The following is a 144,179-nucleotide window of genomic DNA, read 5'->3' as shown; positions in this document are numbered from 1 at the left end:
ATCTCAACATTTCTGTGTTCCTTCCTCACCCCAGCTAACATATCATTCTCCTTCCCAGCATCCTTTGTTAATTCCTCATCCCCTCTAGGTTAGAGTTGAAATTCCTAGCAAATCAACTCTGGGAATCAGTGGGGTGATTAGACTTCTATTGACAGGTTGGCTTAATACCCATCTCCTTAGCATGACACCCCAAGGCTGTCAGCTTTTTAAGCCTCATGTCATATATTCCCTGTGTTCTTACATGCTTAACTACTTGCTTGCTCCTAAATTGTTCCCTATTTTCATGCCTCTGGGTCTTTACACACATTTCCTATGGTTGGAATACTTTCCTCTTCCTTGACTGACTGGAAAAAAACCCTCCTACTCATCCTTCAATTTGCCCCTTGAAATTGTGTGTTGTCATGTGGTCCCTGACCTCCCCAGGCAAGAAAGTCTTTCTCCTTTATCTCTCAGCACCGTTGTTTGGTGTAACTGCTGTTGGTCTTTGCTGCCATCTTATTCCTCTGTGTATTCCTAGCCTGGAGCAAACATGAATTCAATTCAAAAACACATGCTGTGTGCCACATGTGTCTCTCCCGTTCCCTGCAGGACTGAGAAGGTTCTAGCTACCTTGCCTTCGGTAGAAAGAAATAGATTTCACCCCCCATCCTACTGCAGTGGACTTTTGCCCTAGCTCCAAATTCATCCCTGTTTGAAATCCATGCTGTATTTTTTAGGGTAGGTGCTCAGTAGTGTCTACTGGAACTGAATTGAAGATTTCATCTTGCTCAAGTCAGGCCAAGCTTCATCTGCCAGAAACTTTGGAATTCCTATTTTGTTATCCAACTCACTCATTGTACTTCTTAGCTTTTCTTTTCCCCTTCATTCCTGACACCTCCCTAAGGAATGTCTTTTTAAATTTTATTTTAATTAATTAATTTACTTATGTATTTGGCCGTGCTGCACAGCTTTTGGGCTCTTAGTTCCCCAACCAGGGATCGAACCCAGGCCCCCTGCAGTGGAAGTGCGGAGTCCTAACCACTGGACCGACAGGGAAGTCCCTGTCCTTCTTAGCATTGAATAATACTTATTTGCCTAGACACATCCTGTCTCCCATATCCTCTCCCATTAAACTGTGATCTCTTTGAAGACAGGGACTGTCTTAGTACAGAGCGAGGCACTTAGGAGGTGCTCAAAACATGTTTGCTAAGCAATTAGTGAAAGAATGAATGATATTACTTTCCTTCTTGATCAAAGGGAGACATTGATGAAGATAGATAGAGCTTGACAAAAGAGGTCTCTTCTCTGCTTACCACCTTTCAAATTCACTGAAGAGAGGGGACAGAAAAGGGAGAACAAGCAGTGGGTGATCCAGAGATGAGCTTTATCTTTCCTTACAATATTCTGATCCTACTTGCCTTGTGTGCCTAGCAGGAAATTCTGGAGAGTTTCTGGACTTGGATGGTGAATTTTCCACTTGTATGATGCAGGTTGAGCCCTATTTTTACATTTTCTCATCATTTTAGTTGGAATTGGGGATGAGGAGTCAGATGTGTATTTTCAGCCCGGCATCCTTCTCTGGGATGCCTCCTCTGACCCCCATTAACAATGGCAAGCCGTCCCCCTTGGACTCCACACCCTCTACACACACCCCCTGGTTTACTTTTTCTCTGTAGCTCGTATCTATCTGACGTACTACAGATTTTCTTATTTTGTTAGTTTACTCTTTGTCTCCCTATATCAGTCAGGAGGCAGAAAGAATATAAGCTATTTAAACAGGAAAAATTTAACATAAAGAGCTGTTAACTAGTAGAAGGCGGTTAATTACTAAAAGGTGTAAAAGAAGAAGTTTCATGAAGGGATGCAGAAGAAGCAGGTGCAGAAAAGCAGCTACTACCTCTGGGCTGGGGCAAGGAGTGGACAGAAAGGAACTGAGGGCCCAGGGGGACATCCCCCAGCCCCCTTTCCATCCCCATCCCAAGGCTGTGGTTCAGAACTTTTGCAGGAGGGTGTGGCTACCTAGGATTGCTACATAACACGCAGACTCAGGGCAAAACGAAAATACAAGGCTCTTTGTTCCAAAGTTATTAAGAATTTCAACACAGTGGCAGCAGAACATGAAATCTATCAAAGGCAGGGCTTTCCTGAGTGCCAGGGCCCACGGCTGACTGCGGAATTGTGCAGCTCTGTGGCTATTGCAGGAATGCATAGCCTGCTGGTGGCAAAGAAATTTGCCGGAAGGTATAGGCTGGCCTGGATCTGTGGAAGCCGCTGCTGTGGCCTGAGCGTGTGGACTGGCCTGGGCCCCTCTGCTGTGCAGAAATGGGCTGGTGGAGTGGGGAGAGCGTGGCTTAAGGAGAGAGTCAGGTCTTGATAGTTTACCGATTTTCAGTGTTATAGAAACCATAGCTTCATACCCTTGGCCATTTTGTTGTCCCAAAGATATATTTTCAAGTTAGAACAATACCACATTCTATTTACTCGTGTGTTATCTGGATTTATAATCTTGAACATCCCTAAACAATACAGGTACTCTTACCCCCAGTCCTACAAATGTCTGTGGCGATTCTGGAGGGGAGAAAAGAGAAGGACCAGGCCCCTGGAAAGGGTGACACGAGATAAGATTGCAGATGCAAAGAGAAAAATTAGTGAGGCAGAGGAAAGACTTTTTTTTTTAACTTTTTAATTTTATTTAATTTATTTTTTTATACAGCAGTTTCTTATTAATTATCTATTTTATACATATTAGTGTATATATGTCAATCCCAATCTCCCAATTCATCCCACCACCACCCCCCTCCGCCGCTTTCCCCCCTTGGTGTCCATACGTTTGTTCTCTACATCTGTGTCTCTATTTCTGCCCTGCAAACCGGTTCATCTGTACCATTTTTCTAGGTTCCACATATATACGTTAATATACGATATTTGTTTTTCTCTTTCTGACTTACTTCACTCTGTATGACAGTCTCTAGATCCATCCACGTCTCTACAAATGACCCAATTTCGTTCCTTTTTATGGCTGAGTAATGTTCCATTGTCTATATGTACCACATCTTCTTTATCCATTCGTCTGTCGATGAGCATTTAGGTTGCTTCCATGACCTAGCTATTGTAAATAGTGCTGCAATGAACATTGCGGTGCATGTGTCTTTTTGAATTATGGTTTTCTTTGTGTATATGCCAAGGAGCGGGATTGCTGGGTCATATGGTAATTCTATTTTTAGTTTTTTAAGGAACCTTCATACTGTTCTCCATAGTGTCTGTATCAATTTACATTCCCACCAACAGTGCAAGAGTGTTCCCTTTTCTCCACACCCTCTCCAGCATTTGTTGTTTGTAGATTTTCTGATGATGGCCATCCTGACTGGTGTGAGGTGATACCTCATTGTAGTTTTGATTTGCATTTCTCTAATAATTAGTGATGTTGAGCAGCTTTTCATGTGCTTCTTGGCCATCTGTATGTCTTCTTTGGAGAAATGTCTATTTAGGTCTTCTGCCCATTTTTGGATTGGGTTGTTTGTTTTTTTAATATTGAGCTGCATGAGCTGTTTATATATTTTGGAGATTAATCCTTTGCCCGATGATTCATTTGCAAATATTTTCTCCCATTCTGAGGGTTGTCTTTTCGTCTTGTTTATAGTTTCCTTTGCTGTGCAAAAGCTTTGAAGTTTCATTAGGTCCCACTTGTTTATTTTTGTTTTTATTTCCATGACTCTAGGAGGTGGATCAAAAAAGATCTTGCTGTGATTTATGTCAAAGAGTGTTCTTCCTATGTTTTCCTCTAAGAGTTTTATAATGTCCGGTCTTACATTTAGGTCTCTAATCCATTTTGAGTTTATTTTTGTGTATGGTGTTAAGGAGTGTTCTTATTTCATTCTTTTATATGTAGCTGTCCAGTTTTCCCAGCACCACTTATTGAAGAGACTGTCTTTTCTCCATTGTATATCCTTGCCGAGACTTTTTATTTTTATTATGGAAAAGTAGACATAAACTTAAAATTTACCATCTTAACCATTTTGAAGTGTAAAGTTCAAACTTGGGAGATCTTCAATCTCCAGAACTTTTTCTTTTTGCAAAACTGAAGCTTTGTACCCATCTCCCATTTCCCCTCCCCTCAGCCTCCTTCAACCAGCCTTCTACTTTCTGTTTCTGTGAATGTGACCACTCTAAATACCACCTATAAGTGGAATCATACAGTATTTTATCTTTTGTGACTGGCTTTTTTCACTTAGCATAATGTCTTCAAGGTTCATCCATATTGTAGCATGTGCCAGAATTTCCTTCCTTTTTAAGGCTGAACAATATTCCCTTGTTTGTACATACCACATTTTGTTTATGCATTCATCTGTTGATGGATACTTGGGTTGCTTCCACGTTTTAGCTACCGGGAATAATGCTGCAATGGGCCTAAGTGTACAGATATCTCTTTGAGACTCTGCTTTCAGTTCTTTGGGGTATATACTCAGAAGTTGGATTGTTGCATCATACAGTAGTTCTATTTTTAATGTTTTGAGGAACCACCACACTGGCTTTTTATAAGGGCGGCACCATTTCGCATTCCCATCAACGATGCACAAAGGTTCCGTTTTCTCCAAATTTTCACTAACACTTGTTATTTTCTCGGTTTTTGTTTTTGTTTTGATAGTAGCCATCTTAATGGGTATGAGGTGGTATCTCACTGTGGTTTTGAAAACTGCTCTTGTTTTGAACTAGGAGGGAAGGAGGGCAGGATGAGTGAAGAAGCAGAGCTAATCTGAAGTAAATCAGAGGGACGCTGAGGTAGCTCATACAGCTTCATAGCTGATCTCCATTTTGGTGGCAAGAGAGAGAGGAAGGTGTGGAGCAGGTAAAGGCTGGCGGGGACTGGCAAGGGTTAAAATAGGAGCCAGCGGCGGGGATGAGACAGGTGAGTCAGCTGGTGATGGTTATAAAGATAACTGAGCAGTTGTGGGGTTCCATCTGAGGGCAGGAGGCTTGAATACATCATGGGCCCAATCCCAGTTCTGTGACTGTCTCCCGCAGCCCAGAAGATGGGAAGGGGCAAACAGACTTGGTGGGGCTGCCTAGACTGGTGGCTGAAAATCCCCTTCTTGTCTGTGATGGGGCGGGCGTGGGGTGGAGCTGGAGACCTAGCCATGCTTGCCTTGGGTGTTTGGTGTGGAAATGGCTATTGGAGTTGGAAGAATAAAGAAATTGTGAGATGAGGGTGTTAGAAGTGCCAGTGAGAACCAGGCTTCCTTATCTTGTGATCAGGGATCTAGGAAAAAAAAAAAAACAAACCTGGGTAGAGGGCCTTCCACAGAAAGCCAGGTTTCCTCATGTAAGACATTGGGAAGAGTTTGTTTATGGAGAAGTTCAGGGGCTTCCCTGGTGGCGCAGTGGTTAAGAATCCGCCTGCCAGTGCAGGGGATGAGGGTTCAAGCCCTGGTCCGGGAAGATCCCACATGCCCAACTAAGCCCGTGCGCCACAACTACTGAGCCTGCGCTCTAGAGCCCATGAGCCACAACTACTGAAGCCCGCGCGCCTGGAACCCGTGCTCTGCAGCAAGAGAAGCCACCGCAATGAGAAGCCCGCACACCGCAACGGAGAGTAGCCCCCGCTCGCCGCAACTAGAGAAAGCCCGTGTACAGCAATGAAGACCCAACGTAGCCAAAAATAAATAAATAAAATAAAGAAATTTATAAAAAAAAGAAGTTCAGCAACACAGGAAAATATAGTAGAATGCAGGGTCCCCAGAGCAAGGACGCTCAAAGTGTGATGCCAGGACCGACAACATCAGCTGCATCTGGAATCTTGCGAGAAATGCAAATTCTCTGTCCCACCCAGGCCCACTGCATCAGAAACTCTGGGGATGAGGCCCAGTAATCTGTGTTTTAATAAGCCCTCCATGTGATTTCGATACATGCTCAAGTTTGCATCCTATATCCCAAGATATAGTATAATATCCTAGTAGAGGGTCAGACAGGGTAAAGTGAAGAAGAGAAGGAGTAGAACAGAAGTGCATTCAAATTGAGAGCTTGAGAGGAGGAAACAGAAGTCAGGGACATCAGATGGGCAGCAACTACAGCCCGTAGAGCCACAAAGCCCAGGAGGTTGGGAGATTGGTTGGAGGTGGCACAGTGGGGAGGCCAGAGAAGGCTGTTTTATTGGCTGGATTTGGAAGAATGAGTAGAATTAGTCAGACACAAGATTCCAATGGCAGTGATAATCCACAGGCGAGAAGCCTCAACCAGGATTTCCAAGTCCTGGACCACTTATGAGTTATGAGACCTTGGACAAGTCATTCACTTGCTTAAGCTCCTCTTTTCTCAAAGGCAAAATGGAGATCCTATTCCCACTTAATTTGGGTCGTTGTGAGGATTAAATGAAATAATCCAAATGAAGGGCTAAGCACAGGCCTGGCATGTAATAAGAGTTGATAAAATCAGCTGTTAATGCTTTATAAAGTAACTTCTTGTTTGGTAGGAGAAGGTAAATCGAGAGAGAAATGAGATCTCTATAAATGCCTTTCCTAACCACACCCTACCCTACACATACATGTTGGACAATTAATGTTCATTGATAATGAGTCTCACCTTCACTTTTGTCATGTGCTTAGTAGTTGTTCAGTCGTCATAATTTTCTTCATATCGGTACCATCATAAAAGTGTCTTTGGATAGGAAACTAGTGGTCGGGGCTGTGCCTTCTTAGGACTTAGCTCGCTCGGCCTAGAGCCCAGCACAGCTCCCACGGCTGCAGCCTTCAGGAGGCGCTTTAGAAATTAACAAGCCCTGACTTTCCTCGTTCACACAGGGAAACCGAGGCAGGCCCAGGGGATGTGGCTTGCCCGACACAGACGGTGGCATAAAAATGATGAGTAATGCGGCATCTGCTTCCCCAGTTAACCTCTCAGAGGCTGGGGAGACAGGTAGAGACAGGTGTCGCCAACCCTCAGGGCCCAGCCTAGTGCAGTGAAAATTTCCCAGATACACAGAGGGTGTCAGGTCAGGCTCAAATGTGGCCCCCCGGGAACCAACCTCACTGGAAAGGACCTGTGTGTACAGCTGGATTCCTGCTCCCCTGCTGGGGAAGAGCCTGGCCTCCTGACCTGCCAGGCTGTTGCTTGTTGTGTTTCTAAACAGTATATTCCAACCCTGCTTCCTCAACCAGGAGCCTGCTGCAATTCCTACTCTGCTTCGGGACGTAGGCCTAGAGGTTTATGTTTCTTCCTGGCCTATCCTTTAATATAATGATTATAATTGAAGACATAACTTAAGAAGGTTAAGGAGAATATTTACCATACCCTACCATTGCTTCATTTTTGGGTACATCTCCTTCCACGTGTGTAGATCATTTTACATTTTTGCAATCATGGCACACCTCGGTCCATAAGAGCAGTAAGTGTACATCTACTGTGGCTCCCATTAATTACTTGGTGCTTGGTACACATAGCATGTGGTCAATAAAGGATTATTGAATGAACACCATCATATAATATGCTGCTTCCATTTAGCATAATAAGAATATTTCCCTATTTTCCATAGTATGAATCCTTGTAATTTTTAATGGTTGCCTAATGGCATGGAATAGTAATGTATTCAAGGTTTCCTTCCAATGGAATTTTGACTCTTTGCTTTATCATTGTTGTTGTTTTTACTGGTACAATTGTATTGTAAAAAATTTCATGCGTATTTTATTTAACTTCTTTGGAATTCGTTTCAAATAAAAAATTCCCAAGAAGAGTATGATTGCCTTAAGGAGGTTTGGATAACTTCATGATTCAATGAGTAATTTCTTAAGGGGACCATGCTTCCTGGTAGAGACAATCCATTTGTGCCCTCTCAACAGTATGTACTCATGTATCTATTTCCAGAGTGTGTCCTAGTCAATGATGAGAGGCACAGAAGCCATCCCCAAGAGCCCCTTAATTCAGAACTCTGCTGAGGAGTCTGAAGACATTCATCAGAGGCTCACTTGGTGGGACAGCGTAGATCTTTCGGTTTCTGAGTAATAAAAGAGATTATTAATAGACATGGTGCTTTTCCCACAGGTCCTGAAACAAAAATCCAAAAAATATGGCTCTGATCAGAGCAAAGTCTCTAAAGGCAACACAGCTCCGGGTGGTCCTTGCTTTGATGTGGAGTGAGACTTTGAGATCTCAAAACCTAAAAAAGGCCCGTATGAGCTTTTCTTTCTCCTCTAACAAGTCCGCATAAATTTAGTGGCTTAAAACAATGCAAATTATCTTACAGCTCTGCAGAAGTCTGACACGGTCCTTGCTGGGCTAAAATCCACAGGGCTGCATTCTTGTCTGGAGACTCTACGGGAAAATCCTTTTCCTCGCCTTTGCCATCTTCTACAGGTTGCCCACATTCCTTGGTTCGGGCATGGCCTCCTTTCTCCATCTCCAAAGCCAGCAACATCACATCTCTCTCAGGTCCTTCTCCCGTTGTCATCTCTCTCTCTCTGACTATAGGCTGGAAAGGTTCTCTGCTTTTTATTTTTCTTTCAAGGGTTGATAGTGATTTTATTCTGCTACAAGCCACTTTCTGTAAATTTGACTCTTATCCCCATTGTGACACTTATGCCACTGGCAAAATTATTTCCAGGTTATCCATCTGCTTTTAAAGAGCTAATGTGATTAGATTGGGCCTGCCTGGATAATCCAGGACAATCTCCCCATCCCAAGGTCCTTAACCTCAATCACATCTGTAAAGTCTCTTTGGCCATGCAAGGATGAAAGGTAACGTATTCACAGGTTTTGGGGATTAAGAGGTGGACATTTTTGGAGGGAGGGATGATTCTGCCGACCACAAGATCTAAAGTGGACATATATTTTAAAATTAAGAATATATGCATTCACAGAACATATAACATTATTCATTCACTTGTATAATGAATGATTAAATTGGGTGAATCAAGTACAAAAGTATGAGCTCGGAGAACCCTTCGTCACCCAGTGGTACTCAGAGAAAATCCTCTGGGACGCCTCTCCCTCACCTCTGACACCAAGGTTACGCCCGCATCTCTGGACCACTGAAACTGCCAGTCTCCTTTCCTGTCCAGATCCAGGCCCTGCACAACTGCCTGCCCTGTTGGGGGGTGAGGGGGGGTGTGTGGCTGAGGGGTGGGATACCAGTCAAAGAGAAGGGGCAGGGGAGCATGAGGGAGACCCTGAAGGTGGCCCAGTGCCTTGAGAGCCTGCTGAGGATGCCCGTTTTCAAAGCTCTGTTTATGGGGATTCCTTTCGCAAAAACAGCATTTTCTTCCTTGGTGGTCCTCATCCTTTTGCCTTCCCAAGCTGCTGCATTCTCCCCACCTGGATCTTGTGTTTAGGAAAAGTTCCCCTGGAGAGGCTCTCTGATGAATGACCCTGCCAACAGGTGGGGTGTGTGTGTGTGTAGCTGAAAGACTAGATTAACTGAGTTTTTTTTTTCTTTCTCCATTTGTGACTAACATGAATGGAAATACAAGGGAGAGTGTAGAAGGGCATTTCAATTTCTTTTCTTTTTTTTTTTAAGGAATTCCTTTATTTTTATTATTTATTTATTTATTTATTTATTATTTATGGCTGTGTTGGGTCTTCGTTTCTGTGTGAGGGCTTTCTCCAGTTGCGGTGAGCGGGGGCCGCTCTTCATCGCGGTGCGCGGGCCTCTCACTATCGCGCGCGGCCTCTCTTGTTGCGGAGCACAGGCTCCAGACGCACAGGCTCAGTAGTTGTGGCGCACGGGCCTAGTTGTTCCGCGGCATGTGGGATCTTCCCAGACCAGGGCTCGAACCCGTGTGCCCTGCATTGGCAGGCAGATTCTCAACCACTGCGCCACCAGGGAAGCCCAGGGCATTCCAATTTCTTTCCAGAAAGCCTGGAAGGTGAAGGCGTGAGCTGAGAGAGGCCTCTGAGTTCAGGGCTATGCATCTGATGGCAAGCGGGCAGCAAATGAATTTCTCTGGGGATGCTACGGTGGTTCTGGACCCACCTGTTACAGCGAACTCTGAATCTTAGCTCTGCAGGGATCCTGAAGCTATGTCGGTCCCAGAGCCTTTTCGGAGCCCTAGAGTGAGGCTTCCGACTCACCACTAGATGGCGCCCGAGCTGTGGCTCACCGCCGCCGCGCCGGAACAGGGGCCAGAACCGGGTTGGTCTGAGGCTCCTCTGAGGAGCTGGGTGATCGATCCCTGGGCTGCAAACGGTCGCTGACGGAGATCCACCTGGTGAGACACAGCCACTCCTGTCCCTGCATCTATGAATTTCATTTTAGCATTCCCCCAGGAATAACCTAGGCAGTTTTTGCTCTATTCTGTGGATCCCATCACAGATTAAAAAATGGTCTTTTTCTTCCTGGGGCTCCAGAGAGAAAAATGAAAATTGAAAACCGATTTGTTTAGTAATCATATTTTGTTTAGTTGTTTATGGACAACATGCAGCCAGAGTGACTTGGGTTTAAGTTTTGGCTCTCATTTTCTGGACAGTCCTTTCTGGGCCTGTTTTCTTACATCTAAAAGGGAAATAGCCGTCCCTGCCTGATGGGGTTGTGTACGAGTCAAATGCGACAAGGATGCAGAGTGTCTAGCACAGCGCCCTGTGCTTAGTAGGCACTTTGCAGGGGGCCCACCCCACTCACCTTAAGACCCCCTCAGCTATCTCAGTGCCTGGGGTGTAGACGGTAGGCGTAGTGAGCAAGTGAAAAAACTAGCTCATGATGAGAGTTTACTCACCTTGATTTTACTCCACGAACCTCCTATTACTGAAATATGAAGTTTTGTCCAGGGTTCAGAAGATTATATCACAAAACTCCTGCCTGCAGATTCTAGCAATCTGATTAAAGGAGACAAGATTAACCAAAACACATTTAAGAGAGAACACAGAAGCTAATAAATGAAAAATTATTCAGAATGTATGATACAGACTGGTTACAATTAAATTTGTAGTTCCTCCAACAGGGCTCAGTTTCTCAAATTCTGACGTTCATGCTAGTTTACATCTGCATTGTTTGTCAATAGTAGGCTGTTTGTCAGATCCCGGATATTTTGCTGGGAAAGAAGAGGACTCATTTTGCAGCAGGGACATTATGTCTAGAAGGCAGACCTGCCTGGGAATCCAGGAGGTGTCATGAGAGCGGCAGGTTCCTGGGGATGGGATGGAGGTGCCTGGAGACAGAAAAAAGGAGTAAGAAAAGGGAAGTGAAAGGGTATCAGAAGCAACATTTAGCCACTGTACTATTTGGCTGACGATTTCTTCCTCCTTCCGAGTATGAATCAAGTCATAGAGTTTAAATCTGGAAGCTACCTTAAAAATGTTCTGGCTAGATCTCCAAAATAGGAGGCTTTATATAATATCTCTGACTAGAAGCATTCAAATCACTGCTTAAACACTTTTAGGGACAGGGAACACACTGCCTTGGAAGAAAACAACTTTTAAAAAAATTTTTAATTTAATTTATTTTTTATACAGCAGGTTCTTATTAGTTATCTATTTTATATGTATTAGTGTATATATGTCAATCCCAATCTCCCAATTATCCCACCTCCACACCCCCCCGCCCCGCTTCCCTTCCTTTGTGTCCATACATCTGTGTCTCTATTTCTGCCTTGCAAACCAGTTCATCTGTACCATTTTTCTAGATTCCACATATATGTATTAATATACGATATTTGTTTTTCTCTTTCTGACTTACTTCACTCTGTATGACAGTCTCTAGGTCCATCCACATCTCTACAAATGACCCAGTTTGTTCCTTTTCATGGCTGAGTAATATTCCATTGTATATATGTACCACATCTTCTTTATCCGTTCGTCTGTCGATGGGCATTTAGGTTGCTTCTGTGACCTGGCTATTGTAAATAGTGCTGCAACGAACATTGGGGTGCATGTGTCTTTTAGAAAGCCACTTCTTCATTAGACAGTTCTACTTGTAATTATTAGCTCAAAACTTTCCTCCAGCTTTTACGCATTGGTGCTGATTCTGCTCTGGAGCCACGTAGATTACGTCTCCTCCCTCTTCCAGAGGTCAGTTCTTCAAATTGCCAAGAGCCGCTGTCAATCACATGGTCCTTAACTTTTTCTCCCCAAACTTCCCCACATCCTTCAGACATTTGCAAATGACCCCTTGCGTCTCCTAGACCACAAACTATATGGAGCTGAAGGAGTGAGCCATCACAGGGAAACCATCTTGTGCCTTGGCTTCCCCCGCTATGCCGTGACACAGCACTAGATGGCGCCATGGCCAAGGCCCCATTCTGGTGCTCTGGATATTCAGGACCAACATGAAGATTGCCCACTTCCTCTAAGAGTTATCAGTGCCAACCTCATCATGCCTCATATCCTTGTTTTCCTCAGCAACCACCAGAATCCAAAATGCCAGCCTCTGCAGTTATGCAACATCGCCCTGACCCTCATCCCCATCCTGCTCTGTATGTACCCAATGTGGACATCGTACGTTTGCCTCTCCAGTACCCTGCCCTCCTGCTCTTGATGACAGCATCGCAGTTTTCCTCCGAAGAACCATTCCATTACTTGCCAGCGTGAGGTTCTGGTGGGTTCTGTCCACCAGGGGTGGGCAGTGGACCCAGGACCATGGCCACTTAGAGACACCACCACACTAACCACAGTGGATGGGTCAGGTTGGGATTTCACTGGGGTGGAAGGGAAGAAGCAGGCACTGAGGACCATATCCACCTCTAGCTGTTGGGCAGCCATCTGATGTTGGGTGGGGAGAGGCTGCCTGAGAGTACAGCCAAGAGAGAGGAGAGAGGAGCAGAGAGATGGAAAGGGAGCGCCACACTCGCCTAAGCCAGCAAACTTAATCCTTAAGTGCTGAGTGTGTTTTCACTGCTCCACCGACTGGCTGTTCCCCTGTATCTCTCTCCTTCTTCTCTTCTCTTTTCTTCTTCTTCTTCTCCTTTCCCTTCCCCTCCTCCTCCTTCTCCCCCTTCCCCCTTCTTCTTCTTCTTTTCCTTCTTCTCCTTCTTCTCCTTCTCCTTCTTCTTCTTTCTTCTTCTTTCTTCCTTCTTCTTCTTTCTCCTCCTCCTCCTCCTTCTTCTTCTTCTTCTTCTTCTTCTTCTTCTTCTTCTTCTTCTTCTTCTTCTTCTTCTTCTTCTTCTTCTTCTTCTTCTTCTTCTTCTTCTTCTTCTTCTTCTTCTTCTTCTTCTTCTTCTTCTTCTTCTTCTTCTTCTTCTTCTTCTCCTTCTCCTTCTCCTTCTCCTTCTCCTTCTCCTTCTCCTTCTCCTTCTTCTTCTCCTTCTTCTCTCTCCCCCCACCCCCCCAGGCCTTCCTATTCCCTGAGACACAACTATATTGAAATTAGGCCAATTGGTAACCCTACAGTGGCCTCTAAGTGTTGAAGGGAAAGGAGGAGTCGCATGTCTCTTTAAATAAAAAGCTAGAAATGAGCAAGCATAGTGAGGAAGGCATATTGAAAGCCGAGATAGGAAAAAAGCTAGGCCTCTCTGACAAACAGTTAGCCAAGTTGTGAATGCAAAGGAAAAGTTCTTGAAGGAAATTAAAGGGGCTATTCCAGTGAACATACGAATAAGAGAGCAAAACAGCCTTACTGCTGATATGGAGAAAGTTTCAGTGGTCTGGATAGAAGATCAAACAAACCATGACATTCACTTAAGCCAGAGACTAATCTATAGCAAGGCCCTAATTCTCTATAATTCGATGAAGGCTGAGAGAAGTAAGGAAGCTGCAGAAGAAAAGTTTGAATCTAGCAGAGGTTGGCTCATGAGGTTTAAGGAAAGAAGCCACCTCCATAACATAAAAGTGCAAGGTGAAGCAGCAAGTGCTGATGTAGAAGCTGCAGCAAGTTCTCCAGAAGATCTAGCTCAGATAATTCATGAAGGCGGCTACGCTAGACAACAGCTTTTCAGTGTTGATGAAGCAGCCTCATATTGGGAGAAGGTGTCATCTAGGACTTTCATAGCTAGAGAGGAGAAGTCAATACCTGGCTTCTAAGCTTCAAAGGACAGGCTGACTCTCTTGTCAGGGGCTAATGCAGCTAGTGACTTTAAGCTGAAGCCAGTGCTCATTTACCATTCCAAAAAAGTTTGCTAAATCTGCTCTGCCTGTGCTCTTTGAAAGGAACAAGAAAGCCTGGATGACAGCATATCTGTTTACAACATGGTTTACTGAATACTTTAAGCCCTCTGTTGAGACCTACTGCTCAGAAAAATATTACTGCTCATTGACAATGCACCACGTCACCCAAGAGCTTTGATGGAGATGTACAACAAGATTAGTGTTGTTTTCACTCCCACTAACACAACGTTCATTGTTCAGCCCATGGATCAAGGAGTCATGTTGACTTTCAAGTCCTGTTATTTAAGAAATACATTTGTAAGGCTATAGCTGCCATAGATAATGATTCCTCTGATGGATATGGGCAAAGGCAATTGAAAACCTTCTAGAAAGGATTTGCCACTCTAGATGCCATTAAGAACATCATGATTCATGGAAAGAGGTCAAAGTATCAACAGTAACAGGAGTTTGGAAGAAGCTGATGCCAAACCTCATGGATGACTTTGGGGGGTTCAAGACTTCAGTGGAGGAAGTAACTGCAGTTGTGGTGGAAATAGCAAGAGAACTAGAATTAGAAGTGAAGCCTGAAGCTGTGACTGAATTGCTGCAGTCTCAGGATAAAACTCTAATGGATGAGGAGTTGCTTCTTATGGATGAGCAAAGAAAGTGGTTTCTTGAGGTGGAATCTCCTCCTGGGGAAGATGCTGTGAAGATGGTTGAAATGACAACAAGGAACTGAGAATATGACATAAACTTAGTTGATTAAGCAACAGCAGGGTTTGAGAGGATTGACTCCAATTTTACAAGAATTGTGGGAAAATGCTATCCAACTGCATTGCCTGCTACAGAGAAATTGCTTGTGAAAGGAAGAGTCAATTGATGTGGCAAACTTCATCGTGGTCTTACTTTAAGAAATCGTCACAGCCACCCCGCCCTTCAGTAATTACCACCCTGATCAGTGAGTAGCCATCAGCATCGAAGCAAGGCCCTCCACCAGCAAAAAGATGATGGCTCGGATGATGGTTAGTATTTTTTAGTGATGAAGTATTTTTAATTGAAGTGTGTACATTTTTTAGACAATATTATTGCACACTGAGACTACAGTAGTGTATAAATACTGTACACTATACAGTTTAAACACAACTGTATAAACACAACTTTTATACACCCTGGAAACCAAAAAATTCATGTGACTTGCAATATTCACTTTATTGCAGTGGTCTGGAACGGAATCCGTAATATCTCTGAGGTAAGCCTGTATATGAGCAAGTAAATTCTCTTTACTTCTGTTTCATCTGGTTTGAGTTGGATCTCTGACATTTGCAGCTGAAAAGTCCTAATACAATCTCTAACCTGACTCACCCTCCCACCTCTCCCCTCTGAGGGGACATTTCATTGCGCCCTCTAGGAACACATGTTGAGTGGTCGGCACATTCCCCTGGATTCTCACCTCTTCCCTGAATGCACCTCCCAACTCCTTTCATTGGGTGAAATCTGGCGCTCCCTCGGGTCCCTGGTCCCCCCCGAACACCCACAGTGCTCTCAGAAGACATTGAGGGGCTTCCTTGGTGGCAAAGTGGTTGGGAATCCATCTGCCAATGCAGGGGACACGGGTTCGAGCCCTGGTTCGGGAAGATCCCGTATGCCGTGGAGCAACTAAGCCCGTGCACCACAACTACTGAGCCTGTGCTTTGGAGCCCGTGAGCCACAACTACTGAGGCCCACGTGCCTAGAGCCCATGCTCCGCAAGAAAAGAAGCCACCGCAATGAGAAACTCACGCACCGCCACGAAGAGTAGCCCCCGCTCGCCACAACTAGAGAAGGCCTGCGCGCAGCAATGAAGACACAACACAGCCAAAAAAAAAAAAAAAAAAAAAAAGACAGTTGATTTTCCCCCCTCCCCTTCAGGTAGCTCAAGGCATGAAGTGAGTAGGAGCCCTCCTTGCTCTCTGTTGCCATTTTAAAACCACTTCTCTTCCTTCTACTTCAAACTCTTCAGTTCTTTGAAGCTCGGTCTCCACCTGTCCAAACTGCTGTACCTGACAATCTGCTGGTCACTGCCGCGCACTCACTGGGACTTCAGCTCCAGCCTCATGGACTTTCTCTTTGGTCCCCTCCTGGCCACCATTCTCTCAGCAACCTCAGCATCCACATGAATGATTCTTCCAACTCATGGGTCTCCGTCACCGCAGCCGCCTGAGACCTCCTAATCACCGGTAATCAGAACTCATCCCAAACCTCAGATTCATATCCCACTTTCTATCATCTTTTATCCTTACTGCTCGCTTACTCTCGTACCTCCAGTCAAAAATTCTTTGACCTTCTCATTGCCAGTTCATGTGATGCGCATATTCTGGATTCTATGGTCCATCATGATAGTCACTCCCCTCAAAATACCCTAAATCCCTTTATCTGTCTAGTTTTCTGTTAGCCTTATCATGCTGTATTTTTATATTGACGATTCATTTACACTGGGAACTGTGTTTCCCAGAATCCCTTTCTCTGAATAGTCCAGGGTTCGAGTTGGCCAAAAGCAAAGTCGTGTAAGATTTGGGAGGCAGAGGGAAACAGCAGTCATAATACCCTGAAGGTGGTTGTTTAGAGTCAGACACAGAAGTGTCGGAGGTTCTCTCTGGGTCTCTCTTCCCAACTGCTGGCCCTGCTGTCCAACAGTGACCCCAAGCCCGCCCTGGACACTTTGGTGTGAACTCATAGAGGCAGTAGCCATGGGGAACCAACAACCGTGCACGGACTTCTGTCCTAGCCCGCTTTGTGATCCTCTTGCAGCAGCTGGATGTGGCTAGCTTACAGCATTCCTGCAAATCCCTATGTTCACCAGTGCCAGAGCTGGTTGGTGGCTTTTCTCTGATCCTTCAGCTCCAAATTTGGACTTTTTTTCCCAGCTCCTCCTATGATTGTGTAAGGTCTAACTACTATAATAAGCTCCTATCCCACAATGTTTACTTAGCTCAATCCTAATGGCCCACTTGCTTTGAGCTCGCCCCAAAGAGGCTGAATGTTGCTAGAGAAAACACACAGTCCTACCTACTGGTTTCACTTGAATTCATGACCACATGGTAGTCCTCTGGTTTTTGTCTGTCCAGTATCCTTTCCCTCTTCTTTGGGTAATAACGTCACAGATTTGCTGGATGAAGTATCCCTCACGGAACACGGTCCTGGTGACACTTTCAATTAAACCATTGTTCTTTGCCTCCATCTGGCCAATCAGATGCTCTCTCCTTGGAATTTCAACATGGAGGGGATGGAACTTATTCATCCCAACAGCTGCATTCTAGAACTGCCGTCCATGTCTTCCTGCTATAGAGATCCCCAGGGCTAAGCTAGTCCCTGGTACTCTGGTCCTTCAGCTTTTCCTACAGCCATGTGAACTCTCTCCATTCTTCCAATAGATTTGTCACTTAACGTAGCCAGAGCCGATGGCTGAGGCTCACACAAACCTCAGATGAGCACTCTATTCTGCCCAGCAACCCTGCTACGCTCCCCCAGTCAATATGAATCCTCACTTTCCAAGGCAGTTACTCCGTATCTTTCCTCTCTTCCCAAATCTGCGTTCCGCTCCGCCCAACTTTGGTCTCATACTTTGTTAGGGAAGTGGAGGCATTTGACATCTTCCCATCACCAAGTCTACAAACCTACCAGGAGTTGAACTCATATTTTCTGTTTTCTTTCCAGTTACAATGCTGCCCTTATAAGCATTTTAAATCTCTCTGCTCCAATCAAAGGCCAAGTCCTCCACCTGTGCTCTGGACCCATCTCCACTGGCCATCTCAAAGATTATATGCCTGCGTTTATCAACCTTCCCTCTCTCCTGATCATCACTTTCCCTTCCCCTATTGGATCCCTCCCATCAGCACATAACTGTGTCCTAATACCTCCCATCTTTTAAAATACAGTTGACCCTTGAGCAACATGGGGGTTAGGGGTGTGGACCATCTTTGCATTAAAAAATCTGAGTATAACTTAAAATCCGTGCTTGATATCCTCAGTTCCTCCATATCTGTGGTTCCACATGCACGGATTCAACCAACTGTGGATTGTGTAGTACTGTAATATTTACTATTGAAAAGTAACCTGTATAATTGGACCCGCACAGTTCAAACCCATGTTGTTCAAGGGTCAACTGTATATCCTTCCTTGACTCTGTGTATATATCATTCCATTCTCTGCTCCATGTTCATGGCAAAACTTGTGGGTTTCCATTTTCAGCACTCCAGTGAAAGCTGCTCTTGTGTTCTGGTAACGAATGACATCCATCTTGCCGAATTTTGTGGTTACTTCTCTGTTCTCATCTTCCTTTTCCTCCCAGCGGCCACCACACAGTCAACCTTTCCCCTCTGTTTCTGTGACACCCCAAACTCTTGATTTTCCTCTGCCTCGCTAATTGCTCTTGAGATTATATCCAGCTTTTCACCCTCCCCCCTTTATTTCAGTGTTTATCGTACTATAATTATCTTGCTTATTTTTTTTATATACTAGCTTATTTTCAGTCTTTTTTAACATTCACAACAGAATGTAAAGTTCTTTGAGACAGGAATTTAGTTTTTGTTGTCTGTACTGTTCAATGGGCACATAGTAGGTACTCAATAAATGTCTTTTGAAAGATAATCATGACATGTTTCCCAGACCTTTTATCATCCAGGTCACCTTTCTCCCAGTGCCCTCAAGTTGGTCACTATCCCTCTAAAAACATGGCCCCGTTTGGAGGCCCATATGAGCGTAATGACTTTGGACCCTGACAAAGATTCACTCCTTGATCTAATTCTATTCTGGCTCCTCTGAACCCTCTTCTCAACCAGGCCCTGACTTTTGGGCTTCCGTGTTCATCTCTGCTTAGTCTAGTTTTAGCAAGAACTCTGCTGTGTCAGTTTAGCGACAATCCCCCATCTTTGATTTCTGAGCAAATTCCTTATCCCCCCCACACTCAATATCTTACCACCTTGGCCTGCCTTTAGCAAAAATTTTGTCAAGTTGGTTTAGCCAGAATCCCCCTTACCCCTGATGTTCCTTCTTAGTAATTTTCCATCCTCTGACCCTGCTCCTTGGCTATAAATTGCCACTTATTGTATTCAGAGTTGAGCCCAATCTCTCTCCCCCTCACTACAAAACCCCATTGTATTAGTCCCCCTTACATAAAGTCTGCCTTATCACCTTTAACACGTATCATGAAAAAAAAAAATTAACAACCCTACAGTTCTATTAACACAGCCAAAAATCACTGCAGGTCTTGGGCAGCCATATCCAAGGCTGTCTCATTGAAGTACATGTAAATAGTGCCCCCTGGAGTTGTGCAACTTGATGGTTCCCTATATTATTACATTGTTGACCAGCACTAAGTGGGGGGAGTTAACTGCATTTTCAATTTTTTTTTTTCATAGACATGCTATTAGGTCATTTTTCCTCCTTTCTGTGTACATTTTTTTCTTTCCTTTTTTTTTTTTTTTTTTAATTTCTTGGATAGAAAGGAAATCTTCATACTTCTTCCTAGTAGGAGGAGTTTTAGTCCATCCTTGAGATCCATTGAGTTTGGAATCTTGCTTTTGTCATTCAGCATATTAATTATACGTTACCTGAAATGTTTATAAGTCTGCTTTATCCACCGTCATCAAAACGTTGGGCAGGATAGAGTCAAGGGTAGAGACCTGTGACACACCAATAGAGACCTTCCCTCAGGCTGATATGAATAAAAGATCAATCCTCTTTAGGCATTCCTTAGCATATTACCATCTCTTGTACACTTAGTTCTCAAATATCCAAAAAACAAGAATGTTTCAGAATAAAAAACAATCCAGTTGATTCACACGTGGAAGCAGCATTGGACCCGAGGCTTTTAGGTTTTTAGGTTTTAGTTCTTATCTTTGGTACTTACTAGATCTATGAACTTGTATAACCCACTCAAATTCTCTTGAATGCAGTGTACCTCATCTGTAAAATGGGGATTAAGTGATTTTGAATCTAGTTACAGGGTGCTGGATGAGTGACTCTCTTGAGGTACAATAGATCTCTCGAATCTGTATTTCTGTGACTCCCACTGGGATGGAGTCCTTCTCATGAATGTAGTGGCCTTTTAGCATCTGCTTTATTGTCATTTATAACAGTGAAGCATTGGGGGGAAATTCCCAATAGCCACCAATAAAATATAGACACAATATAGACACATAGACACACTATGATATAGACCCTGTTTTGAAAAATGGGCCATTTTGCAGTAATTAAAAATTATGTTTTAGAAGGATTCTTAAAGATGTGAAGAAATAAATGACAATAAGTGAAAAATATTACTTATAAGTATAAAATGATCCCAGAACAATGTGGAAGGAAGCATAGGAAATTGTCAAAAGAGGTTATTTTGGATGTTAGGATTATTAATTATTTTTTCCATTCACTTTACTTAGCTCTACATTTTAACATTTTTATATGAGTATACATTACATATTTTGGAAGAATAAAACTAGAAAGCGTTTTGAGATACCTAATATATGTATAAAAAGTCATAAATGTTTATGCCCTTTAACAATATGAATTCCATTTTGGGTATTCAGTCTAAGGAAATAATTTAAATTACAGAATATACTGCATACAAAGATGTTAATGTGATGTTTTTTATAATAGCGTAAAATTGGAAACAGTCTAACAATATAGGAATGATTAGTTAAGAACACATCATCTAACTGAAATCAAAGGCAGACTTTTAAAATTGTGTGTATAAAGTCTATAATAACAAAAGATTATGAAGTAATGTTCAGCGAGACAGTAGAATAAAATTATACTCTTATTACAACTATATTATTTTTTACAAGGCCAAAAATAATGCACTAATTATCTAGAATACAGGAGGTGATTGTTGCCAGCGGTGAGACTCAGGGTAATTGTAAATGTTATTCTGACTTTTATACGCTTTCCAAATATAAGCATTTATTATTTGTGTAAATAGTAAAAAAAAAAAAGTATAATTATTTTAAAGTAAAAAGTAGCTGCTCTAGGGCAGGGAGACTGATGAGCTGAGCTTATCTCTTTCCGGGAGGCTCCCAGGGTTGGGTGGAGACAAGAATGATAATCTGCTGTCCTTATTCAGAGGGCCCCAGGGCTCCACCCCCAGGGCAGGGGCTCCCTGGCCCCAGTCGCTCGTTGTCAGATGGGACACATTCCCTCCCAGCCAGACCCAGCCTGGGCCCCTGAAGGTCTCGCCCTGGACGTGGGTCTCTCCTGTGGCTGCTTGAAATCCTCAGGGAGATACGGAGGGGGCCTTCTATCACTCATTACCCGGCCTGCTCCAACCGGAAAAACCCTCACTTCCATCCCTGTCACCGTCTCCTCCTCCTACTCCATGGGGCACTTTTGGTAACGATGGTGATGCTGGTGGATGATAACATCTTAACAAGTCCCTCGGACACACCAGTCCTATTATGCAGAGCCTTTCCGTGGATCCTCACAATGAGGTCTGTACCACCTTGAGAGATACATTCAGTCATCCTCACTTTACAGATCAGGAGGTGTGGAGAAATTAAGCCATTTTCTCAAGCTCACACAGCTACTAAATGGCAGATCCACTTAGTGTTGACTATTCCCAGTTCGTGCTCTTACCCGCCGTCTTGATGTAGGTTGAATGCCCAGCCTCTGCTCTAAGCCATACTGTCACCCCTCCTCCTGCAGGGGCCACCCCACTATTTCAGCTGGCGATGGCTTTCTTTTTGGGTGTGTGTTTGTTTTGTCTGACGCTCAATTCTTTTTAATTTTGGAGTTTCAAAGCAGAACCAAATTGTACTTATTAAAAAACAAGTTTCCCAAACCACATAAACAAGTGATTCTAAAAGGAAATTTTTCAATCAACCATTTATGACATTTGCCTTTACTCTGTTTTTTATTTTTTGGCTTTCTTTTCTTATGTCCTTCTCCAAGCATCCTTCTTCCCCCAACTTCCTGAGATGTGAGGCAGCAATTTCAGTAACCTGTGTGTGTGTGTGTATCATAGGTTCCCATTACTGCCCTCCCCCAATGGCATTTATATGATGAAACTGAAGCTATATAGATAAAAGTCATAAGGCTCCAGTGCACAACCAAAATATAAACTCCTGAAGTTGCATAGATTTGTGGTTGCCTATGTAGGTGTCACATCGTGGGTAAGAATGTGCCTGACTTTTCTCTGTATCAGCCTACAGTGCCCAGTACAGGGCCTGGCACCTCATGTGACTCAATAAAAGCTGTCTGGATAAATGAATGAAGGAAAGAACAAATGAATGTTTCCTATTTTTTTTTCCAGCCACGCCACACGGCTTGAGGGATCGTAGTTCCCCCACCAGGGATAAAACCCGTGCCCCCTACAGTGGAAGTGATGAATCCTAGCCACTGGACCTCCAAGGAATTCCCAACAAATGGATGTTTTAATGACAGCACATATGGCTTCAGTTTCTTCATCTGCAAAACAATTATGATTTTATTCTCGTCCATGAGAATGAGAGCTCTGAAGCATGGGGCATAGATTGTATTCTAGCACCCAACAAACACACTGCCTGGCAGACAGGATATACGCAATAAAGGTGAGTTGGCTAAAGTGAATTCCCCCAGACTCCTAGCAGGGGTCTGAGAATGACCGAAGCAAGGCCTAAACGTGCCCTGCATATTTCTTAGAGAAGGACATTTTGCTGTTAAATGACGGAAATGGATTGTGTTATCTGCCACTTTTGCAGAGTTTGTGTGCAAATTATACGCCTGAGGCTATAGGAAGTGGTCCCCAAGAGTTGGAAGCATTCGGTGTCCTAGGGTGGCCCCAGGCCAGGCCCTCAGGGAGCTATAAGGGAAACCCGGCTCCTCCACTCCCCCTGGGCTTCAAGACTATAAAACTTGGTCAGACCCAGACCCAGCTTCCTTTGGAGAACTGCGGCTGGGACCACCCTGGGATTCTGCTACTCTTTACTGAGCACCTACTAAGGGTGAGGAACTGGGATGGGTTGCTGCTGCTTTTCAGGCAAAAGCCCCTTTAATTGCTTTAAGGAATCCAGGAGGGTAAAAGGACTGGAGGGGTTCCGACAGGGTTTCTCATTTCTCTGGGGGGAGACTCGCCTGCCTTCCCGCCTGCCTGGAATCTACAGCTCTGAATATTCTTTCAAACAGCCTCCCTTTCCAGCTCCTTTTCCTCCTTCCCCTTCTCGTTTTCCCTCTTCCTTCCTCTCTCTGCAGCCTCCTTATCCACCGCAGGACCTACACAGAGTCACCTCTCAAACAGCATCTTTGAATCAAAAACTGCATGAGCCTCCTCCTTGCCCTCCCCTCCTCTCCCCTCCCCGTCCTCTTCCTGCCCCAAAGTCTCTCTCCCTCTCTCCCCTCCACACACACATTTCCCTTCTGCCACCTTCACCACCATCCAACACAGCAGCTTCCAGAAGCTGGTAGAGTCGTTATCTTATTTTGCTCTCATATCCGGGGATTCCTGAATGCTGCGGGCCACCAGGTGGGAGGAGGGCCCCCGGAAAGAGGATGGGTCCTCGGACTGGCTGGGTGGCCTGATGGCCAGCACACGGCCAAACCGTCAGAAGCTCCAACCTCCCCGCCTTCTCTGAGGGGCAGTTTCCAGCAGGACTGCATTGATTCAATGGAAGGGCTTGATTTCCATCAGTCGGAGGATACACCCGTTTAATTTTAACCAAGCATACACCTGTTTAATTAAGAAGGGCTGCAGGGACGTCCCTGGTGGTCCAGTGGGTAAGACTCCACGCTCCCAACGCAGGGGGCCCGGTTTTGATCCCTGGTCGGGGAACTAAGATCCCACACGCATGCCACAACTAAGAAGCCCACATGCTGCAACTAAAAAAAAAAGATCCCGCATGCCGCAACGAAGATCCTGTGTGCTGCAAATAAGACCCAGCGCAGTCTAAATAAATATATAAAAATAATTAAAAAAAAAAAAAAAAAAAGAAGGGCTGCACTGGCTGGAGACTGGAGGGCACACATACTCTCCAAAAGCACTATGGTTGGCGGGGGAGGTCCAGAGCTCTATTACCTGAGGCACAGCCGAGAACTCCCCTCCCAACTTCAGAACTCCCTGAAAGAAACTTTGAGGAGGGACAGCTGGCCATAACCACCTCCTGCAAGCATACAGCATTTCACAGTTTACCAAGCATCTTTGCAGACAAATACCTCACCTGACATTCACTGCAGCCACAGGGGAGAAGAAAGGTTGTTATTCCCATTTCACAGATGAGGAAACTGAGTCCCAGAAAAGAAACGAAGCTTGTATAAGACAGTGGTACAGTTGGAACTCAAACCCAAGTCTTCCGGATTCCAGAGCCAATTTCCTTACTCTTACTCGTTTCCCTCTTTAGTCTGTCTCCAATAAAATGGCAGATCTCTCTGGTTGGATAATTGTGTCACTGCTTAATTACCAGGTGACGCTTTTTCAGGGATAAGCAGAGGTTCACTGAGAACAGAATCACACTGTGATTACTCATAGGATTGCCACATGGGAGAGGGCCCCATTTCAGGAATTGGAAGAAACACACGCACACCAACCTCACATGTCATCAGGGCCACGCTGCCGGAAACCATTCTCTGAGCTAACTTAGGCATTAGTCCCTACATTTTGACCCAAGAGATGAGATTTCCTCAAAAGTGCCTTGCACCCAATCCATCTCTCTGCCACCGATTTTCCAGAGTGAGAGAGGAATTCCGCCCCCGGCTTTGTCAGCATCCCTTCCATGTCCACCTAGTAGAGTGGCCCACACAGCTGTTCGCTTGGCCTGTCTTGTTTCCATGGAGCCCAGCTGGGCCTCCGTGTGGCTCCCATTCTCCCAAGCATTTTGGTGGAGTTGGCAGCGAGTGACAGGCTGGGGTGCTGGAGGACCCGGCTGCCAGGGGAACATCCATTTCTAGGAGGGGAAATCCCGTTGAGTGGGACCCCTGCCCTGGGTTGCACCCCTCTGTTTGCAGGCGAAGTCAGGTCAACACAGGTCAAGAGTTGTCTAGGAGGGTCATGGGCCGCTAAGGATGTGGGTGGAAGCAAGGAGGGGTGGCCCCACCCATTTTAGTGCAGGGGCTGGGATGCTCACAGATTAATTATAGGTGTATGAGCCTAAGGTCTTCCGAGCACTGGGACCTGGAGTTCTCTAGCTCTCCCCACTCCCCTCCCCTCTCTATCAGACTCACCGAAGCTTTCTACAGTCCTGTCAGGCTCCCCAGTCTCAGGAGCTGCAGCAAGGGACTGCTTTCCCTGTGCTTTGCCACGTCTTTCTATTACATTTGCATTGTTTCTGCACCTCCCCCGAGTGACCCTGCCTTTGCCCCTACCTAATTACGATGATAAGAACCGCAACAAAAATAAGCTAGTATCTATTGAGTGTATCAAACTTGTTAAACCTTATTAACTCTTCCAAGCACGTGGAGTAAGAATTATCATCTGCGTTTTCTGGTTGGAGAAATGGAGGCTTAGAAAAGTCAAGAAACTTGTCCACACCGTCACCCAGCTGGTGAGCGGCTCCCCAGAGCTCGTGCCTCAGCCGCTCCTGCCCACGAGGGCCAGCTTCGCAGTCTGGCTCACTCTTGACAACTTCTCCCCAACCAGCCCTGTGTTCCATCCATCAGTCCTCCCAATCAGCAAGTGTCTACAAACCCCAATCCGGGCCTGGACCCCTGGAGGGACTCAAAAGGCAGGAAAGCCATAGCCCCTGCCCTGGAGTTACTGAGGAGACAGGACAAAAACACAGAGAAATTCACACACAACCCCTGGCTGACCCCTGCCAAGCCACTTCCCTTCTCTGAGCCTCGGTCTCCTTATCTGCAAAATGAGCGTGTTGCACCGGAAGGCTGCAGGTACGCAATCCTACTCATCTCTGATCACCTGAGTGCACCCCACTTAATTAGAAGGTGGGGACACTGAGGCCCAGGGATTAGGGCCATCCCAGAAAAGAGATGGAGCAAAGCCAGAAAAGAAAATCACAAGATTTGACCCTTAGAAGAAAATGGCTTTGTTATTAAGAATAGGACTAACACTCAAGAATGGTCCCAGTGGGGGCCAAGAGAGGGGAGATGGGGGCGCGCATTTACTGCTCCATCCTTTTGTATCTGACAAAGCCCGAGAGAGTGTCAGCCGGGTGTGGATTTCCCCTTAGTTCTTGGGCGCTCAAGGAAAAGTAAGCTGGTTGCTTCTGATCCTTTCATTTCCAGGGTACCTCAGGGTGCCCGGAGAGCAGAAAGGCTCCAAATGAGGCATTTCTAAGCCTTTTTCTTAGGAGCAAGAAATGGTGTTTGAGTGTGGAGGCGTGACCGGGATGAGGCACCTCCAGGTTTGGAGATGAGGAGACTGACCCGAACCGGAGGAGGCTGCCTTTCCTTCAGGGCATCTGGGTAGGATCACACACGGCTCGCCGTGGTTGCTTCCCCGGCCATCCTACAGCAGCGGTGGCAGAGCGAGATTCAAACTCGTCTTTTCACTGCCCATCCAGCCCTGTCTTCAATGCCAGGGCATGACGCTCAGACTGCAATTATGGCTTGACAATCAGAAGTCCATCTTTGTCCCACCTCTGAAAGAAGGTCCCTATAAATCACAGTATAGACAAGGTGAGATAAGGACTGTAGTAGGTTGAATAATGGCTCCCCAAAGAGACCCATGCCCTAATCCCTGGAACCTATGGATGCTACTTTATAGGGGACTAGGGACTTGCAGGTGTGATCAGTGAAGGACCTTGAGATGGGGAGATTAGCCTGGATTATCCAGGTGGCCCTAAATATAATCACAAGGGTCCTTAAAGACAGAGGCAAGAAGGTAAAAGAGGAAGCAGGAGATATGAGGATGGGAGCAAGAGGGTGTGTGTGTAGGGGAGGAAGGGGTCAGGAGACGAACACAGGTAGCCTCCAGAAGCTCACCTGGAGGAAACATTCCAAAGCCTCCAGGACTCCTCCAGGTGAACATTTTGATTTTGGTCCAGTGAAACTGACTTCAGACTCCTGGTCTCCAGAACTCCAGTAAGAGAATCAATTTGGGTTGTTTTAAGCCACCAATATGTGGTGATTTGTTATAGCAGCCACAGGAAGCTTATACAAATGCTATTTACCCACTTTTGAGAATAAACTAAAGCATTGAAAATGTATCTTTTCAGATGTAAATAATTTATGGTAATTCATTGTAAGCAGAAACCATGATTGCTTCTCTTGGCTGGTTCTTGGATATTTGGATTAAAAATCATTTTAAGTTAGTGGTTAAAGCCAAAACTATACCCTACCAGACTTGGCAAGGCCTAACTTTATATTGGTGATATGGAACTTTTGTTTACGTATTTGAAAGTAAGTTTTAAAATCTCTGTATCAGACTTCTACTAATGCCTCCCCTCAAGGCATCTAGGAAGGAAGTATACTTTAGTATATAGGACACAAAGACTAATATACTAAGCAAGGAGGAAAGAATTAGCAAGTTAATTGCTATTACTTGTGTGTTCACTTCCATCCTGGTGAAGAATTATTTGTTCAGTTCTGTCTGGAATGGAGGTGTCTACTTAGAAATATGTATTTTTTTGGCAGTAATTTATCATATGCATGTTATAACTAGCTGATAATTCTAGATCTTATAACAAGGCAAATGCACAAACCATTAGCTTTGGGACCAGATGTGTAACTAAAAAGAAAATTCATGGTTTGCTAATATTATTCTCCGAGAAGGAGGTAGCATGTGGATTTCAGCTTTTCAGTATGTCTTGGATGTGTTTGTGCTTTTTGTGTAATTGTTATTCACAAAGATGATGTTTATCACACATATTATCCGACTGGAATTATCACCGACTGTACAAATTACTATCTGGAATAATGACGGTGTTGATTGTAATCCTTTTGCTGATGAACATGGGCTTGAACAATATAATACAAAAATCTAATCAGCACAGGCTAAGGTGCAAGTCATGCCGTAATAGGGAAGAAATTTTGTATCCTATTACAAGTTAATCAGTAAAGGAATGTTGCCTATAAGCTTACATTATACATAATGGCCCGTCTCTGGGAACTCTGCCTCCCAGGTAATGAACATTAAGCTAAAATACCTTTGTTTAGCTCACAGGAAACATCCTGACCAGACCCACCAGCGAATGACTACAAGAAAGAAGAAACTAGCACATCCCCACCAAAGTCTGGCTGGAACCAGGACTTTACCACCCCACCCCCCCCTTTTAGTATAGAAGAAGCCTGAATTCTAATTCGGAGAAGATGGTTCTTTGGGACACTCGTCCACCATCTTCTCCGTCTGCTGGCTTTCCGAGTAAAGTCGCTATTCCTTGCCTCAACAACTTGTCTCTCAGTTTATTGTCCTATCCTGGGGTGTGCAATACAAGCTTGGACTCAGTAACAATGCTATCATTAGGTGTTAACCCACTTGCTTTCCAAAGCAGCTAGTAAGTATTCACTGGTGCTCGCTGAATAGTGAGTTAAGGACATGGACCGTCACTAGATACTTAGAATGGTCTTTACCATTATTTCCTGGTGACAGGATTGTCAGCTTTGTGGACGCACCATGGTGGGGCTCAAAGAAGTATCATCTGCTCTACCCTCCAGAACAACCATAGCAACCTAAATATAAAACATAGAATATAAATCAACTACTTCTGTCCTAATAATTCTGACATGGAATTGGAAGAGCAGTTGGAGACGTCACTGAAGAGTAGATGTGAGTCTTGAACCAGACCTTAAAAGAGAGAAAGAAATGATCAAATGAGAGGTGGACATGTGGGGTGTGTCTGAGGCCTGCAGTTGGATCCTGCCATAAACAGCTTGCATGCTGTTGAAGTAAATTTGGGGTCCCATTAAATATCTTCTTTTTTTTTTTGTAAGTTTATTTTTATTTTTATTTATTTTTGGCTGCGTTGGGTCTTTGTTGCTGAGCACAGGCTTTCTCCAGTTGCGGTGAGCGGGGGCTACTCTTCGTTGCGGTGCGCAGGCTTCTCATTGCGGTGGCTTCTCTTGTTGCAGAGCACGGGCTCTAGGTGTGCAGGCTTCAGTAGTTGTGGCTCGCAGGCTCTAGAGTGCAGGCTCAGTAGTTGTGGCGCATGGGCTCAGTAGTTGTGGTGCACAGGCTCAGTTGCTCCACAACATGTGGGATCATCCCGGACCAGGGCTCGAACCTGTGTCCACTGCATTGGCAGGCGGATTCTTAACCACCGCGCCACCAGGGAAGCCCTAAATATCTTCTTTATGTTATCCTCAGGGTAGAATATATATAAACACTGCCACATACTTTTTTTTTAAAGGCCCAGCTGCTATCGCTTGCAGGTGGGCATAGATGTGCACACAGAATGCCCAGGTGTGATGCTGAGTTGTCATCCTGCAACTCCTGCTTTCCAAGGCAGAGAAGCGCCACTACGGTGTGTTCTTTTACAGCCCAGACTGGTACTAACATACGGGGGTACATTTTAGGATTTGGTCTCTGTGTTTTGTTTGGGGTTTGTGGTAATTTGGGATGAGTGTCCTCGTGGACTGTTTCACATGATATGGTTCAGAAGCTGTTGTCTGACCTATCCTGGTCAGTTTCAGCCCAGGATGTGACTTCTGTCTCCCCCTCTGGATTGTGGACCCCAGGACCACATCTCACTCTTCTGTTGCATCCTCTTCCACACCTTGCCTGGTGCCAGGGCCAGAGGGATGCACTCTAAACCTGAATCAAATTGCCAAGCCAAACAGATGCCAGTGGAAGGATTTGGTGGGATTTAATAGCAACCTATGAACTTGGGACGCTAAGGAGTAAGGGAGAATGAGTCTTTCCTATTATTCAAATTGTCAGAGTTGCTTTCCGTCCATGTTCTTACCTTGAAATCCCTGCTAGAAACCTTTCTTGTCTAAAACAGGTAAGTAACCACCTCCAAACAGACAGGGGGTCTCTCTAAAGCTGCCAGGATCATATGTAGAGTTTTAATGGCAATAGGCCACTGAGACTTTTTTCTTCCATTCCACCTGGGGAAAAATCCCCCAAGCTCACTTTACTCTGAGGCCAACGGACAGATATGCGAAGGTCCACCTGGCAGTGTGGGCTGCTGGAGGGCGGACGTGGCTACTGAGTGTCTCAGCTGACTGCACGGAAGACAGGCTCTCTCATCACACATAGGACCAGGACAGGTCTGCCCAGCCAGCCTGAGCCTCCCTGTGTGGCATCGCCAAGCTGGGGGCTATTTCCTCCCCTGCAGACCTGGAAGCAGTGAGTTTGACAGTGACAGCAATCTGCCCTGACAATCGGGTCCGAACACAGGTGGGAAGACCGAATCCCCTGCCCCTTCCCGTGAGTACTGGGGCAGACGTGCAGCAGTGACGCCCCTTCCAGAAGCAAGGACGCCTTCTTACCCCTTTGGTGACATTTGCCTCTCGTAGAAGGGGCACTGTCCTGGGAAGGGCACATGCCTTAGATCATACAGTCGCAGGCAGTGGGGGACTCTTGGTCTGTGGCTCTAACCCACAGCTTTGCCCATTGGGCCACACCACCCCCCTACAGCCTGTCACCTGTGCTATCATCAGCTCCAACCGCTCTATCGAGAAAGTACTTCTCTCTCATTCTCCCTTTTCTTTTTTTGTTCCCTGTGTCTATTTGTTTTTGTTTGTTTCTTGTTTATTTTGTTCCAGGCACACTTGTTGGGGAAGTAGACCAGGGAGGCCCCAGATACCTGGGCTGGGTGGGCTGCTATCTCTGGTTGACACATCTGCCTGCAGGGCTCTCTCCTCCCTCACAGCTGACAGCTGCCGCCACCGGGAGATGGCTGTGGCTTGGAATCTGCAGCGGCCCAGCTGAGGGCTGGCTCCCCGCCCCTGCAGATGGTGGAGATGACGCCTCTGGAGTGCCAAGCATCCCCCACGTCACCCCAACACACGCAGGGCCCTGCAGCCCATTTCTTCTCTCCTCCTGTGGTTTCTTCTTGCTGCTCTTTGGTCAAGAATGAGAGGAAAGACTCCGAGGCTGCACCCTGTTATTATGTGACAGTCATTTACATCCTCGAGCTCTAAGTCAGGGGTCAGGAATGAACCTGAAAGTAGGCACCACTGGGGAGAACTGAGCACACCTGCTCTGGTTTGGGCAGGGCAGGCGGAGGTGGACGTGGAGCCTGAGAGCCTTCCCTTCCGCCTCCCGTGCCTCAGTTTCCCCATTGGAACCATCTTCTCCAAAACAACTTACTGCTCTCAGAGCAGAAAATTTGGAAGAACCTGAAACATTTAAAGAAAAAAATCACCCACAATTCTGCCATTAGTATCTTGCTGTTTTCATCCATCTTTTTTATATAACTGAATCACCCTGCCTATGCAATTATGGATCCTGTTTTTAAACAATAACCTTTCCATAATGAACAAGTCATACATGTTCATTATGGAACATTCAGAAAATTCAAACACAAAGAAGGAAAATGACTTTTTGTTGCTCCCTTGAGACATAACAAACAGTAATGTTTTGATGTTGTCTTTCTGGTCTTTTTAATAAGCATGATATACCAAAAGGAAAAATAACGCACAGTATTCATACTTTCCATACTTTTGGGCAACTTTTCCTTTTTCCCTTAACTCAGCATGAATAATTTTTATATTATTATATGTTCTTTTGCCTCATTTATGATGACAGAACATACAGATGTGCTATATTTTATTTAACCAATCTCTATTGTTAGTCCTTTGGTTTGGTTCCAATTTTTCCCCATCAATAACAGGGCTAATTGTAGCTAACTGTTTCCCCCAGTTCTGTATTAACACCTCTGAATACCCCAGGCCTGGCACCCTCATAGATTATGGGGAGATAGTGCCTGATAACATGTCTGAAACTACTTTGAGAAATATGTACATTGCTGCACATCTGTGAAGGGTTATTGTTTGTCAGTTAATTCAGGGAGTAGGTGGTGTTGGTGGAAATGGTGCATGTATTAAGCAAAGAATAATATTAAAATCAGACACTTAACATGGTACTTTCCATGTGTCAGGTACTGTTCCAAGAGCTTCACATTATTTTTAACGTGTTTAATTCTTAAAACAACCCTATGAGGTGAGTACTATTAATTAACCTAAATTTATTTTTTAATTTATTTTACTGAAGTATAGTTGATTTACAATGCTGTGTTAATTTCTGCTGTACAGCAAAGTGATTCAGATATATATAGATAAAGGTATTCTTTTCCATATTCTTCTCCATTATGGTTTATCAGAGGATAGTGAATATAGTTCCCTGTGTAATACAGTAGGACCTTGTTGTTTCTCCATCCTATATATATAATAGTTTGCATCTGCTAATCCCAAACTCCTACGCCATCCCTCCCCAACCCCACCCGCCCTTGGCAACCACAAGTCTGTTCTCTATGTCTGCGAGTCTGTTTCTGTTTCATAGATAAGTTCATCTGTGTCATATTTTAGATTCCACATATAAGTGATATCATATGATATTTGTCTTTCTCTTTCTGACTTACTTTACTTAGTACGATAATCTCTAGGTCCATCCATGTTGCTGCAAATGGCATTGTTTCATTCTTTTTATGGCTGAGTAGTATTCCATTGTATATATGTGCCACATCTTCTTTATTCACTCATTGTTGATGGACATTTAGGCTGTTTCCACGTCTTGGCTATTGTGAACAGTGCTGCTATGAACATAGAGGTTCATGTATCTTTTTGAATTATAGTTTTGTCTGGATATATGCCCAGGAGTGGGGTTGTTGGATCATATGGCAACTCTATTTTTAGGTTTTTGTGGAAACTCCATACTGTTCTCCATGGTGGCTGCATGAATTTACATTCCCACCAACAGTGTAGGAGGATTCCTTTTTCTCCACACTCTCCCTAGCATTTGTTATTCGTATTTTTTCATGATGGCCATTCTGACCAGTGTGGGGTGGTCCCTCATTATAGTTTTAATTTTCAAAATCAAAATCTCTAATAATTAGAGATGTTGAGTATCTTTTCATATGCCTGTTGTCCCTCTGAATGTCTTCTTTGGAGAAATATCTATTTAGGCCTTCTGCCCATTTTTCAGTTGGGTTGTTTGTTTCTTTGTTGTTGAGTTGTATGAGCTTAATTAACTTGGCTTTTAGATGAGGAAATTGAGGCACAGAGAGGTTGAGTGTCTTGCCCAAGGTCACAGAACTAGGAAGTGGTGGAGCTGGGATTCTAAGCCAGTCTGGCTTCCAAGTCTCTGCATGTAACCCTCTCTTAAGAAGCCAGTCCCCCTGAGTGTGGGCAACTGGGAAATGGGGGGTAGTGGTAGGGTAGGTATGAACCGTGATTTTAGTGCACCCATGGAGTCCCCCATGATGGTAATAGGCACCTGACCCAGCATACCTTAAGGGAGCTCATCAGCCTTCAGGCTCTGCCTCAAAGATCAGAGCACTTGGATAACAGCACAGAAGTGATTATTCAAAATGAGATGTTATCTTTTAAGGGCCACTCTATATTTAGGAATAAAATGATGTGATGTGTTTTGTTTGCTTCTAAATAACGCTGGTTGGGGGCAGGGTGGGAGGGGTGCATAATGAACAGATGGGGTGTAAGTAATGCAAAATCAGCTGTGAGTTGAATTTGTTGAAGCTGAGTGGTCTGACTGGTGGATCTATGGGGGCTCTCTCTTCTCTTGCATTTGCCGGAAATTTGCCATGCTAAAACATTTTTAAAACATCTCAAGTCATTAGATAGTTCATGAATGATCTTTGAGGGGATATTCCAACCCAGAGTGTAAAGGTTCAGAGTAGAACATAAAGACAAACACACCTCTTTATTGGGTTTCTTATTTATTATTATTTAAAAATAATTTTCTTCCTTCCTTCCTTCCTTCCTTCCTTCCTTCCTTCCTTCCTTCCTTCCTTCCTTCCTTCCTTCCTTCCTTCCTTCCTTCCTTCCTTCCCTGCTAAGGGGGTAAGGGAGGAGGGTGTGGGTTATGTCCCCCTGCCCAGGGCTTAGAGTTCCTGAGGGAGAGACAGTTGAGCCCGGAGCCTGGAGAGCTCTCTTCTTCCTCACTCCCATCCTTCCCATCTGAGTGCCCTAGGACTCAGGACTGTAAAAGGGGTCAGGACTCTACGTTTTGCAAAGGGAGACTTACTTTTCAGCTTCCTGAACCAAAGCAAGAAAGCACCTCTCTTTCAACACCATCTCTCATCCTTATATGGTGGCAACCTTTCCGACAAATCTGGCTGCTGTGTATTTTTTCAGTGACTTAATTTGCCAGGAAGGCTAGCAGTGTATGGTATGTACGTAATCTACTCCCAAATGGATTTTACATTATAAGAGATAGATTAATAGAAAACAAAGCCCCCCAAAGGTGAGGTGGGCCGGGCCTATGGACAATGAACCAGTGGAAGAAACATCTGTGCGCTCCGGAAGATCCTAGATCTCTTAGGATCACATGCTCGTCTTCTACCAATGAAAGCTCAATAAGGTTCCACCCTCCCCCACTCCCTCGTCCTGCCTTCTCCCTCCCTTGAAAGAGAGTGTTTAGTTTCCGACTTAACTCACTATGGTCTATGCCAGGATTTAGGGCAAAACAGAAAACTGAGATCCGGAGCTCTGTAATTAGGCCTCCTCGTGGATTTCAAGCAGGGCCGATCTGTGAATATGCCTGAATTTTCCCGTCTGGAGGCAGCAGGAGAGGGCTGATCAGACGCGGCTAGTGAGGCCCCCAGTTTTCCTGATCTGCCCCCGCTGTTGTGGCATATGACCACAGCTCGAGAGCTGGGTCACCGCAGCCTCCTGCCCACGCTTGCGCAGTTGGCCTGGGGTGCTGACAGCGCTTCTCCGTAGGGGAGGGAAAGGGAAAGGTGAGCCGGGAGGAGGGCATGCCAGGAGTCAGGCTCTCAGTGGATTAGAGGAGCTGCCAGGAGGGCCCGATTGAGGCAGAGCCCAAGGGTACTAGGCGCAGAGTAATTGGGGTCCTGAGGTCCTGAGTTAATTTCCACTTTTCACAGACGGGCACACACGTTGGCATAGACAAGACAGAAATTTCAGCTGTCACTGCTCCCAACCAATCCTAAGAAGCAAGACTGAGAGGGGGCAAAAGCTCAATTTCTCAAAAGCTGTCTACTGCGGCAGAGACCTATGCCTGGAACAAGGCACCCCCAAAGTGATGCAACTTGGGGTTTCTTCACTGATGGGCAGGCACTCACTTTTCCTGGGCGCAGAAGTTTTCGTGGCACCCATAATTCCACAACCTGGATTCTTCCGGTTTTTCCATGGAAAGACCTTTTTTCCCCCTTATTTTTGGCTTTAAAGACTCCTCCCAAATTTCACCAGTCAGCTAGGAGTTCATTTTTACCGGTGAGATCTGTTCTCTTGCTTATGTGAAAAGGACCAGAACTATTTCCTGATGACAAGGCCAAATAGCTGTAGCTTGAGTCTGTTATCTCAAACCTGAATGTAACCTGCGGTGCATTCATTTAAAAAAAAATGCCAAGTAAGGAATGAGGTTCTCCCAACTTACTGCACTGGTCAGATGAAACCTGGGGAATTATGTTAACTTCTGCATTTTACCTTTAAGAGAAACGTTGGCTATTTTATAATACTTCCAGAAGAGAGATCAGGAACTATATCCCCAAAAGGACTGATCAGGAATGACAAGTCTGTGGAAGATAAAACTGAAGGGGACAGGAGAACCAGCTCCAAAGCAGTGAAGGCCAATGTTGGCTCAGAAGAGCAGAACCAGGGCAAAGGGTGGGGGAGGGGAATGCTGGGAGACAGATTTTGACTTTATAGCAGCCAGAGCCTTCTAATAATTAGGCTATTTTTTTTTTTTAACTGAATTGCAGAGCATGAATTCAATTGTTTTATAGCTACTTTATTTATTTATTTATTTATTTTTGGCTGTGTTGGGTCTTCGGTTCGTGCGAGGGCTTTCTCTAGTTGCGGCAAGCGGGGGCCACTCTTCATCGCGGTGCGCAGGCCTTTCACTATCGCGGCCCCTCCCGTTGCGGGGCACAGGCTCCAGACGCGCAGGCTCAGTAGTTGTGGCTCACGGGCCCAGCTGCTCCGTGGCATGTGGGATCCTCCCAGACCAGGGCTCGAACCCGTGTCCCCTGCATTAGCAGGCAGACTCTCAACCACTGCGCCACCAGGGAAGCCCTAGGCTATTTAAACATGGGAAGGGCTCAGTGAGTTAGTGAGTCAAGGCCTAGTCAGGCAGTAGCCAAGCAGAGGCTGGCCAGCCACTCCTAGGAGAAGTGCTACAGGGGGATTCCTGCATTGGGCAGGAAAGGAGCTCTAAGATTCTGTTATTTTGTAACTCTCTGAAATGTAGGTCCTATGCATCATAAATTAGATTAGGGGATAGACTAAAAAATTTCAGTGGCTTCTTAAAAACATTTAGAGTTTTGTTTATAGAAATGAAAAATGAAAGTAAAAAAATGAAAACCATGGGTCATTTTTTTAGGCTCCTTTCAGCATTTTGATTTCATGTGTCTTTGTGTTCCTCTTAATTTCAGATCCTGTTTTCTTTCTTTTACTTCTACCTATATGTCCTGATATTCTCTCTATCTCTCCTTTTACACAGAAGATTTTCATTTATTCCATGGGTGGTAGGTCTTTGGATCATATTGGAGGAATTTAAGGTCTGGTTATTTGGAAATGATTAGAGTAAAAAATCTATAATATCTCACCTAGCCTGGTGAGTGTTTCTTTGTACTTTTTTTCTCTTCTCCAACCACATCTTTTAGTCAAGACCACGTTTGGGTTTAAGAAAAATCATTAATGCTCATAATATTACGAATAAAGGAAAAGAAAGTAGAATTGCCAGAATGATTCCGGAGGAATACACATGCAAGTACAGCCAAACTAATCTTGAAAAAAAAAAAAAAAAAGAAAAGAAAGAAATAATGAGGACTTTCCATAAAACTAGAATTGCATACACCATAATTACAATAATTGACATAATACTGGGAAAATGACACTCATCGATTAAAACTGAAAAGTCCAGAAAGAGACTCAAATCAATATATAATGAAAGTCCCATTTAAAATCTGTAAGGAAAAATGTGACTTTCATGAAATGATTAACTCTTTGGAAAAGAAGAGGGTCTCCCCAAATTTCATAAATAAAACCATGGAAGACACCTGAAACATTGTAAATCAACTATACTTCAATAAAAAAATAATAAAAAATAATAAAACCATGGAAGTACTGGGGAAAAGTATAGGTGAACATTTATATATTCTTTGGGGAAAAGACTCTTAAAAATAAAAAACACCCAAGAAAGATCTGAAACAAAAACTATTGATACATCTAATTTTAAAATGTCTGTGCGTCAAAACCACAATAAACCATATAGGCAAATAGCAAAACAAAAAGGAAAGTATTAACAACATACATGAAAAAAAGTTAATGTCATAATATATAAAAAGCTCTTACTAATCAATAAGATTAGGAGGACTGTCTCAATGGAGGACAGAGCAAAGCACGAGAATAGTAAATCAACTCAGAAGAAACAAGTGTCCAATGAACATGTGGCAATTGAATCTTGGACTGATGGCAAATTAAAGCTATGAAATGCTATTTTTTTTTTTGTCTATCCATTGGACAACATACTTTTGTTTAATGTAAACATTTAACATTGACTTCAGTTTGGGAAGCAAGACATTCTCATATACTGATGTGTGTGAATTGATGCAACCTTTGGGGCAGCATACTTGGCAATATATCTCAGAAACCTTGAAAATATTCAGTCCTCTTTGACAAAGGAAGTCCACTTAGAAGAATTTTTTTCTAAAGAAATCACTAGGGCTGTATGCTAAGGGTCAGCTGTAGGAATGTTTGTATCGAGCAGAAACTAGAACCAATCTAAATGTCTAATGGTCCAATAGTGACCATTTAATCAATGTTGACATGTCCTATGTAGCCATTAAAAATGTAGAAGACAATACATGCTGGAGAGGGTGTGGAGAAAAGGGGACTCTCCTACGCTGTTGGTGGGAATGTAAATTGGTGCAGCCACTATGGAGAATGCTATGGAGGTTCCTCAAAAAACTGAAAGTAGAGTTGCCCTATGATCCAGCAATCCCACTCCTGGGCATATATCCGGACAAAACTATAATTCAAAAAGATACATGCACCCTTATGTTCATAGTAGCACTATTCACAATAGCCAAGACATGGAAACAGCCTAAATGTCCAACGACAGATGAATGTATAAAGAAGATGTGGTATATATATATATATATATATATATATATATATATATATATACACAATGGAATACTACTCAGCCATAAAAAAGAATGAAATAATGCCATTCGCAGCAACATGGATGGACCTAGAGATTATCATACTAAGTGAAGAAAGTCAGAAAGAGAAAGACAAATATCATATGATATCAGTTATCTGCGGAATCTAAAATACAACACATGAACTTATCTATGAAACAGAAACACACAGACAACAAACTTGTGGTGGTCAAGGGGGAGGGGGGTGGGGGAGGGATGGAGTGGGAGTTTGGGATTAGCAGATGCAAGCTATTATATATAGGATGATAAATAACAAGGTTCTACTATATAGCACAGGGAACTATATTCAATATACTATGATAAGTCATAATGGAAAATAATATGAAAAAGAATGTATATATATATATATATATATATATATATATATGTATAACTGAATCACTTTGCCATAGAGCAGAAATTAATACAACATTGTAAATTAACTATACTTCAATAAAATTTTTAAAAAGTGCTGTAAAAGAACATGGAAAGATATTCATAGTGTATGTTTCTGTATATTTCTGTTGCTGTTGTTGAAATAACTGTCATTTATTTATTTTGTTCAAGTTGGTTTGTTTTTTAAAAAATGGTGTACACTTTGAGTAAAAGAAGCGAGATTTAGTCTGGAAGCTTAAAGGGCTGGAGCAGAATTGTGGCTGCAGGGTGCCTTGGGTCTCAATCCATCCTCCTGGACACAACCACAAAGCACTCAGCCTCTGGCCTGGAGAACTTCTGGCCGCGCTCTGCGTTTTGCAAGCTGTGTGTTGGTGTTACTTGGTGCACCAGGGCTGGAAGAATGGACTAAGGGTGAAGTGGAGCCGCTGGCAGCCCTCTTGGGAACTCCTCCCTCTCAGGTGGCTTCTGTTCCATGTCCTCCAAGCCTGGAGCTGTGCAAGGCCCTGGACGGTTAATCAAGTCAAATCCAAGAGCTGTCTCACCCTCTAGTTTACAGTAAACATGCCTTCAGGCACAAGTGCCCAAGAGCTGGACAGTGACGCCAGAGCAGGCACTGGGGAGCCAGCATCTTTTAGGAGAGACTCTTTGTTTTCCCCTCCCTTCCCCTTCCCTCCTCAGCCCTTTCCTCTTCTCCCCCTCTTCCCCCTTCCTTCCCACCCCCTTCTATATCCTCCTTTAGGGATAGGCCTGAGGCTAGTACAATTTGGGAGAGGAGAACCTCTTTAAGAAAACAAGTACACAGTTATGAAATCAAATTCAAGTGCAGGACCTTGAAAGGGTTCTGTCTAAGTGAGAGGCCTGAACTTAAACTTCATAAACTTCATGGTAAATCTACCTTTAATCCCGAATCTGGTTTTTATTGTTTGCATGAATTTCCTTTTAGCTTGTATTATGTATGTTTTCCTAAACTACGTTAAATATTGTTTTACATATTTTTAAGCTTTATGTAAATACCATTTATGTAAATGGTATTCTCCATGAAATTTTTATACAGATTGTTTTTCTTTTTTCTTTTTTTAAAATTAATTAATTAATTTATTTTTAGCTGTGTTGGGTCTTCGTTTCTGCGTGAGGGTTTTCTCCAGTTGCGGCCAGCGGGGACCACTCTTCATCGCGGTGCGCGGGCCTCTCACTATCGCGGCCTCTCTTGTTGCGGAGCACAGGCTCCAGACGCGCAGGCTCAGTAATTGTGGCTCACGGGCCCAGCTGCTCCGTGGCATGTGGGATCTTCCCAGACCAGGGCTCGAACCCGTGTCCCCTGCATTGGCAGGCAGATTCTCAACCACTGCGCCACCAGGGAAGCCCAGATTGTTTTTCTTACTCAACATTACATTTGGGAAATTTATCCATATTGATACGAAAACTTTAGTTTCTTTTAATTGCTATATTCCATCACGTGACTCAGAATGTATCTACTCTCCTGCTGCAGTTTTTCAGTAAAAACAGCAGGTTATAAAACAAAAGCAGGTTGTAAACGCATGCGCGTGCACACACACACACACACATACTGCAGAGCAAGTAAATCAGTGTCATTTTGTTGTAAGACTAGAATAGAACTAGGTCAAAAAAACATGATTTAAAAAAGAATCCAGAAATAATCCTAGAAAACTGGTATATGATACAGACGGCATTTCAATTCAGCAGGCAAAAATGGACTACTTAATAAATTGTATTGAGAGAATTGGCTATATGTAGACAAAATAAATAAAAGCAAATCTCTAACTTACATGATACACAAAATTATAATTTAGATGAATTAAAAACCTGAACCCTCGGGGCTTCCCTGGTGGCGCAGTGGTTGAGAATCTGCCTGCCAGTGCAGGGGACACGGGTTCGAGCCCTGGTCCGGGAAGATCCCACATGCCGCGGAGCAACTAGGCCCGTGAGCCACAACTACTGAGCCTGCGCGTCTGGATCCTATGCTCCGCAGCAAGAGAGGCCACGATAGTGAGAGGCCCGCGTACCGCGATGAAGAGTGGCCCCCGCTTGCCGCAACTAGAGAAAGCCCTCGCACAGAAACGAAGACCCAACACAGCCAAAAATAAATAAATAAATAAAAATAAAATAATTAAAAAAACAAAACAAAACAAAAACCTGAACCCTCAAAATACAAATTTTAAAGTATTAGGGAAAAAAGTATAGGGAAATATCATTATGATCCCATGGAAAGGGGAACCCTAAATAAGTCATGGAAAGCAAAACTCATATAGTAAAAGACCGAACAATTTAAATTAATGAATAAATATCATCTAAGTTGTAAAAAAAGGAACTGTATAATAAAAGATACCCTAACATAGAAAACAAACTTATGGTTACCAAAGGGGAAAGGCAGGGGAAGGGATAAATTAGGAGTTTGGGATTAAAATTTACATGCTACTGTATATAAAATAGATAACCAACAAGGACCTACTGTATAGAGCAGGGAACTATATTCAATATCTTGTAATAACCTACAATGGAAAAGAATCTGGAAAAAAATATATATGTATAATTGAATCATTTTGCTGTATGTCTGAAACTAACACAACATTGTAAATCAACTATATTTCAATAAAAGTTTTTTAAAAAATACCAGAAAATTAAAAAAAAGATACCCCAAACAGCATGAAAGACAAGCTGAAGACTGGGAGAAAAATTTGCAACTTATGTAACAAAGAATGAGTGTAACAGATATATGTGGGGAAAACAAACAAACAAGCACCCTTTAGAAAAATGAGCAAGGGATATGAATAGGCAATTCATGAAAGAGGAAAAACATGTAAGAAGACGCTCAAACACAGTTTTTATCAGGCAACTACTAATGAAAAAGTTGAAGAGATGCTGTTTTACACCTAACGTCCTGGCCCCTTGGAAATGTCTGGTAGGTGAAGGGTCACTGAGACTGCTGGGAAGTGGGAACTTCTCGATTCCATTTTCATACTCCAAGATGATGCAGCCCCTTGAGAGGCAACGTGGGCATAACCTTGGATCCACAATTTCTTCTTGTAGGAATTTAGAATCTTGAAATATGGAAAAGACACATAAGACATTTACTGCAACATTGTTGGAGAAAAATTGTTAACAATCCTAAGTATCCACTAAAAGGAGAGGATAATAAGTAAAATATGGTATAGCCATACAATGGAATACTATTGAGCAGTTAAAACAAATTCACTTGATCAATATATTAACACGATTAGATTTCCAAAACACTGTTAAATCGCAAAATCATACTTATAGTATGATGCCTTTTATGTAAACGCAACACACAAATACATCAACATATTGTACGATTATAAGATTCTGGAAGGAAGCACACCAAACTCCCAAGAGTGGCTGGTCACTTGGACAGAAGGAAAAGTCTGGGATTTATGAGAGGTGGTCAATGACAAATTTAGTTTTATATATGATGCTCTAATTTTGTTTAAAAGGTGCATGTATTTATGTAGTTCTTGTTCAATTAAAATAATTTAAAAGATAAAAGATTAGAAGGATGTATGTTCACAGTGATAACTCTTGGAATGAAATTATAAATTTTACTTTGTTCTTTTTTCTTATCTGTGTTTCCTAAAATGTCCACAATGTTTGCCCATCACATTTGTAGTAAGAAACCAGTTATTGGGAGAAGCCACTCCCGATCGCGTCTGGGTTTTTGAGAAGATTCTCTGTTGGTTCGGTGAAGGGGAGAGAAGATGAATAATCTTTCATTTAGTGAGCTATGTTGCCTCTTCTGCTGTCTACCTTGTCCAGGGAAAATTGCTTCAAAGTTAGCATTTTTGCCACCTGATCCAACTTACCCGCTGATGTGCGATGAAAGTGGAAGCCGCTGGACGTTACACCCATCAGAACGAGCAGACTGGCAATATCCTTCTAGAGAAAAAGATGCTATTGAGTGTTTCATGACTAGAACCAGTAAAGGCAACAGAATTGCCTGCATGTTTGTGCGTTGCTCACCCAATGCCAAATACACTTTACTCTTTTCACACGGAAATGCTGTTGATCTTGGTCAGGTGAGCAGCTTTTACATAGGACTGGGATCACGGATTAATTGTAATATATTCTCATATGATTATTCTGGATATGGTGCAAGTTCTGGGAAACCAACAGAGAAGAACCTCTATGCAGACATAGAAGCTGCTTGGCTTGCTCTTAGGACAAGATATGGCATTCGCCCTGAAAATGTGATTATGTATGGCCAAAGTATAGGGACAGTACCATCTGTGGGTCTCGCTGCTCGGTATTAGAGTGCTGCTATTATTCTTCATTCTCCTTTGACCTCAGGAATGCGAGTCGCTTTTCCTGATACCAAGAAGACCTACTGTTTGGATGCATTCCCAAACATTGACAAAATCTCTAAGATTACCTCTCCAGTATTAATAATTCATGGGACTGGAGATGAAGTCATTGACTTTTCACATGACCTCGCATTGGTTGAGCGTTGCCAAAGACCTGTGGAGCCTCTGTGCGTTGAAGAGGCAGGTCACAATGATGTGGAACTTTATGGACAGTATCTTGAAAGATTGAAACAGTTTGTGTCACAGGAACTGGTAAATTTGTAAAATATTCTGAATATTTGCATACTGGGTTTTCTTTCTTGCTGAACTGCACTCTTTGGTAAATAACATAAAACCTGAAGGTTTTGTTTGCAAATCATGTCACTTGCCTTCATAAATGTACAGGTAATGATTTGTTAACAGACTTAATGAAGGTTTTAATTACCAGACTAGAAACTGGAAATAACAGTTATCATGCAGTCAGGCTGTGTAATTTATATTTTTTCTGTGAATTTTTTTTTAAACATCAAGATGAGTAGTGTATGAAATTTTAATTCTATAAGATCAAATGCTATGAAAGTATTGCCAAATGCTTTTGCATATCAGAAACAAATTTATAAATAATTTAAAAACATCTCAATGTACTAAATCTTATCCTGGTATACAAATGTAATATTCTTTCAATAAAAAGCTGTATATCTAAAACAATTCAAGTACTCAGAATAAACTGTATGAAAACATGCAAGTTCACTAAAGATGACCTAAACCCTGTTGTACAGGGATAGAGATTTAAAGGTTATTTTATTGTAAAATAAGTGAATTTTCTGTATTCCCTGGTTATCATACATTTTCTCCTTTAAAAAAAATGATGTAAGTCTTAATTTTTACGCCATTTGTTAATTTACCCACTAGTTATCTTGTAAATGAGAAGTCACAATAGCACTGAATTTTAACTAGTTTTGATTTATAAGTTTGGTACTGTGAGGCAACTACTTAAAATTTTCATTTTAGTAATTTAAAAGGCATTTAGAGATTCAAGAATAATTTTGTACGCAATGTTGTTTTAAAATTTGACTAATCTCGTAGAAATGCAATACTGTCACTACTAGAAAACCTGAAAGTCCATTAGATGTTCTTTAAGACCACAAACAGACTGGCTATTTGATCCCTTTTCACTTTGACTATTTTTAAGAATAGGACCTCTTGTTTTGGATTACTATCTGAGAATTTCCTGGATCTACTCCTGGATGCAGGAGATAAGAAAACGTTTAATTCATAACATTTATATTCACGAATGTAGTGAAAAAAATAAAGCTCACACAAAAACTAAGTTGCCTTTCCTTGAATGAATCCTGCTTGAATAAAACAATGAAAGAAAAATAAAAATAAAATTAACGGTATGCAGTCTAATTTGTAAATGAGTGAATATTACACACTGTGGAAATAATACACACTGTGGATATGTTTTAAGGCCTTATGTAGTTTTAATTGTTCTGCTTGTTCTGTGGTTATGTTTAAGACTATAGAGTATGATTCTCTTCAAAGTATATCAAGTATTGTGAATGCTTTGGTTCAGATGTGTCAAATTAACAGTAAAACAAAAATATGTCACTCAAAAAAAAAAAAAACCAGTTATTCGTCAAGGATTGCTGGAAGTTCAAAAATTCTTTAAAAATTAAGAATATACCCTTATATTCTTTAAATATACACCTTTAAATATACCCTCCCTGTCCCACCCCCCAGCTTAAATACATAGCACTGTGTTTGGGAAGAGTGGCAGGTTTTATTGCAAAATTAGGCAATTCCCCAAAGTCTGGCAGTGTAGAAAAAGGTTCTGGGAATCGTTTAGCTTGGTTCAGGGGGTTCTAGGGAAAGGGCTCTTGTTTTTTACTCACCGATGTTCCATTAACCAGGACACTCCAGGGACCTGACTTAAGATTTACTGACAGTAAATATTTAACTACAGTTAAACTTAGCTACTGTCTGGGAATGAGTCTTCTCAGATAGCTGAGAGTTTTCATCTCTTTTACATTTTTACATTGTAATGATTTGGAGTAGAAGAATTTCTAGAATGTTTTACGTACTTTTCTGCCTTCTTAGACAGAACACAGAGTATCTAGTTTCAGCTTTCCCAACTTTGCTATTTCTAAAGGTTGCCACATGGCACATTCTCAGGAGCTGTCTATAGCAACACCCTCTTTCCTGCTAATGGCTTTAGAAGTTAACTTCTTGGAATTGTTTGTAAAATAATCAGTGTGCGGTGCTTGTGCTAAGAGGATTCCCTAAGATAAAAGAACACACAAACTTTGTGGCATCTATTTTGGCTGTTTCACACCCCCCCTTTTTTCCCCCCGCTTTCTGGTTTTCAGTAATGTTCTAAATTGCTGGCCTCAAGTCTGGAAGGTGGTACAGGTAGAAAAGAAAGAACAGCATTATTTATTGCAAAACTGTGATCTCTATCAATGTCAAAGCTTTTGCTAATGGCACAGAGCTCTTGCCACAGAACTGAGTTGCCAATGGATGAAATGTGTGAATGACCCTAAATTAAGACAGAAACCGTAACCTTATAGCAGTTATACAGTATCTACTAGAAGATTTTGTGGTTTTACACAAGAATTTCCCAAGATACAGCAGGTGATGATTAATGAAGCCTTTGTAAGTAACAGCCTTATACATCTGAGAAAAATGGGGGTCCAGGAGGGTTTGTACAGAGCTGGGTCTATAATCTCAGGCCTACTCTTTGCAAAACCAGAAGGGGGAAGGGTATAAAACGTAGCCACGAAGCTCAGGTATCACAGATAAGGACTTTTCTTATGCATATGTCACTTTCTTCATTTTTCTTCCTATTGCAATAATCAGGCAGCAACGCAGAGGGGTGATGATTCACAACTACATTCCAAGGCTCTGAGTGCAGGAAGTTATGGCTCATTTGATGTTATCAGTTAGCTGGGGTGGGGGGTGACCAGATCTAATAAAAACACATAGGACAAAAGTTCTAAATTCCTTTCAGAAGGAGCGCTTTCACTCTAAGCATCGCAGGACCTGTGTAAATTGCTCCTGCAATGTGTCTACGTGAGATAAACTCACAGAAATACTGTAGAAGAGAGAGGGCCTGTTCATAAGTCTCAGCCAGGGCTACGATGTTCATCTCTAGCAGATGCAGAGCAGATGAGGGCTCCCAGTGAGTTGATGTTGCAATGAAGATGTGAAGAGGATGGAGCCAAAAGCATAGGAGTCAGAGATAGATGGGCTGTCTCTTCGCTTCCCCATCTCTGTGTGCCTCAGTCTGTCTTCAATAAATGGGGAGGCTCACCCTTTCCCCTGCCTTACAAAAGTCCAGTCTTATGAAAGTCTAGCCTTAGAAGAGGCAAAAAATAAATGATGCCCATGGAAATGCTTAGAGTTATTTGGGGAGGAAGGAGGTTGTGTTAGATTGAAGTATGGTACTGTCTCTCCTGAGAGGCTTAATCCTCATAAGGGAACAGGACAAAGCTCTGTGGTTTGTCAACTGATCCTCTTTAGGGTAAAGCTCAGTCTGAGGGTTGGTTCCCATTCTAGGAGATTTGGAACACCCACAGCCTTGGGAGGGCATTGTGAATGTGCCTGAACTCCTAGAATATTGGTCCTGGAAAGGGTCCGGAGATCACTTCCTTCATTCTATAGACACAGAAATGAAGGCCCAGAGAGGTGAAGGGGCTTCTCCGAGGTCACACAGCTACTCCCAAATCCAGGGCTTCAGTTGACAAGCCCAGAGCCCTTTTCACAGACCTTCTCAAAGTGGGGTCCTCTGAGATTGCATGTAGCAAAAGAGGACTGCAGAATCACCTGATGTGTATACAGGGGCGCCAGGAAGGTGGCGGTAGTGGTGAGGAGAGTTGTTCAAATGCAGATTCCTGGGTCCTACCCCAGACCTACTGAATCAGAATCTTTGGGATCAGTACCTGAGAATCTGTATTTTAGCATGAAGCTATTCTTATGCAGCCCTGCTTTATTTCAGCAACACCTTGAAGTGTTGCTTCTAAATGACCTATGTAGAGTGGCGACCCTTTATAAACTCTCCTAGAGAATATGGAAAGAACACATGCTATTAGTTGCCACTAGACAATGCCATGCCCTCAATTAGCTACAAAGTATGACAGTCAGCCGCATGTCCTGTAGGCCACAGTCATACCCTTGAATGTTCTGAACAATCAAATCACATTTGGGAAACAAACGCAACTCATGTGGTCCGGTCCCTTTAAGAGCCTCTCTTCCCCTGGGCTCTGGAAAGGGTGTGCTCTCCTCGGCAGGTCACTCCCACTTTATCTTACTGTCCCCGCCACCTCTCTGAGACATCTCCCTTCATGCACGTGTCTCTGGCCTGAAAGCAGATGTTTTCTGATAGAGGGCTGAACCCACCCCTCCCTTAATCAACCAAAAGTGCTCTGGCAAGTCCATGGGAGATAAATATAGCTGAGATCTTCCCTGTAGGAGCCTCTTGGGAGGTTAAATATGGTGTGTGAACAAGTGATGGAATTGCTAGCAACTTCCATTTAATGCCCATAAAGGGCCCTTTGCACAAAGTCATCAACTGTGCCGGGCACTTCCAAGCAGAGTTAATCTGAAAGGGAAAACCTCTGAACCCAGCTGGGTCCCTGGTTATTCCATAATGGCTTGAAGCTTAGGGAGGATTTGTCTCTTGGGTGCCCGTGCACCCGATTGCTCCCTGTCTGCCTCCCAACAGGTCCTCACCTGGCTCCAGATGGCCCTGCTGGTGTTAGAGCCTTTGCAGCTTCCTCCTCTGCCCAGGCAGCACCAGCAAAGATGGAGCCAGATTTCAAGAGGGGCCCCATCAGGGAGAACCACTCACTAAAAGACAACCTTCACGTGAGCAAAAACCCAAGGTGGAGCAAAAGAGGACTGCAGAGCTTTCCTTCGGTCTGCATTTATTTTTTAAAAAAGGTAGTTTGGGGACTTCCCTGGTGGCGCAGTGGTTAAGAGTCCACTTGCCAAGGCAGGGGACACGGGTTTGAGCCCTGGTCTGGGAAGATCCCACATGCCGCGGAGCAACTAAGCCCATGTGCCATAACTACTGAGCCCGCGTGCCACAACTACTGAGGCCCGCACACCTAGAACCCGTGCTCCGCAACAAGAGAAGCCACCGCAATGAGAAGCACGTGCACCGCAACGAAGAGTAGCCTCTGCTCAACGCAACTAGAGAAAGCCCGCGCACAGCAACAAAGACCCGACACAGCCAAAAATAAATAAATAAATAAATTAATTAATTTTTTTAAAAAGGTAGTTTTTAGGCTTAAAAGGAGAGGTAGGAACGGACTGTTATTTGAATTTCTCTGAAATTTGCTTTAGAAAACAAAACCAGAGGCTCCAAGGAAGCAGGGGCCAGGTGTCCCCCAAACTCAGCTCAGCGTGTAGCAGCTAAGACGGTGCTCAAAAATGATGTGTCAAATGAATAAGCCACTACCTGGGTGTGACCACTGGTGGTACGGCAACCTCTTGTTGAGTGTCATTCATTGACACCATGGTGACTGAACCATGGTCCCCGGTAGACTTCTAGACTCAGAAACCCGCTTTTGTTGGCGCCTTGAGAGTATTTTGATTTCTCAGGGGCTGATTCGTATTTATCAGACTCCCAAGATTAATATGTGGAACTGGAACGCCAAGTTACCCAGGAATCACAGAGAGAAATAAATTTGCTGGGGCCTCACATGTCCCCTCTCTGTGCGGCAACCCTCCTGGAAACCAAAGGTGACCAGATGGTGACCTGGTGGGCAGAGAGCCAGAACCAGGGGAACTAGGAGAATCAGACGTTTCATGGTATCAAGATAAGTAACAGGGCTTTATACAGCCATCCAGCCAAAGGCACGGAAATACAGCCCTGCCATCAGCACTCACGGCCCCTGTGTGTCCTGGCATCAGGCAGGCTGTCATAGGAGGGGCCATAGAGGCTTTGCAGAGGCTGCATCTTTCTTCATCTCTACACAGACAGGTGTCGCTGAGGGTTCCATCTGTGACTCTCCTTTTACTTCCAGATTTCAAGACCATTTCTGACCAGCCCATTCTTTTCCCCCCATCCTCCAGTTTTATGGAGATATAATTGACATAAACACTGTATGAGTGTCAGGTGTACGCATAATGACGTACATATGTTGTGAGAAGGTTACCACAATAAGTTTAGTTAACATTCATCACCTCATACGGTTACAAAACACTTTTTCCTCGTGATGAGGACTTTTAGGATCTATCTCTTAGCAACTTTCAAATATACCATACAGCAGTGTTAACTGTCGTCGTCATGTTGTACATCACATACCCAGGACTTATTTATCTCCTAACTGGAAGTTTGTACCTTTTGACCCCCTTCCTCCAATTCTCCCTCCCCCACCTCCAGGAACCACAAATCTGTTCTCTTTTTCTATGAGTTAGGTTTTTTTAGATTCCACATCTAAATGAGATCATACCGTATTTGTCTTTTTCTGTCTATTTCACTTAGCAGAATGCCTTCAATGTCCATTCTTTTTTTTTCTTTAATTGAAATATTGTGACTTTCAATCCATTATCAGTCAGATTTAGGAACCTGGACGTCCCTTTCTCTCTTTCAGGTGACAGCCCACCTCTGATGTACTGTGTGCAGACTTTCGACTTTAACACTCAGAAGAAAGCTAAATTACCCTCATTGCCAAAGTGGTGAGGGTTATCGTTCTGTAGGCCCCCAAGTACTAACTGACAGCAATTATAAATCAGATTTCTAGACAGAAGATCAGTTTAGGGATTTTTGTTTTACCTTTTTACCCCTACCCTCTCAGTGCCATGGGTATATTACAAAGAGCTTAGATGGATGATGGTGGAAACCTCCAATGTCAGCTAAGGAGTCCATTACTACTGAGGAATTCACTAGTGGGGACTCTCTGTACTGCCTGAGGAGCCTCTGGTATCATTTAGGAACAGAAATTTTCAGCCTGTGAGATCCAGCACATGGCAACAGACAAAGCACCACCCAGAAGTCAAGAGGAACAGAAAACAGAATCAGAAGGAAGTGACGATCAGAGAGCACATAGGACCATGGTCAGTGCTTGCAGGCGCTTGATGTTTGTTGACTGACGACCTGACAGACTGAATGAATGCCTAAATAATCCCACCGCCTCATTACACAGAGGAGGAACCTGAAGCCACAGGGGAAGTTAATTTGCTGAGTCACACAGCTGAGCAATGGCACCTGGGCTTATAAGGGACCTGAATCTCAGGTCTGTGCTCGTGTTATCACAATGATGGCAACTGGATAAATCAAGGAGAGCTGGGGTGGAGAGAAGGAAATAGGGAACCATAAAAGAGTAAAACGATTTAAAATACAGGCATACCTCGCTTTACTGAACTTTGCTTTATTATGTTTCGCAGATAACTGCGTTTTTTACGAATCGAACATTTGTGGCAACCCTGCATTGTCAGATGATGGTTAGCATTTTTTAGTAATAAAGTATTTTTAAATGAAAGTGTGTACTTTTTTTTTTGACCTAATGCTATTACATACTTAAAAGACTACAGCATAGTGTAAACATAACTTTTATTTTTATTTTTGTTAAGTTTTTATTGGAGTATAGTTGATTTACAGTGTGTTAGTTTCAGGTGTACAGCAAAGTGAATCAGTTATCCATATACATATATCCACTCTTTTTTAGATTCTTTTCCCAAATAGGCCATTACAGAGTATTGAGTTCCCTGTGCTATACAGTAGGTCCTTCTTGGTTATCTATCTTATATATAGTAGTGTGTATATGTTAATCCCAATCTCCCAATTTATCCCTCCCCCTGTAAACATAACTTTTATACGCACTAGGAAACCAAAAAAATTCATGTGACTCACTTTATTGCAATACTTGCTTTATTGCGGTAATCTGGAACGAAATCTGCAGTATGTCCAAAGTATTCTTGTAATTATGGAAGAGGAACCCAACCAGCATCAACCTCAAAGTTTGTCCCTGTCCTGCCTTCACACTCTTTCCTCCTTCCTCCCTTCCGTCCAGCCTCTTCCTGGATGAGGCAGCATTTTTAACTTCCTCTTGCTTCCACCTTTAGGCTCTCCCCTCTATATCCCCTGGAGTCGACATGCATGCATCCCGTACTAAATAAAACCCTCACTACATCCAGCTCCCTTCAAAACATGGCCTTGTTTCTCTTTACTTTTTACCATCCAGCTCCTTAAACAAAAGAAACTAGACGTGCATCGCCCAGTACGGTAGTCACTAAGCTTCATGAAGCACTTGAAGCGTGGCTGGTCGAAACTGAGATGTGCCATAAGTGTGAAGCATACACCAATTTCAAAGACAGTATGAAAGAAGAATGTAAAATATCTCATCATAATTATTTTGAATAAGTTGGAATAAACAAAATATATTATTAACATTAATTTTCCTCGTTTCTTTCAACATTTTTAACGTGGCAACCAGAAAATTTAAAATTACATTTGTGGCATGCTTTGTATTTCTATTGGGCAGTGCTGGTCTAGACTCTGCTTCAAAGCATTTAAAGACCATCTCGAACACAAAGTGCAATGTTCATAAAATTAAAATGGGTGTTGAGTCTATGGAAGAGGTTGTGTTCTCAAACCATCATTTTCAATAACCTTTTAAGTGAGGAAACGCAGAGGTTGCGTGTGACATGGGAAATCATGATGGAATTAACGTGGTGACCCGCTTGTTAATCAGGGAAATTGACCCTGAAAGGATAGTAATGATACAGCTAATGTTGGTTCAGGCTTTATGCCTCTCATAGGACATCCTGGCCTTCTTAACATCCTCAGAAGCTGTTTGAGGATGTGCCTTCCTGAGGACAGCTTAGCACCTTCTGGGACCTAACAGGAATGCCCATGGGGGGCATTTGATGCCCCACGGTGGAGGAGGAAGAGTGCGGAGGCAGTATGGAGTTGGTGGAAGACCTGGGCCCAGATGCTAGCTCAGTATGACCTCATATAAGTCACCAACCCTCTAGGTTTCCTCCTTGGTGCAATCTTTGTGCTGTAGCATAGTGCTTTCTCTGGAGTTCCCATCTTTCTGTTTTACACTTAGAACTGGGGAGGCCTTGAGGAAATGACTGGAGATCTTTAACCCTCCATTTACTGTTTGTAAGATGGAGACTAGGACAGTGCTGTCTTACAGAGTGATGGAGAGTCAACGAGATAATCCATGCCTAGTGGATGCCCAATAAACATTAAAAACAAATAAAAGCTTACAAACTGAAAGGGATCTTAAAGGTCACCCAGTCCAACTCCCACACAAACTCAAGGATGCCCTTGTATTTCCCCTGATATTTGGCCTCCCCTTGTTCACTGCCAATGGAGGGAACCTCACTGTCTCACAGGGCAGACCTTGTTTGTTTGTTTTCAAATTTTATTTTATTGTGATAAAATATACATAGCATAAATATGACCATTTTAACCATTTTTAAGTGTACAGTTCTGTGGCATTAAGTACATTCACTTGTTGTTGTATAAACTTCCCACCATCCAGCTCCAGAACTTTTTCATTATTCCAAACAAAAACTGTACCTATTAAACAATAACCCCCCATTCCCCTGTCTCCCCAGACCCTGGTAACCACTGTTCTTTCTGTCTCTATGTATTTGACTACTCTAGGTATCTCAAGTAAGTGGAATCCTACAGGATTTGTCCTTTTGTGTCTGGTTTATTTCATTGAGCATGATGTCTTCAGGAGTCATCCACATGGTAGCATGTGTCAGAGCTTCTTTCCTTTGAAAGGCTGTATAATATTCTATTGTACGTGCACACAACCTTTTGTTTATCCATTCATCCGCTGATGGATGGTTTTGAAAGTCTCTACCATCAGTTCCTCCACCAAGTGAGCTGAATTGTGCCTTCCTGTGACTTAAACCCATCTGCCCAGCTCTGCCCTTGGGCCAGAGCATCAGACTGGCCTCTTTCTCATGAGAATCCCTGGATGTGAACCACCAACTCCTCAAAGGCTAAGCAGTATTTCATAATTTCCAGACCCTTTGCCATTGTGGTTTAAATCTTTAGACCCACTTCAACTTGCTGATCTCCTGTTCAAAAGGAACCATCCTAAACTGAGTTGATTTGTACTGTACCCTGGGACTAACCTCCCTTATCTTGACCCTACTCACACAGCCTAAGAATGCATTGCCTTTTTTTTTGGCAGCCATATTTCACTGATACCTTTATTGAACACGTTTTATTGGGTGCCTCGTAAAGGTGAGGCAATTCAGTTAGCAGTTTAGAGCTTGAGCTCGGGGGCCAGACCTCCTAGGTCAGAATCTGAGATCCATCCCTTACCATGTGCCATTGGGCCTCAACTTCTCAGGGCCTTGTTTCCTTATCTATAAAATAATAATAATGGTAGAACCTGCCTCATTGGATGGCTGCAGAGGTTACATGAATTAGTGCCTGTCAAACATGAGAAGAAGGCGTGGCAATCAATAAATGTGCTACTTCTCTGCGCAGGGCACTGTGCCAGATGCTGGGGGCAGGCAGTCAGCCAGGAAGACCAGCTATGGGCTCTTTGTGGTTCCCAGTCTAGCGAAATGGTTGGACAAGCAAACCATTACATGACAACCAGAATTTATTCATGGGCAAGCATGTAATTAAAAGATATGTTTTTAAGTAGAAAGAAACCCCAATTACACTACAGTGTATAAAGTCTTATGAGGAGAGGATTGCAGAGTGAGATGGGGGCACAGCAGGGGGGCACCTAACTCACCCTCACTTATTCACTCAGTCATTCATTAAAAATAAATTTGTACTGGGGCAGCCACTATGGAGAACAGGATGGAGGTTCCTCAAAAAACTAAAGATAGAGTTGCCATATGATCCAGCAATCCCATTCCTGGGCATTTATCTGGACAAAACTATAATTTGGAAAGATACATGCACCCCTCTGTTCATAGCAGCACTATTTACAATAGCCAAGACATGGAAGCAACCTAAATGTCCATTGACAGAGGAATGGATAAAGAAGATGTAGTACATATGTACAAGGGAATACTGCTCAGCCATAGGAAAAGAATGAGATAACGCCATTTGCAGCAACATGGATGGACCTAGAGATTATCATACTAAGTGAAGTAAGTCAGAAAGAGAAAGACAAATACGGTATGATATCACTCATATGTGGAATCTAAAATATGACACAAATGAACTTATTTACGAAACAGAAACAGACTCACAGACATAGAGAACAGACTGGTGGCTGTTCAGGGGGAGGGAGAGTGGGGGAGGGATGGATTGGGAGTTTGAGATTAGCAGATGCAAACTATTATATATATGTATACCAGGAACTAACACAGCATTGTAAATCAACTATACATCAATAAAATAAATTGTTTTTAAAAAGCAAAAATAAATACTTACTGGGTCCCTACCAGTGTTAGGTACTATTGTTGATTCTGGGAAGTAGCTGTGAACAAAACAAAGATCTCTCTCCTGGGAAGCTTACATTCTACTGGTGGGAGATGGACAAAAGCATAATAAATACAAATACATAATAAAAATTAGATTGTACATTAATAACTACAACTCTACTGTCTATTAGAGGCAGAGCTGGCATGATTCTTGATAGATCATATGTTCTATGTGAGCAACAATTAGGACTTTGGCATGAATCCAGGGGTTTTGGCTTGAACAACTAGAAGCAAACCTGTGAAGTCAGGATGCTTCCCAGAGGAAGTGGCATGTAACTGGGGACTGGAAGGACAAACAGCGGCCGTCCAAGTGAAGAGAGCCAGGAAAAATGTCCTGGGAGCTGGAGCTTGTCCCAAGCTGATGGGCAACTACAGCATCATGTGAAGTCTTACCAGTTTAGGAGGGCCTGTCCTGCCTTGCTTGTCCGTGAGGTTCAGGATTTAAGGGTACAATTTTATCAATATGTTTTTAGAGATTTAAAAAAACAACCTTGACTTTTAGCCTTCTGAAAAGCTACTCCTCCTAGGATTGCATCTTCTAAGAGGTTGATAAGTTTGCATTCCATGACTTTTTCCAGTAGTTGATTAAAAAAAATAGTTGAATTGAACTTGGTCAAGGACAGGGTACTATGTGACACCTCCCTTGCTGATATTGGCCCCATTAATCAACCTCCTTGGGTAGTACAGCTTACAAATCAATCCAACCATAAAATAATATTACATGGCCTGCATTTCTCCATCTAACTCTGTAATAACAGCCCTAATAATCAAATGAGATAAGATATGAGAAAATGCTCGAAAACTTTCCAGAGTTCTACAAGTTGCCACTATTTAGTATGACTTGGCCACCAAACTTCTGGGAATGAAGAGACATGGAGATTAAGTTAGGACTCTGCTGTCACAGGACAGGTGATTAAAGGACAGAACAGCCTCTCTGTATTTCCACCTGTATAAATGTGCTACATTGTAATAACCTCACACCTGGGCAAGTGCACAGCCTTTTAAAAGAAACATGCTTTACTTGCACCAAACTGATCAGTTTTGAGAGATGGCTATAGCTCTTGAAGTGACTTTTGTGAATGTGAAGCAAATGGTGAGAATGTGAATTGGTCCTTTTTATGATAATATGGAAAGGAAATCTATTAACTGTAGCAAGTAGTGTTCATGTCCTGATTTTATATACTTGCATTTATCAAAACATTTTGATAAAAATGTTACAGACTTGCATTTTTGAAAAAGAAAAAAAAGAACACTTAAAAAGCAGAATTAACTGCTGTTTAAGAGACAGAAAATCTTTGGTGAACATCAGCATGCTATGAAAAATGTCCATGGCTACTGTAAGAGCTAACAAACATTTGTCAAACACTAACGGGGAAATGACATTTCTGAATACATAAACACATATACATATATAGAGTGCTATATATATTTTCTTTTTTAATCCTGTAATGTAGGAATTAATGTGCCCGTTTTATAATTGAGAAACTAGACTCAGAGATGCTAAGTAATTTTTCAAAGGACACACAGCTAGGTAGTGAGTAGTAAGTCAGAACGTCTGAGTTCAAAGTTCACCTTTTCTGCTATGCTCTGCTTCCTCCTCAATCGATTAAACACATGCCTGTTGCTCTCGTGTTATGTGCAGGAATCTGTGCTAGGTTCTGGGCCTACAAAGGAGCATAAACCAGAGATTCTGCTCTCCAGGGCTTAAGGTCTAGATGGGGGACCAAGGTATGTTCTGAAACAAACTACAATACAAGGAAGTAAATGATAAATGTCAGGTGGGTGAGGTAGTACACACGTCCTAGAGAAGTTCAGTGGAGAAAGATGTGTGTGGGCTGTCTGGGTCAGGGAAGGCTTCCTGGAGGAGGGGACATTTTATTTATTCATTTGCATTTATTCAGTTGTAGCCTACTCTGTGCCAGGCATGGTTCTAGCACGGGGACAGAGCTGTGAAGATGTGACACTCAGTGCCTGTTTCCTTGAAACTTACTCTGTGTGTGTGTGTGATAGAGACACACAGAGAGAGAGAGAGTGCAAGAGGGAGAATAAACAAACAAACAAAGATAAATTAAGAAAGTAATGGGTGCTATACATTTTTTAAAAAAGTGATTGTGGTACTGGTTTAAATTGTTCTCTCTGAGGAAGTGACATTAGAGCTGGTACTTGCAAGACAAGAATCTATCCATGGACATATATACACTACCAAATGTAAAATAGATAGCTCGTGGGAAGCAGCCGCATAGCACAGGGAGATCAGCTCAGTGCTTTGTGACCACCTAGAGGGGTGGGACAGGGAGGGCGGGAGGGAGATGCAAGAGGGAGGAGATATGGGGATATATGTATACGTATAGCTGATTCACTTTGTTATAAAGCAGAAACTAACACACCATTGTAAAGCAATTATACTCCAATAAAGATGTTAAAAAAAAAAAAAAAGAATCTATCCATGGGAAGAGCGGGCACTGGACATTCCAGGCAGGGCGAATATCATCTCCATTCTCCTAAAGAGCGCCTCTTCTATGCTCAGCAGTCTATTGAATTGTTGGAAATATGGCAGCTATGCTGCCTAGAGAATCACGATCAACACATTCTTTTTTTTTTTTTTTTTAATTATTTATTTATTTATTTTTGGCTGTGTTGGGTCTTCGTTTCTGTGCGAGGGCTTTCTCTAGTTGCGGCAAGCGGGGGCCACTCTTCATCGCGGTGCGCGGGCCTCTCACCATCGCAGCCTCTCTTGTTGCGGAGCACAGGCTCCAGACGCGCAGGCTCAGTAGTTGTGGCTCACGGGCCTAGTTGCTCCGTGGCATGTGGGATCGTCCCAGACCAGGGATCGAACCCGTGTCCCCTGCATTGGCAGGCAGATTCTCAACCACTGCGCCACCAGGGAAGCCCTCAACACATTCTTAATGATGGTAAGGCTCAGGGTGAAACTCACCTGTGGCATCTGGCAAATGCGGCCGTGTGCTAATGTGCTATGTCAGGAGAACCCGGCCAGAGCGGAGCATTGATGACTATTGGTTTTTACAGAGCAGGCATCTGAGATAAGACTAATGACAGCAATAAAGGAGTCTTATCAGCCTCTAGGGTTATTTCAAAGGTGGGTGAATTGAAAAAGTACTGAATGGAACACCTGGGTTTTTAATCCCAGTTCTTCCACTTTCCACTTCTGTGTCTGTGGACAAGTTACTTTACCTCTTGGACCTCTTTGGTCACCTGTGAGATGGGATTATAGACTATATCATATTCTAGGTCTCTTCCACTTCTCAGGCTTTGCAACTCCATGCTCCCGAGAAAAGTAGCACCCTGTTTTAGCATTTGTGACGTGTATCAATACTTTGGAAGAAAAGAAAATGTCCCTTTTTTCTCTCTTCTCCACCGTCTGTGCTCAGAGCCTCAGGAGTTATGGTGCAACATGATTTAATTTCCTGGAGACCATGAACGTCTGCAGCATTTTAATATTATTATATAGGAATATGGAGCTCCTTTGAAGGAAACTCTTACTCCTGTAATAAATATTGATCATTTACTCAATTTACATCCTCAAAGAACTTGAGGCAACATAACTATAATAATAAATAGAAGGTTGGGAGAGGCAGGAAGGAGGCGTGAAAGAGTGACAGGGTTCAGCTCCCTTCCTGAGGATCAGAGAAGACTTCCTGGAAGGGGAGCCATCTGAGCTGAGAAATTAGTACCTTTGATAGGAGGGGCATGGAAAGCAAGGGTAGGCTATAAGTAGGATGACCATATCCTAGTTTCCCCAGGACAGTCTCAGTTTCTACCTCTGTCCTGGTATAATACTCACCAGTGTCCCTTGTCACTCTCAAAAAGCATCCCAGTTTGGATGATAAATTACACAGTCGCCGTAGCTATAAGTGACACTCTCTCAGAGGCCTGAATCTCCCCATGGCTGACAGGATCTGAGAGAAGAAGAGAGAAGTCAGGAATGACTCTAAACTTGCCAGTCGGTTGCCTGGTAAAACAGAGGTAAGATACAGGAAAAAGTAGCATGAGAAGGAGTTGTCAACTAGGAGGAAAGATTATGAATTCAGTTTTAGATTGGAAAGATAGAGCTGGAAGGGGATTGGCACATCACTGGGTCCAACTCCTCCTTCTGAAGATAAAGGGACGGGGCAAAGGATATGAGTCAGGACTGGAACCCGGGCTTCTCCCCCGACAGCCTGCAGCTCTAGCCTCTCAACCCCGCTCGCCGTCTTGAGCTCAATAGTTTTCCTCCAATATTCATGTCTGCTCGGAACCTGTGCCCTTATTTAGAAATATCTTTGCAAATATAATCAAGCTAAGATGAAGTCATCCTGGCGTAGCGTGGGCCTCTAATCCAATGACAGGTGCCAAGGAACTTCGAGGATTGCAGGGGAGCCGCCAGAAGCTAGGAAGAGGCAAGGAAGGATCCTCCCTTAGAGCCTTTGGAGGGGGCGTGGCCCTGCCAACACCTTGATCTTGAACTTCTAGCCTCCAGAGCCATGAGAGAATATACTGCTGTTGTTTCAAGCTGCCCGTTTGTGGTGTTTCGTGACGGCAGCCCTAGGACACTGCTCTACCATCTGAGCTTAGATGGAGCTGTCTGAGAGGCATGAGAAAATATGGGGCTGGAGTGCAGAGGAGTGGTCAGGACTGAAAACAGAGCCAGGGTTGGGAACGGGGACGTGGGAATGGAAGCGAGGACCAAAGGGAAGGGAAGAAAAGAGCTCTGAGGACAGACTGTCAGGAGGAAGGAGAGGCCGAGGAGGCAGAGGGTGCTGTCTGAAGGGCAGGAAGAGAGCGGAAGTGAGGGAGGAATTCCTGAGGAGGCGGGGTTGAGAGGTTCCCGCTAGGGGAGGCGGGCTGATCTGGCAGTGAGGTCACTGGTGACCTTTTCAAGAGCTCCTTTCGAAAAGTGCAGGAGTTAGAAACCACGGGAAGGCTTCAGGAGTGAGTGCCTTGTAAGGAGGGATGGCCAGGGGCGGTCATTCTTTCTGGGGCTTCAGAATGGAGGAGAGAAATAAATAGGGCAATAGCTTAAGGCGTGGAACAGGGAAGAGGGATTTTATTAGGCTATGGAGGATTGAGTATATTTGTGGAAAAAGGTGAGGAAAGGGAAAGATGACAGATGCAGGCTCTTTTGGTGAGTGGCTACGGATGGCCCAAGGTCACCCATGCAAACACACAGATGTGGCACACCTGCCCACAATTCAGCAAATGCTTTGCCTCCACTGGGGCCTCAGGGCTCCTCTGCTACCCATTCCGTCCACCTCTGGGGCCTTGAGACATCTGCTAGGTGATGGGTTCTTGAGTGAGAGTGGGAATGACCGCAGTGCAGAGACCCTGATGTGAGGAGGGTACGGCTGGCATCATTGGGTCTCATCCGTGAGAGTGCAGGGGGCAGCTGCCACGGAGGATGGCACACGCATCCACAGGACAGGAGTCGGGGGCGGGGGGGGGGGCTGTCGCACAGCAGGGGGCCCAGCCCTATCACAAGGGACTCAGCAGCAGAGCCTGCAGCAGCGCGAGCCCGGCGGGCTTCTGGGAGGCAGAGCTGGGCAACACTCCTCTCTCAACCCGCTGACTAAACTGCCAGCTCTGACCCTCTCCTGTCACCACCTTTCATAAAAGGAAGTCCCGTAAACTGAGGCAGCTCTGCGTTCTCTGTGCCTGGTGGCTCGCCCCCCATCCCTTCCTTATTTGATGGGGGGCTCTGGAGGGAGGCTAGCTTTTGGCCTCCATTTCTTCTGTCTCAAGGGGAGACTCATCCCTAAGGATGAATCACAGATAGAGCTTTTAGGGAACACAGTGCTGTCCTTAGGAAAGCAAGGAGTTCCGGGATTACAGGGTCAGATGTGTAAACGAGGGAGACACCCTGCATGTCTAGAGGCCCGCGCAGCCCTTCTAACGTATACACTTGACTTAAAAATAATGGAGATGTGGAGGAGTGCACATTGTGACAAACAAAGGCAAAATGCACACCCCATCTGGTACCCAGCACACGATGATCCAGGAGACATCACACCAGCTGCAGTCCCTCCATGGTCCGGGCCTCCCCTCTGTTACAGGAATTCTGGGGCTCCAGGGGGAGACACAGCATTGGCTAAATTCTGGGTAGGGTGTTAATATATCCGTGTATTGCATGGGTGGGCAGGTGGATGCCAGGGTTTAAGTAATTATTGTGAAAAAGGTAGGATTTTGGAGGAAGCCTGGACCTCTTAACTCTATACTCTTAACTCCTTTCTGTCCTCTTTCCTCCCAACACCCCCAAATTATATATACTTCACCACGAGCTTTTATTCTATTTTTTTCTGTATTTCATTCACCACGTGTTAAGTGGCAGTGCCCATGGTAAGCAGGTGAGGAAGCATGCCAACCAAAAGGGCCAGAGCCACGTAGCTGGTAAATGGTGGAATCTGGGCTTGAACGGGTCCGTGACTCCAACTCAAATGCTCTTCCCCCTACACCCTCTGTAGCTTCCCATTTCTAAGTGGAGCTTGACTCCCAGCTGGGCTAAAGCAGCATGATGACATCTTCAGAACTTCAACATTCAGGAACTTTATGTAAGACTCGGCTGGAACCAGCAAGTCATTCTGAGTCTCCTGGTTTACCCCACAGGGCAGGATCTCCGCTCTGCTCCTGGGTCCTTCCACTGCTGCCTCCTTGTTGGCAGTGTGGCCAAAGCACTGGGTTATGGTGTCGGGATCTCACCCCTCCTTGCAAGCAGGCCTTCCTCAGAGGTCTAAGACCACGTCCGGCTGCTGTATTCTGACATCTAGGGAAGCCTCCTTCATTATGATGCCCATTTGCTACTATACAGAATATTGTTGGATGGGAAGGAGGAGCTGAAACCTAGGCGGGGTCTCCAGAGATGATTCTCAGACCCACACCTCCAAACTGGCTTCCCGAGGGAACCTCCACCACATCCTCAAAGGTGAAGGCCACCTATGGAAGCTATGGTACTGCCACCATCCCTGCTGCCACTCCCACTGCCACAATTGCCTCTCAACATTCATGAACTTGGTGTCCAGACCCTGCAGTGCTATTGTAACAGGGAAGCCACTGCCCACCCCAACTGCTCCTAACCCAAGAGTCTATGATTTCACTAGGCAGCGTATAACTTCAAAGCAGCAGGAAGTTGGTCTCTATCTGCCTTCCACTTCCCAGATCTCCCTAGTTCACCTAACTGGCAGAATATAAATTATATCTAGACTCCTAGTGGCAAAGGAGTCTGAGAAATGTGGTGTAAAATTTTCTGGTCACTACAGTACAAGGAGAAGTTTAAGATGGATGCTGAGGGCCAAACCACCATATACACCACATTTGGTGAGAAAAAATATTGAATATTCAAAATAAATATTCCAAAGATTTTCTAAATGCTTCTGGCTTAACGTTTGTTTAATGAAATTTTAAAAAAATCTTAGGTATCTGAAGATTATGGGCATGTTCACAAGTGCCAAGAGTCCTCTTAACCATCCACAAGCTTACTTTTCTCCACCAATATCACCATTGCAGAGTTCAGGGGGTTTCTCATCCGTTGGGAGATTAGATCCTAAAAAGAATGATCCATTTTCATTCTTTCCATTTTTTCAATTATAGAAACAATACAAGCATTGCTTGTCTGTAAAATATAGTAAAAATACCTGTAATCCTATGTCACTATCACAATAACTACTTCACTCTTTTCCTATGCATATTTACATCTTTGTGAATGTAATGTTCATAGAATTTTGGTTTTTTTCACATAACATTGCATCATAATTATTTCCCATGTCGTTGCGTAGCCACAATTTTAATGGCCCCATAATATTTCATGAATACAGGTATCATAATTTGCTCAGCCAATGTTCTCTTGTTGAATATTTTGGTTGTTTCCAATTATTTATTACTATGAATAATGCTTTGAAGAGCGTCATGCATATTCAGACAGTTGTGTCACATTCCCTGAAGTGGGACGATGAGTTAATATGTACTGGTTAAAGGGTATCCATTTTTACATGAGTATCAACAGGTTTTGACCAACGTTTCTTCAAAATCACCTCTGGCAAAAGCAATTACTAAATTTTTCTCCAGCAATTACTAAATACAGAGCGTGTTTCTACCTAGCCCATCCTTAGCACTGGTCTCGGGAGCAACTTTTGGCAGCTACCAAAATTGGGGAAATGGTGTCCTTGGCCGTGAAGACTCTGTTGACATCGCTCACATCTCTGAATCTCAAATCCCGGAGAGCTGCCTGGGTTGTTATGACCCAAATCTTGGGACCAGGGTGAGGCCAAAGAGGGTATGCAGCATCTTCAGGGTCTCCTGCACCTTTTCATATCTCAAGGCGCAGCTTTCCTGACCAGAGAAGCCCTCTTTGGATAAGGTGCAGTAAAAGTTGATCAGCTCCAGCCAAGTCTTAAGCCCAGAACATGCACATTTAGATGTGCAGATGCCATGCTTTCAGGGAGCCTTAGATAAACAGGCAGGTTACTCCCCTACTTTTTGATTCCTCCCCCTTCCCCCAGATGGAGAAAGACAATATTATTTAGGTTAAAATAAAACAGTCTGGGTTACACTTTATTTAAGAAGATAGCTTGGGATGAGTTTAAGATCTAGAAGACCAGAGTCTTTAAAGATAGGCAGATGCAATACTGCAAGATTTTACTCTCTTGGCCACTCTGCACCCTACTGTGAGACCAGGCTTCTAAAGCCCCTCCAGCCCCAGGAAAACGTGCTGAAGGCGCCTACTCAGAAGGGCTCCATCCTGGTGACTACTTATTGCCCAGTCCAGGGCAGGGTGGATTTAGCCCCTTGGTGAGAATAAGGAGGCACAAGTTTTGCTCTAGGTATTATGTGTTTTCAGTGAGAGAGAAAAATTCGAGTAAGTGGCCATTCTCCCCAACGAAGCAGCCTGGCATAGCATCTTGAGTTTTCACTTTGTCCCCTCCACGGGACGTGCTCTCGTGCTGCACAAAAGGAGGTGCACCCCTCACATCGCGCAGTGGGTCCTCAATTCTAGAACTCCACTCCACCCCCACGTGTGCCTCCACCCCTCCCCTCCTCCAGCCACCATAACTGCTCCATAAATGACGTTCGCAACAACTTCCCCCCTCCAGGCCTGAGGAATGCCAAAGCTTGCTGAGCAATACTGTTTGCAAAATCCCGGGCTCTGGGGGCAGATTTTCCGCTGCTCCGAATCTCCCTCCAGCCTCAAGCATTGCCCAATCCCTACGGTCCGGCTGACCCTCCCCAGCGACTGCCCCCTGGTCTGCCCCAAACCAGGCAGCACCACCCCACCAGGAGGTAAGACAACTTCCCGGGACACCCCAACGTCTCCTTTCGCCCCCATCCGGTAGCTTGGAAATTTGCACTGGGCAGTGACGTCACACTGGGAGGCGGGTCCCCACTGTCCCGCACACCAATGGCGCGGCCGCGGACGGCCTCTCCTTTCCCAGTGATTGGTGCCCCTCTGCTCCACCCCAGCCCGCCATGGCGTCAGGCGCCGCAGCACCCGGGAGGTGGTTCCCACTTTAGAGAAGTGAAGTTTTTCGTCCCCTCCCCCTCCCCGCCCGCCTCCTGCAGCCTCCCGCGCCCAGCGGAGCCGGCGGATGGAGCTACGCTGCGGCGGCGTAGGGAGCCAGGCTGGAGGGCGCAGGATGGATGGGGACAGCCGAGATGGCGGCGGCGGCGGCTGCAAGGACGCCGGGTCGGAGGACTATGAGAACCTGCCGACCAGCGTCTCCTTATCCATCCACATGACAGCCGGAGCGATGGCCGGGATCCTGGAGCACTCGGTCATGTACCCGGTAGACTCAGTGAAGGTGAGGCGCGAGGGGACTTTAGGGACGGAGCGAGCGGAGAGGAGAGCGCGCGCGCGTGCGTTTGCATCCCGCGCAGGAGCAGCCTGGATGCAGCTCTCCGAAACCGCGCTCTCCTCGGGGCCGCGGCGCCCCGGGTCTCCTGGGTCTCACCGGGAGCTGGCGCGCGCAGCCGGGGCGCCGGGGAGCGCGCTGCGCAGCTCCTTCCGCTGTGCGCCTGGGCCCTGGGGGCACCCCCCGCGCCCACGAGGGTGCCCCAGCCGGCGCCCCGCTCCGCCGCTCCCGCCGAGTTCCCTGCCCAGGCTGCTGGCGGCGCTGCGGCCGGCGAGGAGGAGTGGCGAGCGCCGCTGGCCTCGGTGGTGGCGGCGGGGTTCCCGAGGGAGGCGTCCGGTGCAGCTTTGCACAGTCTTACCACTGTCTGGCCACGCGATCGGAGAGTTTGCGGTCCCGGGTCGTTGCGGCTCCCGCTGGCGCGCCCGGTGTCCGAGCCGCGGCAAGTGGCGTCCGCCGGCCGGTGCCGGGTGGCCGAGGCTGCCCACACGTGCGCTGACCCCGAGGGACCCGCCGCCGGGAGCGCTAACCACGGTCGCGCCGAGGAACGTGTCCCTGGTCCGGCCGGCCCGGCCACCCGCCCTCCGGCTGTCGAGCCGCTGAGAGGCAGTAAGACTTGCAATGACATTTGCTTTCTCATTTTGTTGCAGGAAGGCGGGCAGGCAGGGAGAGCGTGTGCTATACAGCCTTTCTTACGGTTTGTGTAATAGACGTTCAGTTGGCCCGGTACTTCCCGGGTAGTTTTAAATGCATTTCTGTAAGGAGGCAGCTTTAGCCAGGCGGATTTTGCCTGAGTTGCCCTCAGTCAGCTTGTTCAGGATACCGAATGGTTAGGGGATAGAGTGCTGAGGGCGAGTAATACTAGTATCGACACATTGCACTTTTGTGGGCAGAACTCATCTAAAACATACAACAACCCTGGGGATTAACAGATGAAGAAACCGTGGCACAGAGAGGTGAACAGATTAGCCTGCCCGGGCTCATGAGCCACCTGTATCCTCCGACTTCAGCCCCAGTGTGCTTTGGGAGATTTGGGGACCTCTCCGGGTGGCAGTTATCTTGGAAGGCAGGCCCAGCAGACTTCCCCAGCTAGCATCTGTATCTTGTTGCTGATGCTGGCCCCACGTGCGTGGTGTGAAGGCCAGAATGTCTAATGCAGAGGGTTTTCCCTGCCCTGGGCAGCTCTCAGAGCTGGCAGTCAGTGGCTGGACAGACACGGGTCCAGAGAGGAGGCCATGGGCATTGGCAGTAAGGTGAGCCCAAGTCTTATATTGTGCTGCTGGGACTGAGCCATCACCCCTTCTGTCCCTCCGGCATCCCAGTGGGGAATTAAGGGAATGGTCTTTGCCTGCCAGGGTTACAGAGGCCACAGGGAGATCTTGTCTCTTAGGTTTCCGAAGCTGCTCCAGGAAAGACCCTGGACAGATACCAGGTGGCATTTGTATAGGAAAGAATCCCTCACGTGTAATAAAATTCCCCATGTTTGAAGTTGTTGTCTCAGGTGCCTTGGACAGAGTGTGGGAAAGTTAGGAGCAGGGAGATGTTATTTGAGCAGGCACCAGACCCACTGGGTCGTGGAGATGAATGTCCCGTCAAGGACCTGTACCACTTCCGAGGCCCTTGGCCTCTGCTGTGAGTTTGGTTCAGGGCATCATTTTAGCTTATCTTTAGGATTAGGAACAGTCAGTCATGCCTTTTGAGCTCCCTGTGACACTGAAGAGGCATTAATCTCACGTGTTTAAATTTTGTGATCTGTGTTTAGTTTCTTCCCTGCCCCTCCTGCCCTGTGGATGCTGGTCTGTTTTTTTTAAAATTTATTTATTTATTTAATTTTATTTTTGGCTGTGTTGGGTCTTCGTTTCTGTGTGAGGGCTTTCTCTAGTTGTGGCAAGTGGGGGCCACTCTTCATCGCGGTGCGCGGGCCTCTCACTATCGTGGCCTCTCTTGTTGCAGAGCACAAGCTCCAGATGCGCCGGCTCAGTAGTTGTGGCTCACGGGCCTAGCCGCTCCGTGGCATGTGGGATCCTCCCAGACTGGGGCTCGAACCCGTGTCACCTGCATTGGCAGGCAGACTCTCAACCACTGCGCCACCAGGGAAGCCCAGTGCTGGTCTGTTTTGATCCATTTGTCACTGTGTACTTAGTGTTACTTTCCCTAGCGGTTTTCACCTGTGACCAGGTTAACGTGGTGTGTGTATGGTCGAAGGAGCTGGTCTCACCGTCCTAGGCAAGTCATTCTATGGGGCTTGACTGTAAAATGAAGGCTTGGGTTAACCAACCAGGAAGGTTTTCTAGGTTCTGCGATTATAATCCTAGCTCTGAATAACAACCCTTAGGGGTTCTTCTGGTTTTGAGCATGCAGGTTTGGCTTTAAAGCCCCTCTTGTTTTTTGGCTACAACTTTCTTGGATTACTCTTTTCATTTTGCAGCAGGGATAAAAGGCACAGAGTTAAGTGGTATGAGCCCCTCTGTGTGACCCCAGGGAGGCCGCGGCAGAGTGCCAACGTGTGCCAAGACCAGCATGGTTGTCTGTGTCCAACATGAGATATGCTTCAGTCATGGAAATGCTCTACTTGGGGAGCCCTTCACTGTGTTCTTCTTAAATATTTGGGAAGATGAAGACTGTGAGTAATTGAATCAGGAGCCCTGGGCTGGGGTTCAAGCCCGGCCCCTAACTTGTTTCATGCCTTAGGCACTGTTCTGTGCCTTAGTTTTGTCACTAGTAAAACGGAGGCTGTGGACCAGTTCAGTATTTTCCATTTTTAACCTGTCCCCCTTTCTACGAACACAGAACACTCATTGTCCTTTTTACTTTCTTGAAATTTCAAATAAGCCAAATCAATGTAAATTGTATCCTGAAAGGGAAAAAAAAAAAGTTTTCTTTGATTTTATAAGGCACACAGTTTTAACCTGTTCTTGTAAAGTTCACTGAGAGTGTTGGATGGGCCTGCTTTTTCCAGTTTTTCTCTCCTAGATAGTGTGAACCATGGTGCTCAGGGATGGTCACTTTCATTTCTGAGCCCAGCGAGCTGTTAGGTTGGGTCATTAAGTGCAGATGGTCAGCCTTGCTAATGCTTCCCATTGTAACATTACATACATTTCCCCATGAAATCCCATCCCCCCAACAATGTCACCTTAATGATCTGCATTTTTCAAACTGGGTGGTGACTCATTAGTGGGAGCAACATTTTTTTAAAATTAATTAATTAATTAATTCTTGGCTGCGTTGGGTCTTCGTTGCTGCGCACAGGCTTTCTCTAGTTGCGGTGAGCGGGGGATACTCTTCGTTGCGGTGCGCGGGCTTCTCATTGCGGTGGCTTCTCTTGTTGCGGAGCACGGGCTCTAGGCGTGCGGGCTTCAGTCGTTGCGGCACATGGGCTCAGTAGTTGTGGCTTGCGGGCTCTAGAGCGCAGGCTCAGTAGTTGTGGCGCATGGGCTTAGTTGCTCTGCAGCATGTGGGATCTTCGCGGACCAGGGCTCGAACCGGTGTCCCCTGCATTGGCAGGCGGATTCTTAACCACTGTGCCACCAGGGAAGTCCCGGGAGCAACATTTTTAAAAAGCCAGATTGGTGCGAGTACAAAGTACAGGCATGTGTGGCATGCGGTAAGGAGCAGGGTCGCTCCATGAAATTCTGCTTGGGTTGTGTGTGTGTGTGTGTGTGTGTGTGTGTGTGTGTGTGTGTTCCCTGAGTGGCTGTGTAAAGTGCACTTCTGGCTGGGGATTATGGGCAAAAACGTCTGAAAAACACTGAACCTCATAATCACTAGTGCCTCTCGAGCTCCAGCAGTCAACAGCCTGTGATTATTAAGTGGGTATTTGGAAGACTTTCGGCAACTTTTCTCCTCTTTCCTGTGTCTTCCTCTGTCGCTTGTCCCCGCGCTGGTGGCATCCATAAAGGGCCAGGCTGCTGGGACCCCGTAGTGGTCCCAGGAGAGGGAGCGAGGGGGCTCTCTGTAGGGCTCTCAGCAAAGGGTAGCCACGACTTGCTCCTTTCCAACTGGGGCTTTGCAGCCCCTCTACCGTGAGCCTCGCCCTGGTGCTCCAGAGGGGCCAGTGGCGTGGTCGCCTAGACCAGCACTTGGGATGGATGTGAGAACCCCTGGTCGGGAGCGCTCAGGACTGTGGGGAGAATGCCAGGTGGGTGGAGGAGGAAATTCCAACCAGATTAGGCACACCGCTCGCAGACCATGCTGAGTCCTGCGGTGGCGAAAGCAGGGGCAGAAGGAAACAGGAAAGATTTGAAGCGAGGGAACTTCCGCTGACCCTTTCACAGCCCTTCTCTTGTTTTGCTTGTCAGGGAAACTCAGTCCTCAAGCTCTGCTGGGGGAAGCCCTCCTTCCCCGCCAGGGTGCAGCCGGCTGGCAGGGCACTGACAGCCGGCCGAGTGGGTTAAGGCTCAGCCTTCTCTCTAGGAGCTGGTGGCTGCCGAGCCAGTTAGAAACCTCGCTTGGCCTTGGGGGTTTGTGTCGCTGGCCCTGCTGAGCTCTGCATTCCTCCACTTCTGGCTTTGCTCATCCTTCCTGGTCCCAGCAGCGCAAGCTGACTGCTAGGGTCCTCTGGGGAGCTGGGGGGCAGGGGGCGAAGGCAGCTGCCGGTGTCCCTCCCACCCACTCCAGTGCTTTCGAAACCAAGTACCTTCCAGTAGATGCCATTCTGCTTCGAAAGGGCGTGAAATCCCAAATTGCTTTCGTTCTTGCAACAAAATTATAGTGATCTTTCCTGTCTCCTAGAGATCCCGCCCCTCCCTTCTTTTCTGTCCTCCTTCAGCGGGAGGCGCTTCTCTAAGAGGTAGATTTCGGAGTGGCGTGGGGTCCAGCGAGGAGTCCTCTTGAACTTCTGTCGGGTTGTTTGTTTCATGAGCACCCAGGCCGCGTGCTGATGCCCAGGGCTGGGGTCTGCTGGAGGATCTCAGGCGGTCCCAGATCAGCACTTGGCCCCCACGTGGCCACTTTCCTGCCGGCTGCTGGCCCCCTCTGCCCAGAAGTGGGGGAGGGTGAGGCTGGGGCAAAGGGCTTGGAGGGGAGCCCCTAGGATTATAGTGGGCGGCCAAGGCGGCCTCAGCTCTTTAACAGCGGGAGGCACTTGGGGCTAATTGGGGGGATTCAGTCACATTGTTTAAACCATACAGGGGTGTGCACATGGGGTAGGGGGCTGTGCACATGGGGTAGGGGGTGTGCACATGGAGTAAGGGGGTGTGCACATGGAACACGGGTGTGCACATGAAGTGGGGGGGCGTGTCATGTGGAAGGGAGGGCGTGGCTCTGTGGAGTAGGCCTTCCATAGTTTTCTGGTTTCCGTTGGGCACCTTTTAGCCATCTGTGGCCCTTTCATTGAAGAGGGCTTTTGTCCCACCGCTCTTTGGGGTGGTGACCAAACTCCAGACTTGAGTCCCACTTTCCTTCTTTTACAGGCTTGGGTTCTGGACCCCTTCTGGCTTTCCCTGACCCACTGGATGAACTGGCTTGCTTGTGTTCAAAGAAAGCCTTTGGTAGTCCCTCTTGAACCCCAGAACTGGCTCTTTTCATATCTCCCCTGGTACCCAGCCTTTCCATCTCAGAGAGTTTTCTTTTTGTTTTTAATCTTCATTGAGTTCTGCTTCTCCCAAAGCCTGCCCTCCCCTCCCGGCCTCCACCTGGAATGTTTGCTGCCGCCGTTTTTCATAGGAGGCTTGCATCCGATCACTGTCTCTTTAACTGCAAAGCTGCCCTCAAGCTCCTTCTGAGCTGCAGTTTCTCACCCTCAGAGAACTATCTTGGGGCAATTCAGATCCCAGTCTTGGACTTACCGGTTGGGTGGGACACTTAGCTTTTCTGAGGTCTAGTTTCCTTATCTGTGAAATGCAGACACAAATTTTCTTCCTGCTTTTTCTCACCTGAACCAACTTTCCATTGCTTCCTTCTTCCCTTGTTTTCCCGTCGGAACCCATGGAAGTTCCCTGTAACAGGCTCCCTTACATCTTCACTGAGCTTTCCTTCCTCCTGCCGGTGCTGATGGAAATCCAACTCTTCTCCTGAGACCCCCACTCCCCTGAAGCCTCTCAAGAAAAGATGGTTCCCATCGCCTCAAACCACATGCCTTGGGGCTGCTCCCCTCTCTCTGGCTGTTAATCACCCACCTTATCAACTGCTCCTTCCCCTTTGAGGCTCCCGCCATCCACTTCCACCAGTGTCCGTCCCTCTTCTCTCCCTGTCCCCACTCACCTCCTACTCTGCTGGGATGGCAGGATGGGTAGGGGCAGGGGCCCTTCGGCCAGACTGCATGGACCAGGGCCTGCTTCCCACTTGGGTGTGACCTGGGGCAAGTTTCTTCATTCACCCCTCTGCCCAGTTTGCCCACCTGTGAAAAAAAAAGACAAGATGGTACTGATGTCCCAGGTGGCTGTGAGGGTTAAGTCCTTACAGCACTTATCAGAGCCTGCCGTGTATGCGTGTCCTCTAGGTGTGAGCTCTCAGCTTCATGTGATCATCATCAATGACGCGATCCAGTCACTCTCCCTCGTGCTCTGGATGTTGGCGTCTGGCTCGTAGACGGGCTCCTCTACCCTGAATCCCATCATCGTCGGGAGACTGTCCCCTCTGGGCCACCACCCAACTAACACCCAAATCTCTCCATTCTTTACGTTGCTCAGGTCGAGGGCCGTTACCTCCACGGGGCCTTGTCCTGACCCAGAGCCTTTCCGCCTCTGGAATCGTGCATTCAGACGTCTCGTAGCCTGGCCACAGCTTTCTCATGGTCGCACGGTGCTGGGGCTCCTGTCTCTCCTGTCTCTCCTGTCTCTCCTGCCTCTCCTGTCTCTCCTGTCTCTCCTGCCTCTCCTGCCTCTCCTGTCTCTCCTGTCTCTCCTGTCTCTCTCCTGTCTCTCCTGTCTCTCCTGTCTCTCCTGCCTCTCCTGCCTCTCCTGCCTCTCCTGCCTCTCCTGTCTCTCCTGTCTCTCTCCTGCCTCTCCTGCCTCTCCTGTCTCTCCTGTCTCTCCTGTCTCTCTCCTGTCTCTCCTGTCTCTCCTGTCTCTCCTGTCTCTCTCCTGTCTCTCCTGTCTCTCTCCTGTCTCTCCTGTCTCTCTCCTGTCTCTCCTGTCTCTCCTGCCTCTCCTGTCTCTCCTGTCTCTCCTGTCTCTCCTGTCTCTCTCCTGTCTCTCCTGTCTCTCCTGTCTCTCTCCTGTCTCTCCTGTCTCTCCTGTCTCTCTCCTGTCTCTCCTGTCTCTCCTGTCTCTCCTGTCTCTCCTGCCTCTCCTGCTCTCCTGTCTCTCCTGTCTCTCCTGTCTCTCCTGTCTCTCCTGTCTCTCTCCTGTCTCTCCTGTCTCTCCTGTCTCTCCTGTCTCTCCTGTCTCTCCTGTCTCTCCTGTCTCTCCTGTCTCTCTCCTGTCTCTCCTGTCTCTCCTGTCTCTCCTGTCTCTCCTGTCTCTCCTGTCTCTCCTGTCTCTCCTGTCTCTCCTGTCTCTCCTGTCTCTCTCCTGTCTCTCCTGTCTCTCCTGTCTCTCCTGTCTCTCCTGTCTCTCCTGTCTCTCCTGTCTCTCCTGCCTCTCCTGTCTCTCCTGTCTCTCCTGTCTCTCCTGCCTCTCCTGTCTCTCCTGTCTCTCCTGTCTCTCCTGTCTCTCCTGTCTCTCCTGTCTCTCCTGTCTCTCCTGTCTCTCTCCTGTCTCTCCTGTCTCTCCTGTCTCTCCTGTCTCTCTCCTGTCTCTCCTGTCTCTCCTGTCTCTCCTGTCTCTCCTGTCTCTCCTGTCTCTCCTGTCTCTCCTGCCTCTCCTGTCTCTCCTGTCTCTCCTGTCTCTCCTGTCTCTCCTGTCTCTCCTGTCTCTCCTGTCTCTCTCCTGTCTCTCCTGTCTCTCCTGTCTCTCCTGCCTCTCCTGTCTCTCCTGTCTCTCCTGTCTCTCCTGTCTCTCCTGTCTCTCCTGTCTCTCCTGTCTCTCCTGTCTCTCCTGTCTCTCCTGTCTCTCCTGTCTCTCCTGTCTCTCTCCTGTCTCTCCTGTCTCTCCTGTCTCTCCTGTCTCTCCTGTCTCTCCTGTCTCTCCTGTCTCTCCTGTCTCTCCTGTCTCTCTCCTGTCTCTCTCCTGTCTCTCCTGTCTCTCCTGTCTCTCCTGTCTCTCTCCTGTCTCTCCTGTCTCTCCTGTCTCTCCTGTCTCTCCTGTCTCTCCTGTCTCTCCTGTCTCTCCTGTCTCTCCTGTCTCTCCTGTCTCTCTCCTGTCTCTCCTGTCTCTCCTGTCTCTCTCCTGTCTCTCCTGTCTCTCCTGTCTCTCCTGCCTCTCCTGCCTCTCCTGTCTCTCCTGTCTCTCCTGTCTCTCTCCTGCCTCTCCTGTCTCTCCTGTCTCTCCTGTCTCTCTCCTGTCTCTCCTGTCTCTCCTGTCTCTCCTGTCTCTCCTGCCTCTCCTGCCTCTCCTGTCTCTCCTGTCTCTCTCCTGTCTCTCCTGTCTCTCCTGTCTCTCTCCTGTCTCTCCTGTCTCTCCTGTCTCTCCTGTCTCTCCTGTCTCTCTCCTGTCTCTCTCCTGTCTCTCCTGTCTCTCCTGTCTCTCCTGTCTCTCTCCTGTCTCTCCTGTCTCTCCTGTCTCTCCTGTCTCTCCTGTCTCTCCTGTCTCTCCTGTCTCTCCTGTCTCTCCTGTCTCTCCTGTCTCTCCTGTCTCTCCTGTCTCTCCTGTCTCTCCTGTCTCTCCTGCCTCTCCTGTCTCTCCTGTCTCTCCTGTCTCTCCTGTCTCTCCTGTCTCTCTCCTGTCTCTCCTGTCTCTCCTGTCTCTCCTGTCTCTCCTGTCTCTCCTGTCTCTCCTGTCTCTCCTGTCTCTCTCCTGTCTCTCCTGTCTCTCTCCTGTCTCTCCTGTCTCTCCTGCCTCTCCTGTCTCTCCTGTCTCTCCTGTCTCTCCTGTCTCTCTCCTGTCTCTCTCCTGTCTCTCCTGTCTCTCCTGTCTCTCCTGTCTCTCCTGTCTCTCCTCTCGGCGCATCCCTGGCTTGCTCAGCCCATCACTGCAGCCACTCCCGGGCCCGCAGTTTCTCTGCCTGTGGTTCTTCCAGCGCTGGCCTGCCCACACCTGATACCTAACAACCCACCAGCCGCTGGGCAGCCGAGCCCTTCGGGAGAAACCCACACTGCTGCCCCGTGTGCCAGGCCTCTGGGGCCCCCAGCCTGTCCTTTCCCGTGTTCCGGTCCGTCTGCTTTTGTCCTCCTCAACAGCTGCTTCAGACCATCTTGCTTCTCAGACCCCCACCCCCCCCACTTCTCTCAGCCTCAGTGTGGCATTTTGCTCCCTGATGACAGAGGAACCAGGACCCCAGTCAGACTCTCCTGTGACTCTCCTTCCAACTAGCCTGCCGTCCCCCGCCCTTCCCTCCTCCTATCGTAAGGTAAGAGGGTCCTTCCTTCCTCTAAGGGGAATCAGCGGGGGGAGGGTGACGTGTACGGACCACCCCATACACCTGGGTTTGAATCCTGGCTCTCCACCTGGGCCACCTTACTTGGCCTCTCTAAGCTCAGTTTCCTTCTCTGCAGAGTGTGGATGTGAATCCCAAGACCTACCTTATAGGGTTGTTGAAAGAATTAAGCGGGGTGACGTACGTGAAGCTCTTGCTGCAGTGCCTGGCACCTAAGTTCTCAATAAAGGTCATGGGAGTAGTTATTTTGGTCAGCTGTCTCATGGGTAACCCGGTTCCAGTATCCTTAGCACACAACCACCCACCCCCGCCCCACCATTGGTCCCTTCTCAGGAGCATTTCTACGTCCAGTCTGTACTTCTCCCATCTTAAATAATGAACCAACCCCAGGCAGCTCACCTTGAGCCCACGTGCCCTTAAAATAACAAATGTTAGGGAAGGATGGTTGACATGCAGTCTCTTCCTCCTCCCCTTGTCACCCCCCAGGCCTCTGGGGTTTTGTGCCCGTCACTCTGCTGCAAGCCCACTAGGGTGCCAGCGATCTCCTGGCTAATAAATTCAGCCATCGTTTTCCTGGCCCCTCTTGCCCGTCACTCTGCTGCAAGCCCACTAGGGTGCCAGCGATCTCCTGGCTAATAAATTCAGCCATCGTTTTCCTGGCCCCTCTTGCCCGTCACTCTGCTGCAAGCCCACTAGGGTGCCAGTGATCTCCTGGCTAATAAATTCAGCCATCGTTTTCCTGGCCCCTCTTTGCCCGTCACTCTGCTGCAAGCCCACTAGGGTGCCAGCGATCTCCTGGCTAATAAATTCAGCCATTGTTTCCTGGCCCCTCTTGCCCGTCACTCTGCTGCAAGCCCACTAGGGTGCCAGCGATCTCCTGGCTAATAAATTCAGCCGTCGTTTTCCTGGCCCCTCTTGCCCGTCACTCTGCTGCAAGCCCACTAGGGTGCCAGCGATCTCCTGGCTAATAAATTCAGCCGTCGTTTTCCTGGCCCCTCTGATAGCAGGCAGCCTGCTGGTCTCCTCAGGATCCTGCCCTCTACCTTCTTTTCTTCCCTCGGGACACGTCTCCATTTCTGCCTGGTCCTGATAACCCGCAGGTTGCATCTCTGTGTCTCTGGTCCAGACTCTCTAGGAGCTAGATAAACAGTTGCCTTGAAGACATGTCCATTTGGCTGCCTTGGTGTCCATCATGGACATCCTGCCCTCCCCTCTGGCCTGCCCTTTGGCCTGGGCCCCCTCCCTCAGAAAATTGGGGATGGTCTTCAGCTTGTCCCCCACCTCTGCCCCCCCCCCCCCCTCTCCCCGTATGCTTCCAAGACCTGTCCGCTCCTGCATCTGTAATACCTCTTAATTTGTTTTCTTCTCCCTCCTACTGCTTCTACCTTGGTTCAGGGGACTCAGCAGCTGGCGCCTTTACATTGCAGACTTCCCTGATCACAGAGTCACAGTTGAATAAACCCTCCCCTCCACTCACCCACACTTCCCTATTGCCCGGCCCTGCTTTTTCTCCACAGCGTGTGTTACCTTATAACACACAATACTGTTAATTCATACCTATTTATTTATTTATTTTTCTGGCCCTGCCACCCAGCTTGTGGGATCTTAGTTCCCTGACCAGGGATCGAACCTGTGCCCCCTGCAATGGAAGTGTGGAGTCTCAACCACTGGACTGCCAAGGAATTCCCTCATATTTATTATTTACATTGTTTACTATTTTCTTCATATTTGTAATGTTATTTACATTGTTTATGGTCTCCCTTCCTTGGAATGTCAGCTCCCAGCGGGCAGGAGTGTTTTACTCCTTTGTTCTCTGGTGTGTTCCCACTGACAGAAACAGTACCCGGCACACAGTAGGTGCTCAGTTAAGTATTGATATTTGTTGAATGAATTCCCACAGATCCTTCCTAGCTAGTCCTGCACACTCCCAGTTTTCTCTCCTTAAGTAAGGAAGCGTAGCAATATCCATCCTGCCCACCTTTCAGATCTACTTACTGGATCTTGGAAGAAAGTGCAGCTAGGTTTGCAGTGAACACAGTTTAAAAAGCATGAAGCTCTCTGCAGGTGCCAGGCCATGGTATTTACTATCAAGCCAGGATCGTGTTAAAGGGGTAAGGTTAGCTGATTGGAATGGAAAGCCCAGCCTGTTCTCCATGTTGCTGCAGAGCCTGCAAGGGGCCTGAGGGGGTAGAGGGGCAGCCCATTGTCTCAGTTACATCCACTGGTGTCTCCCCGCACCTGACACTCCCCTAGCTGTCCCCGTTGCCTTCAGAATAAAACCTGGACTACCTCGCATGGCATGCAAAGACCTCTGACTTAGCCACCGGGGATACATAAAGGTTTTCCGTGACTCTTGGTTGAATGAATCAGTTGTTTTAAAAAAGATGTGGGGGAAAAAGTGCTTTAAAACCTGCTGTGAAACAAATGCTAGTTTTTATTTTGTTTTGCTTAGCGTTGTTTGGAATCTCTACTGTATCTTGGTCACAAAGAGACTTTCTCAGCCCTTTTGCCTGTCCCTTTCTTGAGGTAGAGCCCATAAGCCTCAGTTAAACCCTGATGAGGCTATTAATTCATCTGGCCACCCACTTCATTCATTCCACACTTAACTGAGGGCCCCTCCTACCCCGGGCAACAAAAATAAGTCCTGACCCCTATTTCCAGAGCTTGCTCCCTATAATTAGACCCTGAGCTTAGGTGATGGGACCAGCTGGCTGCCTTTGAGGAGGTGAATGGCCCAACTTGATATTTGCTTTCAGATGGGCATGAGGGCTGGGATGTGGCGTCTGGAGGGCTCAGGCTGCCATCTTGAAGGTCTGGAGCCAGATTGGGAGTGTCACTGGGGTGTCTCTGCCTGGCATTCTTGCATTGGCTCCTGTCCCCGTGGGAGACACTGGCCCTCAGTTGTACTGTTCCTCCTTGCCCACCCACCCCCCACCATCCTCTTCCTCACCCCTGCGGTTGTTAGTCATTCTGGAAGCTGAAATTGGCTCACAGAAGGTACCTTTGAGAACCCCCTCGCCGTACCCTCCCAGTAATCCCAGACTGCCGGGAAGGGCCGTTGTCTGGTCACTAAGAGGTGTTTTGGTTTCACATTCGTTCTTTCTCTCTGAAGAGAAAACAAAACATGTTGAAATAGAGAGAAATCCCAGCAGCAGCTTGGTTGAAGCAAGAGTTGCATAACAGGTTTAGGAAATGCCTGGCCACCGTGGATCAGGTGGAGGGACTGCCGCTTCGTGTCATGGAGAGGACGTCCTCTGAGGCCACCAGCCTCCAGATCCATCACACACATCCTGCGAGAGACCCAGAAAGCCACGGTACCCTGAGATCTGGTGGCAAAAGCCCCTGATGGATCTCTCATTGTAGCGACAGCCTTTGTTCCCTGGAGATGCTGCCTTGGGCAGGGGCTGGGAAGGGGGGCGTGTCTGTCAGACTGGTGCTGGTGTTGAAGCCCCTAGAAAGGGCACTGAACTAGGAGGGGGTGGGGCTGGCCCATGAATTTAAGTCTCAGTCCTGCCATTCACCAGCTTTGAAACCTGGACGAGTTATTTCTCTGGGCCAGTGTCTCCTTGTCTCATAGACTGTTATTAGTCACCTAGACTAATATCATCTGTTTACCTACTTGACAGGGCTGTTGAGAAGCTCAGGTGGGATCATGTTTGCGGGCGGCTTTTGTAAACCTTGACAGGCCCAGCTAATGACAGATCATATCAGAGGCAATATGCTTAATGATTAAGAGCCGTTCAAGTTAACAGCACGGGCTCTGGGGCTAGACTCCCTAGGCTGGTGCCTGGACAAGTTACTGAAAACTCTGTGCCTTATTTTTCTCATCTGTGAAATGGGGATAAAATAGTATGCACCTCAGCGTGTTGCTATGAGAATTAATTATGATACACCTAGAATGTTAAGAATAGCGTCAGGGACATGGAAAGCACTCCCTTAATATTAGCTCGTAATATCATTTCTGAAAGTGTTATTTCTTGAATGCCTGGTTGTGCTTGTATGTTGCTATTGTAATTGTATATTGCAGTATTTTTGTATTGTTTCAACCTATATTCTGTCCCTTGATCCTCTTAGCTCTCCTTTGAAGATAGGAAAAGGCATGTGCAGTTTCCCATTTCATAGATGAGAAAACTGAGCTTCAGAACAATAATATGCCCTGAAACTTGGGCCTCTTTCTGCTGTACCAGAGTTGAGGAAAGGAATCAGGTAGGAGCAAGCAAGTGAGGTGCTGGGGTGCAGACTCAGATGTTAATAATGGCAGAGCCCTTGAGCTGGGTTCTGAGAGGAGATGATGGGGCCTCAGCTGCATTCTTGGGAGGGAGGAATTGGAGTTGAGGGAGCACCAGCAGGAAATCAAAGTGTGGCATGGAACACGGGGCTCTAACGTATAGGTAGGAGTTCCTGGGTCAACTACTCTAGTATGCAGGGCAAGCGGATGATGACAAATGGTTATTGCCATAGGATATTTTTGGCTCTGTCTGGCTTCTCTCTCTGGAGCAAGTTGCAGCTCTCATTTCAGCAGTGTGCCAACGTTGGACTCAATATAGTAATTTGAATTTGGACTGGCCTGAGTATTCCTTTCCAGAACACAGCCGGAAAATGACTTGTTGGGAAGAGCACTGCCTCATAGTTCCTCGGTCTGCTAGGGCTGCAGTCTTCTCATCTTAAATAGGGCAGAGTAACAATGCCTGTCGTGCCTCCATTTCAGGTCTACTTAATACATCTAGTAAGAAAATACAGCCCGGTTTGCAGTGAACAAACCTTTATGCCATTTAAAAAGTATAAAGCTCTCTGCAGATGCCAGGTTGTGGTATTTATTATCAAACTGGGATCCTGTTAAAGGGGTAGGGTTAGCTCGTTGGAATGGAAAATACAGGCTCTGGTTCCAGCCACTGCAGGATTTGCTACAGCTGCATGGCCTTGGGCACTTAACCTCTCTCCTTACACACAGTGTCTCCCATCTGTTGAATAAAGACCAGGGTGGCCGGCTGCTGCCGCCTCTTTAGCTGGGTAATGACGAAGAGCCAGTTATACTCTGGGGCGTGCTCAGAAATACATTTAAAATTGATGATGTGGGACCAGTGACGAGCGGGGCCGCATACGGCTGGCTACCATGATTAAGGCCAGTGATTAAGGCCGACTTCAGGGAGTGAGGGCCCCGTTCATCTCCGTGGGGTTATCACCTTAGAGGCTCCATTTCACTTTTCAGGTGAGTCTGCCTCTTTGAGTGGCAGGCATGTGAGGCTGGGGACCAAGGAAGGTGGCTGGTCATCCTGAAGTGTGTCTCTGTGTATCTGCTGATGCTCTTACCTACCTTGGTCCCTCCCATCTCTGTTTGCCTTGGCTGTTCATGGCCACTGACCGTGAAAAGTAAGAGGGGAAGGAGGTAGGACACAGATGCCTTTGTCTCGGGGTCCCTGGTCCTCCTTTCCTCGCACTGCCGACACGGAGGGTTTTGCTTGCTCATTGCTTTGCTCTGGGCCTGGCAGCCAGTGTGGAAGGTGGAGGTGGAGAGTGGGCGCTGGCAGCCTGCAGGAAGCTTGCTGGCTGGCTTGCTGGGGATGGGAACATGCAGGGCCCTGCCTCTGGCTTGCAGCGGGGTACTCTGCTCCCCTGGAATAGAGGTGGTCCCATGGGTGTCCTGGGGCTGTCTGCAGCCTGGATTAAAGGAGTGGGTGGTTGGCAGATGATCAGATCTAAGAAGTCAGAGTGGAGAAACGGGGGGAAGCCTTTCTTTTTTTTAAGTATTTATTTATTCATTCGTTCATTCATGCTGCACCGTCTCTTCCTTGCGGCACACAGGATCTTCCTTGCGGCATGCTGGATCTTTTAGTTGCAGCGTGCGGACTCTTAGTTGTGGCATGCATGCAGGATCTAGTTCCCCGACCAGGGATCGAGCCCAGGCCCCCTGCACTGGGAGCGCGGAGTCTTACCCACTGGGCTGCCGGGGAAGTCCCGGGAAACCTTTCTAAAGGAAAGAGGACGCTGGTGTGTGTGTACATGAGTGTGAGGGTGGAAGGACGAACCTGGGGTGTGTCATTGACTATAGAACCAAGTCTCCTTCCTTAGTCACTGTTTCCATGGCTTGTCTGCTAAATGTTGGCTTGCATTAGCATGATTCATAGAAACATCTCTACTGAGAAAGAGTTAAAAGGCACTTGTAAAAGTGCAGCTTCATCCCCTGGACTTCATTGAATAACTAAATTAATTCAGGCGTGGGAGCATGTGGGTGTGACCACACGTGCTGGGCACTGGGAGCTGGGGGGCTCGACACCTCCGAGGTCGCCCCACAGCAGAGTCCCCTGTCTGCCAGGAGGACAGAACTATCAATGAATCATTTCCGGAGGGGCGATGAGCCTCTTCTCATGGAAAGCGAACCTCAGGAGCAGTCAGGAAAGGGCCCCTCGAAGAAATAATGTCTCAGCATATCTGTATCTAGACTGAAGGAGAAGTAGATGTTAGAACAGGGCTGAACGATCCCCTGTCCCCTAGAATGTCATGGCCTGTCCGCAAGGTGCCCGGCCATCAGCAGGACACCTGTACCCCTCCCCTGACACTCTGGTTTTGGGCTTCTGCTCTGAGTCTTCTGATCACAGGATCAGCTGAGAAAGTTTCTGTGGTTTGGGGTCGCACTGGGGCCTCCACGTGGGACCTGCCTTGCATTCTGAAATTCTTCTTCTCTCCCCACCCTGTTCTGAAGTTTTAATCCACCGTTTGGCCTCTGAGTGACTGCCTGGTGGCATTCAGGAAGCCCAGCCTCGTCCCTGGATGAGAACTTTCACTGCAGAGCTGAGGACCAGAGGAGGGTGAAAACACAGAAGAAGGGAGGAAAGCTGTCACGTCAAAGGCATTTTTGCTCATAATTGGTTCGTAATTGATGGGCGACATGACTGGCAAATGCCAGCTGGAGCAGCGGCCGGACAAGTGGCTAAAAATTAAATAGTCACGTGACTTGTCGAGGTTTAGGGTTTGCCTGAGTAACCTTTTCGGCCCAGGTCACAGTTTGTAGGGAGACCTGAGAGACATGACAAACAGTGTAGGTGACCACTTTGCTTTCTGAAGGACAGGGGTTGACCTGGAGCCCCATACAGGGCCCCCTGTTCTTGACACTCAGATTCCTGTCTCATTCCTTGTCGCTTTTTAAAGGCAGCTGAATAGCTGGACATTTTTTCCCTGCCCTCTCTTTCCTTTGAGCCCTTCTCTGTCTGTTGGATCCTCCTATAAATGCAGAGGGTTCAGTTCCTGGGGCTTATCCATCAACCTCCAGTGATTCTGATAAAGGCTGGAAGCTGGGCTCTTGAGCGTTTTCCTCCTGGTGCCTGAACTCGTTCAGGTTTAGACAGAAGCTCCTGGATCTCACAGCTTCTAAAAACTGAGTCCTGTTTCTCCAAAACGCTGGTCCAGTGGACATGGGCAAGAACCAACCGACCCCAAGGCCAGCCCTCCCTTTCTGTGTCTGTGGATTCCCCTGGCACAGGAGGTCTTTGTTACTAAATCTTCTGGGTGTTTTGAAGGAGGACGTGTGTGGGCCTTTTTCAGTGTCGATAGACAATGCTGAACTGTTCCCCAGGAGAAACAGTCGGGATAGAAGCAAAGGATTGATCTGGTGGACGTTACGCCATAGAAAATGCCCTGTTGGGATAGGAGTTGTCAGTGAAAGGGTTAAAAATCTAAAATATGAAAGAGAGACTGGAGAGTTCTCTTTTAGTGTAATTGTGTTTAAAAATTGTTTTTCCTTAAATCTTGGCTTCTCAGACAATCATTGAATTAATGAACGTGTATTTATGCCAGGAAGTGTGAAGCGTTAAATTTATTTCAAAAATGACTAAAGATTTATAGTTAGTCCTTAGAGCACTGAGAATATCACCATCATTAAGTCAGACGGAGAAAGACATGTATCATATGATGTCACTTACATGTGGAATCTAAAAAAATGACACAAATGAACTTATTTACAAAACAGAAACAGACTCATAGACATAGAAAACAATCCCATGGTTACCAGAGGGGAAAGGGGGTGGGGGAGGGATAAATTAGGAGTTTGGGATTAACAGCTGCACACTGCTGTATATAAAACAGATAAACAACAAGGACCTACTCTATAGCACAGGGAACTATATTCAATATCTTGTAATAACCTATAATGGAAAGGAATCTGAAAAAAAGAATTGTGTGTGTGTATATATATATCTATCTATCTGAATCACTTTGCTGTACACCTGAAACTAACACAAAGTTGTAAATCAACTATAGTTCAATTTTTAAAAATACATAAAGCAAGATGATTTAAATCAGCTTTAGAAATGACTTTTCATTGTAAAAACAATAGAATAACAATGAGGAATACATGGACAAATTGGAGTGACTCCTAGTTCCTTCTTTGCCTCCAAAAAAGTCTTTCAAGTTTCAGAAGGAGGTAGAGAAGGAGTTAACACTGCAGTTTGTCACAATGGGGTCTGTGTGGGTACAGTTGTAGGTGGTTCTGTTTATCCTTGGAATTAGCACTGTTCCCTCCACAGGCGCCTGAGATTGGGCCGGCCAGTTGATGCTTCCCTTGACCTGGGGTAAGAATTCTCATTTTAACCTTCCCGTGAATGTCTCTTCCAAGGTTCTTTTGAATTTTCTGATAATCTAATCACGAGAAAGTTTCTGAAATTCTCTTTCAGACCCTAAAAAATGAAAGTTAACTACAAAGCTGGGCTTTTACTACAAGTTGCTTTTAAGTTGGAAACAGATTTCTGATCCTCTCTGAGTTTAAGAGACAGGAAGAAGCTTTGTCAACCCAGAACTTGAACGTGGAGGGCAGGGGGTGAAATGAGGAGAAACAAGGCAAAACGGATCCTTTCTCTGGATACACACACAGAACATTTAATCTGCATTTCAGGGTGAGTTACAATTAGCTCCTGGTGACCAAAAGCCCACCAACTGAGTGACCCTGGGAAAACACTTCACTTAATCTGAGTCTCAGTTTCTTCATCTGTAGAATGGCAAGATGGAACTAAAACTATATGGTTTCTTAGGAAGCTTCCAGTTCTAAAATTTCCACTCCTTATTTGCATGGGCTCTATAACTCTGGGCACTGTCTTTTGACTTGGAATGGAACCTATAGACTTGCAAGCACTTCTACTTGAAGAAGGAAGCTAGGAAGACCACCCCTGCCCACGGCCCCCAGCCCTGGAATTCTCCCAGGGCGAGAATGCCCAAGGAGGAAAAGAGCTAGATGCCCAACTACCATTTGGGGCCCCCGTTTCCCAGAGTACCTGCCGAGAAATGATCATTTATTTAAATTACTTGAAACCTCCAACTACAGCACTGAAAGACTGCGAACGATTCATTCACACAATTCCAGAAATGCTGGATGGCCACAGCCCCACCCTAGAATCAAGGAGAGCCGTGTAGCAGATGCTTCTGGAAGGCTCTGTTTATAGCTCTCTGAGTCCTTCCTGCCGAGGACCTTTCATGAGCTCACTACCAGGAAGCTGAGTCATCGAGGGGTCAGCCGGCACGGCCACGGTCACCCAGCATTGCCACATTGAGAGGCTTGCTACAGCCATTCCCCGCACGGTGATGGGAACCCCATCACTCCCCGTGGCTTGTGCTGAGGTCAGGACCAAAGAGACTGAAACGTCCCATGGAGGGTCAAAGGACTGTCCTCTTTTCAGGGCTCCACATGGGCTCTGTGCTGTGCTCCTGGTACCCAGCTGGCTGCAATGACAACACCTTTCTCGGGGCCTCTGTTCACATCCCACCTGCCACTACCCGTGCCCCCAGGTGGCCCCCTTGTCCCGTGCTTCACCTGGGTGGCTTCCTCCAGGCTTCCGGTCCCTTCTTCAAAGTCATTTCCAGAACCCCGCCCCAAATCTAAACTAGGTCCCCTGCCTTTACTGTTTCAGCATCTTCACCTTCTCCCTTGCTTCAGGACATTTAGAGTTTGGAATTTTTTATTTGTATGACTTTAAAAAAAAAATTATATATTTATTTATTTATTTGGCTGCACCGGGTCTTTAGTTGCAGCACGTGGGATCTTCGTGGGATCTTCATTGAGGCGTGCGGGATCTTTTTTTTGTTTTTTAGTTGCAACATGCAGGATCTTTAGTTGCGACATGTGGGCTCTTAGTTTCGGCATGCGGGATCTAGTTCCTTGATCAGGGATCGAACCCAGGCCCCCTGCATTGGAAGCGTGGAATTTTCACCACTGCACCACCAGGGAAGTCCCTATTTGTATGAGTTTTGGTTTGCTCTTCCCCTCCCCTCCTAGACTTTAACCTCCTTTAAGGCAAGGACTCTCTGCCTGCCCCATCATCCCCAGCGCCCCTAGCAGCACCCTGTTTATGTCATAAAGAGAATTTGTTGGTAGAATGACCCTGTTTTACCAACGTGAGACTCCTGCGGTCTGGCCCCTCACTCTCATCCCCGGCACCCATCTCCCTCTCTCCCCCTGGAAACCCTTCTCATCAGTTGACTTTGGTTTAAATCATACACTTGAGCTCTGTTTCCAGGATGAGGGTTTTCATCGGCATGAAATCTCACACAGGACTGAAGGTTCCTGCCATTCTCTTAGGCAGCCAGGGAAACTTACAAATAGCTCCCCCAAAACTTAGGAAATAATTTGTACACGCAAAAAGTTGTAGTATACGTGCAAGTGGATTTTGGAGGCTGAAAGGCGAGTCTGCAGGATGTTACCTTTGGTGGCTTTCCCCTGAGACCCTTAGAACATCAAGGCTGGTGTTTCTGGTATTTTGTCATCTTTCTCTGTTATTGTCTGGTCTATGAAGAAAGTAGGAGAACATCCCCTCCAGCTGTGACCTGGCCCCGCCTACACGTAAATCACCCAGCATTTTGGAGATGATCTGACAGCAGCATTTGTGGGAAATCTGGCTTCGGGAACATCTGGGAAGTTCACCCAGGGCCCATGCTTAGCCCTCTAGTGTTCCCTGAACTCTGGAGCCTGGCTGTCCTAGGGCTTATATCCTGGGCTCTTATCCTGTGTGTTAGACCCCAGAAAATGTGAGATGCATCACACTGGGGGACATAGATCCTCAGTAAGCAGATAGCTGTTTGGGGAGGAGAGTACATCTGGGGCTTAACGTGCCTGCTTTGTGTGCGTCTGTGGATGAAATGCAGCGTACCTCTGAGTCCTTGACTGTCGTTACGGAGTGTCAAAGCACAGTGCTGGGGCGCTGAGATCACAACAGATGAGGCTGCCCCTTCCTTCGTGTTTCTGTCAGACTTTAATGGGAGACAGGCATGTAGACGCATCACCTGATATAATTATAAGTAGAGGAATGAGCCAGAGAAGGCTGGTGACAGGGCAGCTTTGAAAAGGCTTTTTTTCCTGTGGATAACAGGCTAATAGTGGGGCTTGCTTTAGAAGGTGTGGCTTCTCTGGAGGGCGTGGAAGCCAGTCTTGCAGAAGCTGGCAGAACCGCACTTGACTTGGGAACAGTGCACGGGACTTGCGAGGTGCCTGGCTTCCTGAGCCTGTCCAGGGTGGATCCAGGAGGGCTGTCACCCTCAGCTCCCTGGCTCTGATGGCAAGGCAGGGCCTTGGAAACACCGGCATCGTCACCCAGTCTCTCACATACAAACGTTTGGCTGGTTTTCGACAGCTACCTCCACGCCTGGGCAGGTGGGGTACTGCTTCCTGGCATGATCTCTTTTGGGCTGACACAGGCCAAGGGTGTATTAGACAGGGACACACTGCATCATTGGGGCCGGGGGCCAGCATGTGGAAAAGGGTGAGCGTCCCAGCTCTGCATCTTAAGCCCTTCTGCCTTACGTCAAAGCTTTGCCTTCCGTCCAAGAGCCCCTGGGCTGAACTTCCAGGTACTTCCTTCCAAGGCAGGCCCTGGAGCCAGGGATGTTGCTGTGTCCAGGCGATTATGCTGTGCGTTTGAGCCTCTGGTCGCCTTCACCAAAAACGGACAAGAAAAACAAAAATTGCTCTCCCAGCTGTGCAAAGAAACCTCAGGGAACCATTGGATTGTGACAGGATTTCAGACTATGATTTCAGAAATGCATATGGAGTGAGCTGTTGATTAGATTGAGGATTGTTTAAGAATTGTGGTTAAAATACACATAACATGAAACTTGCCATCTTACCCTTTTTTCAGTGTAAAGTTCGGTAGTGTGGTATATCGACATTATTGTATAATACAACCGTCACCACCATCCATCTCCATCCAGAACTTTTCTCATCTTTGCAAACTGAAACTCTGTCCCCATTAAACAGCATCTCCCCATTATCCCCAGTCCCCTAGCAACCACCATTCTACTTTCTGTCACTTTGCATTTGACTATTTCAGATACCTCATGTAAGTGGAATCATACAGTATTTGTCTTGTTATGATCGGCTTATTTCACTCAGCTTAATGTCTTCAAGGTTCGTCCATGTTGTAGCATGTGTCAGAATTTCCTTCCTTGTTGAGGCTGAATAATATTCCGTTGCATGGATAATAGCACCTTTTGTTTATTCATTCATCCATGGATAGACACTTGGGTTGCTTCCACCCCTTGGCTATTGTGACGAATGCTGCTGTGAACATGGGTGTACAGATATCTCTTTGGGACTCTGCTTTCAATTCTTTTGGATGTATACCCAGCAGTGGGATTGCTGGATCGTGTAATAATTCTATTTTTAATTTTTTTTGGAACTTCCATACTGTTTTCCATAGGGGCTGCACCATTTTACACACATACCAGCAACACACAAGGGTTCTAATCTCTGCTGGAATTCTTTTTTTTTAATATAGGTGTTTTAAAGCTGTGGGTAGTCCTAATACTTAGTAATGTCGATTTATCTCCCCCCCCAAATAAAACACTCCTCTCCCACACGTTTTGTTTTTTAAAAGACTCTTTACTGGTTTTATAGATTTAGAATGTTAGAGGCCAAAAAGGACCTCCTTAGAGATAATCTGTTAACTCCATTTATTCATTGGACAAATATTTGCAATTGTAATAGATGGGTGAACAAAACGCAGGAAATCTTCCACCTCTCGGTTTACCTGCTGGTGGAAATTCATGTTGATGCCCAGCTAGGCAAACCGATTGCTAGGAGTTCCTCAGGGATTTGGTAGCCAAGCTGGATGGGAGTTGAGGTCTTCTGACGCTTGGAACAGGGCTTTCTCTGTTCTGTCATGCTCACATTTAGGTGCACATCTTGGGGGGATCTCCCAGATCCCCCGTTTGGGAAAGTGAGACACACTTGGATTTATCCCCAGAATCCGAGGGACCTGAGAGCCGGCCCACACCCACAGGTGGAATGCGGGAGAGGGAGCAGACCCCATGTAGGGCGCCCCATGCCCGGGCCTGTAGCTCCGTTTGGCCCCAGCTGGCTGTTTCCCTGCAGTTCCGAGGGTGGTGGGTCCCTGAGAGCTGGGGAGGGCCTTCACTACCACTGTGGTGACTGCACGGGAATGGGTGCCAATCAGCCGTTTCAGGGAACCTTGGCACTCAAGGGCTCTGCCTGGCCCTAGCCCTGGACTTAAGCACCAGGTAAAGGTCTCCAGAAGTGCCCTGAGCTCTTAGTGAACTTTCTGCAGCGCTGTCATCTGGACCCTTTGCACCAGTGTAAACTGACACTAGATTTTCCCCCCACCTCTCTAGCTTCCCTGATGGTTACATAATCAGGATTAATGTAAGCAGCCGGCTCCATTCATTTAGAAATGGGGAGCAGAGAAAGGTGACTGTGGAAGTGGGGTGGGTGGGAGGGATGGAGACCCACAGGGGCTGTTTTGTGCAGATCCCTCACCTCCCTGGGCCTCAGTTTCTCTTCTCTTAAGAGGATCAGCGAACTAAAGGGCTGCTGAGCAGTCCTGACAATCACTCAGGTCGTTTAGTCCAAATATGCAGTGATTGCAGGGGCCTTGCTGCCAACCAGGGTGGATCCTGGGGGCATCCTTCTCAAGGAAATGAACGTCTTATGAACGAATTAGAATAAAATGACATGACATCTTCCTAGGAGTTTGCTATTTATCTCCCCCTCACCCCCATAAAAAGGATTAATAGAAGCACCAGCAGCTGGATGCCAGACCCAAGGCAAAGGGCTTTGCATTCATTATTTCCTTTAATCGTCACAGAGGCTAGGAGGCGGCTGCTATGATGAGCCCCATTTCCAGGTAAGGAAGCAGGCTGGGAGAGATTAAGTAGTTCGCGGAAGGTGCAAAGGTGCAAAGGTGCGAGAGAGGAAGCCGCAGAGCTGGGCTTTACGTCAGGTGAGGCCCCAGAGCCTGTTCAGCTGACTGTCGTGGGTCTGGACTCCACTGGAAACTGGAGGGCCGCCTCCGGTTTGTCCAGCCTCTTTCTGGTCGGAGGGGATTGGAGTAGGGGTTCCATTCCTGTCCCTTCCTCCCAGGACCCTGAGCTCTGTTGTGTGGTTTATGGCCTATCCTATTCTGTAGTCTAATGATTCAGTCCAAACATGTAATGAGATCCTTTGTGCCAAACAACCATTTAGGAGCAAGCAGGGAAAAATACCCTCACCTTCTAGGCAAGATTAAGCTAGTTTTGGTGGTAGTTCTTCATGATATTTCAAAGCCATTTGGGCTTTGGGGTCATACTTGCTGGAGCCCTTCTACAAAATATTGCAGTGGTGCTAACATTTACCGAGCACCTCCTCTACGGTGCTAGGTGGTCGATGTGCTTGTGTTTTCTCACTTATTCATCGCAGGAAGCACGTGAGGTAGGGGTTTTCACTGATGAGGGAACTGAAGGGCAGAGAATTTTAGTAACTTAATGTGTACAGCTCAAAAATAGTGACGTGGTTGAGGACGGGGCCATCTTTGTGTCCCCAGGTCCTAATAACGGCGTCTGGCATGTTGTAGGAGCTCAGTATGGGATGGTTGAGTGAATGGATGAACTTCAAACCCCAGGGACTGTCTGAGCATTGGGTGGGTGGGTGATTGAACAAGGTTTCTTTGAGATTCCATGATTGGGAGTTTTAACAAAGTGCGGTTGAAGGATGGTCAAGTGGGCGGGGTCCGGGAGTCGGAGTGCTGTCCAGCCTTAGTGCAGCGGTGACTAACTCTGGGAGCTTGGGCAAGTCATACAGCCGTTTCCTCATCAGCCAAGCAGAGTTGGGGGAGGGCTGGATGGGTGGGAAAACTCTGAAATCAAACAGAAGCCCAGAGGGAGGAGGAGCCCCTCCACCCCATGCAAAACAAAACAGATGTTGCTGGAGCTTGGACGGCTGAAGTAGGGAGCAAGGCTCTTGGGAGTCTGCTTCTCCTGCATGCAGGGGATGCGCTGGTGCTCTGGGGTGGGGGACCTCGTGTGTTCCCTGGGCGCTTCCATGTGGACCCTCGTATAAGCTTGTTCTTCAGTGCGGTTCTGTGATGCTTCAGCGAGTTTCCCCAGATGCCAGGAAAACAGAACACTTTGGAGAGTGAGGTGTTTCTCCAGTTCTGCCTCTGACGCCTTGTCCTTACTTGTAGGTGGGGTGTTTTTAAGCCAATGCCATAGGCAAAGCTGCTGAGTCAGGGGAGGCCCCGGGGAGGCCAGGTGAGTGAAATTCTGCCTTGAAAGCTGCCTGACCATTGGCGTATTCAGTCTCAGCCTTTGCATACTGATGGAGTGCCGGAGGTGTTCGTTGGTCAGGATGCCCTTCTGCCCACAGCCTGGGTGGGCAAGTGGTTCAAGCTCTTTTCCAGGACAGACATGGGTTGGTATTGAACCGGGTTCTATTGCCCAGCTCTGTTTGAGCCCAGCGTCCAGGCTGACGGCCAGAGTTGGGAAACAGTGATGCTGTGTGACCTCCAGGGGACGGGTCTCCGACTGCCTCTAAGTACCACCTGGACATCGACACCCCCGCCCCCCTCCCCAGGACCTGCATGGACTTAAGCAGCAAGGACTTAGGTGACTTTGACGCATCAGGGCTACTCCCTCTTTAAAAGGTCCGGCACAGGAGGTGGTGTACACGTGACTTAGCACAGTCATAGAAGCAGGGCACATCAGAGACCAGGGAGAAGCTGGAGGTCATAGGTGACCCTTCCAGTCTACCTTTTCATGAGAGGTCCTGTAGCCTGGTGGTTAAGGGCGCAGTCCTGGAGCCAGACCTTGTGGCTTCCGGTCCTGTCTGTACTCTGTGACCTTGGGGCAAGTCGCTTATCCCCCGGTGCCTCAGTTTCTTTGTTTGTAAAACGCGGATAGTTAGCTGCTATCTAACTGTTTATTATAATTATTTTATTCATTATATTATATATTATACATTATTATTATAAGTATTTTATTATATTTATTTATTTATTGTATTTCTTTTGTGAGTATTGGCATTGGGGCTCAGAGAAGTAAGGCCGTTTGCCTAAGGCCACGTAGTCCTTCATGCCAGACGTGGGGCTTGAACATAGGAGTCCAGCCCTGGCTCGTCTTACTGGAGCCAAGCAAGGTGGGTCAGAGTGACCAGTGGTCCAGGCTTCCCCTCCACCCATGCTCTCCCCGCCCTCTCTGTCTCCCAGTGAAGTCTCCAATCCCACCCATGACATTCCAACCCTGTTACCTGGAATCTTGGGAATCTGCCCACCTGTAGAGCAGAGGTAATTTAATCCTTTGGGCGGGCCACCAACCAGGTACTCTGAGTGTGTCCTAGGTACCTGGGGCCTGAGCCAGGTACAGACTCTTTCATCCCTCCCTCCTGCTATAGAATTTTCTAGAGAAGGGGAGGAGTGAGCAGGTTTGGCTCCTGTGATAAAGGAATGTGGGAATGGCATCCTTGGAGCCACAGGCGAGGCCGTGAGCTGCTGCCTGTGGGTAGGAAGGCAGACTCCGTGGCTGTGCTGTTACAGTGACCTTGCAGCTTGGGAGCGAGCCGCCGGCCCGCAATGGGACCCCATGGGGAGGGCTTCTGTTGCACAGGCCTGGTCCCTCCTCCCAGATGCAGGAGATCCCAGCCTTCTTGCTTACCGTCTTGCTTACTTGTAGCTGCTTTGTCAAGTGTGGGCGTAACCATGGAGAACACTTGACTGTAAAGTAAATTCCAAACACCTTAGCAACCTATTCAGACAGGGCCTCCTGGAGTTCAGCCGCCCTCCCTCTCCATCCACACCTTACCGCATCCCCTGCACACACGCCCTCCAGCCAGACCCTCCTCCGTTTCCCAGACCCACCAGCACATTCACATCCTCCTCAGCCCGAATGTTCTCTTCTTTTCTCTGCTCTGTTTGCTTTTTTTTTTCAATCAAAGTCACGCGTGCACCTAGTCAAAAAGTCAAATAGTGTGGAAGGGACTGTAATGACAGCTCCATTTCTTGCCAATTGAAATACCGTCCCCCTTTCCAGGTGCAGCTCAAATGGCCCTCTTCTGCCACCCTTTCTGGGTTGGATATGCTCTGGGGTCTGTGGCCTGTGTCCAGGAGAAGTGGTGTTTGGTGCTGTGGCTTCTTCCCTGGGAGGCCGAGGAACTTGGTTTGGGTTGTCTTGGTGGAATATGTGTTTTCTACTGAATACATCGTGGAAGCTCTTCACTTAGTCCTTTTTTAAAAAAAAAAAAAAAAAATTGAAGTATAGTTGATTTACAATATTGTGTTAGTTTCAGGTGTACAGCAATATATATACGTATTTATATATATTTTTTCAGATTCTTTTCCATTATATAGGTTATTACAAGATATTGAATATAGTTCCCTGGGCTATACAGTAGGTCCTTGTTGTTTATCTGTTTGATATATAATAGTGTGTATCTGTTAATCCCATACTGTTTATTTATCCCTCTTTTCCCCTTTCCCCTTTGGTAACCATAAGTTTGTTTTCTATGTCTGTGAGTCTGTTTCTGTTTTGCAAATAAATTCATTTGTACTATGTCTTAGATTCCACATATAAATGATGTCATCACTTAGTCCTTTTGTCCCTAGAAATAGCAATGCCCCCTAAGCACACCCTTAATGGGCCTGAAGGTTTCAGGATTGCATCCGGAGAGCGTGAATGACAGATGGCAGGGATCCTTTGCAGTCCAGGCCCAAGACCACAGAGGCAGCAGGTAATCAGGAACGTCTGAGGGTGGCTGGTCTGATGAGGAGAGCAAATGTGACTTTTGTGTACCTTGGACCCCATGGGAAATAAGTGAAAAGGCAGAGCGGGCTTGAAGGTTTGCTCTCCCATGTGTGAACCCACTTCCTCCCACCCTCCCCCAACATCGGGGCCACCTGAAAACCCTGGGAGGTCTGGGGCTTCCTGTAGGCGAGGCAGGGACATTGACACAGGCCTGATTTAGCTGGAGGTGTGTTCCCACCCCTCTCATCTCTTTTCTGTTCACCTTTTCTGCCTGGTTTTCCAAGATCTGGCCCTTTGGCTGCTTTCATATAGGGGGTCCTCAACAGGGGCTTTCAGAATGCAAATGCCTGGTCCTCCCTGCACCACCCCACTGCCTGCTCCTGATGTACAGTCATTCTCCCAACAGACCCCCCTTTTTTGCGGGGGGGGAGAGGCAGGGACTGCTTTTGAGGACTCATTTTCTCTTGCTGGCTCCTAAATTTTCCTTTTGATTAAAAATCAGAGACACAGTATATTCTCCTTATGGATATACTTTTGCCAACTTGGGAGATGTAAAAAGACACGATTTGGAATTTTGAACCTGGGAATACACTTTGATGTGCCTCGGAGTGCTGCGAACGGCCCGGTTCCCCGTGGAGGATTTTCTGCATTGCTCCGTTCCTGGTTAATGTGGTGCGGGGGTGATGCTGGATGCTGGCCTCATGCCTCATTTTTCATGATTCCTGCACGTGCTTTCAAAGGGCCAGGGCGTGATTGTTGGAAGCACCATCAAGAGTCCACCCCCCGTCATGAGCACGACGAGGATGCAAGTTCTGTCTGAGTCAGGACGCTGGCCGTTTTGAACTCAGAGTGCTGAAAGTTTTACTGTGCGTTGGCTCCCTTGATGTGGTTTGGGTTGCTTCGTCTGTTGCGTGTCCCTCCTAAGGATTCTGGAAGGTGCGATGAGGGCTTTCCAAGCCCTCGATGAGGCCTGTGGCTTTGCTCCGGAAGGCGATCCTTTCCCCGCAAAGCACTGTGCCAAGAAAAGCCTCTCCCTCCTGGCCTGCGTGTGCACCGGCTCTTGGGCGGCCGTGTCTCCTCTGGGCAGCTGTGCACGGGAGCTGCAGCATCATTGCAGACAGACCCCGGTGTAGCTGCACACAGTGCCGTGGATGGGCTGCCAGGGGAGGCACGCATGGGTGGGTGGTGATGGGGTTTGGAAAATAGGGAGGGGGCTGGGGGCAGGCCCTGCAGTCCAGCCTAGGCATCTTACTGTGATTCAACTTAGTGATGTCCGTGCTCCTTGGAAACAGTTGGCAGATGGGAGGGAATTAAACTCAGCAACTTGACTTCTAATTCTGAAGCAGCCACTGGGCGGCAGATGCTAACATTGTTTGGCATCTTCCTAGCACTTTCTCGGTGCTTGAACCTTATTTCCTTTCTCTGGGAGGAAGGCTGGAGCAGAGATTCCTGGGCGACCTTCTGCAGCGCAGCCTTGGTCCCTCTGTGGGAGCCGTGGCAGCCCATCGTGCTGTGATGTTTGTTCATTCACACCGTGAACTGGGAGCCCCGTGCACGCCCCTCCCTGTCTCCCTCCCCATCACACCTGCCTCAGGGAAGGAGCGTGGCAAATGCATTTGAATGGATGGATGAGTAGATTTCACATTATCTTTTTCTGGTCTTGAAAGTGCCACTTGTCCTAGGAAGTTTTTTTTGTTTTTTTTTTTTATCTTATTACTTGGTTTTTATTTTTGAGAAATTCGGAAAGAAAGATTGGGAATCCCCAGCCGTGTCCAGGTCAGGTGGGAGGACAGTGGCCAAGTGACGCTGCAGCGGCTGGGGCCAGGCTGGCTTGGCCTCTGCGGGATCCCTGGGGAGGTCCGAGGACTCCCTGCCAGACTCAGCTTGCCCTCTTCTTTCTGGTGGGCCCAGATCCGTGACTTCTTATCCATGTGCCCTTGGGCAAGTCCCTTTTCCGTTCTGGGCTCCAGTTTCCCAGCAGAAAAGGCAGGTGCTAATAAGCTAGATGTGCTCTCTGCCCAGCCCTTGCAGCTCCTGTTATATGATCCTTCGAGCTTACCTGGGGCGGAACACACATTTTCCACTCCCTCCCTGCCCTCTCAGTGCGAGAGAACAGGCCAGGACTTCCCTGGTGGTCTAGTGGTTGAGACTCTGTGCTTCCACTGCAGGCGTGGCAAAAAAAAAAAAAAAAGAAAAAGAAAGAAAGAAAGAGAGAGTACAGGCCTACAAGGTAGGCTTGTCCTGTTTTGTCTTCTTAGGGGAGAATTTGAGGAAGGGGCTTGACCCCTCCATCCTGATCTTGCTGGCAGTTGATGGAATTGGTTTAAGTGAGGTGGATGGAGTTAGAGTCTGTCATACAGAGTGAAGTAAGTCAGAAAGAGAAAAACAAATACCGTATGCTAACACATATAAATGGAATCTAAGGAAAAAAAAAAAAAAAAGGTCATGAAGAACCTAGTGGTAAGACGGGAATAAAGACACAGACCTAGGGGCTTCCCTGGTGGCGCAGTGGTTGAGAATGTGCCTGCCAATGCAGGGGACACGGGTTCGATCCCTGGTCTGGGAGGATCCCACATGCCACGGAGCAACTAGGCCCGTGAGCCACAACCACTGAGCCTGCGCGTCTGGAGCCTGTGCTCCGCAACAAGAGAGGCCGCGATAGTGAGAGGCCCGCGCACCGCGATGAAGAGTGGCCCCCACTTGCCGCAACTAGAGAAAGCCCTCGCACAGAAACGAAGACCCAACACAGCCATAAATAAATAAATTAAAACTAAAGAAATGGATTTATTAAAAAAAAAAAAGACACAGACCTACTAGAGAATGGACTTGAGGATATGGGGAGGGGGAAGGGTAAGCTGTGACACAGTGAGAGAGTGGCATGGACATATATACACTACCAAACGTAAAATAGATAGCTAGTGGGAAGCAGCCGCATGGCACAGGGAGATCAGCTCGGTGCTTTGTGACCACCTAGAGGGGTGGGATAGGGAGGGTGGGAGGGAGATGCAAGAGGGAAGAGATATGGGGATATATGTATATGTATAACTGATTCACTCTGTTATAAAGCAGAAACTAACACAGCATTGTAAAGCAATTATACTCCAATAAAGACGTTAAAAAAAAATAAAAATAAAATTTGGATCCCTCCTGTAGAATTACTGTTCTAGAGCTGGGGGTGGGGGGGTAGGGTGGGGTGGGGGGGGATTGCTTAGGTGATGCAGTGAGTGGCAGAAGCAGGCCAGAGACCCAGGTCTCCTGATCTTGGGGCCCATGCACCATCCTCCATCCCGTTCCTTTGAGAAGAACGGCAGTTATGCGAGTTGATGTGGAGTAAAAGGCTCCATTACGCGCCACACAGGGCTTGTCCTGCTCATTTGTCCCCCGCACGGCCCCCCACCAGGCCTAGTCTTCCAGGCTGTTCCCTGCTGCCCATGCTCTGCAGGGGCTGCCCCGGGGGTCCCTCTGACTCCTAGAGCTGATCTCTGCACTTCCTGCTTCCAGGGTCCGTGCCATTGGCTGCAGCCGTGTTTTCTCAAGTGAGTTATGCAAGGTGTAACCGATTATTCAGTGAGACGAGGCTTCCATTGCCAAAGACAAACCTTGAAGAAGTGCCTTGAAACAGAGCTCAACAGTCTGCTTTCCTGAAGGACTTCCCAGGGTCTTTATTGTGCTAATGTGCATTATGAATTTCCAAGAGGGGAGAATTAAAATGCAAAGAATGGGAATTTATTGTAAATATGGGAGCTGGACAGCTAGGTAGGAACTGAAACTCAGGGCATAAATGGCAGTTGGTGAAATTCTGTCTCCGTTTTCTTGTTTTTTTATTTTATTTTAATTTCTGCTCTTTCTCTGTGCATCTTCATTCATTCATTTTCTTTTCCTTCTCTCCACCCTCACACCTTTTTTTTTTAATTGTGGTAAAATACACATAACATTAAATGTACCATTTTAACCATTTTTAAATGTCCTGTTAAGTGGCGTTAAGTATGTTTATATTGTTATGCTACCATCACCACCATCCATCCACAAAACTCTACATCTTTTTTTTTTTTTTTAATTTAAAAAATTTGTTGTGGCCGCGTGGCTTGCAGGATTTTAGTTCCTTGACCAGGCCCAGGGGTTGTGCCCCCTGCAGTGGAAGCACAGAGTCTTAACCACTGGACCGCCAGGGAAGTCCCAGAACTCTACATCTTGCAAACCCCAAATCCTACCCTTTAAACAATAACTCCCCGTATCCGCTCCCCCCAGCTCCTGGCAACCATCATTCTGCTTTCTGTCTCTCTGAATTAGAGGTTTCTAGGACCTCATATAAGTGGAATCATACACTATTTGTCTTTCTGTGATTGGCTTATTTCACTTAGCATCATGTCCTCAGGGTTCACCCACGTCATAGCACAAGTCAGAATTTCCTTCTCTTTTAAGGTGAATAATATTCCACTGTGCGGGTGGACCACATTCTGCCTATCCATTCATCTATCGATGGACACTTGGGTGGTTCCCACTCACCCCTAACTTTTTCTCCTTCTCTAGTCCACAGGTAGATAGAAAATGCCCAGCCCTCAGTTGTACATTTTATGGGCACTGTCACAGAAAAAGAAAAACAAGAGACTGTATTGATTATCTGCTCTCCAGCCCTGGTCCCTGCAGCCTCACCCTCACCTGCCCACCTTCAGCTTCTCTCAGGCTCCCTTCTGAGGATGCTTTCATGACCTCACGTGATGGTACAGATGGGTCACTCCTGCTCCCTTTTCTGAGCTCCTTCTGACAATCCGTATCATTCTCCTCTTACTTCGCACTTTCCTTGTTTATTTCCTCTTGGTCTCCTGGCGCCCGACCCCGAGTGGGTGCCCCCTGCAGGCAGATTGGAGAAATGAAGGTGCTGCAGGACCAAGGAGGCGCTGGCCCCAAGCCTGGCCGTGGTGGTTGAGAGGGGGCTTCCTGGGTCCTCAGCGCTCATGGACCACTTGCTGCTGTTCCGGGCGTGGGTCACTGAATATGGCCTGCCACTGAGTAGCCCGCCTCCCCGAGGACAGAGAAGTCCACTGAAGTCCAGCTGTCCTTTTCCATAGGATGATCTGTTTTGGTTCAAAATTTATTTATTCCAACTGCCTCACCCCTCATATAAAGAGGGGGGAGGTGAGAAATCAACCCCAAATTTCCCTTGTAAGTCTCCGTGAGCCGGCTGACATGAGCAGCTTTGTAAGGCAGAGACCACCCGTGCCCTCCGCCCCCCGCCCGCCGTGCCTTCACGTATATAGTGGGCAGGTAGGTGGGGGGACGATTATCGTTGACTGCACTCCAAGCCAGGCATTTCCTGAAGCCACCTCACTCAGTCTGCCAACAGCTCTCTGGGGGACTTTCCCGTACCCCAAGATGAAGGAACCTGCTTGAGGTCCCAGAGCTGGGATGATGCAGACCAGCGATGTCAGCCTGGCCGGCTCTAAAGCCTTGGCACCGTGTGCCCACTACTCCCTGCCTTTGCCTCTCCACATACACCACCCTCCCAGCCAGCCCTCACCACTCCTCAAGTGACCAAAGGTGAATCGATTACTGCCGAGGCCGGGCGAAGGACGTCATTAGAAAGCGTTGGGGCCTAGAAGGGGCCTTTATTTAGCAGTTCTCTGAAAGTGTGAGTGAAGATCAGGGTCATCTGGGGAATTAAAAAAAAAAACTAAGCCAGACAGAGAAAGACAAATAATCATATGATATCACTTATATGTGAAATCTAAAAATTTTTAACAAAAGATACCAATGAACTTATTTACAAAACAGTAATAGACCCACAGACATAGAAAAGTTACGGTTACCAAAGGGGAAAGGTGGGGTAGATTAGGAGTTTGGGAGTAACATATGCACACTACCGTGTATAAAATAGGTAACCAACAGGGACCTCCTGTATAACGCAGGGAACTACACCCAATATTTTATAATAAGGAAAATAAAATTCTTTTCCCTGTAAGGGAAAAGAATCTGAAAAAGAATATATATATATATTGATATAGATACACACATACATACACACATATATACATATATGTGTGTATGTGTGTGTATATATAGAGAGAGAACTGAATCACCTCGCTGTACACCTGAAACTAATATGACATTGTAAATCAACTATACTTCAATTAAAAAAAAAGTGTTGAATCCATATGTGTTGGGGTGGTGCCCAGACAGGTATTTTTAGGCACCTCCCAAGTGATTTCTGATAATTAGCTGCTGTTTTGACCCTCCCCTTTGCTTTACAGTTGAGGGCACTGGGGACCAGAGAGGTGAGATGCCATGGCCAAGGCCGCTTGGCCCTGTCAGAGCCAGTGAGGGCCAGGATCCAGTGTCTCAGCCCCTCACTCCAGTCCTGTGTGTTTTCTTGCACTGCCACACCCCTGCTTGCAAGGGGCTGCTGGGACCGAGGAAGGCTGTCCTCCATAGGCTGGTCTTGCCACCCCAGGCCAGAAACCGGGAGGAGGCGGCACAGGCAGCTGCTGCAGACCTTCCCCAAGGCGGGTCTCTCCTCCGGGAATGGGCCTGGCAGGAGCCACTTCTTAGTGACAGGCCCCAGGTAGGCCCCCGGGGGCAGGGTGCCTCTGCTCCTCTTGTGGCTCAGAGACTCACACTCTGCGCTTGAGAAATGCAGCCGAATGTGAACTTTTCATCAATAAGGAAAGCTCTAGATATAAAGGGTGCTGGGAGGGACAGGTAATTCCAGGAAAGCATGCTTATATTTAGGGGAGGTGAATAAGGGACATAGTACCGCTTCACCCTAGTCGGTACCCTAAGTTGCATGTGTGTTTGCGTATCCATTCATTCAACAAATATTTATTGGTCCCTCACTGTGAGTTAGACACTGTAATAGGCATTGGAGATGTGCTGTGACTCAGACAGACACAGCCCCTGCTCCACGGAGCTTAGAACGGTCTGGAAGGCCATGTACTAGAACCGTATTACTTAGCCTCTTGATGAATCCTTTATTGTTATTAACCGTAAGGATAGTAATAGACATTTAATTTTCTCACTCCTTCTCTCAAAAGAGGAAGCTGAAGCTTAGAGAGGTTAACTGCCTTGTCCAGGGTCACACCATAAGTGATGGAATCAGTTCTGTCTGATAGCAGACCTTGCCTTCTGGGCCACCTGGTTGTACCACCTCCTGCGTCAGGCTCCTGATTTTTATCAGGGGCAGTGATAAGAAAAAGCCAGGCGAAATATGAAGCTTCATTTGCTCTAAAGCTTGAGCAATTTCAAATATCCGTTAGAATTTAGTGCTAGAGAACCTCTGCCGTCCCTGGAGCACCAGTTTTGCCTCTTCCAAAGGGAGCACTTTGCATTTCGTATACTTTATTTTCTCTGGCCAGCAGTACACTTACAAGCAAAGCACAGGTTTTGTAGCCATGAGTCAGCGACCTTCCTGCTTGGCACACTCACCCACTTCTTCCTTTGGTCTTGTTTGCTTATAATGTGTCCTGCATTATCAAGTTGCCTAAAATCCTTTTGAAACGGGTTAGAATAGAAAACACTTAAGCAAAAAGGTACAGGGACACTGACCCTGTCCATTCCCCCCGGGAATGTGGGACCCAAGTGTCTGGCGGCTTCCTCTGGCTGAGTCAGGGGGCATTTTCACCAGTCTGTGGTAGAAGAAAAGAGGGGAAACTAGTACTTAATAAAGCTAAATTGAACTTAAAAACCAATTTTATAGTCAGAAGTAGTCTTTACTTTTTTTTTTTTTTTTTAAAGCATTAAAGGTGTCCTGGGACTTCCCTGGTGGTCCAGTGGTTAAGGCTCCAGGTTTCCACTTCAGGAGGCATGGGTTCGATCCCTGGTCAAGGAACTAAGATTCCGTGTGCCGCACCGCAGGGCCAAAAAATAAAAAAAAGTTCTTTCTTTTACGAAATGATGATTATAATAAAGGGCAGTGGTGCTTGTTGCTTATATTGTTATTATTTTTATGTCCTTTCTTGGCAAAGTGAAAATTTGCCAACGGTGTGCCCATTTTCTGTGTGGTTTTACTAACTGGTAAAATCCTAAGTCTGAAAACCACCACTAATTTGGTTTTCATGCTGTTCCTCTGAGCCCTGGGGTTCCTGGTGGGGGGGATTTCTGCCTTGAGGAGTGAGAGGAGGGCACAGAACTTTTTGTCCCATTTCCAGTCAGAGAAGCTCTTTTATTTTATATATTAGTTTCTTTATGGTCTTGTTTAGAGGTAAAAGGGTATTCCTACCAAAGTTTGGAGACCCTCTGATCTAGACTGTGTGTGTGTTGGGTGGAGGGGAGTGGAGGAGGGAATGCTGCTTTTGCAGGACTGAGCCAGTGTGGTACTTTTACCCACAAATATTTCTTATCTACTGTACTGGTCAGGGCTCTTCAGAGAAACAGAGCCAATAATGTGTATATGTTTGTGTGTGTGTGTGTGAGAGAGGGAGAGAGAGAGAGAGAGAGAGAGAGAGAGAGAATTGGTTCACATGATTGTGGAGACTGGCAAGTACAAAATCTGCAGGCCAGGCCAGCTGGAGACCCAGGGAAGAGTTGATGTTACAACCAAAGACTGGAGGCAGAATTCTTTCTTCCTCGGGGGACACTAGTTTTTTTTCCTCTTCAGGCCTTCACCTGATTAGATGAGGCCCACCCACGCAATGGAGGGTAATCTGCTTTACTCAAAGTCTACTGACTTTAAATGGTAATCTCATCTATAAAATGCGTTCACAGCAACATGTAGACTAGTGTTTGGCCATAATTGGAGCCGGCATGGGTACCGTGGCCTCGCCGGGTTGTTGGCATATAAGATTCACCTTCACACCTACTCAAGTGCCTGGGGAGTGTGATGGGGATGACAGAGATGGGGAAAGTTGGTCTTTGCCTCCAGGGGGCAAGACTATACATAGGAAGAAATTAAGAACAAGACCATATATTTCAGTGCTAACTTGTATAGATGAAATGTAAAAAGTATTTACAGGAGATGAGGGGGTGGGGGATGGAGGATTCCAAGGAGATTTATGGTTGGGGCTGAATGGAACTTTCACAACACAGAGGTCTCAGATAAGTGAGGGCACAGAAGACTTTAGAACCGGAGTGGGAACCCCTGGATAATAATGATGCTTCTATTTCAGGGGTCCCCACCCCCGGGGCCACACAGCAGGAGGTGAGCAGCAGGTGAGTGACTGCAGCTCCATCTGTATTTACAGCCGCTCCCCATCGCTCGCATTACCGCCTGAGCTCCGCCTCCTGTCAGATAAGCAGTGGCATTAGATTCTCATAAGAGCGCGACCCTCTATGTGTGAACTGCACGTGTGAGGGATCTAGGTTGCACGCTCCTTATGAGAATCTAGTGCCTGATGATCTGAGGTGGAGCCGAGGCGGTCTCATCACCCCCAGATGAGACCATCTAGTTACAGGAAAACAAGCTCAGGGCTCCCACTGAGTCTGCATTATGGTGAGTTGTATAATTATTTCATTATATATTACAATGTAATAATAATAGAAATAAAGTGCACAGTAAATGTAATGCCCTTGAATCATCCCGAAACCATCCCCCCCACCCCTCTACCCCCGATCCGTGGAAACTGGTCTCTGGTGCCAAATCCTGAAGCCCAGAGAGGTTAAGGGATTCATCAGAAGTCACACAGCTTGCCAGTGGCTGGGCAGGTGTTCCTACTCCAAATCCTGCCTGTCATCTTTTACCTCCTTTGCTGGGCATAATGAAATCCATGTGAACGTGTGTGTGGTGTGTAGGGATGGGGGATTACTCCAGAAAGGAGAAGAATAAAAGTTTTCTTCACCCAGAAATCCTGTGAATCTATAAAAATGGCCTGTTTTTTTCTCACTCTCTCCCTGGGTCTTCCTTTCCCTCCTGACCAGCCTCATTAACCCCACTCTTTTCTTTTCTCGCCCTCCCCCAGACACGAATGCAGAGTTTGAATCCAGATCCCAAAGCCCATTACACAAGTGTCTACGGAGCCCTCAAGAAAATCATACGGACTGAAGGCTTCTGGAGACCCTTGCGAGGCCTCAACGTGATGATGATGGGCGCAGGGCCGGCCCATGCCCTGTATTTTGCCTGCTACGAAAACATGAAAAGGACTTTAAATGCCGTTTTCCACCACCAAGGGAACAGCCACCTAGCCAATGGTATTTGCAAGCATTTGTCTGGAGTTAGAAAGGTCTCTCCTTCAACAGACCCTTCCCCAGGGTTCTCCTCCCTGTGACCCAGCAGCCTGATGCCTCATCTCCGCCACGCTTGCTCATGAATCAAGGACTCTAGATTTGTGTGTGCACACACACCCAAACACACGCACACACACACGCGCACGCGCTTTTTTTCATTCCCCTCCTTCGCTCTCTGAAGCCCAGGGAGAATCAGTGACAGAGGTGTTTCATTGTTGAGTGGGTTTTGCCTTTTTGCTTTTTAAAAAAAAAAAAAAAAAAAATTCAAAAGCAATTAATGATCAGATCTAGGGGAGAAAAACAAAACAAAACAAAACAAAAAAACAAACAACCCTGAATAGAAACAAAACTTTTGAATGCTGGATTCCAAAAAAAAAAAAAAAGTTATGTGGACAGCTTCTTTGAGACTATTTAAAAACTGGCCCAACAGGTCTCTACAACGTCAAGATCTAACTAAGCTTTAAAAGGTCAAGAAGTTTTATGGCTGACAAAGGATTTGCTCCTGCGCAGAGGACCTTTCCCACCTAAGCTTCTGGGGATTTGGGAATTTCGCCCCCATTCTCTTCCGTCTGTTGCATCTCTCTGCAAGCAAGGGCTGAAATCGTTTTCTTTTGTTGTTTTGAGGGAACCAGGAGGGTGGGGGGTGGCCTGAGCTGGCCGCAGGCAACTGTTATATAGGCTTGTCTTACTGGGCCCTGCCAAGTGGTTATTTTCGCCTCCTGTGGGTTTGGCTTTTGTTGGTTTCTGTTTGGGTTTGGAGTGAGACTCTGGCTAGTGGCATAAGGAGAACTTAACTTTAACAAATTTATTTTTCAGCAACAGAGAGGTAGATGTGACTGGCAACAACTTTCTACCCCTTCTCTTTTTTGTTCTACTCAGAACCAGAAAGCATCCCTCCCACCAGCAAACCCTGGTAATAATGACTCCAACCTGGCTGGTTTGCAGACATTGGTTTTGCTTTTTAAAAATCGGCCCCTAGTTGCATTTGTCCGGACCGTCACCAAGATCTGCACTCTTGATGCTGTCCTCAAGTTCGTGGCCTCAGGGTCCTCCTTTTGCTGAAACTGCCTTTTTAGCTCCTTGGTCTCTGAGCCCCTTGAAGGCGGTTTGAACGGAGCCCAGTTTATGTCAAGTTCTGCCCAGCACTGTTACTGCTTCACTGTGGTGTGTGCTTTGGTCGCGTTTTGACCTCTCTGGGAATGATCGTAAGCGTGTGGGAGGGAGGGAGGGAGGGGGATTTATATGCATTTCTGAAGCATTAGCCTGTGTCCCTCTTTCTTCCCACCTTTTAGCAGTTATCTTAATTACTGGGCAGTGTCACCCACAGAGGGAGGAAACCCAGAGCCAAAAGCAAAATTCCAGGCTGGAATCTGGCTTTTGAAGTTCCTGGTTCTTGAAGCCAGGCCAGAGGAGACCCTCAGATGGGCTCGGCCATTTCTGAGACATGTCATCACTTTGCAAACTCACCCTGGAAATCTGCCATATGCAGATCTTCCTGACGCCCTTTTCCCTTGGCCATTTGCTTTAAAAAATGCCTGGATTTTATTAAGGAATTTTCTTAAAGATTTCTCTTCTTTTTGCCCCCTCTCTGCTGTATACATGATATCATCCCCTTCCATTGCCCCCAGCTTAAAGGCAGAGTGGGTTAATCTGTAGGCAAAGGCCAGAGATGAGAGAGAATTAAAATCTCTATGGTGGAAAAAGCCACCAAGTGTGTTTTCTGGTAGCATCCAATGTTGGCAGGTCTAGCCTTTTCCTAGGGAAAATGAGGTTCTGCAGGATTGAAATGTGAGTAACGGTGCCTGTGTTACCTTCCTTATTTTTATCCAGTATTTTCCATGATCACTTTAGAGTTTTAAGACTCAATGCTCACCTGGGTGGAGTTGGTAGTGAGTTTTGCTTCTTAGAAAGCAAGGTCCAGGGTTCCAGGAACTTCCTCAGAACCCCTGGTCCCAGAGGGTAATTTTCTGGAGTTTGTTTTGCAGGGATAGCTGGGAGTATGGCCACCCTGCTCCACGATGCGGTAATGAATCCAGCAGAAGGTAATGTTTCATGGTCCCAGGGCGTGGCAATAGGGGATGCGCAGAGGGGCAGGAGCAAAGTTGGGGGGTGGGGACAGAAGGTCGGGCAAGGGAACTCCTGGTCCCCAGTCAGAATAAGCAGGAGAATTCGTACCATGTTCTCAAAGGCCTCGAGAAGGCACGTGAGCATTTGAGCTCTGGGATTCCGGTTCACTTAAACAGAGCTACTCAGGGTGTGATCCACAGACCAGTAACATCAGTGTCTCCTGGGAGCATGTTAAACATGGTGATTCTCAGGTTCCACCCCAGACCTACTAAACCAGAATCTCAGGGGGTAGAGACAGGATATCTGCTTAACAGGCTCTCCTGGCAATTCTTTTGTGTGCGTTTGCACTACTCTGAAACCTGTGTGTGCTCACATGCGTACACATGTGCACACACACACACCCCACTGGGCCCTTGTTCACCATTATCAACCATAGACGAATTTAGAAGGAACCTGTCTGAGGCCATTCATTAGGGTTTATGGGCTTATGTTCAATTTGCTTTTTTAAAAGAAATTTGAAATTATTATGGAAAATTTCAAACAGGCGAATGTAGGGAGAAGAGTATGGTGAACCCCGCATGTGTGTATCGCTCTACTTCATAAATTAATATTTGGCCATTTTGTTGTAGCTGTCTCCTCCCACGTTACCTTCTTTTTTTTTTTCCTTTTGAATTTTGGGAGCATTATAAAGCAATTCTTAGCTGTGCAGACGAGTTCTGTCAGCTTTTTCAATATCCTCGCGTCCTCAGCCAACTTGGGTCTGAATAGTGAGGAGCTTTTGGACCCGGTGCTGGGCATACCTTCAGCTGGGTTATTCTCTGTGTGAGATGTAGGACTCTCTCCCTTTTCCTCCTCTCTCTGAAAATGGTCCCTTGCCAGAAGGGAGAATCAGAGGTTAAAAAGTGCAGCATTTTAAATCCTGTGTTATAAGTTTGTCTGGTTTTGTCTTTTAAGGTTACAATTTATTTGCTCTCAGCTGCCTCCCGTGCCTTAGCAGATGGGAAACTTGTTCTGACTTTCAGGGATATATGGGTCAGATTGGGAGGTGGGCTGCTTTTTCTGTGTGTTTAAGGCAATTCATAGTCAATGAGCAGTAAGTTAGCCCATGTCAACCAGGCAAGAATTTTATTTCTATTTTTTTAAAGGAGAGAAAAATGAGGTTCAACTCCACCCTCTTCTCCTTGACATTATATCGTTTTAAGGACTTTATTTCTGTAAAAGTAAAGCACGCTGTATGTGTTTATCTTGCAATGCGTGGGGACAATTAAAATTCTAAGTATTTGCCCCATGTCCTTTGACCCACCAGTTACTTTTGTATTAGTAAAGCCAGGGTCCTCACTGGAGTTTGCCATTGAACTTGGGCCGATATCATTCTAGTGTCTCTTCCAAGAGCACTGAGACCCAGAAGCTAAAAACACTGTCAGAGGTACAGACCACTGAGAATGAAGGACGGGACACGTGCCCAGTAGACGTACTGGGAGGGAAGAGGGCAGAGGAGCCAGGAGCAGGGTCTAGACTCTTCAGCGTGCGTGAAGCCCGAGGCAGCTAGGGCCTGGGGGATCAGCTCGGGCAGTCTCGTCTGAAGTGGCTGCCTGGTTTGGGGGCCACGTCAACCAAGAGTCAGGCGGGAGAAACGTCAGGAAACAGCCACCTCCTGGCCCTGGATCCCGGAGGCATGTGTCTATAAACGGAATGCCCTGGAGCTGGCCCTCGGTGGTTTCTCGGGCTGGGGCTGGGTGTGTGCTAGCTCCCCGTGCCCTGTTACCCATGTGTCTAAACTTGCTTGTTTCTCTTTATGGCTTGGCTTCCCATCTCCCTCCGGCCTGGGGTGGGGCTAAGCCCAACCACCCGGGACCCGCCCACAGTTGTGAAGCAGCGCTTGCAGATGTACGACTCGCCGCACCGGTCGGCCCTCAGCTGCATCCGGACCGTGTTGGGGACGGAGGGCTTGGGGGCCTTCTACCGGAGTTACACCACGCAGCTGACCATGAACGTTCCATTCCAGTCTATCCACTTCATCACCTACGAGCTCCTGCAGGAGCAGATCAACCCGTACCGGGGCTACAACCCGCAGTCCCACATCATCTCAGGCGGGCTGGCCGGGGCCCTGGCTGCAGCCGCCACCACCCCTCTGGACGTTTGTAAAACCCTCCTCAACACTCAGGAGAACATGGCCCTCCACCTGGCCAACGTCAGCGGCCGGCTGTCGGGCATGGCCAACGCCTTCCGGACGGTGTACCAGCTCAACGGCCTGCCCGGCTACTTCAAGGGCGTGCAGGCCCGCGTCATCTACCAGATGCCATCCACTGCCATCTCCTGGTCCGTCTATGAGTTCTTCAAGTACTTCCTCACCAAGCACAAGCTGGAGAATCGAACTCCGTACTAAAGGAACGGGCTGTGGGAAGTGATGCCAGAATCTTTGATCGTGCAAAGGCTTTCCCTGACTGATCCCCTTCCCCTGCCCTCACACCAAGATTATCAGGGCAGGGTGTTGGCAGGATCTGCTCCCTGACGCCTTAGAGAGAGGGGAGGACGGGACAGCCGCTTACACGATGGCCGTCCGTCCGCAGGGATATCCCAGGTGGTAGAAAGTGTTGAAAGACTGGCAGGGGAGCGAGAAAGTGCTTTCTCTCTTCCTCCCCCTGCCCCCGAGAGCGATGTAGCTTTTCTGCTTCAGTATAGCATCTCCTCCCCTAGAATCGTACGTAGATCACCCAGGAGGGAAGAAAATGTGCAGTGACTGAAAACATTAAAGAGGAAAAAAAAAAATTATGTATATAGAAGTTCCAGTACACAGTATCAAATAGATGGATAATGTTTATCCTTTATTTTTCTATGTAGAAGTTGTTGGATTTGCGTGTGTGCCTCTGTGTGTGTACAAGCAAGTGTTACAGCTGGGAATATAAAGCTGTTTAAAAAAAAAAAAAAATAGCTGAATTCTTCCATCGGGTTAAGTCAAAAGGCACCAAAGTAATACATTGCTCCACGTGGTCTAAAATTGTGTTGAGCCCCCCCACCCCCAGATGGAAGTTCCACTTGAATGTAAAATAATAAATATAAGGTTTATATTTTGAATTTTCTTTTCATAGGGGAAAATGGTACGTTGAAAAAAAAGTCAAAATTATGATATAATACTTTTAGCTACTTTTTTTTTTTTTTTCTTAATCAGTCACCTTCATGTGCCTTTTCCCTTTGTCTTTTCCTAGAAATTCCAGGACCAAAGATCTGGCCCTGGGGCTTTTCCTCTTGCTGTGTGCTCGCCCGTGTGCACACACGTACTGGGCGTCAGCGCGGCTCACACTGGAGCACAGTGGCCCCCAGTGGAATTAGGGCGGCTGGTCTTACACTTACTGAAACCATTTCCTTCCCTTGTGGGTGACGTGAATGTATGCCTCGCGGGGCCAGCACTTAAAAGCCCTTGAAATGCCAACGCTTGGCCACTTGTTGGGCGGGCAAGTGTGACAAATCCTACCTTGATGCTTGGACTTCATTCTCCAACAGTCTTTTAACCCAGGCACTTCAGGTATTCTTGTCTGTGTGTGTGTTTGACTAAATCTCCTGATCTCCTATGTTTCCCTGTGCAGTTTTAGGGGTTTTAAAAACCACAGCAAGCATATCTACGGCATTTGTCTGTACACCTGCCCATCACAAATTTCCCCCTTAAGAGCCTCTCACCGCGCAGGGACAGGCCAGGCTCCCCAGCCCCGCAGCGCAAGGGACCCGGGCCCTCGTGCTCAGTCAGGATGCCTCTTGAACCATCTTTGGCCTTGCTTGGTCCGCGCCAGCTGAGAACACGATGCCTTGTTTCCTGAAATGGCCTATCTGAGCCAGATGATCCCTGAGAGCAGACGCAAGCCTGTTTCCTCCAGCCAAGCCTTCCCAGGCCTCTCTCCGAGGAAAGACCCAGTGGATTCACAGTTTCCTTTAGAGCTGTGTTTCAAAATGAGCAGGAAGCACGTGTGTGTTTTCATTCTGGCCGGCCTGGTCCTGACCTTGACCCTTTGCCCTTCGCCTTTCGGCCTTCGCCTTAGGCACGGTCCACATCGTGCATTCTCACCGAGGCTCAGACCCGGCTCCTTTGGATGCCGTGACTCCTGGGATGAACTCAGGTGGTGCTGGGACTTTTGCATCTCAGAACCTCTGGGAGTAGTTTGCAGGTCAGGGACAGCAGAGACCCACGTCAGGCAGCTCCCACACGTGCCCCGATGAGCAGGGTCTTCTCCTGGGCTGGGGGGCCTGCCTGCTGACCTGTCCTGCCTCGGAGTTAGCCCACCCCCATCCCCGGTGGAAATCAGTTGCAGCGAGCTTGCCCACTCAGGGATGCCAAAAGCCCACGGAGACCAAACTGCTGGGGGAAGTGTTGACATCTCTCTAAACATATACCCCGTCAGTGTTAACATTTTGCAAATGGAAGAAAATCTAGATCGAATCCTAAAGTAATTATCCAACCACTCCTTTTTGTCCACTTCAGATACACCACGCTGCTGCAAAATATTCCTTATTTCTTACGGGATTTTGTTTTCGATGGTATTGAGGAAGGAAAACGGCTCACTTCTCTGGGTGACCTCCTTTGGGTCAGGAGAGATAGAGTCTCCAGATTTCAGAGTCGGAAGGTCTGATCCCGGCTTTCCTTTCCCAGTGTGTAGGGATCGGCTGGGAAATGGGGGTGATGCCACCTGTCCTGCCTTCCCCACTGGGTCTTCCAGAGGCTGAACGAGCGATGTATCTGAAAGAGCTTTGAAAGTTGTGAAGCGCTGAACAAATAGAAGTGGTCATGAATTTTGTGGGAGGTAACCACCGCCCCCCCCCATCACCCTGAGCTCCAAAGCTTGTCTTGCTGCCCCGTGCAGACTGCAGCCCAGTTGACTGTGACTTTGACTTGGCCAAGAACGAAATAGGAACATGTTCTCCCCATCCCCGACCCCTGGCGATGACCAACCTAATGTAGTCAGTCACGGCACAAACTTGGTCACTGGTGTCTTTGGTGTCATTGGGGTGTCATCTGCCGCCCAGCAATGCCACTTGAGTACAATACTCAATAACAGTGACTTCTGTCCAGACCATGATTTGAGATCCAACCCCTCATACATCTGAGTTTTACTTTTTAGAATTAAAAAATTGATTTTTTTTTCAAATGGGATAAATCTTCAATCCATGACTATTTTTTTCTTAACTTTGGATCGAAACTCGCTAGATACTGGCCTGCGTCCTTTTGTGTGGTTTCTTTTTCTTTTATTTTTTTTTAAATGCTGATGTCTTGTTCCAAGAGCTGTCCTCCAAAGTCCCCCCTAAGGCTGCACTGGCAACACATTGTTATGCCATTAAGGTTTTATTTAACTTTATTTAAGGATGATTGTGCCTGTTCAATACAAATGTACTGCTGCTTCCCACCTGCGAGATGCACGATGTATGTTACTAGGGTGGGCCAGTGTCCTTTCTTAAATTCCTGTCGTAAATATCATGGTTTCTGCCTCTTGATTGTCACCAGTTCCTGGAAGAAGGGGAGAAATGTGTGTTTCTGTGTGGGGATATTTCTGATATGCTGCTACAGTTGTGACACTGGAGCTACAGAAAATAAAGCCTTGATCTTTGAAGTGTTGTGGGCTCTTTGGTGGGAATGTTGAAATAAGAGGGAAGTGGATGGAGGAAGGGAACCTAATTCATGGGGCTTGTGCCTCCTGCAGTCTGGTGCATTAAGGACCAGGATCTATGGCTTCGATGGAAAGTGCCCCTCAGCCCTCTTACCAAAATGGAAGCAGGTGGCCGCCTCGGCCAACCTAGGGATGGTCACGTGAGATGATGGGGCAGGGCTGGGAGCCTCCATGGCTTTGCTCGCTCTGCTGGGGAGGGTGGCAGCTCTTCTATCCTTGTGGGACCATGAGTGTGAGAGGCTGCCGGTACCTGGGATGCCCAGCCCTGATGCCTGGCACGCTCATGCCTGTTTTCTCTCGCTCATCCCTTTATGGAGGCTTAATCAGGGTCCCTCTACACGGAAGACCCCGAGGATGACCAGAATCCACACATACTTCCTAAAGAGCACAGCTTAGACCAGGAACTAGACCTATTCTGGAGTTGAGAGTGGGGCTGGGGGGGTCTCGGACCCCTTTGAAAAGCCAGGGACAGCTCTTGACTCATCATAGTTTGGGAGGTCAGAGCGCCTGCTTTCAGCATAACCGCCAAAGACTTTAGTGAGGGTGGGGAGTCAGGGTTGAGGTCAGGCTTGAGAACCAGCCATGGGCAGTGGTGCCAGGAGGTGGGCAGCGGTGCTGATCAGAGAGCGGAGAAGGCTGTAGGTAAACCTCCTGCTTTGCACTTTTACCAAAGGCCAGCACTGTGCTTCTCAAAGCTGCCTTGTGGCTTGTTGATTGCCTCCACTCCAGGCCGGGGGGCATCCAGTGCGTATGTACCCATTCAGCAGATTTCTCTCCCTGCCCCATGGAGTCCACCTGCCAGCAAATCCAGAGCGCCTCCCACGAGCAGAGCACCGTGCCTGGTGCCCTGGGGACCAGAGCCAAGTGTCAGTGGGGTTCCCACCCTTTCAGGCCATACAGTCTAATAGAAGAATGTAAGGGAAGACATCAAATCGAGACCCACAAAGATGGTAGTGGAGGCCGCCGTGGAAGTAAAACAGTAACTCGATACCTTTAGACCAGGCTCCATGAGACACTTAATAGCCATCCAATCCCGAGCTCTGTCCCCACCAGTGGGGTGCCGTTCTGTCCTGCACCAGCTCCCCAGAGCTGACTGTGCGCATTTTTTCCCAGCTTCGAATTCGGTAGTGTCACGTTGGTAGCTTGAAATCAGCAATGGTAGGGATGTTTACACCACAGAAATAGGCCGGTGCTATAAATCAGGGCTCTCTCTTTTTGAAGAGGCAGCTTACCTGTCCACCACTATCGGCACATAGCACGGGGCTTGGTGTGTGATATTCGCTGAAGTTTCACTGAGTGAAAGAGATGCTGGATGCACTTTTTGTCTTCGACCCGGGGTCCCCTCTAGTGCTGGAGCTCCTGGTTCCTCCTACGACAGAGACCGTCTTCATCACTTAGGAGTCCTTTCCAGCCCATCCACGCTCTTTAAATTCCAGCCCAGAATAAGCCATGAAGGGAAGGCCTTCCCTTTCCTCCCGGGCCAAGCTCTCCATTCTGTTCCAGTTCCCACCTCTTCTGGGAGAGACTCCACTTCTGCCCGCTCGAGTGACCTAAATGCAACAGACACCACAGAGAAGAATATAAGAAGCCTAGGGTTGTCCAAGAGACAGACACGGCCCCTGGTGGGGGGGGTGGGGGTGGAGGGGGGCTAGTACTGCTTACAGAGAAATAAAGGCTTGGCTCTGGTCTAAGGCAGAATGCATGCATGGCCTAAGAGTAAAGAGTACCGTTCGGGAGAACAGCTGGGTTGAGCCATAAGGGCCTTGTAGGAGAAACCCCGGTGCAGAGCTGCAAATATGAGCTTTGACTGTCATCTGACCTTGAATCAGTGGGTAATGGGGAGTCATTAAGGGTCTCTGAGGTGGAGGACACCATGACTGGAGCTCAGCTTTAGGAAGAGTCATCTGGCGGAAGTAACAGGATGGACTGGAGATGGGATACCAAGGAGGCTGGGAGATGGTCGATTTGTGTCACAGTGAAGTTGCCCAGAAGAGGGGTGACTGAGGGAAAGGCAGGGGAGACTGGAACAGAATGAGTGTGGCTCATGAGAGTGTACAGTGGAGCTTGGGGCGGGGCGTGGCTGCAGGGCAAGGTGAGCATGGGCTGGCTGAGGGCAGTGGCCGTGTCAGGAGGGAGACCTGGCTGGGAGGAGAAGCAGGTGGTGGAGGAAGTGCCTCGTCTCTAGAGCCGTTGGGCTCCCCTCGGTCCTCCTCCTCCCTGGGCATGCTCAACATGAGCTGAGCTCTTGGCCAGAGCTGCCTCTTCACCCCCCACACCCTCTTGGTGTTCGTTCCCTGCCCTTCTTCAGGCCACACCCTGACTACCTTCTTTGTTGCTTTCCGGGCCTCCTAAGGATGACTGCTTGGGAAGGTTTTGCCTTTGGAACTCCTGACTCTCCACCCCTCTTGGTGCTGATCTGCCCTCACAGCTTCACCCAGCCCCCCTGGAAAGATGATTCCCAGATGTGGGAGATAGCGCTCCCACTTCTCTTCTGAGCTCCAGATCTAGGTGTTCAGGTGCTGGCTGGAGATCTCCCAGATCTCAACTACTCTTCTCCTAACCCCAAGAGACTTTGGCCCCTCCTGCCGGAGGCTTACCATGTTACTTACGTTATTACTCCCTTACCGTGCTACTCACTTACCCTGCTACTCACTTACCATGGTACTCCCTTACCATGATACTCCCTTACCATGGTACTCCCTTACCATGCTACTCCCTTACCATGCTACTCCCTTACCATGCTACTCCCTTACCATGCTACTCCCTTACCATGCTACTCACCATGTTACTCGCTTGCTCAAAACCTTCCAGGGCTCCCCGGTGCTTATTGACTTTAAGAATAGGCTAACCTGCATATGCCAGTGCCAGATTTAGGGAATAAAGAGAAAGAGAACAGCTAATGGACATATAAGACCCTGAGGTCTAATCTCCTGAACAGGGCAGGGCAAGAACCGTGTGCAATGCTTACATTTAATAGTGAGGAGAGAAATGGGGACCAGGAGAGACTGGAGTGGTCAGAAAACTATGAAGATAGCCAAGAGGTGAGGCTTTTTCACAGGAGGAGGAGTCATCCATTCGACTGGGGTAGGTATGATGTAAAAGCAGTGACAGTCATTTACAAATTCCCAGATTGTCTCTCCTTGCTCTTGCCCTCTTTGTCCCTGGTTTGTCTCCCCTCCCCTTTACACTTGCCTCTTCTGATTCCTTGCTAAATCCCACCTCCCCCAGGTTCAGCTGCTTGCCCTCCAAGCGCCATTCCTAATATACCTGACAGAATATTCCAGTAGCCACCTAAGGCAATAATCAGGCAAGTAATCAGAAATGCCCATCCCAGGCTTGTTCACAGAAGTCAAATCTGGAAGCAAACTGGATATCTATCAAGAAGTTAAGTGATTTATAGAGCATCCGAGCTACCCTGGTGTTCTAGTGGGAACCAAGGAAGTTTCATCAGGAGTCCTGGGTCAGATACATTGTTTAAAATGTGGACTCCCCAATACATTTATAAAATTCGAGAATACTTCCAAGCTTACTCATTTCTCTAGCCTTTCCTCCTAAAAGTAACCTTACTTTGGGGAACACGTAAGCCCCCTTTTGTGAAGGGGTGGTTATGCGATGGCATATCCACGGTTTAGAATTCCATTTTAGTTTCCTGTTGACATGGCTTCTTTAAGAAAATCTTTGCTCATGTTTTTAGTTACACGTGGCAGTCGTGATCTTTCACTTTCTATGGCAGGTGGGACAGCCGGGGAGAACCGCCAGCACCACTTCTGAGAGGACACAAGTGCCACCTTAGGAAGGATAGCCCAGCCTGTGCCTGCTGTCATCTGAAAGTCCTATGTGAGAAGAAAAACTATAAAATCAAGATCATACTGGAGATGTCTGGGTCTCTGACCCAAGGCAGTTGAAGTCCAGGCATTGCCTTAGAGTTCTCGTGAATTTCTGTTATCAAGGACTTACTACTGAAATCACTTACCACAAGGCAGAACGCACATGAAACCCAGAGCGACAGAGGCATTGTGGACACCTGGGTTCTTTGTCATTGTCACCCTGGCTTTTGGTGGCTTCCTTTAAGAGAACAGGTGGTTTAAAAAGAATAAATGAAGGAGTTCAGTCCCGGAGTCTGCCCAGCACCCTGCTTTCAGCCTTAGGTATTGCTGTTGCCCGGGGTGGGTGGAGCGGGGCATGGGGGAAGCGGAGAAGTTTCACTACATCTACCGTTGTGACCTGGACATCAATGTGCACTTTAAAATAGGAAGTTTGGAAGGCAAGAGAGAACAAAGGAGTTATAAAGCTGTTCTAGAAGACCCAGTGTTGAAGTTTTCAGGACTGTACCAAGAAACGTGTTCTGACCTCTATGTTACTTGCCAAGTTTTTGCAGGAGGGAAGCCTCTGGCCTTGCCAGTGAGACCCTCCTACAAGGCATTCAGTATGAGATGGAACTGGAATGAATGGCTAAAGCTGCCTGTGAAATACCCTGACTGGCCCAGGAATGCTCAAGTGGCCCTGACTATTTGGGATGTGTTGGGCCAGGAAAGGCAGTGTCTGTGGGAGGACCAACCGTTTCACAGTTTGGAGAATACGGCATGTTTCGCCAGGGGATGCATGACTCGAAAGTCTGGCCTAACGTGGAAGCAGATGGATCAGAACCCACAAAAACTGCTGGCAGAACAAGCAGTGCTCTCTCAGAAGATCAGGTGAGCAGCCTTGCCAAGTTACGTCTAACATCAACAGCAGATAAGCAAATAATGTTGGGTTTGACTTCCGGTTTCTGCAATGTGGAAGACTAAGATCAACTGAAAATCCTCCCACAACAAACAGCTAAAAGTATGAAGTAGCAGTAAAATAGGTAAAACAATTTAGGAAGGTAAGCCTTGCCAAAGATGAGTTTGCAGTCTACAATTACAAACCAATGAAAGCTAAATTCAATAATCATAACAAACAACTGGAATATATCCACCAGAAATTCAGATAATGGAATATTGAAAATAGAAAAAAACTATTTAAAAATAAAACAATAATATAAAAACATAAAACATAAATCAAAGAATAAAACATAAAAAAGAGAAAGATTATTTACTACTATAGCTATATAATGAAACTTAATATTGGTTAGAGTAATTCTTCGTCTTTTTTTCTCCTTTCTTCAAACTCAAGTGTTTTGTTTTTTTTTAATAAATTTATTTATTTATTTTTGGCTGTGTTGGGTCTTCGTTGCTGCATGCAGGCTTTCTCCAGTTGTGGCGAGCGGGGGCTACTCTTGGTTGAGGCACGCGGGCTTCTCATTGCTGTGGCTTCTCTTGTTGCAGAGCACAGGCTCTAGGCGTGCAGGCTCAGTAGTTGTGGCACGTGGGCTCAGTAGTTGTGGCTTGCGGGCTCTAGAACGCAGACTCAGTAGTTGTGGTGCACAGGTTTAGTTGCTCTGCGGCATGTGGGATCCTCCCGGACCAGGGATTGAACCCATGTCCCCTGCTATGCCAGGTGGATTCTTAACCACTGCGCCACCAGGGAAGTCCAAACTCAAGTGGTTTTATAAGCCGGATTTACAAAGCTGCTGAGATCAATATGACCATGATATTAAAACTAGAGAAAGAAAGTGAAAGAAAGGAATATTACAGACGGTTCTCACTTATAAATATAGATGCAAAATTTCACCTAAAAATTAGCAAACTGAATCAAGCAATTAAAAAATACATCATGCCCAGGGACTTCCCTGGTGGTCCAGTGGTTAAGAATCCACTTTTCAATGCAGGGGACGCAGGTTTGACTGCTGGTGGGGGAACTAAGATCCCACATGCGGCGGGGCAACTAAGCCCGGGAGCAGCAACTAGAGAGAAGCCCACGCGCCGCAATGAAGAGCCCGCATGCCCCAATGAAAGATCTTGCGTGCTGCAACTAAGACCCAATGCAGCCAAAACTTAAATAAATAGATATAAAAAAATACATCATGCCGAAACAGGATTTATTCCAAGAATGTAAGAACAGTTTAACACAGAATATCTATCAGTGTACATTATTACTGCATTATTGAGTGTTTCAGGGGTCCCCCAAGATGAGATGATGGAATCAGAAGCAGTCGTAATCACAGCTAAGATTTATTATAAACAACACAGCAAGAATATACAACTAGATGGTTCAGTAAGGGAAAAAGATATAGGTGAGGTCTGGAGAAATCAATACACAGGCTTCCTATGCTTCCCCTTCCCAGTCCAGGAAGAGACACACTTGAGTGTACTTCTTTCTCCAGGAAGAAAAATGAAGCCTTTTGGAAAAGCCCATTTGAGACTCAGAAATTAGGGTTTTTACTGGCGGTCTGGTCACACAGGCATTCTCTGCCCTCAAGTACCAAATTTCTAGCCTCCGAGAAAGAAATCAGGTGCTCACCATAAATCACAGTGTACAAACAACCTAGCCACAGTGAAACATCTATACCAGTTAGAGAATGTTTCAGCAGTCAAGTTCTCACACCTTAGCGGGAGGCCATCGTTGCAAGCAGGTCCTTTTAAAGATAGCAGCTTCAAGGCTGCTATGTTAACTATCTCCTGCACATTAAATTAAAGGAGAAAAATAACATATGGTCAAAAGAATCCCCAATGGTACCAACTTTTTGGTAAGTTTCAACAAACATTCATCATACAAAGTATTTTTAAAATAAAATAGGACTGTCTTAACCCAATATAAGAAATATACCAAGAACTGATAAGCAACATCTTACCAAATGGTTAAATGTAAGAAACATTCTCATAAAGTCAGGAACAAAACAAGAATGCTTCTACTACTGTTCCGATTGGACACTGTACCAGAGTTTCTTGTACTAGACAGTATAAGAAAACTGTATACGTAGAGCTAAGAAATAAAAATTATTTACAGATGAAAATCACATAGAAAAGTCAGAACTATTAGATAAACTGTTAAAATAATGAGTTGAGAAATGTTGTTAGATACAAGATTAATAAACAGAAATCAGTTATTATTCCAACATTCCTATTATTCCCTTTTTACCAATCTAAAAATACAGTCTTTAAAAGATATTTACACTAGCAACAAAGACTACATGAAATTTAGAAATAAACCAAACAGAAAAGGTATAGATCTTCATCTTGGAAATCCAACAATATCACGCCTAGAGTTCTACACTAAAGAAACTCACTTTGGGCATAAGGCGATACATACAAGTATATTCACTTCAGCCTTGATAATAACACAAAAAATTGAGCTTGTTGGGAGAATAAATAATAAACTGATTTACTCATACACTGGGATACTATACAACAGTTTAAATGAAAACATTTGAGCCATGTAGATTAACATGGATAAATCTCAGAGACAGAATTAAGTTTAAAAAAGCAAATTGAAATGAAGGAATGAGGGAAGTCTTTCCAAATATTTGTGATTTTTTTCATCTTTTTAAAAAAGTGTGAAACAAATAAGGCAAACTGTTAACATATGTTCAGTTCTGACAGTGAATACATGGATGTCTATTACATTATTCTGCATACTTTTGTTTTGTTTCATAATAAAAATAAAAATTTAAATACATACATACATAATTTTAAAACTCAGACATTTAACTTGTCAGGACTGGGAAAACAATAAATCTATAGTCAACGAAGGAAAAAAAAAAGAATAAATGAAGAGTGGTCTTGGGAGCCCTTGCTCCTATTGTTTGTGGGTGTTTAGATGTAGATTCTGGCTTCTGCTGAATAGTGAGAATATTCTCTTAGAGGATACCTCTAGCTTGGGTTGACAGGTGACAAATATATATCTCAACATTCATATTTTGAGCTTCATGCAATCAGGTGAGTGAAATAGTGCAGCAAATCTTCTCCCTTTGCCTGATTGTATCTGTGTAAAGTTTGGAATAAAATAATGTACAAATTTTAATGAAAATAATTATGGATACCCATATGCCATTTTTTTCTGTAGTGCTGGGCTTCACAAAGTTTTAATGGGTGTCGCTTTATAGAAACCACTTTTTAAATTGGAGTATAGTTGCTTTACAATGTGTTAGTTTCTGCTGCACAGCAAAGTGAATCAGTTATATGTATACATATATCCACTCTTTTTTAGATTTCCTTCCCATTTGGTCACCACAGATCATTGAGTAGAGTTCCCTGTGCTAAACAGTAAGTTCTCATTAGTTATCTATTTTATATATAGTAGTGTATATATGTCAATCCCAATCTCCCAATTCGTCCCACCCCTCTTTCCCCGCTTGGTAACCATAAGTTTGTTCTCTACATCTATGACTCTATTTCTGCTTTGCCAATAAGTTCATCTGTACCATTTTTCTAGATTTCACATGTAAGCAATACTATACGATATTTGTTTTTCTATTTCTGACTTACTTCACTCTGAATGACAATCTCTAGGTCCACCCAGGTCTCTGCAAATGACACTATTTTGTTCATTTTTATGGTTGAGTAATATTCCATTGCATATATGTACCACATCTTCTTTATCCATTCCTCTGTCGATGGGCATTTAGGTTGCTTCCATGTCCTGGCTATTGTAAATAGCACTGCAATGAACATCAGGGTGCATGCATCCTTTCGAATTATGGTTTCCTCTGGATATATGCCTAGGAGTGGGATTGCTGGGTCATATGGTAGGTCTATTTTTAGTTTTTTAAGGAACCTTCATATTGTTCTCCATAGTGGCTGTACCAGTTTACATTCCCACCAACAGTGTAGGAGGGTTACGTTTTCTCTACACCCTCTCCAGCATTTATTATTTGTAGACTTTTTGGTGATGGCCGTTCTGACTGGTGTGAGGTGATAACCTCATTGCAGTTTTGATTTGCATTTCTCTAATAATTAACAATGCTAAGCATCTTTTCATGTTCCTCTTGGCTATTTGTATGTTTTCTTTGGACAAATTCCTATATAGATCTTCCTCCCATTTTTTGATTGGGTTATTTATTTTTTTGATATTGAGCTGCATGAGCTGTTTGTATATTTTGGAGATTAATCCCTTGTCAGTTGCTTTGTTTGCTAATATTTTCTCCCATTCTGAGGGCTGTCTTTTTGTTTTGTTTATGGTTTACTTTGCTGTGCAAAAGCCTTTAAGTTTAATTAGATCCCATTTGTTCATTTTTGTTTTTATTTTCATTACTCTGGGAGGTGGATCAAAAAAAGATCTTGCTGCGATTTATGTCAAAGAGTGTTCTGCCTATGTTTTCCTCTAAGAGTTTTATAGTGTCTGGCTTTATATTTAGGCCTTTAATCCATTTTGAGTTTATTTTTGTGTATGGTGTTAGGGAGTGTTAGAATTTCACTCTTTTACATGTAGCTGTCCAGTTTTCCCAGCACCACTTATTGAAGAGACTGTTTTTTCTCCATTGTATATTCATGCCTCCTTTGTCATAGATTAGGTGACCATAGGTGTGTGGGTTTATCTCTGGGCTTTCTATCCTTTTCCATTGATCTATATTTCTGTTTTTGTGCCAGTACCATACTGTCTTGATTACTGTAGCTTTGTAGTATAGTCTGAAGTCAGGGAACCTGATTCCTCCAGCTCCGTTTTTCTTTCTCAAGATTGCTTTGGCTATTTGGGTTTTTTTGTGTTTCCATATAAACTGTAAAATTTTTTGTTCTAATTCTGTGAAAAATGCCATTGGTAATTTGGTAGAGATTGCATTGAATCTGTAGATGGCTTTTGGTAGAAACCACTTTCAGTAGTGAAAGTCCTTGACAACAGAAGTAGCTGGGGACTCAAAGCAATGTCCAAATTTCAACTGCCTTGGCCCAGGACTAGAAGAACATCACCAGCCTGGAAGCTGATAAGACCCAAGTGCTAGCAGCTTCCTTTGGTTCTTGCTTATTTTCTAGCAATTCCAGTGGTCTTATCTATGGATTACTTTATGTCCATAATAATGAACCTCTATGGTCAGTTCACAGTCTTTAGGCAGGGGCCAGGGGTTGAGGGCCAATTGTATGTCTCCCTCTCATGTTTCCCCTCAAACTCACGATATGAATGAGACCTGGGTAAATTACACATTAAGAAGATTATGATTAATGACACTGAGATGATAACTGTACTGGGAAGAACAGCTGGGAACAAAGAGTGTTCTAGATGGAAATACTGGACCAAACCCTGATCCTGTTGTTCATCATAGAAAAACTCCCTTCACACAGCATGGAACATGGGGTTCTAAGCCTCTTGGTGTTCCAGTGAGCTAGGGTTGCCAAGAGCACTCATTCGCAAATGTTCTTAGATTCCTACTGTCATGCTTCATTTGATTCTGCTTCCTATTTTGAAGAGATTATTTTTGCTGATTTGACTTAGGTAAAAAATCTTTGTTTGTTGATGCTATCTTGTATTTCCACCTTGGCCTCTATAATTCTTTTGTTTCTAAGATCAGCAAGTTTCTAAAAGCCAAATTTGAAAAGCATGTAATTACCTTATAGTGAATACTAAAATGAGAATAATTTTTTTATTGTTAATATAATGAAGTAATTTATTTGCTCTTGTTAATTTTAACCATTAAACCATAGCAGATGGGTGCAGTCCAAAGGCCTGGACACTAGTCCTGGTGGTCACTAACTAGTGGGGTAAATTTGAGTGACCTTGGACATATCATTTAATCTCTCTGGTCTAGTTTCCTCATCTGGAAAATGAAAGGGTTGGGTCAGATGACCTGTAATAGTTACTCCAACTGCAATAGTCTATGCTCGTTTAATACAGGCTCAATCCAGTCTCTAAGTCTGTAATTAAAGTATGATTACATGCTTTTATATGAGATGAGAAGGAGAATCTTCACAGGCCTTTTAGCGTACCTGCCAAAAGGAATCATTCATTATCATTTTGCTTTACTGATATTTACTTCTCACTTCCTAAACTACTCTACGAATAAAATATAAAAATCCAGGAACTTGGTATAGGAAAATGACGCATGTAAATGTATCTCACATCCTTGTCTTTAACATGTTTTTAATTGCTGCATCTCTATGCAATGGTAATTAAATAATTTGCCTATGTCATTCTAAATTCTGAGTGACGACTGTTGTCTGTGTTGAGCTCCAGGTCCAGTGCCTGAAACAAAATAGGTCACATTGAGAGCCTGCAGCTTGGGGAACGTGATCGCAGCAAGGCCCTCATTTTCACATTGTACATAATTATAGGAAGACACAATGAGGTTTTTCTGTGGCCTTTTAAAAAATTGTAGGGTCTGTATGTCTAAACTTTTAAAAAATACATACTTCAGTTTTTAGAACAGTTTTTGGTTCACAGTAAAATTGAGGTACAGAGAGTTCCCATATACCTTCTGGCCCTACACATGCATAGCCTCCTCCATTATCAACATCCCTGACCAGGGTGGTACATTTGTTACTATTGATGAACCTACATTGACACATCATAATCACTCAAAGATCATAGTTTACCTTGGGTTTCACTCTTGGTGTTGTACACTTTATAGGTTTGAACAAATGTGTAATGACATGTGTCCACCATTATAGTGTCATGCAGGGTCATTTCACTGCTCTAAAAATCCTATGTGCTCTGCTATTCATCCCTACTTCCTCCTAACCCCTGTAACCATTGATCGATTTGCTCTCTCCATAGTTCTGACTTTTCCAGAATGTCATATGTTTGGAATCATACAGTATTTCATCTTTTCCGAGTGGCTTCTTTCACACAGTAACATGCATTTTAAGTTTCCTCCATGTCTTTTCATGGCTTGACGGCTCATTTCTTTTTAGCGCTGAATTATATTCCATCGCCTGGTTGTACCACAGTTTTTGTTTTTTTTTTTTTTTTCTGGTCTATTCACTTACTGAAGGACATCTTGGTTGCTTCCAAGTTTTGGCAATTATGAATAAAGCTGTTATAAACATCTATGTGCAGGTTTTTGTGAGGACATAGTTTTCAAGTCCTTTGGGTTGAAAGAAAAGTGATTATCGAATTATATGGTAAGATTATTTTAGTTTTGTAAGAAGCTGCCAAATGGTTTTCCAAAGCGGCTGTCCCATTTTGCATTCCTACTATTTTTGCATTCCCATCTCAAGCAACAATCATTGTTAATTGTTTTTAGCAAACTTCTGGAGTCCCACTGAGTTTGGAATGCCTTAGGGGTTAATCAGCACTGGATTTAGGGTGAGGTGACAACCAGCCCCGTAGATTAGAGTGGAGGAGGGGGGTGTTCAGGAGGCTTGTAAATGTCGTGTGTGTGTGTGTCTGTGTGTGTGTGTGTGTGTGTGTGCGCATTAAGAATTATGTCTGTAAGGATGTCATAGATTAGAGAAAAAAAGTGTTTTGAGGATTAATGTGTGAATACACTGTCTCCACTTGGATGGACTGTGTCACTTACTTATGGACACAATTCTATAGTAGTAGTTGATTCTCAGAGCAATCACATTTTTTTTTTTGGCTGAATTTCTATTTCTTGCCACAAGGTGGCATCTAATTTTCATTAATATCCGAGACACACTTCATCTCTCACCACTCAAACTGGAAACCCACATCTGTCTCAGCCTCTGGACTCTTAGAGTACCACAATTTTTTCAAATGGCAGCATTTCCAAAGGATATTGAGTTACCTTGGGTTCCTCTAGGAGTCTTGAACTAAACCTTTTGTATCTGTAATTCAGATCTGTATCAAGGCATGCGCATGCATTTTAACTTTTTAAAATTGATAATTGTGCTGCAGATCCTTCATAGTTTGGGAACTTTTCCCATGTGTTTCTTTGCCTTACGCCCAAGAGTGGAGGCATGAATTATTTTGACATATGCTTATTATATGCCACATGCTATTTTGCTTGGGAGTGAGAGAGTACAGAGAAGGCTTTACTCAAAGATCTAGGTTTCAAGCTGGGTCTATACAAGATATATGCATCCACCCTGAAGGAAAATCTCCCAAGGCAAATTGGCTAAGTTGAAGACCATTTGTACGAGTAAGGTCTCTAGATCCATGAGGGAAGGGATCAAGTCTGATTGGGTTCACCATTGTGTTTCTAGCACCTTGCACAGTACCTGCAGGGGTCATGACTCAGCTGAAAACTGTGGACTTTGGGTCCCTGAGACCTGGGTTCAAAAGCCCGCTTGCTAGCAGTAGGACCTTGGACAAGTCACTAAGATGGTTTGTGCTCTATTTTCCCTCTCTGTTATGTGAGGATGATAATTAAAACCTCAAAAGACTGTTGTAAAGATTGAGTGAATAATATAAATGAAACCAACTGCCAGTGGGTGTTAGGGCCCTGAGTTTCTTCTCTTTTCAAAGATGTAAAATTATCTTGAGCTGGATGTCGCAAGGATTTGGCCCAGAGACACCATTCCCGCGTTCCCGCGTGCAAAACCGTTGTATCCATTAAGCACTATAGATTCAGTGCCTTAGGAGTACCAGCGTTGCAGGGAACCGTGGGAATGTTTGGAAACCAAAAAGAAATGTATTGATTTCAAAATATGAAAAGAAAACTGAAAAATCAAAATTAATGAACATTTAATTAAATGTCTATTAAACATTATATCAGTGACTTAACTGCTTCTAGCTCTTATATAGCCACGTAGAAGTTGCATTTAACGTGGGATGTGAGTAAATTAAGACTTTTTGATTTGGTGTGGGATGAAGACTTAGGGACACAGGCCTATAAAGTTCTTAAAACAGTTCCACTCCTATGGCTGGTGCAAGCATGGAATCCTTAAGGGTGAGCTGGCTTGCCATGCCAGGTGAGGCAGGGCCTGGGGGTTTATCAGTCCTCCTGACCTGTTACTTTCCTTCAACAGCTAGATCAGATAGCATAGGGTGAGCCTGACAGAGGATGAAGAATGGATTGGAAAAAGGGTTCTGTGGATCCTTTCTCATTAGTGGATACTCTTTGGCTTCTCAGTAATAAGGAAATTAACAATTTACATTTGACTTATACTTTATTTTAAAAATCTAGCCGTATCCATTGATCTTTTCCAGTTGCAGTGAGAGCCCCAGAAAAAGAAAAACTCTTGGTGTATGTTGGTAATATGAGAGGACACTCATATTACAGTCTATTTCCTCTTATTTACTAGATGCATGCTTTATGTAAGAACATCCTTCCCTTGGGTTGAGTTATGGTACTACCTTCTCCTTCTGTAAATGTGGGGAGGGCTCAATGAAGCTGGGAGATAAGCAGAAGCATCTGTATGCTATAGAAAGAGGAGGAAATGCTTCGTCAGGAGCTTGGAGCTCCCAGGACTGGTTTTGATACCCAGCAATTAAGTTCAAGCTTATGTCTCCCAGAGTCGCTGCATTAAAGCACAGGGAATTTTAGGGACCCAGGAGAGTGACTGCTAGACTGCTTAGACTGCTCATCTGACAAAACCTCCACTCTATGCCAATAAGGATTTAGTTGCCAGAGAAATTGGTGTGTGTGTGTGTGTGTGTGTGTGTGGCAAGAGGGGTGGATTAGCTTCTTTGCAAAAGGAGAACTCAGTTTGTAGAAGAAGCCACACTGGTTTGCGTTATAGAGGATGCCTATATTCCTAGGCATCTATTATGCTCTGTGATTGATAATATTCGCATCCGTTGTTTTTCCAGGAAGTTACTGAGCAAAGTGAGGAACACCATCCTAGAAGGGCAAAGGCAGAGTTGTCTGTGATTTTTTGAAAGACTACTGAACCTGAAACACAGCTCAGGAAAGTGGGGCCTGAGGAAACGTGACCAGGATAGGCAAACTGATGAGCAGAGCACCTGAGCTAATTGTGGAGGAGGAGCGAGCCAGAACAAGGTGCACAAAGTTTACCTGGTTTGTTGAACAGGTGTCATCTCTGTCATACATCACTAAGCACCAGGCTGAGACAAAGGCGACTTCCTCCTTCTCATGGTGTTGCTGTTTGCACTTGACATCAGGGCTGACAGGATGAGAGGAGGGATGTGGCCGTGAGCCAGCTCAAAGGGGCTCAGGACCCAGTGACTTTTAGCTGTGAGCACAGTCTAAGAAAGGGCAAGTCCTGGTGCAACAAGGCACCCGAGCCCTGTCTCCTGGTGTCCTCTTCACTAAGGCAGAGAATGTGGGTTTCTCCAATGGCCGGTCCTGGGGACTTGAACTGCCTAGGACTGCTCTGACTCTTTTTTTTTTTTCTTCCTGTCGTGGTATTGGAAAGGCTGTGAGAATAACTTAACCAACCTGCTCTTGATTAGAACTGCAGGGAAAAAAAGAATATCCTGGGAGATCATCACAGTTGCAGATTCACCTCACTTTAAGCAGATGATGAAATTCAAAACTCTGGTTTACATAGATAATAGTGCATATCATATGCACTAAGTTTACCTCAAGAAAGAATGCACACTAAGATTCTTTTTAAAAGTAAGCCTGCTTGGTGAATTTTTAAATATTGAAATATACGAGAGTCCCATTTGCATTCAGCTTTTAGAAATATGTATGTTTACCTAAGGAAGGGACATGTGAAATTGAAGAAATAACAGACTGCTAAATTTTAAAAAAATATTTATAAATTTACATTGAGAATAATGAACTTGTTTGGTGTTCAGTTCTGAGTTTTGAGAAATGTATAAAGTCATGTAATCACCACCATGATCAAGGTACAGAATATTTCCATCACTCCCCCAAATTCCCTTAAGCTGCCCTTTTATAGTCAAATTTTTCCTCAACCGCTGACCCTTGACAAACTGTTCTCCATCTGTATAGTTTTGCCTTTTGCAGAAGGTCATACAAATTGTAGACTATTTTCTATTGTGTGGATGTAACTCAGTTTGTTTATCCATTCACCAATTGAAGGATATTTGGATTGTTTCTAGTTTGGTGATTATGAATAAAACTGCTCTAAGCATCTGCATACAAGTTTTTGTATAAACATAAGTTTTCATTTCTCCAAGGTAAATATTTAGGAATGGGGTTGCTGGGTTATATGGTAAGTGTATGTTTATCTTTATAAGAAACTGCCAAATAGCTCTCTAAAATGGCTATATTGTTTGTATTCTTACCAGCAATGTATGAGAATTCCAGTGGCACTAAACAATATGAAACAATTTTTGCTCTTAATGATAACACATATTTTCAAGAACTTAAGACAAGAAAAATAGCCCATGATTTTTATCCAGAGTTTTAGAATTTCTGTTGTTCTTTATCTTTCCTCATTCCTGAAGTTCTAAGTTTCCCTTTGGTATCATTTCCTTTTAGGCTGAAGAACATCCTTCAGCATTTCTTTTAGAGCAGATCTTCTGCTAACAAATTCTTACTTTTCCTTAATCTGAAAATGTCTTTTATTTGCCTTGAAGGTTATATTCAATGGGTTTAAAGTCTGAGTTGACAGCTCTTTCAGATTGTTAGAGGTTCTGTTCCATTGTCTTCTGGCCTCCATGGTGCCTGATGAGAAATCTGCAGTTATTTGACTAATGTCTCTTGTATGTAATATATCATTTTTCTCTGGCTGTTTTCAAGATTTTTTTCTTACCATATGTTTTCTATCAATTTGGTTATGATTTGCTGGTTTTCATTGAGTTTCTCTTGATTGAGGTTCACTGATATTTTTGATTTGTAAATCTATATTTTCCACAAAATTTGGAAAGTTTTCACCCTTATTTCTTCAAATATTGTTTCTGTACCAATATCTCTCTTCTCATTTTGGGACTCAATGACATGAATGTTAAACTTTTGATATCATCTCACAAGTTCCTAAAGCTAAATTTATTTGTTTGAAAATTTGTTTTTTCTCTCTTCTTCAGATTGGAAAATCACTATTGATCTACCTTCAGATTCACTCACTTTCTCCTTTGTCGTCTTCATTCTGCTATTGAGTGAATTCTTTATTTCAGATATCATATCTTTTAGTTCTACACTAAAAAGTAGTTTCTTTTTCTCTGATGAGAATGTCTGTCTTTATATCCTTGTCAAAAGTATACATCCATATCTCATGGAGTGTGGTTATAATATTGCTTTAATGTCTCTGTCTGATCATTCCAATATCTAGGTATTCCCAGGGTTGGCATCTGCAAATTGCCTTTTCTTGAGCCTTGGCCATATTTTCCTCGTTGTTGGCATGTTGAGTAATTTTAGATTGTATCCTGAACACTTTGAATAGTATGTTGTGAAAGTCTGAGTCCTGTTAAAATCCTCTGGAGAGTGTTTATTTACTTATTTTTTGTTTTAACAGGCAATCAACCTGATTATGTTCAGACTGCAGGTTCAGTTTTACCTACTTAGGGGTGGTAGATCCAACATCAGTTTGATGAATCTATCCAGGCATGTGCCACTCAGAGTTTACTCTGGGACTTAGTCAGTCTTTATATCATAGTTCATTACTCAAAGTCTTCACTATGCTTCTTTGGATCTGTTCCACATGTGTGCTGTTCAAAAGTGAGCTTGGGGTTTGTATTGGTTCCTACACAGAATTATGGTGTCTGCTTCTCCAGCTCTCTTCTCTATAAAATTACCCCACCCCCAATTTGATGCATTTCTTGTCTTGTTTCCCTTGACAAGAAATATAGGTTTTCTAAGAGTTTTCGTATACCCCCATGTTGTCACACAGTTCCATGTGATGGGGCCTCCCTAGGGGCAAAGTGGCAAGTGAAAAGAGAGAAAAAATACTGAGAATTGTCCCCACCATTTTTGTGCTGATTTTAGGATCACAGGAGCTTTCTTCTCCAGTTTTATGTGTCCATACCACTGCTGTCACTGCAGTGGTGTAGAAAAGAGAGAAAAAATAGAGAAAACAATGAAGTTTCTTCCACACTTTCTGGCTCATAAGGGCACTTTTACCTAGTCTTATGGCCAGAAAAAGGGGGTTTTGCTCAGAATTTTTGCTGACTGTACCTGCTGTGCAGTTCAGCAACTCAGCCTCTCCCCCTCGGGTCAAAGCCAGGAGATAAAGAAGAAAAACAAACAAAAAAAGACAAACAAAAAACTAAGAAACTCACTGTGATACTTGTCATTTAAGTCTGGGCTTCCCTTCCCAGTCTACCTGCTATTCTTTATTTTCACAGAGCCCTAAGGTATTTGCTTTTTCTATTTAGTCTAGAATTTTTGTTGAAATCAGTGGAAGAGAGAGGCTATAGCGAGCACACTCCATTTTGGCTAGCAATGGAAATCTTCAGCTAAATTTTAACATGTGATGAAGAGCTTGTTCCTTGTCTGCTCTCTTGGATTGGGACCTCCTTAGAAGAATAATCAATTCCCATTGTAGCCACTTCTCCCCAGCTCCACACCTGCCTGTGCACCATGGACTCTGACACGGCTCCTTTCAGATACTTTGTACCCACGAATATGTCCATGCCTCACAGCCCTGTCATCCTTGGTCAGGTCCCAACTGGAAGCTTCCATGACCACCTTTCCTCACCAATGCTCTCATGCCCATAATGCTTGGAGCCTTCTCTACATGATCCAAACTTCTGCTGCTCCTTTCACTCCTAAACATTTCCATGTGCCCTTTAAAACACACTCCCCTAAGTTCCCAGCCTCTTCTCACAATGTTTCTTTTACCTTCTCATATTAACTAAAACTTGGTTCTTATCCTGAGGACGCTTATTCCCCTGTAGTTCTCCCCAGAGGAAGTAGCTCATTCATTCATGTCCCTCCTCCACTTCACTATACACACTCTTTAAGAAGACAACCCTGGGGGGAGATCAGGAGAGGCAGGTGGGAGGGGCCCTCCCAGACCCCAGACCGGAGGAGCAGGAGAGGACAGGAGGGTGTTTGCCCTGCCCACTTGAGCCCAGGAAGCCTGCTAGGCTCCCAGGTGAGGTCCCCTGCCCTCTGAGACCAGGGGTGGGAGGCACGCCTGGGCCCCTTCTGTTCCTTGAGCTTAAATCCCACCCCCACATTCCCCAGGGCCTTTTCCAGCCCTGTGGGTCCTGAGCATTGGCCCCGCCCACCATCCAAATTTCACCCTTGCTTAGGCTCTGCTCTCCACAGCCAAGGCTTTACCCCCCCAACTTTTTTTTTTTTTTTCCTTTCCTTCTCCTCTTTTTTACTATTGTGGTACTGATGTACCTTCCAGTTGTTGATTCATCTATATTTTTATTTTTACATTCTTTCTAACATATCTGTTAGTTTCCTAGTCTAATTTTATTTTTCTACTTTGTCATTTTTCTCTCTCTCTCTTTTTTTTTTTTTTGCCACCCCATGCGGCTTGTGGGATCTTGAGCCCAGGGTCGGGGGGAAGCTCCCGCAGTGGGAGCTCTGAGTCCGAACCACTGAACTAACAGAGAACCTCAGACCCCAGGGAATATTCATTGGAGTGAGGTCTCACAGAGTTCCTCATCTTAGCACCAAGACCCAGCTCTACCCAATAACCTATAAACTCCAGTGTTGGAAGCTTCAGGCCAAACAACCAGTAAAACAGGAACACAATCCCACTCATAAAAAAAAAAAAAATGAGATGGGAAAAAATATGTCACAGATGAAGGAGCAAGGTAAAAACCTACAAGACCAAATAAATGAAGAGGAAATAAGCAGTCTACCTGAAAAAGAATTCAGAGTAATGATGGTAAAGATAATCCAGAATCTTGGAAATAGAATGGAAGCACGGATTGAGAAAACACAAGAAATGTTTAACAAACATTTCACAATATTGCATGCCTCTCCAAGCCTCCCACACTGTTGGTGGGAATGTAAATTGATACAACCACTATGGAAAACAGTATGGAGGTTCCTTAAAAAACTAAAAATAGAACTACCATATGACCCAGCAATCCCACTGCTGGGTATATACCCTGAGAAAACCATAATTCAAAAAGAGGCATGCACCACAATGTTCATTGCAACACTATTTACAGTAGCCAGGACATGGAACCAACCTAGATGTCCATCAACAGATGAATGGATGAAGAAGATTTGCCACATATATACAATGGAATATTACTCGGCCATAAAAAGAAACAAAATTGAGTTATTTGTAGTGAGGTGGTGGGACCTAGAATCTGTCATACAGAGTGAAGTAAGTCAGAAAGAGAAAAACAAATACCGTATGCTAATGCATATATATGGAATCTAAAAAATAAAACAAACAAAAAAATGGTACTGATGAATCTAGTTGCAGGGCAGGAATAAAGAGGTAGACATAGAGAATGGACTTGATGACATGGGGTGGGAGGGTGAAGTGAGAGTAGCATCGACATATATACACTACTGAATATAAAATAGTTGGCTGGTGGGAAGCAGCCGCATAGCACAGGGAGATCAGCTCGCTGCTTTGTGTCCACCTAGAGAGGTGGGATAGGGAGCGTGGGAGGGAGGCTCAAGAGGGAGGGGATATGGGGACATATGTATGCATATGGCTTATTTGCTTTGTTGTGCAACAAAAACTAACGCGGTACCATGAAGCAATTATACTCCAATAAAGATCTATTAAAAATAATTAAAAAAAAGAAGACAACTCTGCCTCCTAATCCACAGAGACATCATCTGTCAGAAGAGAAGGACTTCAACTCCTTACCTTCCCATTTCCCACTTTTCTGAGCCGGTTTGTCCTTCCCTCTTGCCCCAGTGGAAACAGGGGTTTCTCTCCCCTCCTGAGGGGAGAGGAACAAAGGTGCCCCTTGGTTTGTGCACTAGATCTCATCTTTTTCCTCCTCAGTTCTAGCCAATGGAATAAAACAAAGGACAAAAGCAAGAGCAATAAATATTCTTTGAAAAGGAAACAAAATTACCACTATTAACAAAAATAATGTAAATATAGTGGCTTACCTATCAAAATCAGCTAAAAAGCCAAGAGAAAAAAATGAGTTAATTAAAATATGAAATTGTCCCCAAAGCACCAGTACTTAAAAGCCAGATCAATGTAACAGAATAGAGAGTCCACAAATAAACCCAAGTGTGAATAAAAATTTCATGTATAATAAAGGCAGAAATTGCATACCAGGAGATAAGGGAAGAATCAGTCAATGAAAGGTGCTAGGTTACTTGGAAATTTTCATTTAAAAAGGAAAAAATTAAATCATATCCTTACCTCACTCTCCATATGGTATACCAAAATAAATTCAGATGAATTAAATAATTCAATGTAAAAGAAGAAACCGAAAAATAACCTTAAAAAATCAGGGACTATTTTTCTGCAAAAGTTGAAAATACAAAGCAAAAGATGGATAGAGTTGACTACATAAAAATTTTTAATTCATGTATAAAAAACATACAGTATTGTTAGGTGTAAATGAGAACTCAGTGTTACCTTTGCAACTTTTCTGTAAACCTAAAATGATTCCAAAATAAGTAACAAAAATTCACACACATACACACACTCAGACACACAATATCTATCATAATTATGAATCTATATATCCTTTTCCACTTCTGGGAATTTATTTTCCAGATATACTTACACATGTACAAAGTGAACTTTGTGAGAAGTTTCTCCTGGTTCAATTCTTGCCAAGTTATTTGCAATAGCAAAATATTCTATACAACCTAAATTACAGTGATAAGGAACTACTTTAAAAATGATGGTATATTCATACAATCAAATACCATCCAACTGTTTAAATAATAAGAAAACTTCTGATATGGAAGGGTGTCAAAGACAATCATTTTTTAAGTAAAAAATTTTTAAGTTAAAAACAACACACAAAGATAAAACAAAAAATTAAACAAACAAAACCCCCAAAAGAAGACAAAGCAAAGTTTTATAATTTGTTACTTTTGGGTGAAAAGGGGAGGTGAGTATATTTATTTATCAATATATTGCTCATCTGTGCAAAAAGAAACTCTAGAAGGATACACAGAACACTAATAACATGGTGGTACAAGGATATAGGCAGCAACTGAACGATGAAGGACAGGAGTAAGAGGGTGACATTTTATGTATATAACTGAACTAAAAAGTTATGTATTTAGTGTCTGCACCATGTGGTTGCAGTATCTATTTTAATAATTAAATGGAAAAATAAGCTCAAGTGTATCTAGAAGCAACCCTTCACCCAGAAAAATGCGCCAGTGTGCCACCAACAATGTTAAAGACCAACAGAGCATGGCTCTAATGGCAGGTTCTCAGATATCTGGCACAGGCTCATGTGGAAGAAATGTTTTTAAGTCCTGGGACTTTCCCTTAATCCACAGAATCTCTGATCACATCAACACCCACTTACTCTGCCTTCCTGAAGGTTCTACTCTCACTTCGGCATCAGGCTAGTTATTCCAGGTGCCATCAGGACCAGAAACCCCAGGATGGGAAAAGCAACGAAATGCCTCTCCAAGCCTTGCTGATGAGCACACCCACAACGAGCCAGCCGTCTACTTCTCTCTAAGAAGCCCCTCAAGACATGAGCAGGCATCTGGGATTTCCAGCTGTGCAGATATGAATGTGTCCTCCTTGTAAGCTCAGGAAGTCCAGTCATGTACACACACCTGCGTTTCCCAAGAACCACCATCTGGTGTTGGGTGTGTACAGTAGAGTCATCTTATTTGCAACAAAGCAGTATTTCTCTTTTTTTGTTTTTGGCTACTTTGGGTCTTCATTGCCGCGCGTGGACTTTCTCTAGTTGCGGCGAGCGGGGGCTACTCTTCGTTGCGGTGCGTGGGCTTCTCGTTGCGGTGGCTTCTCTTGTTGCGGAGCATGGGCTCTAGGCGCTCAGCCTTCAGTAGTTGCAGCATGCAGGCTCAGTAGTTGCGGCATGTGGGCCCTAGAGCGCATGGGCTTCAGTAGCTGTGGTGCGCGGGCTTAGTTGCTCCGCGGCATGTGGGATCTTCCCAGACCAGGGCTGGAACCCGTGTCCCCTGCATTGGCAGGCGGATTCTTAACCACTGTACCACCAGGGAAGTCCCAAAGCAGTATTTCTTTGACTTAATCTTCTCCTCAAAACTTTGGGTATTCCAACCCCTCACACCTTCTTTCTGTCCTTTGGAGCTCCTGGGGTCTCATATGGGCTCAAGAATGTCCATCTGGATTTGCCCATCTTGTTCTCGTCCTCAGTGGCCCTGACCTCATCAAGCAGTTTTATTGTCTCTGTGATAATCCTGTCCCCAGAGTCCTGTGGTGACACTGGGGCTCTGGATCACAAGGAGCTACCTATGACCTCTGCGTTCTTGTGGCCTTGTTACACTTTCATTCTGTGCTCCAACAGGTGAAGGCAAGTGTGGAAACTGCCCTCTACCTTTACAACCTTGAACTAAGGGGACTGCAAAGCTCTGTGCTCTATGTGAGCCCCGAGACTCGGGGCAACCCCAGGCCACCAGCATCAACCTCTAGAGACTAGTCAAGAGAACAATCCCAACGCGTGTCTTGCTGTATTTAAAACTACCCATCCCCCACTGTCAGCCATTTCCCCCAGAGAGTGCTGTGATCCTCACCTAAACATGCCCCGGCCCTGATGATTTCCATTTTTATCCGTTTGCCTGCCAGGTGAGTCAAAGGGAGACTTTCATTTTTTATTTTTATTTAAAATTTTTATTGGAGTATAGTTGATTTACAGTGTTGCGTGAGTTTCAGGTGTACAACAAAGTGAATCAGTTATACATATACATATATCCACTCTTTTTTAGATTCTTTTCCCATATAGGCCATTACAGAGTATTGAGTAGAGTGCCCTGTGCTATACAGTAGGTCCTTATTAGTTATCTATTTTATATATAGTAGTGTGTACATGTCAATCTCAATCTCCCAATTTATCCCTCCCCACCCTTACCCCCTGGTAACCATAAGTTTGTTTTCTACATCTGTAACTCTATTTCTGTTTTGTAGATAAGTTCATTTGTACCCATTTTTTTAGATTCCACATATAAACAATATCATATGATATTTGTCTTTCTCTTTCTGACTTACTTCACTTAGTATGATAATCTCTAGGTCCATCCATGTTACTGCAAATGTCATTATTTCATTCTTTTTTTATGGCTGTGTAATATTCCATTGTATATATGTACCGCATCTTCTTTATCCATTCCTCTAGAAGGTTTAAGGGGCTTGCTCCTGACGACTGGAAGCCAGGCTCAGGGGTCATTGACCTGCTTCCCATGGGTGTCTCAACATCACTGAATTACAGTGAGAGCCTTCTCTCTGTCTCTCCAGCACAGGCACACACACACACACACTCACACACACAGCTGCAGCAGTTGTACACTTACGGAACTTGCAAAAATGCAAATAGCTTCTAATAGCATTTAGATACATTAACAGGTGCCATCACAAAAACCTGGAATATCTTTCTCTTTTTTTCCTCCTTACTGCTTATCTCTAGAAGCAGGGCTGAACTGAGACATGTGGGTGCCCAGAGCAGGCCCATTAATTGACATCCTGTTACACCATTATTCTTTAAATGTTTGTTTAACATTTCTATTTATGGGAGAAGCTGACGGCTGACTGGGGGAAGATCAGAGAAGAGGAACACCGGGGGTGCCCCCATCCTCTTTTAACATCTTTAACATCAGCAGTTCCATTCTCACCACAAACCTGTGCTCACCCAGCCCTGCCTTCTCAGAAGGAAGTTAGGTGGCTATGTGTTGTTATTTGAGCGTGCACCTTTGGGGTTTCCTCCTCATAATTCATAAGAGTTTTACTTCCAATCACATCTAATACTACCCTGGAGAGAAGTATGGACATGAACATTTGGTTATATTTCTGATGATATTATAGTGCCTCTTATAATAGGCAATCCAGGCAGCCACCCAGATTTTCTTCTTCTTAATCTGGTCTTGATTCTACGTTATCTCTCTCCTGGGTATCAGGTTGTGTTTCTGTCTCCCTGCCGTGTATCAATACCTTACTTACATGGCACTTCCTTAGTGAAGACTTTTCCCAGGAACCAAACTCCACAGCGACCTGTGCTCCTCTGAACTCACAGACTTTCACATGTATGGTAATTATGTTTTTCATTTGCCATCCAGCCATCTGTGTATCTGTTCAGCAAACAGCCATTGGATCCATGACTGCTGCTGGGCATTGGAGATAAGAATGGGACACTGTGTTTACCTTGAAGGGTCTTATAATCTACAATCTGTCTTAAACTGTTATTCATTTCTGTGGGTATATTTGATCGTTTTGGCTAAATTGTGTATTGAAATCACGGATCTTGTCTTTTGTTTATTTGACCAGTGTTGTAAGTTGGGTTCCTTGTAAGCAGATGCTGAAATGGTTAGTGTGAAGGAGATTTATTAGGCAGTGCTTTGGAGGGAAGGAAGCATGAGATTAGGCAGGGGGAGACAGCCAGGGGTGATGCAGTCCTAACAGAAGCCGTTGCCAACGCTGTGGAAAGTTCTGAAGCTGGGATGACCCTTCAGAGCTATTCTAAGTTGGAAATAACTGGTTTGGGGACATTTCAGACTTAACTTTTCAAATATCCATACCAAATGGACATCTGGTCCACTGACGCTCACTTCCTGATGGATTTAGTGTGGGATAAGAGTAGTCTGGAAGTGCTGTTTCATAGCTTCGGATTCACCCTGAGTCTACTTAACTTTACAGACACACCCTTGGGTAAATCTGCATGCATATCACTCAGCCTCCTCTCTGGGAATGCTCAGCTCTTGAGGAGCAGCTGCAGCCACAGCCCTGCGTTCACATTTGAAAACTTGCCATGAACTCTGTGTTCAGCAGCTCAGAAAATCCACCTGTCAAATATGGGATGGACTCGGAATTAACTAATATTTTCTGCAATGGAATCTCTTAACATTATCCCTAATATCACTATAATCATCTTAAAAATGTTTCTACTCTCTGCCTTTTCAAATCATACTCATCCTTTGAGGCAGAACTAAAATGCACTTTAAATAAATAATATTGAGCATCTACTACGTGATAAGCACCAGCTGAACCCTGGGGAAAGGCAACTTTGAGAGAGGTGCCATCCCTGACTTCAGACCTAAAGACAAGGAGGGAGGGACATAAATGAGTACATAAGTAATTAGAATACAAGAATTATATACATGGAATGACTGTATAATTTATTGTCCTAATCTGGACATTTTTGAGAGCAAAATGAGGGAACCATTAATGTACAAGCAGGAACATCAGGTATAAACTGGGACCATCCCAAGCAAACTGGAATATAGGGTCATCCTATTAATTAATAAAATGTCACAGGAACTTGGAAAACAGAGTATGAATTCAGATTGAGAAGATAGTGGAAAACCTAACGAGAAGATGTAGCTTTTGAACCAGAATTTAAATAAATATGTTCATGGTTGTAAGATTGAGCCTTCCCAGGAGAGGGAACCCTGCAGGGACGTATGTGGTGAATTCCAGAATACATATAATGAATATTTCAGTGAGATCTGAATGCAAGGTGTAAGGTTGAGTGCAGTGACAGGTGACTCAGGAATGTTGGGTCGGATCCTGATGATGTGGTGTCTTAAGTGTCTTACTAAGATGTTTGGGCTTAAAACGGTTGATAACAGGGAACCACCAAAAATTGTTGAGCATGGGGAGGAACTGATAAATAAGGTAGAAGACAAGTTAGTGATCCTAAAGGCTGGAATCAGAGAGGACAGTTAGAATATAGACCAATAGTCTAATTAAGGCCAGTGAGAATGGAAAGAGAGTGGAATTTCGACCTACAATAGAATAGAAGTCTTGGTTCAGTTGAATATGAAGGAAGAGAGGAGAGGTCTCTGGACCAGCTGCTGGCTTAGTGCTGCCATTACTTGAAGCAGTGAGCACTGGAGGAGCTTGCTGAGCCTGATGGAGGGATGAGCTAGTGAATTGTGCTTGGTGCTGGTGGGAGACTGAAGGTGACAGCCCAGCTGCCTCCATGGGGTTTCCGTGGGGGCCCCACTGGGAGCTACCCATTGGTGGCATGCTAAGAGCATTCAGTGAAGCCCAGTCCAAGACATTGAAGTGGTTCCAGGAACCAGAGGCATGAGGATGAATAGGACAGGACTCTCAGGAGAACAGACCTCATTGCTGGGAGTTGCTGCCAGCTCTTGGGCACTGCAGCTGAGGACAGCTGCACACAGGAGAATGGAGGAACCACTGTGATGGGCCACAGCTGACAGAGCTCCATGAAAAACAGCCAACAGGGACTGCTGGGGAAACATTCTTCATCTACCCCATCTGGGATCCTTCTGTTACCATGGCAGAGTTACCGAGGACATTCTCATTAAGGGCAGAAATGGCTGGATTTTTCTCATGCTCCATGCTGATGAGCAAGTAGATCTGGTGGATCAGAGGCCTAGGTACTGTGGGGGCCTGAGCCAGGCCTAATAGCCTACGGATGCCCTCACTCTCCCCAGCTAGCCCCTAAAATGACTGAAGGTGAGACTATGGCTATTCTATTTCTATATTACCGAGGGCAGAGCAGAGGCCTTGATATTTTTTGTTTAGACTGACTGCCACTGTATTAGTCCAAGAGCTATTGGGCCGACCAAAGTAACAACTAGTGGTCGCTAGAGCCGAGGGCACAGCCCAGAGGTGATGCAATGGATGCTTTGTCCTCTGAGATGATGAAGAGCCGACCAGCTCCTGTCCTTCTGAATGAGACAGGACATCTCTAGCCTCTTGGCTCCAGACACTGACATCTTCTTCATGTCAACATAAGAAGAAATTGTGGCCTACTGGCAAAGTGCCAATTAAGAACCAAAACTTGGTTTGGAGACCTTGTGTCTCAGTCAGTTCAGGCTGCCATAACAAAATACCATAGACTGGATGGCTTAAACAGAAAACATCTCTTTTCTTACAGTTCTGGAGGCTGGGGAGTCCAAGATCAAGGCAGATTCAGTTGCTGGTCAAGGTCCACTTTCTGGCTTTCAGATGGCCACCTTCTTGCTGTGTCCTCACATGGCAGGGAGAGAGGTGGCAGGGTGGAGGGGGATAGAGAGAGAGAGAGAGAGTGTGCCAGTGCACCAGAGTACCAGTCTTTCTTCCTCTTCTTATAAGGGCACTGACCACATCATGGGGGCCCCATCCTCATGACCTCATCTAAATCTAATTACCTCCCAAAGGCCCCACCTCCAGGTACAATCGCACTGGAGGTTAGGACTTCAGGATATGAATTTTTGGAGGACACAAACATTCAGTCCATCGCATATTGGAACTCCTTTTAGCCTTACATTATCACTTGCTGGAAGGAGCGAGGCAGTGGGGGTGATGGTGATGGGGAGCATTATGGTTTCTTCTGTGTACTCTCTTTAAAAAAGAACTCTAAACCGAATCATCAGGATTAATCCCTATCTTAAGTATGTCTCTTAATTGCACCAGAAAACACTTTAAAATGGGCAAGACTTATCCCTGGAATGTACATTTTGGATTAAGATCAATTTTAGACATGTCATTTCTTTAGCTAAAGTGAAGGGAAAACAAGTTTTATTTGATCTTCCTTAAGATCTTTCCTCAGTGTCTTACTTCTTCTCCTGCCATCAAATTCTTACCTTGACTGAAAAGCCATGTTAAGTGCAAGGCAAATTCCTTACCTCTTTGTATAGAGATTAGCAGTCTCTGGATGATGGAAGACTCAAGTGACTAAGTGCTGCCAGTTCTAGATGCTATGCTTTCTGGGTTTCAGTCCTTCACCTCTACAACTATAGGTTATCTTTACTGTTGAAAATCATGGGTACAAAATCTACTTGAAATTGGGAGCAAATGTCCAAATTAAAGAGTGATAGGGACTATATCTTGAAGAATCAAACTAAAAATCTTAAAAATAAGTTTATATTATTTTGTATATAAAATATATATTTAAATTAAAACTGTGTTTTATTCTTAGAATGAACCAAGAATGACATAAATAGTCATTCTTTTTTGGAGTTTGTGATTTTTCTGTCAAAAGTATATACTGGCATAATACAATGGCCTCCATTTCTTGTTTGAGTTAAATCCTACAACTACAAAGAGAATCATCTTCGGAAAAATATTCAAGAACTTCATTAATTTGTTCAAGGGTTTCTCTTAATTCAAGGATATTCAAACCATTCTCTATGGAGGTAACTTTTATGTCACCATCCTTGCAATTTTCTCTTCTTCCGTTAACCATGGTATTTCTAGTTGCTCTTCATTTATCAACAGTTTTGCATGTGATTGAGCCATTCAATATCAACTTGATTGACTTTATCAATTCTTTCAGTAAGATTTTTTATTTTATTTTGTAACCAGTTGGCATTGTGTTGTTGTTTATAATGATCAGGGAAAGATTGGCCAACAAAGATGTTGACCCAAAGGGTGAAACTAAACACCAGCACTGAGTGAGGAGGGATGTTTGAGAGGGCACTAATTTTTAAGTGGAAAATCATTTACTGAACATTTTCTGATTAAAACCACTTTTGCTTCCTTACATAGCCTACAGCGTATTCCCCTGGATGATTCATATTGGGATAATGAGGATCCACTATAGGTCTTAAGATTTGAAACACATTATGGCCGTACTTCTTACCTTGACATGGTTAAGACAAAGTGGGAGTTGTGTGAATAGCAGATTTTATTTGTTTTTTTAACCAAAAAAGTATTAAATAATAAATATCATATGATATCACTTATATGTGGAATCTAAAAAAAGGGTACAAATGAACTTATCTACAAAACAGAAATAGAGTTACAGATGTAGGAAACAAACTTATGGTTGCCAAGGGGCAAGGAGGGGGGAGGGATAAACTGGGAGATTGGGATTGACATATACACAAGACTATATATAAAATAGATAACTAATAAGGACCTACCATATAGCACAGGGCACTCTACTCAATACTCTCTAATGACCTATGTTGGGAAAAAAATCTACAAAAAGAGTGGATACATGTATATGTATAACTGATTCAGTTTGCTGTACAGCAGAAACTAACACAGCATTGTAGATCAACTATACTCCAATAAAAAATTTTTTAAAATAAATATTTAACATTTCTCTAAGCTCTAACTATGAGCAATCTGCACCTACTTGAATGTAAACTCCCTGAGGTTTCCCCATCTTGATAAATCCAGAGGCAAGAACATGAAAGTTCTTGACATAGGCAAGACATCCAACAAATGTTAGGTGAATGTTCACTAAGGTGGAAGCAGGAGGGAGGGATTCTTCCACTAAATAGTTATGTTATCTTGATAATCTTTTAATTTCCCAAAATCTCAACTATAATATGAAGAAAAAGAATGGAAAAATGTCAAAAACTCATGTGCAGTTCTAAAATTCTGTGATTCCAGTTTATTCTAGGTATTTAGAGAAAATCACTTTTTACCAAATTTTCTAGAATCTCAGGGTAAGTCATAATTGTGATTTGGAAAAAAATCTTAGTGATATTAGTAGGCCAGTGAAGTAGGCAACATTTGAATGGAAGTATGTTCATTTGTTTATTAATTTTTAAAACTTGAGTGACAAAAATAATTTTTAAGCTTCGTGGAATTTGATTTTCAAACTAGAACTGCGGGTGTAAATTGGAAGATCCTGATTCTTGTGCCTGGAGTGAAAAGCAGCACCCTCCCCACTTCACAAAAAGATAAGGCCACCTGACATCGAGGTGGCAGCGCTTTTCATTGAGTGGGGAGATTTGATACATATCCTGCCAAATAAAGTGCACATTTAAAAAATTTCCCAGCACAAATATGCATGACTGCTTGCTTTTCTCAGGCTGCCGTTTGTTCTGGGAGAAAAGCGAGGACTTAACGTCCTCAAGGCTGGGGTGTGTTTTAGTATCTGCCCAAATGTTCAGGCCTAAAATAGAGTTTGTTTTGGCCATGACTCCGCAGAGGTGTCAAGCCATTTCTAAGCATGGGATAAATGGCAAGAAAGCTTTGCAAAACCTCTCATAACCCAGCTTGTCTGAAGGTTTGGTTGCATCACAGTTGATGGGCTAAGAATCCTTGTCTTCCACCTGGGTCAGTGGGTTTTACTGGTACCGAGAACATTTCCTCAATGCTGTTGTTCAACCAGCAGGTCGCTGGAATAGGGAGTTTTATTTTTTGGACATTTTCTCATACTTTGGTTATAGTACCTTGAAGCATGTTTGGAGGTAAAGATTCTATAGGCTCTACCTTTCCTCCTTTGTAAATGCTCCACTTAACACTTGTTACACAGGGTTTCAACTAGTTTTATAGCTACTTCAGCTGTGTAGCTCTTGTCTCCTCCCACCGAGATTTATAACTCCTCCAGGGCAGGAACTGGGTTTCCTATGTACATACTGTACCCAAGTAGTATTTCTAAAGCATAAAGAAATAGTCTTGTCAGGGTGGGGGGAACATGGGTCATTTAAAGTTTTTCTTTAATTTTTCAAGATTAAAAATGTGCTTTGTTATTATATTTATACAGAGACAAATTAAATATATTAAATACTCTCATTGCACCATAATGTTGGGTTCGATCACTTTGGCACCCTCTACCTCACCAGCCCTACATTAGTTATGTAAGAGGTACACAACAGACTTGTTGAATTATCCCAGAATTTTATAGAAGAGTCAACCACAAATTAATTCTTTCCTTTTTCCATTCTAAAATGTTTTGATGTCAGAAAGCACCCAACGAAAATATTTTTTGGAAGTACTTGAATCCTTAATTCCCTAATTCATATTTCTTAAGGTATTTTTAAGCACCCAATTGCCCACAGGAAACTGTCAAAAATCATTACAAAGATATGTTCCACCATGACCGTAAAAACATGCGATCTAAGACAACCATGTGATGTGAACATGAAAAGAGAAAAGAGAAAATAAAATATAAATGTTAAACCCAATCTGCAAACTCTTCATGTCAAATATGAATCAGAGATGAGAGAAATATTTAGTGTAGGGAGCACGAGCATTTTGAGAAGAGCATAAGGACAAAAGTCATGGGAGTTTGCAATTCACTCTTCATGGGACTCAAGAGAAGCCATCAGACGAAATCTTTGGAATTTGTGTGATTTTAGAGATTATTTTAATTGTGTAAGGAGGAGGATTAATAAGTTTTTTGGAGAAAAGGATGACAGTCCAAGCATATAATGACGCTTTTTAAAAAAAATATTTATTGAAGTATAGTTGATTTACAGTGCTGTGTTAATGTCTGCTGCACAGCAAAGCGATTCAGTTATACATATATAGATCCCTAAAATTCAATATAATTTAAGTGCTCTTGAACTGCACAAAACACTAACGTCATTCATTCGACTGACATTAGTTGAGCACCAGCTATGTGTCAGGCTCTGTTTAGATGTTTGGGTCCTTTACCTAAACTACATCCATGTGAATGTGGTGCCATTAATCTCATGATATGTATGAAGGTGGTTGTATGAGAGACAAAGAAGTATATGACTTGGCCTTCCCCTTGAGAAACTTCAGTCTAGTTGAGAACACAGTACATATGAAACAGCTGCTAAATAAAATATACTATAGTAAACATCAGCTTTCCAGAACTGTCGAAGGTTGAGTCATCCTGGAGAATCCATCCAGTTTTCCAGATATCTGAGAGGTTTTCCCTTAAAACATAAGATAGTAACATTAAAGAAAATTAGTAGTTGTACTTAGTTCCAATACAGTAGCTCCCTCAGGACCTATTGAAGTATGTGTATAAGACAGTTTCTATATTAGAATCATCTGTATTTTATTGTACCTATGTTTTATGGCTTTTCTATCTCCTCCTTTGTAATTGGTTTGTCAACGTACCTTTTAATTTACTGATGATGAACTAGCAAAGGTTTGAGAACAAACTAATTAATTTTATTAGGTTTGGATGTAAAACACCCAACAAATTGACCATAAGTAATGGGTTTCTTCTTTCAGAAAAATTCTCCAACCTTTGAATGGACTCCTGAGAGACCCTCCCCTATTCCTGTTTCAAAGCTTCTTATCCTATCCCTGATTTTATTCTAGAGAATTGAGAAATCAAGAGAACTGAGTGCTAGATGAATGAGGTATTATTGTATATTACATTTACTAAACTGAATATAATTGAACATTAACATTTGACAGACATGGTTTTTGAAATTATGAATAGGAAGCAGATGAACAATCTTAAGCAATGGTGTGAGAGAAGAGTAGTTGTGTGGAAATCTTTCCTCTGGAAGGTAAGGAATCATATTTATTTGGAATCATTTTAGGAGTTATCGATCCTCATTTGTTGAAGGATATATTGAAGCCAAGAGAAGTTAAGCGATTTCTTCACTTCAAGTTCACACAGAACCAGTTGTAAAAAATCTGGTCGTTTGATCTTCCTCTTTTTTTTCTTTTTTTTCTTTTTGGCGGTGCTGCACAGCTTGTGGGATCTTAATTCCCCGACTAGGGATCAAACCGATGGTCCCTGCAGTGGAAGCACGGAGTCCTAACCACTGGACTGCCAGGGAATTCTCCTGGTCGTTTGATCTTAAGTCCAGTTTTTGACATATTAATTGTCACAACAAATGAATAAACGTTTCTGAGTTGAACCAAAGAAAGTATATCTGGGGGCCCAGCCTCAAACATTTACTTACATGACAAAAGAAGGAAAGGAAGGAGAGAAACCCCATGACCCCAACCCAAAACCCCATTCCTCCCACTCTACTGAGGAGTCCATGCTTCACCTTCTCTTATGGACTCTCCAAGAAAATCAATGACCGATTCCCATTTCTGGTGGTGGCAGGCCAGGGCCTTTGGACCAACAATCCAGAGCTGACACTGTACTAAGAAATCACTAGGCTAAAGAAGGAATGGAAAGGGGAGGCTTAGAGAAACAAGGGGATTATGGAAGCTGCTTTTGCTATGAGGGCATTTGCTAATTTGAGCCAAAACAATTTAAATATCAGCTTTATTAAGGTATAATATACATATATTTCAAGTGTATAGTTTGATAAATTTTGACAAATGTCACATAGCCACTTCCACCATCAAGAAATGTAACATTTCCATTACACCCCAAAGTTTCCTCATATCACTTTGCAGTCCATTCTCTTCTTCCATCCCAGGCCCAGGTAGTCGCTGATCTGCTTCTTGCCACTGTAGTTTTGCCTTTTCTAGAATTTTATATAAATGAATCATGCAGAATAGAGTCTTATGTGTGACTCCTTTCATTAATGTGTTAATATGTGAAATATATGGATTGATGCTCAAATGTTAACCAACATTGCATTCCTGGATGAACTACACTTGGTCATTGTATATTTTTATCCTTATATTGATGGATTCAATTTGTTAATATTGATATTTTGTGAAGGATTTTGTATCTATGTCAATGAGGGATATTGATATGCAGTTTCTTTCTAATGTAATGTCTTGTAATGTTCTTGTCTGGTTTTGACAACAAGGTAATGCTCACCTCATAACATTTTGAACTAGGAAGTATTTTCTCCTCTTCTATTTTCTGGAAAAGTTTGTGTAGAATTGATTTTATTTCTTCCTTAAATTTTTGTAGAATTCAGTGAAATCCTCTGGGCTTGGAGTTTTCTTTGGGAAAAGGTTTTTGATAATGAATTACATTTATTTTAATAGAATTGAAGTTATTCATAATGTTATGAATGTTATTGTGTTAAGAGCTGGATTTTGTTATATTACTTTTAAGAGTACTGGAACTTAATTGAGCTTAACTTGAGGTTAAGTTACTTGTAGACCAACTTGATCTATTTGAGGCTTGCCCCCCTCCTTTTTTTTTTTTTTTTGAGGGTAGATTTTGCTCTAGGACAAAACTACTAAACTGCTTAAGCATGGTTCTTCTAAAGACTCTACCCCATGCTCAGTAGTGTGCTGGTAAATGTTTAACAACTGTTCTCCAAGAAAAAAATACACACCTGAGTTGTAGTGTTTGTTTACTTCTATTACAGCCAATTTCAATCTACCAATGTAACATCACACAGCTCTCAAAATTCCTGAAAACTTAACAAGCAGCCATCTCAAGCTTGTACAAGCCAGCTCTAGCACACCACCACCAATGAATGTCCCATATATTAGAAGGTCTCTCCACCCTGACTGGTCAAAATAAGAACTATTCTTAGCTTTGAGTAAGCTCCAGAAATTGCTTCACCTACTGCTTTCTGGTTGTTCTTTCTTTAGCTTCATGGAATTTCACTTCATACCTGTGCAGGTAAGCATTCAGCCAAAGACTCAAGTAGACCACTCTGCATATCCCCAGAGCAGTTTTGCTCTCTCT

The 144,179-nt window shown here is 45.2% G+C and overlaps 2 protein-coding genes and 1 long non-coding RNA gene across 8 annotated transcripts; all 3 read left to right on the top strand.

The window, feature by feature from the left end:
- Nucleotides 1-42,283: 42,283 nt before the first annotated feature.
- On the top strand, nt 42,284-43,150 carry LOC118897226 (alpha/beta hydrolase domain-containing protein 17B-like). Its single transcript, XM_036856221.1, is given in 1 exon segment — nt 42,284-43,150. A coding segment is annotated over 1 exon segment (867 nt).
- Nucleotides 43,151-63,731: 20,581 nt separating this feature from the next.
- Nucleotides 63,732-106,635, top strand: SLC25A37 (solute carrier family 25 member 37). 6 transcript variants are annotated; one of them, XM_036856382.1, is made up of 4 exons: nt 63,732-64,071; nt 101,343-101,571; nt 103,593-103,649; nt 105,540-106,635. In XM_036856382.1, the coding sequence occupies exons 1-4, from the start codon at nt 63,859-63,861 to the stop codon at nt 106,058-106,060; spliced, it is 1,020 nt and encodes a 339-aa protein (XP_036712277.1). In that variant the 5' UTR covers nt 63,732-63,858; the 3' UTR covers nt 106,061-106,635. The 6 variants fall into 6 exon arrangements, with proteins under 6 accessions (XP_036712277.1, XP_036712282.1, XP_036712281.1 ...); XM_036856387.1 differs by lacking the exons at nt 63,732-64,071; nt 101,343-101,571 and adding an exon at nt 101,656-102,074; XM_036856386.1 differs by lacking the exons at nt 63,732-64,071; nt 101,343-101,571 and adding an exon at nt 101,656-102,195.
- Nucleotides 106,636-106,806: 171 nt separating this feature from the next.
- On the top strand, nt 106,807-109,268 carry LOC118897541. Its single transcript, XR_005020454.1, has 2 exons — nt 106,807-107,197; nt 108,146-109,268. It is a non-coding gene; the product is annotated as an uncharacterized LOC118897541 (long non-coding RNA).
- Nucleotides 109,269-144,179: the final 34,911 nt, after the last annotated feature.

This window comes from Balaenoptera musculus, chromosome 6, assembly GCF_009873245.2.
Source record: "Balaenoptera musculus isolate JJ_BM4_2016_0621 chromosome 6, mBalMus1.pri.v3, whole genome shotgun sequence".
Classification (NCBI taxonomy): Eukaryota; Metazoa; Chordata; class Mammalia; order Artiodactyla; family Balaenopteridae; genus Balaenoptera; species Balaenoptera musculus.
This window is presented reverse-complemented; position numbering and strand designations above follow the sequence as displayed.

Bases quoted from the DNA above. Each gene is read 5' to 3' on its own strand.
- SLC25A37 (XM_036856382.1), top strand. From the start codon at position 63,859: ATGGAGCTACGCTGCGGCGGCGTAGGGAGCCAGGCTGGAGGGCGCAGG. The intron at 101,572-103,592 runs GTATTTGCAAGC...TTTGTTTTGCAG, and splicing joins GAACAGCCACCTAGCCAATG to GGATAGCTGGGAGTATGGCC. The intron at 103,650-105,539 runs GTAATGTTTCAT...ACCCGCCCACAG, and splicing joins GGTAATGAATCCAGCAGAAG to TTGTGAAGCAGCGCTTGCAG.